Source organism: Oryctolagus cuniculus, chromosome 18 (assembly GCF_964237555.1).
Source record: "Oryctolagus cuniculus chromosome 18, mOryCun1.1, whole genome shotgun sequence".
NCBI classification, from domain to species: domain Eukaryota; kingdom Metazoa; phylum Chordata; class Mammalia; order Lagomorpha; family Leporidae; genus Oryctolagus; species Oryctolagus cuniculus.
Genome location: NC_091449.1, coordinates 23,529,324 through 23,635,164, shown reverse-complemented (window position 1 = coordinate 23,635,164; position 105,841 = coordinate 23,529,324). Strand labels below are relative to the sequence as shown.

Below are 105,841 nucleotides of genomic sequence, written 5' to 3'. Positions count from 1 at the left end.
GCAGGAGCACAGTGTGTTGGCTCCAAGGACTTGGGCCATCTTCTACTGCCTTCCCAGGCCATAGCAGAGAGCTGGATGGGAAGTGGAGCAGCCAGGACTCAAGCTGGCTCCCATATGGGATGCCAGCACTGCAGGAGGAGGCTTTAACTCACTACGCCAGAGCCACAGTACCGGCCCCAGCTTCCTGTGTTTAAAAAGGAATTATTGGGGCCGGCGAAGTGGCCCATGGTTAACGCCCTGGCCCGAGGCACCGGCGTCCCATATGGGCACCGGTTCTAGTCCCAGCTGCTCCTCTTATGATCTAGCTCTCTGCTATGGCCTGGGAAAGCAGTAGAAGATGGCCCAAGTCCTTGGGCCCCTGCACCCATGTGGAAGGCACAGAAGCTCCTGGTTCCTTGCTTCAGATCGGCTCAGCTCTGCCTGTTGCGGCCATCTGGGGAGTGAATCAGTGGATGGAAGTGATCTCTCTCTCTGTCTCTTTCTCTCTCTGCCTCTCTGTAACTACGCCTTTCAAATAAATAAATAAATATGTAAAAAGCAAAACAAAAAAAAAAAACAATAAGTGACAGTCGCAGAAAGAATTCTCTTGATCATGGGCTCTGAAGATTGTCCTGCTCAAAATACTATAGCCGAAATAAAAAACAAAAAAGAAATACTATAGACTTCTAAAAATTAATCAGAATCAAAAATTTTGAATCAGCCGTGCATGGTAGAAGTCCTCATGATAAATGTCAAAGTCAATTAATTATAGGAAGTAAGTCTGGATAATTACCCTATTTTTTTTTCTTTGACAGGCAGAGTGGACAGTGAGAGAGAGAGAGAGAGAGAGAGAGAGGTCTTCCTTTGCTGTTGGTTCACCACCCAATGGCTGCTGTGGCTGGCACACCGCACTGATCCGAAGGCAGGAGCCAGGTGCTTCTCCTGGTCTCCCATGGGGTGCAGGGCCCAAGCACTTAGGCCATCCTCCACTGCACTCCCGGGCCACAGCAGAGAGCTGGCCTGGAAGAGGGGCAACCGGGACAGAATCCAGCGCCCCGACCAGGACTAGAACCCGGTGTGCAGGCACCGCAGGCAGAGGATTAGCCTAGTGAGCCTTGGCGCTGGCCTGGATAATTACTCTAGATAAAGACACTGTAGGGGCTGGCACTGTGGCGTATTGAGTAAAGCCGCTGCCTGCAGTGCCGGCCTCCCATATGGGCACTGGTTCCAATCTAGCTCTCTCTCTTTTTTTTTTTTTAAAGATTTATTTCTTTATTTGAAAGAGTTACATAGAAAGATAAGGAGAGAGAGAGAGAAAGAGAGAGAGGTCTTCCATCTGTTGGTTTACTCCCCAACTGGCCGCAACAGATGGAGCTATTCCAATCCGAAGCCAGGAGATAGGAGCTTCCTCCGGGTTTCCCACATGGAAACATGCAGAGAGCTGGATTGGAAGTGGAGCAGCCGGGACTGGAACCAGCACCTCTGCTGTGGCCTGGGAAAGCAGAAGATGGCCCAAGCCCTTGGGCCCCTGCACCCGCATGGGAGACTGGTAAGAAGCTCTTGGCTCCTGGCTTCAGATCGGCACAGCTCTGGCTGTTACGGCCAACTGGGGAGTGAACCAGCGGATGGAAGACCTCTCTCTCCCTGCCTCTGCTTCTTCTCTGTGTAACTCCGACTTTCAAATAAGTAAATAAATCTTTTTTAAAAAAGACATTGCAAATGTTAAACATTAAAATTTAACCTGTTTTGTTAAAAACAACCTTTTAAAGATAAAAATAACGTGGTTGTAGTTCAATTATTCCAGACTATATTCTCACATATAGGGGTAGTGCTAGAAAGAATAGGAAAAAACATGAGAGGACAGAGTAAATACCTGAGATAATAGAGAAATATCTGTTCAAGTGCTTTTCAGTGCAAGAGTAGCTGGTAGAATTAAAGACAGCGTGTGATGTTTCAAATCAGTCAGAAACAAGAGTGTAACTCCTCATGCAAAAGGGAGAGCACTGAAAGTAGCCATGAAACGTAAGCCAAAACCTTAGAAGAGAGTGACTGAAATTAGAAGACACCAACCACAACCACAAAAAATGGGTTAAATTTATTATTATTATTATTATTATTATTATTATTTGACATGCAGAGTGGACAGTGAGAGAGAGAGACAGAGAAAAACGTCTTCCTTTGCTGTTGGTTCACACTCCAATGGCTGCCACGGCCGGTGCATCGCGCTGATCCCAAGGCAGGAGCCAGGTACTTATCCTGGTCTCCCATGGGGTGCAGGGCCCAAGCACCTGGGCCATCCTCCACTGCACTCCCTGGCCACAGCAGAGAGCTGGCCTGGAAGAGGAGCAACCGGGACAGAATCCCGTGCCCCGATCGGGACTAGAACCCGGTGTGCTGGCGCCGCAAGGTGGAGGATTAGCCTAGTGAGCCGCAGCACGAGCCAGAGTAAATGTTTTAAAAGCCAATTATAAATTGTTAAAAGCAGCTTTTTCAGGAAGGCTAAAATTAAAACAAATGAAACACAAAGGAAGTAAAAAGAGATTAGAGAGTATTGATCAAATGAAGAAGTCATTGTTTATACAAAAAAGCAATAAATGAGGCAAGCTTAATTTTAGTTCAATAGTGTACAGCTCAAAATGCAAATAGAATGTTTGTAGTAAATAGCGTTGCATAAAGAAACTGTTAGAAACATCAGGATGACAAGTGTATACTGGGGGGACCATGAGCAAGGCTCACTCTAACAGAGGGAGGCTCTTAAAGGCGACCGGAGTGTTGGAGGAAGGCCCTGGGCAGGCTCCAGGTGTCCACCTCTGGTTGGTTCCGTAGCTGCGATGTCCCATCCCTCTCAATGGGACAGATACATGAGGAAACTAGAGCAGTTCTGCTCTGCTTCCCATTTTGCTCCCTGCTGGGATGCCTGGACGAGCAGGAGAGGACGGCCCAATTTGAAGTCCTTAATACAGAGAACTGATATTTAAGAAGAGAGAAATATGAATTAGCCTGATCATTACCTGTATCAAATTATAATACTGTACCCCATAAATAAGTACACATATGTCAGTTAAAAATTTTAAAATGAGTATGAATAGGATTCAACTCAATAGATAATTTATCTTTGTAAATCTGAATATAGATATAGTCAGTGTTTATTATTAAGTTCTTATTTTTGAAAAAAGATTTTCTTTATGTATTTGAAAGGCAGAGTTACAGACAGAGAGGGAGGGAGAGATCTTGCATCTGCTCCTTCATTTCCTAAATGGCAGCAAGAGCCAGGGCTGGCCAAAGCCCGGAGCCTGGGCCTCCATCCAGCTTTCCCACATGGATGGCAGTGGCCCAGTCACTTGGATCATCTTCCTCTGCTTTCCCAGAGGCATCAGTAAGGGAGCTGGGGCAGAAGTAGAGCAGCCTGGACTCGAACCAGCGTTGCCCATAGTGGATGTTGGCGTCACAGGCAGTAGCTTTACCTGCAGCGCCATAATACTGGCCCAAAATATAAAGTTCTTTAAAGGAGAAGGTAAAACGTTTTCTTAGTAAACTTATATTGGAAAGTTGCATGGTCACATTATGCCAACATCACATTATAAGATAATTTGAGTGAATTTTTATTTTTTGACAGGCAGAGTTAGACAGTGAGTGAGAGAGAGAGACAGAGAGAAAGGTCTTCCTTTTTCTGTTGGTTCACCCTCCCAAGTGGCCGCTAAGGCCGGTGTGTTGCGGCCAGTGCGCTGCGCCAATCCGAAGCCAGGAGCCAGGTGCTTCCGCCTGGTCTCCCATGCGGGTACAGGGCCCAAGGACCTGCGCCATCCTCCACTGCCCTCCCGGGCCACAGCAGAGAGCTGGACTGGAAGAGGAGCAACCAGGACAGAATCCGGCGTCCCAACCAGGACTACAACCTGGTGTGCCAGTGCCACAGGCGGAGGATTAGCCTAGTGAGCTGCGGCGCTGGGCAATTTGAGTGAATTATTATGAACTCTTGTTTACAGAAGTCAATGGCAGTGTTTATAGAAACAGTCAAGTGTATGCTGAAGTTTACTAGGCAGTGCAGAGTTCCAGCTTCAACTGTAATCACTGCCGGTGTCAACCATCTCATTATCATGGGCTTTACTGAAGGAGTAACTCACTGGAGAGAACAGAACTCTTTCCACCCTGGCCCCCTGAAGATTCAAAAGACCATTCCCACCACAGCAGAGCCTTTCAGTTCCTATGAGCAGGGCCAGCATCGTGGCCTAACAGGTAAAGCCGCCTCCTGCAACGCTGGCATCTCTCCCATACGGCCCTGAGTCTCAGCTGCTCCACTTCCGAGCCAGATCCCTGCTAATGTGCCTGGGAAAGCAGTGGAAGATGGCCAAATGCTTGGGTCCCTGCACTCACGTGGGAGACCTGGAAGAAGTTCCTGGTTCCTGGCTTCTGCCTGGCCCAGACCAGACCATTTGGGGAGTGAACAAGCGAATAGAAGATCTCTCTCTCTCTTTCTCTCTCTGTTTCTCCTTCTGCCTTTCAAATCAATCAATCAATCTTTAAAAATTTTCCAATATCTTCTGTTCATCCCATGATCCCTGGAAGAGCCAGCATGTTCGTGGCAGCTCCAGTAACTTCTTTTGGTTGCTTGCAGAGCTGTTTAACTGGCAATATTTGTGATTGGGCACTATTAAACCTTCCTGCATTCCTGAGTAAGCCTTACTGCCTTATTGGCCATGGCTTAACTTTTTTTTTTTTTAATTTGTCTTGGGTTTTACTTGGCAGCATTTTATTTGGAATTTCACCACCTGCAATAATAAGGGAAATTACTCTGTGTTATCTTTGTCACATTTTAGTACCGAAATTTAACTATCTTACAAAAATGAATTGAGAAAAAATTTTAAAGCATTCATCTCATGAGTTTATTTACAAACATATCCAGTATGAGTTCAACATATCCTACATGAGTTCAAGAGTTTGATCCACAATCAATAGATTATACCTCTTGAAATGTTCTTCATTTCTAGTGAGTAGATGACCGAAAGCATCCTCAGTTTTTAAATTTTTATTAAATTTTTTTAAACATTTCATGTTTTATTTGAAAGGCAGAGAGACAGAGACAGACACATAGAGATCTTACATCTGCTTGTTGACTAAGTCTGCAATAGCTGGGGCTGGACCAGGAGCGGGGAGCTCAATTCAGGTTTCGCATGTAGCGGCCAGGGCCCAGCCACTCGAGCCATCATCTGCTGTCTCCTAGGTGGGCATCAGCAGGAAGCTGGGATTGGAGGAGGAGCTGGAACCTGGACTCAGGTATTCTAATATAGGACGTGGCTGCAGCGGCTTTACCACTGCACCAAGGGCCTGCCCCCAGTGTGTTTCTTAAGCTTTAGGTGTCTTCGCATCAGGAAAGCAGTGGCAAATCCAGACACAAAATGCAAAGTCATTGTAATCAGTCATTGCTTTCTTTTTCCACTTACCGTGGCCAACTCTTCCCTGGGCTCTTCTGGGGGTTCCTACAGACCACAGAGCCTGAACCCCAGCTACTCTGCTCCAAAGTGGCCCAGACACCTAATGGGGACGATATGGCAGCACCACACTACGTCTTCCTTTTTTTCACAACCTTGTTCTCTTTCTACCTGTTTATGTTGTAAAGTTTTAGAATTTTTCTTTACATTTATTTATTTGAAAGGCAGAGAGACAGAGATCTCCTGGCCACTGATCCATTCCCCAAATGTCTGCAACAGCCAGGGCTGGGCCAGGCTGAAGCCAGGAGCCCCAAACTCAATTTGGGTCTCCTGTGTGGGTGACAGGGATCCAAATATTTGGGCTGTCACTTACTTCCTCCCATGATGTAGGCGAGCAGGAAGCTGGAATTCAAAGTGGAGCCAGGCCTCAAATCCAGGCACTCTGATCTGGGCTACCAGCATACCAAGCTGTGTCTTAACTGCTGCACCAAATGTCCAAAACAATGGTGCAAGGTCTTTTAAAAAACAAACAAAAAATCTGCCCATTAGCATCAGAGTTGGGGGAGGGGGGAGCAGGTTACAGGTACAGATTCTGAAACTCTGCAGTCTTAAGAGACTGGGTGGCTGCAGCCTCATTTTGAGTATCCATCCCAGTGCAACAGGAGAGAAACAGGACTCATTTAGAAAAATATCAAGCTCCTCACAACTGGACACGTGTCCATTTCTAGCTCCAAACCAGTCAGGAACGAGGAGTGTCAGATCCTAACCGGCAGTGACCCCTGCTGCCCTGGTAGGGACTCCTGAACGTTCAAGCATGCCCAAAATGGCCTCATGTGAACTTTCCGGGGTGATGGTATTGAGCACCATTGCTGTGGTGTGTCGTGTGCAAAAAGAGTGAAAGCCAAATCAGCGGTGCCTGTGCAGATCACCTAGCTGGGTGCCAAATGCTGTCCTGTGCCCAGGGGTTTGAGCCAGATTGAAGTGCCGTGTGCACTGGGGGAACGGGCACGCCTTCCCACCCCCATGAAAGCACCTGTTCGGCTCCCATAGGACAGCAAGTTGATGGAAGCTCACCCTGCTGTGCTGTCCCTGTGTTGGAGCATGAGCGCCCCATAAACCCTGTCTGGGTTGCATATTGGCCCCTTGTCAATTTCTATCTGCAAGTGAGCCAAAGACCCTGGGCTTGGTAAGGCCACTGTGATGTACAAATAGTTCCACTTTCTGGAAGCAGGTTTGTGACAATGTTTCAGGATCACCTTTTGCAGCATGAGAGTTAGTCAAAGAAAAAAAGACAAAGGTTGTCCCTTGCATTCTTCATTAAAAAAATTTTATATATTTGAAATGCAAAATGAGAGAGAGAGAGAGAGCAGGAGGGAGGGAGGGAGGGAGGCAGGGAGAGAGAGAGAGAGATCTTTCATCCACTGGTTCATTCCCCAAGTGCCCACAGTAGCAGGGCCGAGTCGGGCTGAAAGCAGGAAATACAGCTGCATCTCCCACGTGGGTGGCAGGAACCCAGCACCTGGGCCTTCCCCTGCTGCTTCTCCTGCACATAGCAGGAAACTGAACGCAAATGCAGACGGACACCCCATGCAGGGGCTCCAGCCACTGCGCTGGCACATCGCCTGCCCGTGTTCTCCACCTCCTTTCAGGCCTGGGACCTTCCACGTCTCACCTGTCGACAGCCGTGTTGGCCTGCCAGGTATGTAGCCTGCTTCCTCGCCACCCCCGCCCCCCCAGCACCAGGTGAACACCATGCTCCCCATCAGCAGCTTCCTGCCTGACTCGCAGGCGCACACCTGTCCTTTCCCAAGGTCCTCCTGGGGGGACGTCAAGCACACACCTGTGGGGCCTTGTAGAATCAAGCTTTTTTTTTTTCCTTGCATTTTTATTTTTTTAAAGGTTTACTTGAAAGTCAGTTACCGAGAGAGTCGAGCTTATTTTTTAAAACTAGAGGCTTACCTGAACATCTTGCTCCCCCAAGCACAGAACCTAACAATTCCCATGCTCTCTCTAATCTGGTCTTCTACTATTTTGTTGGTTGCCCCAATCAATTAACACATTTCCACATAGAGCTTAAGAAACCTTGTGCCCACCCCCACCCCCCATTGAAATATTAAGGAATTCAGCTGTAAAAGCTTCCTGGCCCAGGATTTGGGGGGGGGGTGTCGAGGTTTCTTTCATTTTTTAAAAAAATATTATTTATTTATTTATTTGAGTGCTAGTTAGAGAGAGAGGGAAAGACAGAGAGAAAGGTCTTCCATCAGCTGGTTCACTCCCCAGATGGCCAGAGCTGGGCCAATCAGAAGCCAGGAGCTTCTTCTGGGTGCAGGGACAGAGCCTTCCAAGTGAGAACTCTGGTGGCTGCTTCAGTCACAGGAGCTGCAGACCCCGGCCCACTCAGAGGACGGGGTCGTGCACACTTCCGCTAAGACAAGCAAGCCCCGCACAGAGACCTGGGGAGCGCGGCCCGCTGGACGCTGGGGGTGGACAGCCCAGCAGGCCCCGCGCGCTCCCGGCGGGGAGGCCAGCCCAGGTCCCCAAGCCCCCGGGCGCCCCGCGGCCCAGGAAGCGAGCCGCGCGCCAGGACCGCGGGACCCCACGCCCCTCCCCGCCGCACGGCGGCGCTGCGCAAGGCCGGCCGTTGTCCGGGGCCGTTGGGCGCCCACGTGGCTTCTGGACGCCTGGAGGCCGGCGCGGGGGCGGGCGCCATTACGAGAGGCCGGGGGCGCGGGGTGGAGCCGACGAGGAGCCCAGAGCGCGCCCGCGGCGGCGGCGTCGGGTGGGAAGACGAGGCGCGGCACTGGGGGGCGTGGCGGCCGGCCTGCAGGCGGGGGCGCGTCCAGGGCAGGAAGCTGGAGTCCCCGTCGAGCTGGTGGGCGCGGCCCCCGCAGAGGCCTGAGGCGTCCGGCGCGACGGCAGGGGCCGCCCCCGGGGCGGCGGGAGGGGCCGCGCGGCTCGCCACGCCCGCCACGCCCGCCACGCCCGCCACGCCCGCCACGCCCGCCACGCCCGCCACGCCCGCCACGCCCGCCGCCCGGCGCGTCGTCCAGGGCGAGCGGGCCAGAGGCGCGGCGAAGATGCTCCAGGTCCTGGTGCTCCAGGTGAGCGAGCGGCCCGCGCACGGACGGTCGGGCCCGGGTCGGTGCAGGCGGGAGGCTGGAGTGCGGGTGGGGGTCGCTTCAGAAGGGGGCGCGTGCGCTGTTCCGGACGACCCCGGAGGGCGGTTGCTGCGAGCTGTCTCGCACTAGGTGTGCGTTCCTGACTCACTCGGGCAGGTTGGCAGGTGTGTTGGTGCCCCGCACACCCCAGCCCACGTCCGCCCTAGGTCAGGGCCCCTCGCGGGGAGCCGTGGACCTGGCTCCCGCCCTTCCCCCGCCGCCCTCGGGGCTCGGCTTCCGGGACCCCCCCCCCCCACACGCCCTCTCCTCACGCGGGTGTCCTGGTCCCCGGGGCGGGCATGGGCCGCCACCTTGGAGACTTCAGGTGCTGGGAGGGCTCCCGAGGAAGCCGGAGGGGAGGCGCTGGAGGAGGGAGTTTACAAACCGGAGCCAGGGTGTGGGATGGGGAGGGGCGCCGCGAAGGAGGGGGATGGGTGGTGTCTGTGTTCTGTGGATTCACCCGACCAGAGCGTCACACCCCCCCGAAGCCGCTGACTCCTTGCAAGGAGGCCTGGCTCTCAGACTTTTCAATCTGTTTTATTTATTTCACAGAGTTAGAGACAGTGAGAGAGACAGACAGACGGACAGAAAGGTCTTCCTTCCTTTTGTTCACCCCACAAATGGCCGCCACGGCCAGCGTGCTGCGCCGATCAGAAACCAGGAGCCAGGTGCTTCCTCCTGGTCTCCCATGCGGGTGCAGGGCCCAAGCACTTGGGCCATCCTCCACTGCCCTCCCGGGCCACAGCAGAGAGCTAGACTAGAAGAGGAGCAACTGGGACTAGAACCCGGCGCCCATATGGTTCGCTGGCGCCCCAGGCAGAGGATGAACCAAGTGAGCCATGGGGTCGGCCTCGGCTCTCAGACTTTGAAGGGATTTCAGGTCTCCCTGGGAGGCTCCTCTGCACTAGTCAATGTTCTCCATCAGTCCTAAATATGTTAGTCCCAGTTCCTTCCTGTGAAAGGGCTCTCACCCATCCTGCCACGTGCACGCCCGTGGGTGCAGGACTTGGGCAAGAAGTGCTGGGCTCGTGCCCTCCTGCTTGGGAACCCGTGTGTGTGTTGGGCCCTGGAACCTGCTTATGTCTGCCCTCAGCTCTGCCCGGCCTCCACTTATGACTCCGACCTGGCTCACCCTTGGAGCAAATCTTCTGTCCCTTATAGGAGTATGTGCCCCAGTGAGGTCCAGGTTCCGGCTGTCCTGATCCAGATTGATGTGGCATTTCCATGGATACGGTGCCCCCTCCCACCCTGTGCCCATCAACAGGTGATGGGGTACCCTCAGGGTGGTGTGCATGGAGGATGGGAAATTATTTAGCTTTCACATTAGTTAGTTTTGAGGTGTCCTCTTACACATGAGGATGTCATATGAAGTGAGGTGAGCCAAGCAGAAAGGCCCACGTGCTGTATGATTCTGTGGGCGAGATGAATGGCAGCTGCCAGAGGTTGGGTTTGTGCGTACAGGGCAGATTCAGTTTTGCAAGGTGAGGAATTCTGGAGATGGCTAGTGCTCATGGTTGCACAACAGTGCCAGTCTACGTAATGCTACTGAACTGTACACTTAAAATTGCCCAAAAGGATGAATTTTATCTGGAGTTTGCCACGACTTTTTAAAAAGATTTACTTATTTGAAGAACAGAATGACAGAGACCAACAGAGAGGGAGGTCTTCCATCCACTGGTTCATTCCTCAAATGGCCGCAACAGCCAGATCTGGCAGAGTCTGAAGCCAGGAACCAGGAGCTCCATCCGGGCCTATCATGTGGGTGGCAGGGGACCAAGCACTGGGACCCCGAGGCACATTCCCAGGGAGCTGGATCAGAAGTGGAACAGGCGGGACTCGAACTGGTTCTTGGTGGTCATGAGACAGGAACCCGGCAGAGAAGAGAAGCAGCGACCCAGAAGACAGCGGCCTCCCTGAGTGACGCAGACAGAGGCGAGAGCTGTACCTGGAGAGCCGCATCACCAGGAGCCCTGTAGCAGGGCAGCTGTGCTGTTCCTGAAGAGTCCGGCCTGCAGGAGACTCTGCCACATCTGGCGGGGCCGAGACCTCTCCTGGCTAAGGAGGGCAGAGAAGAGCTGTTGGCTGCCAGGAATGGGAGGAGGGCTCGCACGCCCCAGCTGGTTAGGTGCCGCGTGTGATGTCTGCATCGCACCTCAGGGTGCCTGTTCAGATCTGACCGCTCAGCTTCTGGTCCAGCTTCCCGTGTGCTCACATGGGAAGGCAGCGTATGATGGCCCAAGTACTTTGACCCCTGCCCCTGTGTAGGAGGTCAGAGTGGAGTTCCTTCCCTCCTCCCAGACTTGGCTGTTGTGGGCATTTGGGGAGTGAACCAGCAGATGGAAGAGCTCTCTCCCCATCCCCCACCTTGCTCTTGCTGTCCATCTCTCTCTGTCACTCTGCTTTTCAAATACATAAGTACACACAGCATATATGAGGAAAGCAGCCCGGGCCACACACTTCTGTGTTTGAAATCTGGGAGGCCGTAGCACCCTGATGGCTGGGCACGTGGCCTTGGAGCAGTGGCAGAAAGCAGTAGTCCTGGGCCTTCCCTGGGAAGCTCCTGGAGGAACTGGCAACTAGAACTGTGTATGTTGCTGTCTGGAAAAACTGGGCCTGGCTTGCATTTTACAGGCTTTAGAAGCAGATTTTTTTTTTTAAATGAAACATTCTAGCAGCCTCAACATTTAACATTAAAAAAATTATTTATGTATCTTCATTGGGAAAACAGGTCAGCAGAGTTCTTCCATCTGCTGGTTTACTCCAGAATGCCCACAGCAGCCAGGGCTGGGCCAGGCCAAAGCTGGGAGCCTAGAGCTCAGTCCTGGTCTCCCACATGGGTGACAGCGGCACAGTGCTCGAGCCATCATCTGCTGCCTGACCAGTAGGCACATTGGCAGGAAGCTGGATTGGTGGTTGTGTGGCCTTGATGTGAACCAGGTACTCTGAGTGTGCCAAGCCGTGACCTGACTGCTGCCCCAAACGCCCACCCCTAAGAATGCTTTGTAAATGTCTTTCCTAAATTACTCTTTGGAAAATTTCCAAACACAAAAACAGCATCATGAATGCCTGTGTGTACTACACCCACACTAACTGGTTGGTAACACGTTGCTGCGTTTGCACTTTAGAAATATGTGTATGTAAAAATTACTTTTTCTTTTTTGGTTGAGCCATTTGAGAATGAGTCTAGAACTCAAAGTACTTAAGTGATTTTTCTAGGAACAAAGACTTCCTCTTATAGAACTATAATGTAATCATCACACTTGAGAAATTTAATGTTGGTGCAACACTGTTACCTGATACACAGTCTGTACTCCCTTTGTCCTGATAAGGTCTACTGTAGCTTGTTTTTTCTGATAAAGAGCCCAGAACTACACACTGCATTTAATTGTCATGGCCTTGTAGAGTTCATTCAGGCAGTACATTGGTCTATCTTTGATGATACTGAAATTTCTGAAGAATAAGGGCAGTCACTTTGCAAAATATTCCTCAGTAATTATAATTATAACTATATTAATATATTTAGGTTAGACACTTTTAGTAAAAATGCTACATAAGTTATGCCACGTCAGAGGACAAGATGTTTTAAAGAAAAATGATGCTGGGGCCAGCATTGTGGTATAGCAAGGTAAGCTACCACCTGTGATGTCAGGACCCCATATGGGCACCTGTTCAAATCTCATCTGCTCCACTTAAGATCTAGCTCCCTGCTAATGTGCCTGGGAAAGCAACAGAAGATGACACAAGTGCTTGGGCCTCTGCCACCCATGTGGGAGACCTAGATGAAGCTCTTGGCTTCAGCCTAGTCCAGCCCTGGTCATTGCAACCATTTGGGGAGTGAATTGGTGGGTGGAAGATCTCTCTCTGTCTCCCTCCCTGCCTCCCTCCCTCTCTAACTCTGCCTTTCAAATAAATAAGTAAATCTTTTTTAAAAATTCAGAATAACTTAAAATTTTTAACTTTTTATTAGAAAATACATTGGAGATGCAGAATAGTGTGGAAAATAGTATCAATATTGGGACACCCACCAAACTCTTACTTATTTGAAAGGTAGAGACACAAGGAGAGATAGAGCTTTCCCATCCCTTTGTTCACACCCCAGATGCCCACAGTAGCCAAGGCAGGGCCAGGCCAATGCTTGGAGCTGGGAACTCAACCTGAGTCCCCCACACTGAGGACAGGGACCCAGTCACTCAAGCCATGGTCAAGAGGCCTCCTAGAGTGTGCACTGATTAGCAGCAAGCTGGAATCTGCATCAGAACGTGGACGGAAACCTAAGCACTCCCATGTGGAATGCAGACCCGGCCTGAGGATTCACTGCTATGACAAAAGCCCACCCCTATTTTTTAATTGATGTATAATTTATTTACAGAAAAATTCATTCCTTTTTGTGTAGACTTCTGTATTTTGAAAAATGCATAGCATTACTTTTCCCTCTGTCTCTCTCTCACTGTCCACTCTGCCTGTCAAAAAAAAAAAAAATGCATAGCATCGTGTAATCACCCCCACAGTCAAAATGCAGAAGCGTTTCCTCACTTCCCCATATTCCCATGATGAAGCTCCTTTGTAGCTGTATCTTTCTCTACCTGTAATGCTTTATAAAGAAAAGATTGTTTTCTGCTGCTATTAGTTTTTCCTTTTCTAGAATGTCACAGAAATGGGTGCATGCAGAATCCCAGAGCAGTAGTGGCCTTTCACTGTGGCTTCTTCAAAGACGACACATTGGATACTGCTTTGTGTTGCTGCATAGGGTCAGTGGCAGAGTAGTATTCCGTTGTGTGCACACACAGCAGTTTATACTCACAGGCCACTTGAGTTGTTTCAGTTTAGGGAGATGATGAACAACATATAATCTTTGCCTACAGGTAGTTGTATGGACTCGAGTTCATTTCATTTGGGAGAATAACAAGGATGGAATTACTTGTGTTTTAACTTTATGAGAAATTGATGGACTGTGTTCCAGCATAACTGCCTTTTTGCATTTCTGTCAAAAATGTCTGAGTTCCCTTTTTCTCTCTCTGTCTGACTTTGCCTGTCTAATAAAAAATGGGGGGGGGGCGCTGTGGCTCACTTGGTTAATCCTCCGCCTGCGGCGCCGGCATCCCATGTGGGCTCTGGGTTCTAGTCCCGGTTGCTCCTCTCGCAGTCCAGCTCTCTGCTGTGGCCCAGGAAGGCAGTGGAGGATGGCCCAAGTGCTTAGGCCCTGCACCAGCATGGTAGACCAGGAGGAAGCCCCTGGCTCCTGGCTTCGGATCGGCGCAGTGCGACGGCCGTAGCAGCCATTTGGGGGGTGAACCAACGGAAGGAAAATCTTTCTGTTTCTCACTGTCTAACTCTGTCTAATAAAAAAATAATCTCAGTTCTATTTGCTCTTCATCCGTATATACAGTTAGTATTGTCAGGTTTTTGTTTGTTTTTTAAAGATTGATGATTTTGACAGGCAGAGTTAGAGATCTTCCATCTGCTGGTTCACTCTTTTTTTTTTTTTTTTTGACAGGCAGAGTGGACAGTGAGAGAGACAAAGAGAAAGGTCTTCCTTTGCCGTTGGTTCACCCTCCAATGGCCACCACGGCTGGCACGCTGCGGACTGTGCACCCTGCTGATCTGATGGCAGGAGCCAAGTGTTTCTCCTGGTCTCCCATAGGGTGCAGGGCCCAAGCACTTGGGCCATCCTCTGCTGTACTCCCGGGCCACAGCAGAGAGCTGGCCTGGAAGAGGGGCAACCGGGACAGAATCCGGCGCCCGGACCAGGACTAGAACCCGGTGTGCTGGCGCCACAAGGTGGAGGATTAGCCTATTGAGCCGCGGCACCTGCCTTGGTTCACTCTTGAATTGGCCACAAATGTGGGAGCTGGGCCAGGCCGAAGCCAGGAGCCCCGACTCCATCTGGGTCTCCTTTGTGGGTGCAGGGGCTCAAGCGCTTGGGCCATCCTCCACTGCTGTCCCAGGCACGTTACATTACAGGGAACTGGACTGGAAGTAGAGCAGCTGTGACTGGAACCCACACCCTTATGGGATGCAGGGGTTGCAGCAGGTCTACCGGGTAGGCCTTAGCGCCAGTTTATAAATTGTAGCCATTCTAGTAGGTGGGTAATGGTATCTCATTGTGGTACTAATTTGCATTTCTTTGTCACCAGCTTGTTTGCCATCTTTGGTGAGGTATATGTTAAGATTTGTACATTCTTCTAATAATTATGAACTCCTTAAAGTTCTTTATATATTACAAAGTTCTTTGTTAGATGTATGATGTGTGAATACTTCCTCCCAGTTTCCTTTCTCTTATGTTTTTCAAGGAGCAGAAGATTTTAATTTGGATGGACTTTAATTTATCAGTCTTTGCTTCTATGAATTATACTTTTGATAATGTTATCTTTGTCTAATTTAGCCACAAAGATTGCCTCCTATTCTTTTAGGAGTTTTACATTTAGCTATGTGATCCATCTGACTTAATTTTTTTGTTTGGGGTCAGGAATGGATGGAGGTTTTGTTTTATTTGCATGTGGGTATCTAATTGCTGCAGGACCATTTGTTGAAAAGAGTATACTGTGTACATTGCATTCCTGTGTGCCTTTATCAAACAGGAGCTGACCATGTTCACGTGTGTCCCTTTGTGTGTGTGTGTCCTATGGAGCTCAGCACCTGTGCTTTGTCCAGTGCCACCCTCGCCTGATGGCTGTAGTCTCACAGCTGAGACTGGGACTTGAGGTCGGATAGTGAGTCCTCCAGTTGTGTTCTTCTTTCTCATGATTATTTAGGCTGTTCTAATTCCTTTGTCTTTTTTTTAATAAAAGATTTATTTTTATTTATTTGAAAGTGAGAGTTACAGAGAGAGGTAGAGCCAGAGAGAGAGGTCTTCCCTCTGCTGGTTCACTCCCCAAATGGCTGCAACACCTAGAGCTTATCTGATCTGAAGCCAGGAGCTTCTTCCAGGACTCCCTCGCAGGTGCAGGGCCCAAGGACTTGGATCATCATCTTCTGCTTTTCAGGCCATAGCAGAGAGCTGGATAAATAAAATAGCCGGGACTCCAACCGACACCTATGTGGTTTGCCAGCGCTGCAGGCTGTGGCTTTAACCCGCTGTGCCACAGCGCCAGCCCCTAATTCCTTTGTCTTTCCAAGGAGGATCTCATTATTAGCATGTTGATTTGTAACCACCCCTTCCCTGCAAAAATCCATCAGTAAACCTGCTGGAATTGTGTTGTATTTCTAGATCACTTCAGGGGAAAACAGGCGTTTCTTAATTACGGCCCCCACAGATGCTAGGGGGGTTCCCACCCCCAGCACTGCGCAGCATCGCATGAACGGCCTCCATTTCTGTCAGCCACCCCTCAAGGCGCATAGTCCATGGTGCTGAGGGTCCAGTCGGGCCCTCCGCTGAGGTGGATGGGCAACCCCTGCCTCAAGGGTGACCTTTTTCATTTGATCAGTAATTTTTTTATGATCTTGTCCTCATCACCTATTTGTATACAAAAGTTGCTTAAAATTTTAAAACCAATCTAAAGAGACAAAAACTAAAGGATCGCTGCATTTATTTTATTGGGCAGCTGTTCCCTCAAGCTTCGGCCCTGCGTAAGTCAGTCCACTTCCGGAGTTTCTCTGCAGCCACCGGCCCTGCTGGTCTCTTTAGGGCTGACCCTCCTGTGTCAGAGGCTCAGCTTGTACGGTATTGCTGGATTTGAGCTGCACTCCAGTTTCAGCCCACCTGCCTGTGTTGTGGTGGGTCCAGGGAGCTCTCTTGTGGACTTTGACTGTAGTACGGGTGGATGGAACAAGGGTCTGTTTATTTCTAAGGGTTTGTTTTATCTGGTTGAAGGCTTTTTTATTTGATTTAAAGATTTTATTTATTTGAGAGGTACAGTTAGGCAGTGAGAGGGAGAGACAGAGAGAAAGGTATTTCTTCTGTTGTTTCACTCCCCAATTTGCCACAATGGGCAGAGCTACGCCGATCTGAAGCCAGGAGCCAGGAGCTTCTTCCTGGTCTCCCATGCGGGTGCAGGGGCCCAAGGGCTTGGGCCATCTTCTATTGCTTTCCCAGGCCATAGCAGAGAGCTGGATCGGAAGTGGAGCAGCTGGGACTCGAACCAGCGCCCATCTGGGATGCCAGCACTTCAGGCCAGGGTGTTAACCCGCTGCACCATAGCGCCAGCCCCGAGAAGGCTTTTTTACAATAGAGGACTTTTCCCCACTTTGTGGCTTTCTAAGTCTGGAATTTGCAGGTCTAACAAGCAAATTAGATACAACAGGATCTAAAACAAAAAGATTGAATCATTATTAGAGTACCTAGGAGATGTGTTCTCTAAACCAGGAGCAGGTTTTCTCACAGAGAGAGGCATGTAGGCCTGGCCAGGTACGTATGAGGCCCGACCTCTCTCTGTCTTTACATGGGATAGTGGAAGAGACATCATAAGAAAGGTGTGAACCTCTTGAGGGAAGACGCCCTGTTGACTCCATTACCTAGGCGGCCTGGGAGAAGAGCTGGCTTGAACAGGAGGTTAGTACAGAAGAGGCGGCATTTCTGAAAGGAAGATTGCAGTCCTGCCTGTCCTGACCCGAGGCCTTGCCCTCAATGGCAGTAGTTATCTTGGAAGCCGGGCAGAGTAAAGGGCTCTTTGAGCTTGGAGCCAGTAGGATCTGTGGTTCTAACCTGGGATCCCTTCAGCCCCAAGGCAATTCCATTCACCCAGCTCTTGACAGAATTTGGTAGAGGCTGGCTTTTTTCAGGATGGCTGTTTGCCCCATCTCCTGGCTTTCCAAATTGAAGCCTGATGCCATTTGGGGTAGACTGGCCTCACTGGGTCTCGTTGATGGCAGAACACTGTGTAAAGTAGCTATTAGTTGGCTTGACAGCTATCTTTACATTCCTCCTGCTAAAGCAGACCACAGAGGCATCCTCTAAGATGTCAGTTAAGGGGTTGTTGAGTTCTGTCCTTAATCTTTGGTGGCTGAGCTAGAAGTCTGTAGTCACAGGCATGTTTTGACAATTTTTTTTTTTTTTTGAAACAATGCAGTGCCCATGAGGAGAGCTATGTTCTTTAAGTAAGATCAAAACATGAAGATCATTTACCTAATTTGTCTATAAATTTTGTTATCATTAATTTGCCAAAGAACAACTTTAAATTGGACCTTAGAGGGAGCAATGAGCACTGTATTATACCTCTAACTATATTGTTTTTAGATAAATAGTATACCGTTATGGTTGCAAATACCTAACACAAGTGCAACTTGTTTGACCAGCAGACCCAAATGCAAACGTGTTAATGACTTAAAAAAAATTTTTTTTTTAGTTTTTCTGTACCAACAAATTGAGAACAGCATACTTATCAGCTTTATTTAAGTCAGGTGCACCAGAAAGGTAATTTGTTAATTTAGCAGTCTTATATGAGTGTTTTTTATCCATAAGCAATCAAAACAGTTTTTAATAATTTTTATATAGACATACAATCTACACATAAGTACTTGGCTCCTGCCATCAGGTCAGTGTGGTGGGCCGGCCACAGCGGCCATTGGAGGTTGAACCAACGGCAAAAAGGAAGACCTTTCTCTCTGTCTCTCTCTCTCACTGTCCACTCTGCCTGTCGGAAGAAAAAAAAAAAGAAAAGAAAAGAAAAAAAAAACAATTAATGGGGCTAGCTTTGGTGCAACAGGTTAACGCCCTGGCCTGAAGCGCCGACATCTCACATGGGCGCCGGCTCCTGGCTTCAGATTGGCACAGCTCCGGCCATTGCGGCCAATTGGAGAGTGAACCAGCAGATGGAAGACCTCTCTCTCTAACTCTGACTTTCAAATAAAGAAATCTTAAGAGTGTTAATTTTTTTTAATCTATGACGTCAGTGACCACCGGAGGCTCTTGACATGAGCTGCCTAGACTAAGGAAGCCTTTGAGTCCACAACTCTCAGTATTTGGACAAGGCCAGAAGCAAAGTGGAAGTTCTCTCCTCCCTTTAGAGAAAAGTACATCCTCTTTTGATGGCTGCTGCTTTCCAGTGGGGCCTCACGGAGATCCTTCACGTAGAACATTTTTTGCCACAGTGTCTTGGCTTTCTATGCTTGACATGTAAAACAAGTCCATATTTAAACAGACTTTTAAAACTTTGAAACTTTTAGAACTCAGCTGTTTTTAAACAAGTAGAACTTAATGAGACAACGATTATCTCAGTAGGATACAAAAAGACTATTTTCCCAAATATCTATTAACACTTATGTATTTCATCAACCTCATTGCTTTTACAGAGGATCAGATTTTAACCTTACGTCAAAAAAAAAAAAATAACTTTTGTAGCTAACAAAAAATTTTATAACCATGTAAGACTTCCACACACCTTTTGCAGCTTACCTAAACCGTTTTATCTTTTCCATTCCAATCTTACAATCCATGTCCTTTCTTTATTATTTCACTAAGAAGCACAGTTTTGACTTGACAACCTTTTTTCCATCTGTTAATTTTCTTGATTTACATTGAAAATCACAATTTAAAAGCATATCCCAAATTTCAACCTTAGTTACTTCTGAGCAGTCTTGAATTATTTTTATTTATAGACAGCTTATGAAAACCTATTTGTCAACAAATCCAGAGTTTTTCATAGACTGTAAGGTGTTAAGAGTACCTAAGTTTACATGTAGACACATGTATCTCATTTACCTTTACCCAACTTACATTTAGCAACTACACAGATTGTTAGGGTTGGAGTAGCTGGGGGTCTGGCCTTTTGTACCCCCCCCCCCCCCGCCGCCACCACAGGATGAGAGAACTGACATCAACGGAGACAGGTCACTTCATTAAGGCAAAGAGGGAGAAGCATCCTGTTCTAGAAAAGTCTGGTCTGGAGTGCACTTGGGGCTGGGGTTTTACCTGGTTAAGGAGGGAGTTTGCCACTGTCGCTGTGGGGGAGGGAGAAGACTTTGCAGCTGGTGGAAAGTGGAACTAGGGGGCTCTGGGAAGCCTTGGGAACTTTCCTCTTAATCTAATTAGAAAGCTGCCCTGTGCAGCTCATCTATTTAATTAGTTGTTTTGCAAGGAGTCTGGGGGAGGTTGCACCTGGTTCCCCAACCAGAGGAGGTTGCACTGGTTGTCAGAAGGAAGGGAGGAAATGGGGAGGGGGTGGGCTGAGGGCAGAAGGAATGCGGAAGGGGCGATGAGCCCTTTACAGATGACTGAAGATACTGGCATTGTATCATACTTTGTCTGAATTAATGTCAGAACTACATTTATATGGAATTTTATTTTTTATAAAACTGGAAATCAGTTTTATCAACCTGAGATCTGTTAAATGGCCATTTTTCATTTAGTCACCTGCTGTCTGGCAAGGGTTAGCATCATTGCAGAACCTGTAATGGTTGCATAGAAGCCAATAGGGATTACAGTTGAAGCCTTCATAGGTAGCAGATGACAGCCACATTTCATTCCCAGGACAGATTTCTCTTTCTTCTTTGGACCTTGGGAAAGCCTCTAGCACAACTTCAATGGTGTCAGCTAGAAACAAGTTTAAGTAAAAGACAAAGGCCTCTGCCACACTTGGGGAGGCTCGGTTCCTGCACCCTGCTTGGCTGTTGCCGTGAGAGCACACGCTCTTGTTCTGCAGGGAGGGCTCTGCTCCGGCACTGAACCCTGAGCTGCTTCCCGCCCTCTGGTTGGCGGGCTCCACTCTTTCCTTGGGGTGAGTGTCCGAGCTTTGTTTTGAGGCCAGAGACTAGTTAAAGCAGTGAAAACAGATTTTATTCAGTACCTCCTGAAGAGAGCTGAGCTCCATTACCAGTGGTGCGGAGGTGCCTGGGTGTTTTAAAGGGAGGGCTGGGGTTGGCACAGCTCAAGGGAAGAGTGAGAAGAGGTCATTCAGGGTAAATGCGGTGATCCCAGCTGTGTGTGCTAGCTGGAAGTTATGGAAGTTAGCACGCTGTCATCTTGCAGAAACTGGCATGGAGGCCCTGGCCTCATAGGAGTGGCTACTGAGCAGGGACACACTTCCAGATTTGTAAGCTTTTTTGAGTGAAGTCTCTAAGAACGGAAGGTTGGGGCCTGCCTCAGATGATAGCCTGAACAGTCAGTTCTTCTGGCATTGTGGAGCTTATTCAGGCAGGCAGGCAGGCAGGCTTGCTTATTTATTTATCAATTTTATTTAAGAGTGACAGGGAGTGGGGGAGAGAAATAGCTCTTATCTACTGATATACTTATATACTGATATACATCAGGGCTCCCTCCATGGCTGTTTCAGAATTTCTCCCCCTAATCCTCACTGGCACCGACAGCTCTGATTCCCCGAGCCACAGTGTGACTTTGTGTTGCGTTGTTGCCACTCTGTACAACTGGGAGGTGTTCTGGGATAGTGCCCAGTGAAGTTCCTTCTTTCGAGGGTCAGCTCTCCAGTGTCTGTTGCTTTTGCTACCTCTTCATTTATTTTGTGTTTTTTCAGGGTTCATAATTGTGCTGTGTGTGTAACTTATACACTATTTTGCCCTTGCCAGAATGACTGCTGTTCATTTTCCAGTTATTTATTATGAGAATAGTCAAACATTCAGAAAAATAATACGATTACTAAGGTGAACTCTTCTATTCCTGCCACTGGTAACTTAGACGCCATATCTCTGGGTGTTTCTGCTTCCATACCTTTTCAGTAGACAGAGTTAGGAAAAACCTCTGAACAATCGTGAGTTCTGGCCGGCGCCGTGGTCCACTTAGCTAATCCTCCGCCTGTGGTGCCGGCACCCCAGGTTCTAGTCCCAGTTGGGGCGCTGGATTCTGTCCCAGTTGCTCCTCTTCCAGTCTAGCTCTCTGCTGTGGCCCGGGAGGGCAGTGGAGGATGGTTCATGTCCTTGGGCCCAAAACCTGCATGGGAGACCAGGAGGAAGCACCTGGCTCCTGGCTTCAGATCGGCGCAGCATGCTGGCTGTAGCGGCCATGTGGGTGGTGAGCCAACAGAAGGAAGACCTTTCTCTCTCTCTCTCTCACTGTCTAACTCTGCCTGTCCAAAAAAAAAAAAAAAAAAAAATCATGAGTTCTTTTTTAAAATTTAATTTTATTTATTTGAAAGTGTTACAGAGAGAGGTAAAGACAGAAAGAGAGGTCTTCCATCTGCTGGTTCATTCCCCAGATGGCTACAACGGCCGGAGCTGTGCCAATCCGAACCCAAAAGCTTCCTCCAGGTCTCCCACGTGGATGCAGGGGCCCAAGGACTTGGGCTATCTTCTACTGCTTTCCCAGGCCACAGCAGAGAGCTGGATCGGAAGTGGAGCAGCTGGGACTCGAACCGGCACCCATATGGAATGCTGGCGCTTCAGGCCAGGGCTTTAACCCACTGCACCACAGCGTCTGCCCCAAATCATGAGTTCTTAGTGATGTTGTCAATCAAACTTAATTTTGGGGGGCTGGTGCTGTGGAATAATAGGCTAAGCCTTTGCCTGTGGTGCCGGCATCCCTTATGGGCACCGGTTCATGTCTTAGCTACTCCTCTTCTATCCAGCTCTATTGTATGGCCTGGAAAAGCAGTAAAAGATGGTCCAAGTATTTGGGCCCCTGCACCTGCATGGGAGACCCAGAAGAAGCTCCTGGCTCCTGGTCTCGGATCTGCCCAGCTCTGGCCATTGTGGGCATTTGGGGAGTGAACTAGCGGATGAAAGACCTTTTTCTCTGTCTCTCCCTCTCTCTGCAACTCTACCTCTCAAATAAATAAAATCTTTTAAAAAATTTAATTTTCCATTTTATAATTCTTTTCCCTAACAATAAAAATCTTGGTTTCTAATAACAATAGTAGATAAGACCCATTTAGAGAAGTCAGTCTAAGTTTCATCCTTATTCTTTCTACTCCATTCTTTTCTCCTGTAGGAGGTAATCTGTATTTGTTTTGGCTCATCTGCTGTCATTTAAAAAATATGAGCAGGCTGTATATATATTCATACTTATTTTTCTTACACAAAAAGAATACTAAAAATGTTCTGAACCTTTTATATATATGGATGTTTTAATAGGTATTTTAATAAGAAGAATATGTTTAATATTTATATTTTTAAGCTACAGGAGACCAAATAGAACTGATTGCTTTTTGAGTTGTAATACATAATTGAGAATTACATATTATTGATTACATGTTTTAAATTTTATCTTTGGCTCTTTGGTATGACCATTTAAGATAAAGGTAGTTGTCAAAAATGATAGATCACTTAAATTAGAAAGTTACATGGTTCTGAGGTTTATTTGGTTTTAAAAGAAATCATGCATGATTTTATAATCTTCTAAAAATTTTGCAGGTTGAAGATCCAGATTGCTTCTGGGTTATTATAAAAGGATGTAGTCCCTTTTTGGATCATGAAGTCGACTATCAAAAACTAAATAGCGCCATGAATGGCTTCTATAACAGCATGTGTAATGATATAGAAATAAAACCATCAGTGTTGGAAGAAGGACAGGTATGTATCTGAATGCACATTATTTATTGTATCTTTATTATTTATTTATGTGCCATCAGTTACCCGTAAGCAGGTTTTGAAGGTCTGGGTTCTGCAGGAGGCAGCCTGTGAGTTGGTGCTGGTCAAACTGGCTGTGAGTAGTATTCTCAGGCACCCCCTCCCGGGCCTGAGCTCTGTGCCTTTTGACTTAAAAAAGCAACTTATAAAAAGTAGTAGCAGCCGGGACTTGAACTGACACACATATGTGATGCCAGCACTGCAGGCAGTGGCTTTACCTGCTGCACCACAGCACCGGCCCTGTTAATAGGCTTTTTAATTTCTGCTTGTTTGCTGGGTGAACATGATCTCTTGTTTTAACTTGCATTTTTTCACTTGCAAAGTTGGGTATCTCTTTAGTGTTTATTGTGTGTGTGTGGAGAGAGACTGATTTACCTGTTATTTTAGATTGATATTTCTCTTTAGTTATTTGACTTTATCTTATTAGAAATCTAATATTTGTTTAAAAAGAAAAGCTCATTAAGTATTTTTTATGTGAATAGTTTTAGAACTGCTATATTGTACTTTATCCTTGTAATTTTTTTATTCGAAGGTCAGAGTTAGAGAGAGAGAGAGAGAGAGAGAGAGAGAGAGAGAGAAATATCTTCTATCTACTGGCTTACTTCCCAGATGGCCACAATGGCTGGTTCTGGGCCCGGTGGAATCTGGGAGCTCCATCTGGGTCTCCCATGTTGGTAGCAGTGGCCCAAGCACTTGGGCTACATTCTGCTGCTTTTCCTAGGCCATCAACAGGGAGCTGGATTGGAAGTAGAGCAGCCTGGAAATGAACCGGTGCCCATAATGGGATGGTGGCTTCACAGATGGTGGCTCCACCTGGGACCCCGTAATACCTGCCCCCTGTAATTATCTAGATGTAGTGTAGATACTACCTTTCTTAGTAAAAATAAAAATAACTACTACTTTTGAACATTGATTATGTCTAGGCTGTGGGGTAAATGTTCTCTATATACTTCCTCATTTTTTTTTTTTTTTTTTGTAAGAGTTAGAAGTAGAGTCAGCGAGAGAGCGACTCCATTCCTTCCATTGGTTCACTCACCAAAAATCCACAGTGGCCAGAGCTGAGCTGATCCAAAGCCAGGAGCCAAGAGTTTCTTCCAGGTCTTCCACGCAGGTGCAGAGACCCAAGGACTTGGGCCATCCTCTACTGCTTTCCCAGGCCATAGCATAGAACTGGATCAGAAGAGGAGCAGCCAGGACACGAACCACTGCCCATATGGGATGCCAGCACTGCAGGCTGGGCTTTAACCCACTGCACAACAGCACGCCCCCCCCCCCCCATTTGATCTTTAAAACAACTCTTGGAAGGAATGGATCTTGTGATACAGCCGATTAAGCCACTGCTTGGGGCACCTTTGGTTCCATACTGGAGTACCTGATGTAAGTCCTGGCTGCCCACTTCCAGGACAGCTTCCTGCTAGTGCCCTAGGAGACAGCAAATGGTGGATCGAATCCTGAATACCTGCCACCTGTGAGGGAGACCTGAGTGGAGTTCCTGGCTCCTGGTTTCGGCATGGTCCAGGCCCAGTTGTTGGAGACATTTGGAGAGTGAACCAGTAGATAGAAGATTTCTCTCTCTCTCTTGCCCTCTCTGATGCTCTGCCTTTCAAATAAATAAAAATGAATAAACATTTAAAAAACTAAAATAACTCTTGAAGTATGGTGGTAGCATATGTGATAGATCCAAACAAGAGAAATGTAAAATATATTATTCTGATCTTGACTTTTTATTTTATTTTTATTCCTTCTAAATACTGGTTTCTCCTGATTTTCTACTGCCTATACCGTTTCCTATGATTTTCTTTCCAAAGCATAGGCGAGATGTAGAAAGGTTAAGTTGATAGAGATCAAATGGGAGGTGGCGAATGGGTGCTCTAGTGGGCAGAGTGAGGACCATAGCAGCCGCTTCCCCACAGCTGCCCCTACACTGTTGGCTTAGCCGACATGTACTGATCCCTCTCTGTGCCAGCCTGTGGAGACGCAGTTATCAGAATCGCTGCCCCAGGGAGCTTGTGTTTTGATTTGTCACAGGTAACTGATGTTGCAGCAGACAGGTGAGCACAGGTCACCTCACTGGGGCCCTGGGATGTGAGTTTGTGTTGGTGCAAGCAGCAGTGTGGAGAGGGGTGTGTCACAGGAAGCAGCTGGGGTCTTTATCCCCACCCGGAGCAGGGCCAGAGCTATGCTCTCTGTTGTGTGCATCTTGTGCTTGATTGGTCATGCAGAAAGAGCCCTGTGTGTGGTTTACAAAGCAAGATAGTGTACGAACTAAAGTGTCCTTGGCCCTCACCGGAGTGTTGCAGTGTTCCCACTGGTTTCCTTTTTCTGGTCCAGGGTGTGAGCCAGGCCTCCAGCTTGCCTCCAGTGTCCTGTCTGGTTAGTCTCCCAGAGTCTGGGACAGTTCTTCAGTCTTCCTTCATGGCCTGGACGCTTCTGAAGAGTCCTGGTCAGTTATGCTGCAGAGGAACGTTCAGTTTGACTTGACCTGATGTTCTCATGATCAGACTGAGGTTGTGCATGTTGGCAGAGAGAGAGAGAGGTCTCCCATCCACTGGTTCACTCCCCAACTGACTGTGACGGCTGGAGCTACGCCGATCCAAAGCCAGGAGCCAGGAGCTTCCTCTGGGTTTCACACACAGGTGCAGGAGCCCAGGGACTTGGGCCATTTTCTGCTTTCCCAGGCCATAGCAGAGAGCTGGATCGGAAGTGGGGCAGCTGGGACTAGAACTGGCACCCGTATGCCATGCCAGCACTGCAGACAGCAGCTTTACCTGCAACACCACAGTGCCAGGCCCTATCAGGCATTCTTAATTTGCTACGGTGAGGTTCACTTTTTCCATCATTCCTTCTACAGTTTTAAAACTTTAATTATCTTTTTTAAAAAGATTTATTTATCTATTTGAAAGTCAGAGAGAGAAGGAGAGACAGAGAGAGAGAGAGGTCTTTCATCTACTGGTTCCCTGCCCAACCAGCTGCAATGGCCAGAGCTGAGTTGACCTGAAGCCAGGAGCCAGGAACCTTCCCTGGGCCTCCCACATGGGCACAGGGGCCCAAGCACCCGGGCCATCCTCCGGTGCCTTCCCAGGTCATTGCATAAAGCTGGATTGGAAGTGGAGCAGCCAAGATCCGAACTAGCACCCACATGGGATGCGGGATGCTGGCACCACAGGCCTAGGCCCTAACACGTTGAACCACAGCACTGGTCCTTTATTTATCTTTTTTGAAAAAGATTTTCTTGGCCAGCCCCGTGGCTCACTAGGCTAATCCTCTGCCTGCAGCGGCGGCACCCCGGGTTCTAGTCCCAGTCAGGGCGCCGGATTCTGTCCCAGTTGCTCCTCTTCCAGGCCAGCTCTCTGCTGTGGCCTGGGAGTGCAGTGGAGGATGGCCTGAGTGCTTGGCCCCTGCACCTGCATGGGAGACCAGGAGGAGGCACCTGGCTCCTGGCTTCGGATTGGAACAGTGCGCCGGCTTCAACGCGCCGCCCGTGGCAGCCCCTTGGGGGGTGAACCAACGGAAAAAGGAAGACCTTTCTCTCTCTCTCTCTCTCTCACTCTCACTCTCACTGTCCTACTCTGCTTGTCAAAAAAAATAAATAAAATAAAAAATATTTTATTTTTTTTAACTTTTATTTAATGAATATAAATTTCCAAAGTACAGCTTATGGATTACGATGGCTTCCCCCCATAACGTCCCTCCCACCCAGAACCCTCCCCTTTCCCACTCCCTCTCCCCTTCCATTCACATCAAGATTCATTTTCGATTCTCTTTATGTACAGAAGATCAGTTTAGCATACATTAAGTAAAGATTTCAACAGTTTGCTCCCACACAGAAACATAAAGTGAAAAATAATAGATGATTTTTAAATGATGAAATCAGATCAGACCTATTGTCATGTTTCATCCCAGTGAGAGTCAAGTTGGGAATTGATAATTTCTCTTTTTTTTACAGAAGATCAGTTTAGTATACATTAAGTAAAGATTTCAACAGTTTGCACCCCCATAGAAACACAAAGTGAAATATACTGTGTGAGTACTCGTTATAACATTAAATCTCACTGTACAGCACATTAAGGACAGAGATCCTACATGAGGAGTAAGTGCACAGTGACTCCTGTTGTTGACTTTACCAATTGACACTCCTGTTTATGGCATCAGTAATCTCCCTATGCTCCAGTCATGAGTTTCCAAGGCTATGGAAGCCTTTTGAGTTCTCCAACTCCTATCTTGTTTAGACAAGGTCATAGTCAAAGTGGAGGTTCTCTCCTCCCTTCAGAGAAAAGTACCTCCTTCTTTGAAGACCTGTTCTTTCCACTGGGATCTCACTCACAGAGATCTTTCATTTAGTTTTTTTTTTTTTTTTTTTCTGCCAGAGTGTCTTGGCTTTCCATGCCTGAAATACTCTCGTGGGCTTTTCAGCCAGATCTGAATGCCTTTAGGGCTGATTCTGAGGCCAGAGTGCTGTTTAGGACATCTGCCATTCTATGAGTCTGCTGTGTATCTCACTTCCCATGTTGGATCACTCTCCCCTTTATTTATTCTACCGGTTAGTATTAGCAGGTACTAGACTTGTTTATGTGCTTCCTTTGACTCTTAGTCCTTTCATTATGATCAATTGTGAACTGAAATTGATCACTTGGACTGGTGAGATGGCATTGGTACATGCCACCTTGATGGGATTGAATTGGAGTCCCCTGGTATGTTTCTAACTCTACCATTTGGGGCAAGTCAGCTTGAGCATGTCCCAAATTGTACATCTCTTCCCTCTCTTATTCCCACTCTTATGTTTAACAGGGATCACATTTCAGTTAAATTTCAACACTTAAGAATAACTGTATTAATTACAGAATTAAACCAGTCATATTAAGTAGAACAGATTAAAAAAATACTAACGGGGATAATGTATTAAGTTGTTAACAGTTGGGGCTATGCTGATCAAGTCACCATTTCTCATAGTGTCCATTTCACTTCAACAGGTTTCCTTTTTGGTGTTCAGTCAGTTGTCACCGATCAGGGAGAACATATGATATTTGTCCCTTTGGGACTGGCTTATTTCACTCAGCATGATGTGTTCCAGATTCCTCCATTTTGTTGCAAATGACTGGATTTCATTGTTTCTTACTGCGGTATAGTATTCTAAAGAGTACATATCCCATAATTTCTTTATCCAGTCTACCGTTGATGGGCATTTAGGTTGGTTCCAGGTCTTGGCTATTGTGAATTGTGCTGCAATAAACATTAGAGTGCAGACCGCTTTTATGTTTGCCAATTTAAATTCCTCTGGGTAAATTCCAAGGAGTGGGATGGCTGGGTCGAATGGTAGGGTTATCTTCAGGATTCTGAGGAATCTCCAGACTGACTTCCATAGTGGCTTGACCAGTTTGCATTCCCACCAACAGTGGGTTAGTGTCCCTTTTTCCCCACATCCTCGCCAGCATCTGTTGTTGGTAGATTTCTGTATGTGGGCCATTCTAACCAGGGTGAGGTGAAACTTCATTGTGGTTTTGATTTGCATTTCCCTGAGTGCTAATGATCTTGAACATTTTTTCATGTGCCTGTTGGCCATTTGGATTTCCTCTTTTGAAAAATGTCTATTGAGGTCCTTGGCCCATCTCTTAAGTGGGTTGTTGGTTTTGTTGTTGTGGAGTTTCTTGATCTCTTTGTAGATTCTGGTTATTAACCCTTTATCTGTTGCATAGTTTGCAAATATTTTTTCCCATTCTGTCGGTTGTCTCTTCACTCTCCTGACTGTTTCTTTTGCAGTACAGAAACTTCTCAATTTGATGCAATCCCAATAGTTGATTTTGGCTTTGACTGCCTGTGCCTCCCGGGTCTTTTCCAGAAACTCTTTGCTTGTGCCAATATCTTGAAGGGTTTCTCCAATGTTCTCTAATAACTTGATGGTGTCAGGTCGTAGATTTAGGTCTTTAATCCATGTTGAGTGGATTTTTGTGTAAGGTGTAAGGTAGGGGTCTTGCTTCATGCTTCTGCACGTGGAAATCCAGTTTTCCCAGCACCATTTAGTGAATAGACTGTCCTTGCTCCAGGAATTGGTTTTAGATCCTTGATCAAATATAAGTTGGCTGTAGATGTTTGGGTTGATTTCTGGTGTTTCAATTCTGTTCCATTGATCTATCCATCTGTTTCTGTACCAGTACCATGCTGTTTTGATTACAACTGCCCTGTAGTATGTCCTGAAATCTGGTGTTGTGATGCCTCCAGCTTTGTTTTTGTTGTACAAGATTGCTTTAGCTATTCGAGGTGTCTTTTGCCTCCATATGAATTTCAGCATCATTTTTTCTAGATCTGAGAAGAATGTCTTTGGTATCCTGATTGGAATTGCATTGAATCTATAAATTGCTTTTGGGAGAATGGACATTTTGATGATGTTGATTCTTCCAATCCATGAGCATGGAAGATTTTTCCATTTTTTGGTATCCTCTTCTATTTCTTTCTTTAAGACTTTGTAATTCTCATCGTAGAGATCTTTAACGTCCTTGGTTAAGTTTATTCCAAGGTATTTGATTGTTTTTGTAGCTATTGTGAATGGGATTGATCTTAGCAGTTCTTTCTCAGCCATGGCATTGCTTGTGTATACAAAGACTGTTGATTTTTGTGCATTGATTTTATATCCTGCCACTTTGCCAAACTCCTCTATGAGTTCCAATAGTCTCTTAGTAGAGTTCTTTGGATCCCCTAAGTAAAGAATCATATTGTCTGCAAAGAGGGATAGTTTGACTTCTTCCTTCTCAATTTGTATTCCTTTAATTTCTTTTTCTTGTCTGATGGCTCTGGCTAAAACTTCCAGAACTATGTTAAATAGCAGTGGTGAGAGTGGTCATCCCTGCCTGGTGCCAGATCTCAGTGGAAATGCTTCCAACTTGTCCCCATTCAATAGGATGCTGGCCATGGGTTTTTCATGAATTGCTTTGATTATATTGAGGAATGTTCCTTCTGTACCCGATTTGCTTAGAGTTTTCATCATGAAAGGGTGTTGAATTTTATCGAATGCTTTCTCGGCATCAATTGAGATAATCATATGGTTTTTCTTTTGCAGTCTGTTAATGTGGTGAATCACATTGGTTGATTTGCGAATGTTGAACCATCCCTGCATACCAGGGATAAATCCCACTTGGTCTGGGTGGATGATTTTTCTGATGTGTTGTTGTATTCTATTGGCGCAAAATTTATTGAGGATTTTTGCGTCTATGTTCATCAGGGATATTGGTCTATAATTTTCTTTTAGTGCTGCATCTTTCTCTGGCTTAGGGATTAAGGTGATGCTGGCTTCATAGAAAGAATTTGGGAGGATTCCCTTTTTTTCAATTGTTCTGAATAGTTTGAGAAGAAATGGGATTAGTTCTTCTTTAAATGTCTGGTAGAATTCAGCAGTGAATCCATCTGGTCCTGGGCTTTTCTTTGTTGGGAGGGCCTTTATTACTGTTTCGATTTCTGTTTCAGTTATGGGTCTATTTAGGTTTTCTGTGTCTTCACGGTTCACTTTTGGTAGATTGCATGTGTCCAGGAATCTATCCATTTATGATAGATTTTCCTGTTTGCTGGCATACAAGTCCTTGTAGTAATTTCTGATGATTCTTTTTATTTCTGTGGTGTCTGTTGTTATGTTTCCTTTTTCATCTCTGATTTTATTGTTTTGGGTCTCTTCTTTTTTTAGTTAGTTGGGCCAATGGGGTGTCCATTTTGTTTATTTTTTCAAAAAACCAGCTTCTCGCTTGGCTGATTTTTGTAATTTTTTTTTTGGATTCAATCCTGTTAATTTCTTCTCTGCTTTTAATTATTTCTCTTCTCCTACTAGATTTGGGTTTGGTTTGGCTGCAGTTTTTCTAGGTCCTTGAGACACGCTGAAAGCTCATGTATTTGGTACCTTTCCAATTTCTTGATATAGGCACCTATTGCTATTAACTTGCCTCTCAATACTGCTTTTGCTGTATCCCATAAGTTTTGATATGTTGTGTTGTGAAAACTTCTAAATGTTCTTATCATAAATTTTTTGAAATCCATATCTTGCATTTCTTCTATCTCATCATCTTCATAATCTTGGCTTGGGGTGTTTTGTTTATTTGGAGGCATCATAGTGTCATCATTGATCTTGTTCCCTCGATTTCTGTGTTTGTTGCTTGGCATAGTTAATTCTTCTTTCGTCACTGTGCTTTTTTTTTTTTTTATACTATGTCTGTGTTAAGTGGACTGCCTGCTGTTGGAGGAGCCTTGGAGGCTTGAGATGGGTGTGGCCTGAGAGCTCTGCTTGGTTCTTCTGGGTTACGGGTGTGCAAAGGTGACACCCTCAGGTTATGCGTGGTAAATCTCTCCTTTTTATTTATTTATTTATTTAGGAGGTAAGTAATACCGCACCGCACTGCTGTGCAGAATTGATGGTATTTAGCTTCCGATCTCTGGCTTCTACCCAAAGAGTCTGTGCAGGCTCTGTTTCTCCTCTGGACTCCCACTGGGTTGCCTAGGCTACTGAATTGTAGTGACTCAGTTCCTTAGCTCTCCCTAGTTGTTATCTAAATCCAGAGTGAAGGCCTGCTCTTTGTCTCTTGCTTGCCTTTGCAAGGTTGGCAGAGAGAGAAACTCCTCTGTACCAGTACCCCCCCACCTTTTTTCCTTCTCTCCTGTAGTCAGTCTGGTGAACTTTCCCGCTCCCCTCTAGATTCTGACCGCTATTTCCCCGCCAATGTCTCAGGTTACTGAGCTCACCTCCCCTTCCAGCACCGATGTGTGGACTCAGAGCCCTGGGCGTCCCTGCTCTCCCTGCTGGTGTCTGTGTGACATCCACTCCCCTTCCTGCACTGGCGCGCAGACCATGCAGCTCCTGCAGCTCGGCTTCCGCGCGGTGGGCGACCTTGTTCTCCCAGTAGGTCCTCCGAGTCACAGCCACTCGATCCGGAAGAGTTTCCTCTGCAGTTTTTTCCTGATCCTTTTTCTGAGGCTACCATAACTCCACTTTTATTAAACTAAATTTTCCTGGACTATCGGTGCGTGCCCTCACTATTCCACCATCTTGGCTCCACCCCGTCCTTCAATAAAAATATTTTATTTATTTGAGAGGTAGAGTTATAGACAGAGAAAGACATAGAGAAAGGTCTTCATCTGCTGGTTCACTCCCCAAATGGCTGCAGTGGCAGGAGCTGAGCTGATCAGAAGTCAGAAGCCAGGAGCTTCTTCCAGCTCTCTCACAGGGGTGCAGGGGCCCAAGCACCTGGGCTATCTCCCACTGCTTCCCAAGGCCATAAGCAGAGAGCTGGCTTGGAAGAGGAGCAGCTGGGATGCAAACTGGCCCCATACAGGATGCCGGTGTGGCAGGTGGAGGCTTAGCCTACTGTACAGAGCACAGGCCCCTATTGATCTTGCTATTTCTTTGAAAGGCAGAGAGACAGAGATCCTCAATATCCTGGGTCACTGCTCCTGGAGTCTCCCCCTGTCCCCTGTAGTGACACTGCACACCCACCCCTGTGGGCCCTGCTGAGGCCCTGACGGCGGGTCCTCCAATGCCTCTGTCCCCAGGTGCCGTTCCCCCTGGCTCTGAGGATGCGGGACATCTACATCCTGGAGGGCGAGCACGTGCTCCCAGCCATGGCATACACGGCCCTCAAGATCCATCGCAGTGAGTCCTCAGGGCCCACAGAGGCCCGATTGCTGGGGACGGAGGAGCTGGGGGTCCCCCTGCCTGTCCCTCGTGAGCAGGACTTGAGGGAGGGATGAGGGGGTTTGGGAGGCCTGGGTTCCCTTCAGGAGGGCACTGAGAATCCCCCTGTTGCATCCCCAATCCCAGGCCCCCACAGACCACAAGGGGAAGTGGCTAGGGTCATCCCACTGTCAATTGGCCCCTGAGCAGTCCCTCCAGTGCTTGGCTTGATACCCAAGACATACTGGCCCAATGACCACAACTGTCTGCACACAGGACCCTCCTAGGACAGGTGGGTGGGTTCCCACCTGGATGTGGGCAGGGCTAGAGGGAGGTGGGGCTGTGGGAGACCCTGTGCAGTGAGGGGGAAACAGTCCGGCAGAGAATCCCCTTCAGCCATCTGAGAACTCCTGGAAGGCCCAGGTGCCCTGAGCCCAGTTGTGGGGGCCGAGTGCACTCCTGTGAGCAGGGGTGGGCACAGAGGCAGGCGCTGGGGGCCCCCGCGGCAGAACTCAAGGGCAACTGAGTGTGGGCTCTGCAGCTCTAGCCTCGGGCCAACAGAAGTCAGCGGGACCCGGAGCATCACTGGCCTCTGGGCTCTGGTGGGGAGGGGTCCCTGTGCTCCTCCCCTGCTGCTGCTGCCATCAAGGACCTGAGCGCCTGGGTCCCCATGCAGAGCAGAGATGGGCTTGTCCCAGCTCTAGAGGCTCTAAGTGGGGGTCCAGGTGCAGGCTGTCCAGGCACTGGGAAGACCCCACTGCGCCTCCAGATGCTGCCTCCTTGGGTGCTCATGGGACAGTAGCAGTGACAGCCCAGTCTCACCAGGAAAGAGACAGTGGTCCAGGGGCAGAGGACACAGGGCACCCCTGCCACCTCTTTAGAAACTGCATTCCCTGTTCCCAAGGGCCTAAACCGATCTCCATGTCTGCCCCACAACCCCAGCTCTCACCCCCATCATCTTAGGCTCAGTTCCTTTCCAGCCATGTAGGAGGGACTCAGATGTGGGTAACTCAGCGAATGCACTGTTAGGGCGCAGCAGGTCAGGTGGGGTAGGTGACGGAGTCCTGAGTTGGTGCCTCAGTCCCCAGAGATGAGAGTGAGGTGGGGAGTTCAGGGCCATCCACCCTGTGGGGCTGTGCAGGAGGAGCCGGTGGTGTCCCAGGGCTCCCCTGGCCCGGGCTGCACACACCCTCCCGTCTGGGGCCAGCAGCCTGGAAGAGTCCTCAGCATCACACGTGGTGATGGGGACCCCAGGGTTTTGTCGGGGCAAGCACCGAGCAGGCCAGACGGGGGCTGTGGTAAACAAGCCGTGTCTCTTCTTGCAGCCAAGGCTATAAAATGGTGCAGCAGGACCCTGGGGTAGGCACGCGTCTCCCAGATGCACGTTCCTGCCCCCACTGCTCCGAAGGCCAAAATCACCATTCAGGACACAGTGGCAGTGTGGGAGTAGACCAGGGGTCCCGCTACTCGTGCAGTGATGATCCGTCCTCCAGAAAGCTTTGGCCTCTGCATCGCCGAGAGGGAAGGCATGGAGGAGGAGGAGAGCTGGGAAGGCAGCCCAGAGCCCCTCGGCCTGGGCTCCCCTGTGGGGACCGCAGAGTCTCCAGCTGCGGCCAGCCCCACAGAGTCTCCAGAGTACTCGAGGAGGTGGGGAGGCCTGTGCCAGTGCGCCAGTCTCCCTAACCTCAGCAGGCCAGAGCACAGGGAGGACAACTCCTCCGACGCTGGCAGCCGGGAGGGCCTGTGGATGTGGGCTCCTCCACGGGCCTCGGAGCCCCCAGAACCAGGGCCCATGCAGGCTGTCCCCGCCTGGGGGCCACGGCTGAAGACTTCCCCCTACTGGCATGGCAGCCCCACGCACTCTGGGGACAGTCACGGGCTGGAGCCGGCCAGAGCCAGCCCTGGGCTGGGAGACCAGGCCCGCGTGCCCTCCCTGGCCAGAGGCCTCCTTACCTCTTATTCTGTGGGGCACCTGGATGATGGGTGCCTCCTAGAAGAGAGGCTGAGTCCAGCATCTGTCCTGCCCAGGCTGGGCAGCAGCCTTCCGTGTGTCTTCACGGCATCCTATGCACTTGGTTGAGCCCCCACCGCCCAGGCTCTTCCTGGGGCCAGGACACCCTGACACTGGAAGACAACAGCCATGCCAGGAGCCACTGTACTCTCCTCCCCGCCCCCCTCCCCCACCGCCACCCTCAGGTGGTGCTGAGCCTGTATTAAATTGTCCCATGGAAAGGAGTTTGCTCCAGTTTGTGACCCCGGTGCCCAGCGGCAGCAAGCTTCCCCGTGTTCCTGGGGAGATGGGTGGTTCCACAGCCCCCATCCTCAGGCAGAGACCCGCTCAGGACCCTGCAGGCACAGAAGAAACTCCTGGCTCCTGGCTTTGGATCGGCACAGCTCTGGTGGTTGTGGCCATCTGGGGAGTGAACGAGCAGATGGAAGACCTCTCTCTCTGTCTTTGCCTCTCCTCTCTCTGTGTAACTCTGACTTTCAAATAAATAAATAAATATTTTAAAAATGTATTATGTAAAAAATGAATTATGTATTCAAAATGTAGAGTGGCAGTGAAAGAGAGACAAATCCTTCATCTACTGGTTGATTCCCCAGAAGTCCTTGAGGTCCAGTTCTATGCCAAGCGAAGGTCAGGAACCAGAATTCCAACTGTGACTCCCATACGGGAGCAGCGGCCTACATATTGGGACCGTCTTCCACTGCTTTCCCAGGCCTGTTGGCAGAGAGCTGGAGCCGAAGCTGAGCAGCTGGGACTCGAACCAGCTCTCCACTATGGGATGCCATCATTGCAAGTTAGCACCACCCTGGCCCGTGCACTTTAAATGCTAATATCCATGAACTTACTGAAGTCCTCTCCTACCCATGTGAACGTGTCCTTGTTTAGAGACTTCGGAGAAGCAGGCCACGCCCTCAGCTCCTCTGACAGCCCTCATGTTCCTGGTGTGGAGGGAAACCATGGAGAACTGAAGACGGGAGGGCGAGCCCGAGCGCGCAGGGGTGAGTGTGCACTGGGGCTGAGCCTGGCTGTCACTCCTACTGGCCTCCCAGCTCCTGCTGGGCTGCACCCTGGGGAGCCCCAAGCACATCAGCGCTCCCCACCAGGCCCTCTTGCTGCTCCTGGCCACAGTGGACAGCAGAAGGCAAGCGTGTGCAGGTGGACGAGAGCAGAGCAAGCCAAGGAAGCGGAACTCGCCTTAGCACAAGCTTCCCTCTACCAGCCCAGTCCTGCCACAGCAAGAACTCACATGCGGGGCAGGTGCTGGGGCACAGCGGGTTCCACTGCTGCTTAGGATGTGGGCATCACAGGTCAGAACGCCTAGAGTCCTGTCCCACTGCTGCTTCCTGGCCAGCTTCCGGCCAGCCCCAGCTGTGCTCCCCTGTGTGGGGGAGGTGAACTTGCAGCTGCAAGACTTCCCTCACCATATGGGTGGTGGTTCCAGTCCCAGGCATTCCTCTTCTGATCTAGCTCTCTGCTATGGTCTGGGAGAGCAGTAGAAGATGGCCCAGGTCCTTGGGCCCCTGCACCCACATGCGAGACCCTGAAGAAGCTCCTGGCTTCGGATCGACGCAGCTCCGGCTGTTGTGGCCATCTGGGGAGTGAACCAGCGGGCGGAAGACCTCTTGTTCTCTGACTCTGTCAATGCTTCTCTGCAACTGTGGCTTTCAAATAAATTAAAAAAAAAAAAAAAATGGAAGGAGGCCATGGAGGGAGGGAGACTGGGCAGGAGGTGGCAGAGGCAGCAGGGTGGGAGAGGGTGTGTGCGGGGAAGCCAGGGACAGAAGGGAGCTGGGCTCCCCTGGGGCGTCTTTCGGGGAGCGCAGGTGCGGGAAGAGATGGAGAAGTCGTGCACGACCCCTGCCTTTTGACAAGGCTGCACTTCTCTGTGTGTCCTGGTTCTGTTCTCCCCACGGGAAGACAAGGACCTGGGCGTCTCTCCCAGCCCAGTCAGGGTCCTCGACCCCCAAAGAACAGAATGTGGTCAAATGCCAAGTAGGTGTTTAGAGACAACTGGTCTACCCCGTGTCCCCTAGCCTTCAGGGCCATGAGTGCAAGAGAGAAGCAGAGGAGCTGTACTCCGGCCTGCCCGCCACACTGGCACTGGGTGTCCTGCAGTTCCCATAGTCACAGCAGCCAGTCGTCAGGGTCCCAGCCAAGGTGCGAGAGGCTGAGCTGGCCCAGGGCTCCAGAGGCCCTGTGTGGTGCTTTCTCCCCTTGCCCAGGCAGGGTTTCCACTGGTTCTGCGCCTTCCCTGCACCCAGGCATGGGCCCATGGTCAGGTCCCTGGGAAGAGAGAGGGAGAAGGAGCTAAGCCCTGTGTTAATCCAGGGCTGGACTTGGCCACTATCAACACACACACACGTGCGCCCTCTGCAACTGCAGGTCATGCAAGCTGTGGCCTGGGTTGGGCGTGGAGCCCCCCATCCCCGGGAGGACAGGCCCCTCCTGTCCCACTGGGGACACAGAGCAGGTATAAAGGGCCCCGCGATGGCAGCGGCTGTCCCTGCACCATGAAGCCTGCTGCTTGCCTGGTGCTGCTCGGCGCTGCCTGGCTCCTGTTCTCTCTTGCCAGTGGGTGCCAGCCACGGACGCCTGGGCTGGGGGTGCTCTGGGGGCAGGGGCCAGCTTTCCAGGGCAGTGCTGGCTCCCAGGGCGGGTGAAGGGACGCACCTGCCATGACCCATGCCTTCCATTTCTCTTCAGATTGTGACATCTGCCGGCTGTGCAGACAGCTGTTTATGAATTTCTGTCAGGACCCTCCGATGAGTATATTTCCTATGTGCAAAATTACCAAAGTGACCCGCTAGTGCTGCAAAACGCCCTTGCGCTGAAGCAGTGGGAGATGGGAAACTGACAGCAGAGGAGAAGGGGCACGCGATCAGTGCTGTGGTGAGTCCAGCTGGGCCTGGCCCAACACCGGCTCCTTCCGGGGCCCTGGGGAGGGGCACTGCTCGTGCCCACCACAGCCCAGCCTGGGACTCTGTGGGAAGAACCTCCAGATGAGGATGCAGAGTTGGGGGCCGCCCCCCCCCACGGTGCGGGAAAGGACAGGGAGGGAGACTGTGTGGACCCGGAGCCCTGGGCTCCATGGCTGTTCAGCTCCCCCAGGCAGGCCCAAGACCCTCCAGGGCCGCTGTCCCCACGGCAGCCCTGCCTCTGTGTAAAATCTCAGCTCTGGCCTCCCTGGCCACAGCCTCTCCAGCGCCCGAGTCGAATCTTCTCCAAGCGGTGACCACTGGGTGCTGTCTGCCTTCAAATCTCACTAACTCACCCTGACCCCTCAGGTGCCCTCCTCCACCCCCAGACCTCATGTTTCCTTCTCCCTGGACCCCAAACGGCCATCTGGGGCTCCGGAGCCTGGAATTAGACCTCCAACAGCCCTTCCTGTCCTCCCGGGCCTGGCAACAGCTGGGGAAAAAGCAGACCAAACCCTGACTGCAGGTGGAGCACAGTTGGGGACGGGTACTGCTAGGCTGCAAGTGTGCCAGAGACAGAAGGGGCCAGCGGACTGGGGTCTGTGCATTCCTGGAGGCCCCCGGTGCCACTGCCACCTTGCCAGGCCTTCTGTGTAGCCCCTGCCTGTCCCAGCCTCGCCTGCACCCCCCACAGAGAACCTCCCCCTCATTCCTCATCAAGGGAGGGATTTTTAGGAGAGCTTCTCAGGCACCCAGGGTGTAGGAGAGGATCTGACTTCAGCTGCCCAGATCCAGTGCCAGGCTGCAGCTCCTCCCCAGGAAGTGCCCTGTGCCTGTGCCCTGCAGGTGTCTCTAGGCCCCGGCCTCACCAGGTGTCCCGACTTCTCTTTGCAGAGTAAAATCTTCTCAGATCCTCTTTGTTAAGGGAGCCCTCCTGGCCAGAAGACCCAGGGCCACCCTGGGCCTACATTCTCAGCAGGTGCAGCCCCGCGCACTGGTGGCCTCTCAAAGGAGGAGGCAACAATAAAAGCCCGCATTGCACAGAGTCTGCTCAGTGCTGGACCGGACACCGGGCGTGGGTGTGGGAGGCGGGCGGTGCAGCGGGGCCGGCTGCAGTGACTGCCAGTGGCGGCTGGATCCAGGGCTGTCCGTGTTGTTCCTGCAGGGGTGCAGTGTGGGGCGGGGTGTGGGGGGGTGTGGTCTCCGTCAGCATGGCCGAGATCCGCAGGACACACGCTTCACTGACCAGGCGTAGCCGGCTAGCCAGCTTCAGAGCGGCAGTGAGAGTCCCAGCGTCACCGTGAGCACACTGCGGCTCAGAGCCGGGGCGCGTGCCCAACTGCACAGCAGCTGCCACTCTGCTGTCCCGCCCTCTGCAGGGAGACCCGCTCGGCTGCTCATTTTGTGGCCGTGCACGGTGGCAGTGGTGCCCACCTATAGATGGATATGAGACCTCCCACCTCCAGGCCCAAGGGACATAAGGGGTGGGAAGGGGTCCCTGACCAGACAGAAGGACCTAAAGGTCAGGGGCATGAACGCCCCTGGCCATGATCCAGAAATCCTCTCTCGTGCCTCAGCTGGTCCCAGTGCCAACCCCCAACTGTGGACGCAGCTGTGACCCCGCAAACACACCCCGCGTGGGGTCTCCCGCACAGTGGGCCCAGGGTCTGGGTGTCTGCGGTGGCTCAGCCCTGTGGTCATGATGCTGCCGCCTGTCTCGGGCCCCCCGCATTCCTGTCTGTGCTCTCTGGGCCTGGATCTGCCACCTGCCCCCTGCTCTGTCACAACTCACTGAGGGCACTCGGCACAGGGCTGTCTCGGGAGGAACATCTGTGTCATCCTGGTGACCAAGGAGCTGCTGGGAGGCCCAGACAGTGGCCGCTCCTGTCACCGGTGGCTTGCTGGAGGGGGGCAGGGTGGGCTGATTCTTTTCCTGTTTCTCCCACACTTGTACCTGGGCTGGCTTCACAGAGAGAAGAGGTCGGGGTGGGCGCTCCAGGCAGCGGTGAAGTCCCGGATTGGGGTGCCCACATCCCCAGTCAGAGGGCCTGGTTCTACTCCCAGCTCCTTGGCTGCCATTCCAGCTCCCCGCTAATGCACACTCGGGGGTTCAGGTGGCACCTGCAGGTGGTGGTCCAAGCACTGGGGTTCCATCACCCACGAGGGAGGGAGACCCAGATGCATTTCCTGCCTTTGGCTGGCCCAGCCCTGATTCTGGGAGCCCAGCACTCATCCCTTCCCAGGGCCCCACCCCATCTCACCTAGCAACCTCCTACTCTGCCCACCTCTTAAAGGTCCCACACCCCTCTTGGTGCCACAAACTCTGTCTAAAGCACTTACCCCAGGGGAGACCTGCTCTTTGTGCTCACTGAGCTCTCTCCACAGAGGAGCAATGGGGGACCCCTGCCTCTGCAGGAGTGAAAGGGAGCCCAGGGGACGGGAGGGCTTGGGGAGCAGAGACCCCCTCATTACCCCACCTCTGGGACCCTGGGGCTGTGTCCCACCAGACTCCGTCCGACAGATGCAAATCTATGTGCAGTGAGGACACAGGCGACACCAGGTGTCTCGGTCAGCTCTCTGCTGCTGTGACAGAATCCCACAGACTGGGGCGATGTCCAAGCCACACGAGCTGATTGGCTCACGTCTCTGGAGGGCCTTCATGCTGCATCCAACATGGTGGCCAACATCCCATGGGGGTGCAGGGAGAGGCGGGTAGAGTCAAAGATGTAGAGAGAAAGAGGGAGAGAAGTAGAGGAACTTGCTTTTATTTTGAACTTTAATTTTTATTGTTTAAAGATTTATTTATTTTAAGGCCTCAGCCACTGGCCACTGCAGGCCCATGCTGAGGGGAACAGTGGATGGAAGCAACCACCCCCCAAGATCCATGAATTAAACATATGTAACAACACCTTGATGATAAGGAAACATTTGTAGCAACAACAATGGGAACTCACCCCTGTGCACCCTAAGCCACCCCAGGAGGCCAGCATCAGTCCATGCAGGAGCTGGGTTGGGGCCCATGCACCCATGCTCCCTGCACACGGACTCTGGGAAACAAACCTCCCCCCCAGTGAAGGAAAATGCAATGTGGAGAACACTAAGCCTAGGCATCTGGAGTTTGAACTCAGGCAGAGAAAGGAAAACGAATGGGCGTCTTCCACCCAATTAGGAACATCTGACTGCTGAAGCTGAGTGTCCCCATTCAGCACTCGCTGTGTTATTTTACAGCACTTTGTGAGTCTTCCAAAGAGTTTACAATGCAATTTAAAGCTGAGAAGCTGAGTTGGGGGGGGGGGGATAAAAGAATCAGTTAAAACCCAAGTGTTGCTGGACAGCATCTCTGGACACGACACAGCGGTGCACTCATTCACACTCCACAGAGGAGGCCAGCAGGTGTGTGGGTGACCAGGGCCCTGCACCCTCTGGTCTCCATGCCAGGGCAGGGGAAGTGGGCAGGGAGGCAGAGCAGTGGGCCCTTGAAGGGAAAAGAACCGACTGTGGCCCCCAGGTGGCAGCCTAGGGGCAGTGTGGGGCCCAGGACCAAGGAGGTGCTGGGGGAGGGCTGAGCCACTTTCCCAGGGGGAGCAACCTTGCGATCAGCACCCCGGGGAGCCGCGGGCTTGTGGCTACTCCTGCCTGCGGCCTGACGCGTGCTGTCCCTGTCCTTATGGTCAGCAGCAGCCCGGTGTTACCAGCATGCGGCTCAGGTGCTGGTGCCCAGGAGTTCTCAGTGCTCTGTGCCTGAAGCCCTGGCCCGTGTCCAGGACAGGGCCCTGGTTCCCGCTCTGGACAGGCTGGGCCATGCTGGCTTGAGGTGCTCAGCGGGAGGCTCCCCTGCCTCCATCCCAGAGGACCCCTGTGTCCACCTCCTACAACTCCAGGGGAGAAGGGCTGGAACAGAGCAGGAGGGGCAGCAGAGGGTGGCAGTGCTGGGGTGGGGCCTGTGGTAGGACAGGAGGCTGCTCCCCCGGGAGTCTCAGTTCAGGTCATGGCAGGGCAGCCCCGAGTGTGGGGACAGGTCTATGTGGGACTCCCTATGCGACCTTCTGTTCTAAGAAAGAGGCCTTCACAGTTGGGCTGTAATACAATTGCAGAGGCAGAAAGGAGGGGCGGGAGGTGCCGGTTGCCTGAGACTTGGGACCGTGACGGCAGGTGGCAGAGGGCCCTGGCACCCCTGGTTCCGGGGCAGTTCTGCCAGAGCCCTGCCCTCTTCACCTGGGCCCTGGGGAGAACACAGGCCCCACTTGTGGTGACCTTTAATGAAGCCAGGCCTGAGGACCCTGAGCCCTGCCACAGCAGAGCCACTAGGGATTGGCTGGCAGGCTTCTGTGATGTCACAGTCACTGAGATGCGCACTCTGGGCTGGGAGGCGACCAGAGGCCAGTAGTGCGTCTACTGCCCAACTGACCAGTTGGTAGTATAGGCAGCAGGCGCATTTCAGAGAATCACATGGATTCGCGATGGAGGTGAGTGGCACTTGCTCTAACGAGCTGTGGCGTGGGGAAGGTCCCGCCAGGGGGGCGGCCCTGGTCTCCCACACCGGATTCCATGGGCGATGTGGTGGAGCTCTGAGTGCTGCCCCTGTGTGCAGAGTGTGTACACAGTCGTCTCATTCCTCCCGCTCTGCTGGTCACCAGTGTTGAATGGGCCTGGGTGTGAGTCTGTGTCTGGACACGGGTTCAAGACTAGGTGTCGGGTCAGCTGGTATCAGGTGGGCAGGGAGGCCGGCTCTGAGAGCCCCAGAGATGCGGGAGCTGGGAGCAGGCCAGGGAGCCCCGTAGACTTGGGACTTGGGCCCCCTGGAGGACACGTGGCTGCCAGCCTGGGGGAGGAGCATCCTTTCCAAGGGCAGGGGAGGCAAGGTGGGGGCTGTCCTTCCCCAACCGTCCGTAGTCAATGAGCTCTGCACAAGTCATAATCCAAGGACCCGGCCACCAGGTGCCCGCCTGCCTGGCTGTGTGGCTGCCCCACCTCTGACCAGGGGGACAGCCCTCAAAGCAGCATTCCTGTGGGCTCCCCAGTGCTGGCTCCCATGTGCGTGTGTGTCTTACAGATTGGATATGAACGCCCTGAGGTCCCGGAGGGCCCAGGAGCGAGCAGAGCTCATCAATAAATATGAGCAGGTACTGGCCAGGGTGCTGGGGGAGGAGGTGGGGCCCTGCCTCAAGGACTGTGCCTGTGAGAGCCAGACCCCGCCTCCCTGGGGACACGGGGGAGGGGGCAGGTGGACAGCTCCCCCAGTGACTTCTCATCCGGGTCCCCTCTCGGCTGCAGGGACGCCGAGGAGCGGCACTGTTGGTGCCCGAAGAAGAGGACGATGAGGGCGGCTGCCTCGTCCCAGACAGGCTTGGGTTCCTGCAGTGAGTCCTCCACACCCCAGCTCACCCCAGGGCGGGACTGGGGTCAGAAACCCCAACATGAGGCGGCACACCTGTCCCCGGCCCCGACCTTGAGCCCAGCTGTGGTCACAGGCAGTCACTGGTCAGCATTTGGGGGCAGGAGTCGGACGTGGAGGCTGTTCCCACAGATGTCGGGGAGAGAGGCCCCGTTGCTGGAGGGTGGGCTCCGGTGACCTGGAGGGATGGAGCCATCTCGGGCCATCTCTGGCATGACTCAGCAGCCCACCTTAGCACGGGGATAAGGGCTTCTGCCTCCATGTTGTGCCAGAACCTGGAGAATAAGCAGGAGCAGAGTGGTGGAGAGATGGCCAGGGTCCGGGCTGACAGAGGAGGGGGTGAGGTGGGGCGCATGACCTCAGGAGGCCAGGGCACGGGGGGAGGGTGGGCAGTGGGGGACCCTGAGGGGTGTGGGGGTCCCAGGTACCTCGAGCCCCAGGTGCACACTCACAGCACTGAGCATCTCTCAGGCAGGCCACCCAGACTCGGTCAGTTCCAGGGTGACGTCCTGGGCAGAGCTGATGTGGGGATATAGCTGCCTCAGCCCTGGGCAGCCTGGCCCTGCTCAGGACAGCCAGCCCCCAACCGCTGTGGGGGGCTGCCACACACCCACGAAGGTGGACCTCTGACAGGCCTGGAGCCCCCCACTGGCAGCAAGGGCCCCTGCCTGGCCCTAGGCTCCCTGTGCTCATGGTCACCAGCCCCTCCCTCCCCATCTCAGTCCCCTGGGCTGAGAGGATGAAGCTGGTCCTTCCCTGGCCCACTAGGGAGGTCGCGGTGCCTGTTGTGGTCCTGTCCTCACCTCTCCGCCTCCCTTGCTTTCCAGTGAGCAGAAGCTGCCCCAAGACAGCACCCCGGGGGCAAAGGTAAGGACAAGTCCTTGGCCATGGGCCAGTCATCTGGAAGCAGAGCTGGGCAGAGGGGGCACGTGGGGCTCGGCAGTGGTGAGTGGGAGCGCCATAAGGTCCTGCGATGCGGTACTTATACGGCACCTGCTGACATCTTACCACACTCACCTGTCCCAGAAGTGAGCCGCAGCTCAGGGGTGTCTGCTGTCGGCCGCCCTGACTCATTGGCATGGTTGGGAGTGACCTGGCTGGAGCTCAGGGGCTCTCCTTGACGAAGGGGCAGCTCGGGTCAGAGGCCAGGCCACCGATGCTCCCCCAGACAGAAGATCTGGGGCTCACGGTCTGTGCCTTTTCTGGCTCCTTCCATTTGAGCGCCCACAGAGCTCCTGAGCTGCATCCGAGGGCCCCTCTCAGAGCCCCAAGCTGGGCTCACGCCATCCTGTCTCGTTTTCCAGCGTAAACAGGAGGTAAGAAGGATCCAGAAGTGGATAAAGATGATCAAGAACCATAGTAAATACCGCGGCAGTGACAAGGTACCGTGGCGATGAGGGCCCCTCGGGAACACTGAGAGCTGAATTGGGGTTTGAGCAGTGCCCATTCCTGTGCCAGGCACCGCCTGCCTCTCAGATGCCCAGGGGCAACTGTCCAGCCCCTACGGACACAGGTCATGGGCACACCTCCCCATACACACAGGACACTGTCCTGGTAGAAAATCTGAAGTCACTGCTGAAGACAATCCCGGATGCAGGGCAGGCGTGGTTCCAGGAGCCCTGTAGCGGCCACTCCGTACACGGCAGAGCCGGTGCCCCTGAGCCCTTGGCCCTCCAGTCACTGTGGGTCATAAGGCCCCCCTCTGGGCAGATACTCCCTCTGCCAATACACAGGGAGCCCCTGGCTTCTCCCTCTGCTGTCTCACCCTGCGCTGCCTCCACGAGTGGCCACGTTCAGCACTCACCAGAGCCTCCTCTCTCCTGTAGTTTCAGCGCAGAATCTACAAAGGCATCCCTGCCCAGGTGCGCGGGAAGGTGTGGGCCGTGATGCTGGAGGTGGACAAGAGGAAGGCCCAGAACGCGGGCAAATACGCGGTACGGCTCTGCACTCAGCCCAAGGGGGCCCGGCCTGCTCGGGCCTGCTCAGGAGCCTGAGTCTCCGTGGAGGACCGTCCCTCACTGAGCCCTCGGGAGCCTCCTCCCCATCCTGCCTTCCTCTCCCTAGATCCTAGTCAGTGCCTCCTCCACGTCTCCTCAGACCCAGCTGGGACTGGACAGGTGTGTTTTGTGCCAGAGGCTTTAACCTGCTCTCTGCTGAGCTCACCTGGGCAGCTTGGCATACGGCCAGAAGAGAGGACTTGCTGGTCCCTGATGGGCGGGGTCTCCCAGGATGAGATCACAATGGTGTGAGGTAGGGAGCCCCACAGGCTCTGTGCTAACATGGCCTGCCCGCAGCTGGCCGGCCCTCACCTAGGCCTGCCCACAGCTGGCCCTGCCTTCACATGGACTTGCAGCCCCTGGCATTGCCCTTGCCTGGAGAGGCCGCTCCAATGGTCACACAGCTCTCAATGCTTCTGGGAAAGGAGGGAGTGAGGACTGGTGTGGGCAGAGGGCTGTCAGCTGCAGCTGGCTCTCATGGCCCCTGGCTGCCATCAGGGAGCAGGGCCCAGCTGTGTGGCCCACCCTGCCTCCCCCAAGTCTGCAGTCTGGGGCTGGCCCTGGGAGCTGGGCCTGGAGACAGTCATTGCCCAGGCTCAGCTCCAAGCTAAGGGCGGCTTGCAATGTCGAGATGGAGATGGGCCCCTCCAGCAGGGGGCAGCATGGAGCAGTGGTCAGGCTGTGGCTGACTCCTGGAGGGCAGGGCCTGAGATGTCAGTGAGAAGGCTCAGAAGCCTGGCTGGGGGCAGACCACGTCGTGCTGAGAGCTGAGGCAGGCAGGGGGAGTGCACAGGGACCTTTCAGAGCCCCTGTCTGCTGCTGACCGTCAGGGTTACGTGGGCACTGAGGCAAGTTAGGGAGCCCATGACCCTCCCTCAAGGCGGGACCCAGAAAGGAATGAGCGCTTGCAGGGAACTCCCTGTCAGCCAGAAGAGCTGACGTGGACTTGAGGTCCTTGTGTGGCAATGGGGCTTGTGCAGTTCTTGAGGCTGCCCCTCCCCCTCGTCCCTGCCCTGCAGGAGATGAAAGAGCTGGCCAGGCTGGGCGCCACTCACTTCCATCACATCGACTCCGCCATCGCATGGACTTTCAGAAACCACCTCATGTTCCGGGAACGTTACGGAATGAAGTGAGGCCTCTGGGCTGGGGAGGACCCGCGGGTGGGAGGAGCAAGGGTCCTGGGGCACATGGGGTCCCTAGGGAAGATTGGGTGCAAGCCTAAAACAGTTCATTGAGCACAGAAAACAAACTTGCCTTTTCTATAGTACACAAACTTTCCCAAAGACACTGTGGAGAGAATGAAATGAAAAGAAACACCAGGGGAGACAATAGTAGCAATCTATCTAATAAAGGTGTTGTTTCCAGAATATTCAAGGAGCCCTTCAACTCAGTCACAAGGAAGCAGTGGGCAGCCCCCCAGTACCCCGGGAACACAGGCTCGGGGGGGACCCTTCATGAACGCACACACAATTCACCTCCTCAGCGCATGAACACACGCTTATTCCCTACACCACAAAGGGGCACCAGCGCACAGCTGTGGGAGGGGGGAACTAAAACCACTGAGGACGCCGGGTGCTGCTCCCTACAAGGCTGAACGTGCATGGGAGGCTGACTCTGCACAGCTTGGACCCACGGGACTGCACTCCCACAGTGGGACGCTCACCTGTGCCCTGAACACCCACCTGGGAAATGAAAGTGCACGTGACTGCGCCCTGGGAGGTGTGCGTGTCCCTGCAGGCGGCGCTCACCCACACGGTGGACAACACGCAGGTGCCCTGACGACGTCACTGCGCATGAGCAGAGTGTCACGGGCCCTGCGTGTGGCTGTCAGGCTCTGTTAGGCAGAGCTGCACTGAGAGCCTCGGCAGCACAAGACACACGGCCTCTGTCCTCTCTCTTCCAGCCAACAGGCCTTATTCCACATACTGATGGCCTATTCCGTCTACAATCCTGTGAGTATTCTGGGATCATAGCGCAGGTGCTATCCCGGCAGTCCCTGCAGGGCACCCCTGGTCACAAAGATCCCAGCCTGGGTTGAGGGGGCCTCGCTCATCCACAGCTCTGAGGAAGAGCGGTGGAGGCCAGGCTCTGAGCCTCTTGGACCCAACCTCAAGTTCTGGGAGGAGAAAGGCAGCCTTCTCCTGGGCTGGTCTCCAGACCCCAGGAGCTTGGCCGTGTTGGGATGCCCCTCCCAGGACTAGCATTCCACGCAGTGGGGCGGGGGGCGAAGGCAGGGCAGATCAGGTGTACGACTTTGCTCTGGGTCCCACTGATGCCATTACACCCACCAGCCCTGTGGTTGGACCCATGGGCCTGAATCCCACTCTGTACAGCGCCACTGCCACAACCACCCACTCAGACTTTCCCATGAGTGGAGCAGGCGCAGGGCTCCATGGGTGACCCAGCAAGGCCTGGACATCCCCACCCCCCTGACCTGCCACTGGCCAACCCTGCCTGGTGCCCTGGTTCCCAGGGGGGCCTGGCATTCAGGAAGCCCAGGCCTGCACCCATGCCAGAGGCACACCTCCTGTTCCGGTCCTGGTAGCACTTCCTGGCTTACTTCTTCCTCATGTGAGAAAGGGCCACCGGCTCACCTGCAGAGCTCAGGGGTCCAGAAGCTTCCATGGGCATGGATCTGGATTCCCACAGCAACCTGGCCCATGCTGACATCTTGGGGGTAACAGGTGTCCATACTTGAGCTCTCCCCCTGTGCTGCCTAAGCTCAGGCCCTGCAGGATTCCCTCCAGGAACTTGGAGAACTTCTCTGGGCTCCAATTCTTGGGCAGCTGACACCAAGTGGCAGGATTCAGGCACAGGGGCTCCCTGTGCCTAAATCTTCCTGGACCCTTCAGTGGGTGACCCTGATCTGCCTGAGAGGTGGGCCATCCTAGGATATCATTCTTGCCAGGGGAGGTCTCCTAAAGGTATTCTGGGATCTTGCAGGAGGTGGGCTACAGCCAGGGTCTGAGCCATGTGGTGGCGCTGTTGCTCATGTATATGCCCGAGGAGGACGCTTTCTGGGCCCTGGTGCAGCTCATGGAAAGCAGGAAGCACGCGATGCACGGTAGGTGGATGGCGTGTGGGGCCCAGTGCATGCAAGTCCGTGCACGGCCCTCACTGGCTCCTGAATGTGCAGGACAGTGTCACAGTGTGGGGGGGGGGGCTCCCAGGAAGCCAGGGCTGGCAGAGGCCTCCCAGACTGAGCCAGCCCCCTTCTTTTACCACCACCCAAAGGCCCTGCAGCTTGGCCATGGCCATCCTGGGTGTGAGAACCTTCAGAACAAGGGGTCCTGTCCTTGTCCAGTGACTCAGGTCGATTCTGACTCTTCTGCCTCACATGTCCGTACACAACTCTCAAGCACAGAGCCACACCCAGGGAACTTGTGGAAGGCAGCATCCCCTGTAGGGTCACCCCTCCTCGCTCCTGAGTCTTGGAATGGTCAGGAGGCACCCAGTCTGACTTGCACCCACCCCAGCGGGCTCCAGGGGGCAGCCAGGCCTGGGCTGCACACAGTCACCCACCTGCACCCACCTCCCAAGCAGATCCTCTGCCCTGGCCACGTTCATCCCCACCTGCCCCTGGTCCAGCCTCCCCTGACCCTCAATGCTCAGAAGCACCCCACCCAGGCCTGGGGCTCTCCAGCCTTCCTAGGAGGAGGCTCTCACGTGGGGGTGTGGCTGATTCTACTCAGGTTTCTACAAACCAAACACCCCCAAACTGGAGCGATTCCAGCAACACCTGGGGCTCATTGTGCATCGCGTGCTCCCCTCCCTGGAGAAACACCTGGTAAGTTAAGCATCTCCTTTCTCCTCTTGGGGGCTCTGGGCTCATGGGACTGCTTCCTGAGCCAGGGGAGGCCACATCCTCACCAAAACTTTCCTTGGTTACGGGGGTCCACGGCAGCTTGGGTGTTGGTTTGTTGTCCAGCACTTGGTCCCCCAGAGTTGGCGTAGATTGAAGGGAGACGCTGTCCCCAGAGCAGAGTGGAAGGAGGGACCTGTGTCCCTTCAGGAACCTGCATGGCTGGGAGGGGGGATGCCCCTGCTGCTGGGCTTCCTGCACCCAGGGGCTCTGCCCCAGGGCTCAGATTAGAGGGAGTCAGGCCTGGGCCCTGGGCCCTGGGCCCTGAGCCCCCTCTGCCTCTGCCTTTTCTTAGGAGAAGGAGGGTGTGTGCCTGGAGGATTCCACCACCCACTGGTACATCCAGTGCTTCCTGGATGGGGTAAGTGCCCCGGGGACCCCTTGCCCAGGGAAGCTCCTGCCCCAGTGCCTGGTTCTCTGGTGCTGGTGGCCTGTGACTCTGAGCTCCCCCAGCCCCAGCAGACACAGGAGGGAGCCTGCTGTGCAGACCAGGCAGGCCCTGTCCAGCCCTGCTAAGGGTGGTCCAAGCTGAGGCTGAGCCTCAGAGCCAGCAAGGAGGGGACAGGTCCCACCAGGACCTATCCTGAGAGCCTGGCAAAGGCCAGAGCCCTACAGTGAGAGGCAGGAGATCCATAGACCCCCCGAGGCAGAGGCTGGTGGCAGCACAGCCCAAGGGCTGACCCCTCCCCAGGTCCCTGGGGTGTCTGGCATCTCCAGTGTGGCTTCCAAAGTGTGCAGACCCCCCAGGGTCCAGGACAGGACATGGTCATCCTCTCTGGGTCTGGTTCGCTGAGTGGGCAGGGATGTGGCCATGAGGCATGGCCTCCCCTCCCCTCCCAGGAGGAACTTTGGCCTTCTTGTGTGATCAGCCTCCTGGAGTCTCCCTCTGTCCTAGGGGAGTGACACTGCACACCCACCCCTGTGGGCCCTGCTGAGGCCCTGATGGGCGGGTCCTCCAATGCCTCTGTCCCCAGGTGCCGTTCCCCCTGGCTCTGAGAATATGGGATATATACATCCTGGAGGGCGAGCACGTGCTCCCGGCCATGGCATACACGGCCCTCAAGATCCATAACAGTGAGTCCTCAGGGCCCACAGAGGCCCGGGTGCTGGGGACGGAGGAGCTGGGGGTCCCCTGCCTGTCCCTCGTGAGCAGGGCTTGAGGGAGGGATGAGGGGGTTTGGGAGGCCTGGGTTCCCTTCAGGAGGGCACTGAGAATCCCCCTGTTGCATCCCCAATCCCAGGCCCCCACAGACCACAAGGAGAAGTGGCCAGGGTCATCGCACTGGAAATTGGCCCCTGAGCAGTCCCTCTAGTGCTTGGCGTGACACCCAAGGGTGTCCAAGGGTGTCTGCAGCCCATGTCTGGTGCTGGGACAGGGCTTGGAGCAGCCATGGTGGCTGCGCCATCCCTAGGGCCCCTCCCAGCCTGACACCCACCCCCATGTCTAGAGCGCCTGCTGAAGATGCCCCGGGACCACCTCCGGGAGTTCCTGCAGGTGACCCTGAAGCAGGCCTGGTCTCTGAGCGAGGACGCGGTCATCAGGCAGCTGCGGGCCTCCATGCGTGAGCTGGGGAAGCTCCAGTGCCTCCTGCCTCCCGAAGGTGAGTCCAGCACACAGCCCCGTCCCATGCTCCCTTGGGGGAGTCAGTAGTGGGAGTGCCAGGCCCTGACATCCCCGCCCAGGGCCTCACCTCTTCCTGGTCCTCCTTGTCCTCCCCGGGCTCAGCAGTTCTGCTTTCTGAAGCTCTGTCAGCATGGCCTGGCAGGGCCTCGGGCAGCTTCCCAGAATCCTCCTGTGGGTGCCGGCTCTCCCCCCACGACTCTGGGGCCGGGCCGTGGAGCTGTCCTCAGGACATTTGTGGCTCTGGCTCCTCGGCTGACCCCCACTCTGGACTGGATTGGAGGCCCCGCCTTGAGCTACCCTGCCCAGGTCTGGAGCAGGTGCCCTGGCTCAGTGCCCCCAGGAGCCTGGAGCACAGCTGGACCCCCACTCCAGCAAGATGAGAAGTGGCCCTGCCTGCCCAGGGGGCCCCTCCCCAACTGACCCCACACAGCCTCCTGGCCCGATGACCACAGCTGTCTGCACACAGGACCCTCCTAGGACAGGGGTGGGCGGGGCTCCCACCTGCATGTGGGCAGGGCTAGAGGGAGGTGGGGCTGTGGGAGACCCTGTGCAGTGATGTAAAGCCTGCCGGCACTGGATCCCCTTCAGCCATCTGAGAACCCCTGGAAGGCCCAGGTGCCCTGAGCCCAGTTGTGGGGGCCGAGTGCACTCCTGCGAGCAGGGCTGGGCACAGAGGCAGGGCTGGGGGCCCCCGAGGCAGAACTCAAGAGTGTGGGCTCTGCAGCCCTAGCCTCGGGCCAACAGAAGGCAGCGGGACCCGGAGCATCGCTGGCTTCTGGGCTCTAGTGGGGAGGGGTCCCCGTGCTCATCCCCTGCTGCTGCTGCCATCATGGACCTGAGCGCCTGGGTCCCCATGCAGAGCAGAGATGGGCTTGTCCCAGCTCTAGAGGCTCTAAGTGGGGGCCCAGGTGCAGGCTGTCCAGGCACTGGGGAGGCCCCACTGTGCCTCCAGGTGCTGCCTCCTTGGGTGCTCCTGGGACAGTAGCGGTGACAGCCCAGTCTCACCAGGAAAGAGACAGTGGCCCAGGGGCAGAGGACACAGGGCACCCCTGCCACCTCTTTAGAAACTGCATTCCCTGTCCCCAAGGGCCTGAACCAGACTCCATGTCTGCCCCACAGCCCCAGCTCTCACCCCCATCATCTTAGGCTCAGTTCCTTTCCAGCCATGTAGGAGGGACTCAGATGCGGGAAATCAGCCAATGCACTGTTAGGGCGCAGCAGGTCAGGTGGGGTAGGTGATGGGGTCCTGAGTTGGTGCCTGGGTCCCCAGAGATGAGAGTGAGGCAAGGAGTTCAGGGCCATCCACCCTGTGGGGCTGTGCAGGAGGAGCCGGTGGTGTCCCAGGGCTCCCCTTGCCCGGGCTGCACACACCCTCCCCTCTGGGGCCAGCAGCCTGGAAGAGTCCTCAGCGTCACACGTGGTGATGGGGACCCCAGGATGAGGTCGGGGCAGGCACCCTGCAGGCCAGACGGGGGCTGTGGAGAAGCAAACCGCGTCTCTTCTCCTTCCAGCCAAGGCCATCGAACAGTGCAGCAGGCCCCTGGGGCAGGCACGCGTCCCCCAGATGCACCTTCCTGCCCCCACTGCTCCGAAGGCCAAAATCACCATTCAGGACACAGTGGCAGTGTGGGAGCAGACCAGGGGTCCCGCTACCCGTGCAGTGATGATCCGTCCTCCAGAAAGCTTTGGCCTCCGCATCACCAAGAGGGAAGGCATGGAGGAGGAGGAGAGCTGGGAAGGCAGCCCAGAGCCCCTCGGCCTGGGCTCCCCTGTGGGGACCGCAGAGTCTCCAGGTTCTGCCAGCCCCACGGAGTCTCCAAAGTGCTCGAGGTGGGGAGGCCTGTGCCAGTGCGCCAGTCTCCCTAACCTGAGCGGGCCAGAGCACAGGGAGGACGACTCCTCCGACGCTGGCAGCCGGGAGGGCCTGTGGATGTGGGCTCCTCCACAGGCCTCAGAGCCCCCAGAACCAGGGCCCATGCAGGCTGTCCCCGCCTGGGGGCCACAGCTGAAGACTCCCCCCTACTGGCATGGCAGCCCCATGCACTCTGGGGACAGTCACGGGCTGGAGCCGGCCAGAGCCAGCCCTGGGATGGGAGACCAGGCCCACATGCCCTCCCTGGCCAGAGGCCTCCTTACCTCTTATTCAACGGGGCACCTGGATGATGGGTGCCTCCTAGAAGAGAGGCCGAGTCCAGCATCTGTCCTGCCCAGGCTGGGCAGCAGCCTTCCGTGTGTCTTCACGGCATCCTATGCACTTGGTTGAGCCCCCACCGCCCAGGCTCTTCCTGGGGCCAGGACACCCTGACACTGGAAGACAACAGCCATGCCAGGAGCCACTGTACTCTCCTCCCCGCCCCCTCCCCCACCGCCACCCTCAGGTGGTGCTGAGTCTGTATTAAATTGTTCCATGGAAACGAGTTTGCTCCAGTTTGTGACCCCGGCGCCCAGCGGCAGCAAGCTTCCCCATGTTCCTGGGGAGATGGGTGGTTCCACAGCCCCCAGCCCCAGGCAGAGACCCGCTCAGGACCCTGCAGGCAATGCCTGAGATTCAGCTGTGCCCTGTGGGAACTGGGTCAGGGTGGGAGAGCAGCAGCTGTGAGTGCCCGTGACCTCTGGGACAGATCAGCACAATAGGAACAGCCGTGGTTGGAGGGCCTGTGTCACCTCTGTGCTCTCCCCTAGACCTGGGCGGCCGTGGCTGCAGCATCCCTGGCTTGACCCCACATGTCTCTCACAGGTATGGGATACCTGTGTCACACTGTATGTTCCAGGACCTCAGGAAGGAATTAAATTCCTGTGGTGTATACGCTGGCCCGTTATCAGTCTTTATTTTCCAGGGGACACCGAGGACCAGCAGGGCTGACTTAACCGCCTTTATCACATTTCTAGCCTTTTCTCCGGATTGGGCTGCTGCAAATACAGCCTTTGAATAAGTATCTCCCACCACTTGGACAAACTTAAGTTGACCCAAGGAGTTCATGTGGGTGAAGTCCACTTGCCAGAGCTTCTTAGGAGCAAGTCCTCGCGGGTTCACTCCTGCTTGTAGCAGTGGGGCTGACGGGGCGAGGGGGCACAATTCTTGCAAGAGTGCACTAGGTGTTTGCATTGGCTCATTGTTAGCTCCGGGAAAAGTGATTTTGTGTTGCTTTCTGCCATATGAAGTTTTTGGTGTAGAATAGGGGCTTGTTCTAGGTGTCTGATGGCAGCCAAGTTGCAGGAGATAAGATGATCGACCTTTTCATTGCCTTGGGAAACTCACATAACAAGCAGCAAGTATGACCTGCAAACCAGCGTAAGCACAGCAATGGAGTTTTTTTTCTGAACTTGAGCCTTGAACCCCCTGGGCGGTTTAAAGGGCCCTGTGCCTCCATCAGCACCAGCAGGTGGTATCGGGAGAGAGGCATCTCCCCAGACTGAGTTGTCCCGAGCCCTTCCAGCCCCTGAGGCTGCAGCCCTACAGGCCCACACGCCGGGTCACCAAGGGGCGGTGCTGCTCTGCCTAGACCCTCCAGAGAGCTCCCCCAGCCTCCGATGCAGGAGCACAGTGTGTTGGCTCCAACAAGACGAGGGTGTCCATGGAAACGCTAGCAGAAGCGAGCCCGAGACAGCTGCTTGTGCTCTTATCTGGAACCTGGTGAGCAGCAAGACGAGTAACTTAATATCAGGTTATAACCATGAATAAAACCCCACATGTGAGTGCATCCTGATACAAACAGATAACTGCATAAGCAGACGGATGGAGAAGAGACAAATACTCCTGAGAGAGACCCTAAGTAGTCAATGGCTGACTCCGCTCCAGCAGGGGGAGCTACTGCCCCTCCCTGACAGATGTGGACAGTCCTCTGGTGATAACCCGTGGTCAGCCACAGCTGTCATGCACCTGGATGCCAGGTGACAAGAAGGGACCTGATTTCTTTGGTTTTCTTTCCAAACTCCCCAACCCTAGTCCAAACTCCAAAGAGAGCACAGTGTAGGGGACATTGGGTCATCCCTGGCCAGGCCTCCCCTAGAGTGGCAAGGTCAGAAAACCCAGGACAGGCTGAGAAAGCTCCCAGCCCCGAGGACAGGTGGACAACGGGCAGCTGGCACTCAGCTCTGGGTGCTTCTTTGCCTAAAGCAGTTGCCGGATGTGAATCCTGTTTGGCACAGGGTTCTCCCTGGGCTCGAAATAATTGTGTGTCTTTTCTGCTCTGATGCCCAGCAAACCGTATTCTGTCATTGTTGGTGATAGAGTGCCTCCAGCCAAAACAAAACAAAAGTGCTTAATCTTGAATTCACTTGGAAGGCAGAGTCACAGAGAGGCAGAGAGAGAGAGAGCGAGCGAGAGAGAGAGAGAGCAAGAATTTCAGTCCGTTGGTTCACTCCCCAAATGGCTGCAATGGCAGCTGGGCCTCCTCTGGGTCTCCCATTTGGGTGCAGGGGCCCAAGCACTTGGGTCATCTTCCACTGCTTTCCCAGGCCATTAGCAGAGAGCTGGATGGGAAGTGGAGCAGCCGGGACTGGAACTGGAGCCCACATGGGATACCGGCACAGCAGGCAGCAGCTTTACCCATTAAGCCACAACATGGACCCTAATTTTGACATATTGTGACATGTAAAACCTGCACTTTTAAAAATGTGAGGGGCTGGCTTGTGGCTCAGTGGGTTTAAAGCCCAGGCCTGTGGTGTTGGCATCCCATATGGATGCTGGCCAAGTCTGGCTGTTCTGCTTCCAATCCAGCTCCCTGCCATGGCCTGGGAAAGCAGTAGAAGATGGCCCAAGTCCTTGGGCCTCTGCACCTGCGTGGGGGACCCAGAAGAAGCTCTTGGCTTCTGGCTTCTAATCAGCACAGCTCCGGCCATTTTGGTCATTTGGGGAGTGAATCAGCAGATGGAAGACATTTCTCTCTCTCTCTTTCTCTATCTCTCTAACTCTGTCTTTCAAATAAATAAAATAAGTCTTTTTTTTTAAAAAATTAATGTGAGGCAATATCTACACATTCACAAAAGACCTTCAAAAACGTAGTGGAAGCTGCATTTTATGAAAAAGTCATGTGACTTTCGAAATTTTTGCACTGAAATAAGCTTACTGTTTTTTTTTTTTTTAAGATTCGTTTATTTATTTGAAAGTCAGAATTACACACAGAGAGGAGAGGCAGAGAGAGAAAGAGAGACAGAGGTCTTCGATCTGCTGGTTCACTCCTCAACTGGCCCCCATAGCCACAGGTGTGCCGATCCGAAGCCAGGAGCCAGAGCTTCTTCCTGGTCTCCCACGCAGGTGCAGAGGCCCAAGGACTTGGGCTATCTTCTACTGCCTTCCCAGGCCATAGCAGAGAGCTGGATGGGAAGTGGAGCAGCTGGGACTCAAGCTGGCTCCCATATGGGATGCCAGCACTGCAGGAGGAGGCTTTAACTCACTACGCCAGAGCCACAGCACCAGCCCCAGCTTACTGTGTTTAAAAAGGAATTATTGGGGCCAGCGCAGTGGCCCAGTGGGTTAACGCCCTGGCCTTAGGGACCGGTGTCCCATATGGGCACCGGTTCTAGTCCCAGCTGCTCCTCTTATGATCTAGCTCTCTGCTATGGCCTGGGAAAGCAGTAGAAGATGGCCCAAGTCCTTGGGCCCCTGCACCCGTGTGGAAGGCACAGAAGAAGCTCCTGGTTCCTTGCTTCAGATCGGCTCAGCTCTGCCTGTTGCGGCCATCTGGGGAGTGAATCAGTGGATGGAAGACCTCTCTCTCTCTCTCTCTCACTGTCCACTCTGCCTGTCAAAGAAAAAAAAATAGAGTAATTATCCAGACTTACTTCCTATAATTAATTGACTTTGACACTTATTATCAGGACTTCTACCATGCACTGCTCATTCAAAATATTTGATTCTGATTAATTTTTAGAAGCCTATAGTATTTCTTTTTTGTTTGTTTTTTCATCTATAGTATTTTGAGCAGGAGAATCTTCAGAGCCCATGATCCAGAGAATTCTTTCTGTGACTATCACATATTGGTTTTTTTGTTTTCCTTTTTAAATATTTATTTATTTATTTATTTATTTGAAAGGCGTAGTTACAGAGAGGCAGAGATAGAAAGAGAAAGAGAGAGAAAGAGAGAGTCTGCAAAATTACTCTTTTTTTTTTCTTTGACAGGCAGAGTGGACAGTGAGAGTGAGAGAGAAAGAGAGAGAGAGAGATAAAGGTCTTCCTTTGCCGTTGGTTCACTCTCCAATGGCCACTGCGGCTGGCGCACCACGCTGATCCGATGGCAGGAGCCAGGTGCTTCTCCTGGTCTCCCGTGGGGTGCAGGGCCCAAGCACTTGGGCCATCCTCCACTGCACTCCCGGGCCACAGCAGAGAGCTGGCCTGGAAGAGGGGCAACTGGGACAGAATCCTGTGCCCCGACCGGGACTAGAACCCGGTGTGCCGGCACCGCTAGGTGGAGGATTAGCCTGGTGAGCCGCGGTGCCAGCCTGGATAATTGCTCTAGATAAAGACACTGTAGGGGCTGGCACTGTGGCGTATTGAGTAAACCCGCTGCCTGCAGTGCCGGCCTCCCATACGGGCACTGGTTCCAATCCAGCTCCTCTCTTTTTTTTTTTTTTAAAGATTTATTTATTTATTTGAAAGAGTTATATAGAAAGATAAGGAGAGAGAGAGAGAGAAAGAGAGAGAGGTCTTCCATCTGCTGGTTTACTCCCCAACTGGCCGCAACAGAGTGAGCTATTCCAATCCGAAGCTAGGAGATAGGAGCTTCCTCTGGGTTTCCCACATGGAAACATGCAGAGAGCTGGATTGGCAGTGGAGCAGCCGGGACTGGAACCAGCACCTCTGCTGTGGCCTGGGAAAGCAGAAGATGGCCCAAGCCCTTGAGAAACTGCACCGCATGGGAGACTGTGGGGAGCAACTCGGACTAGACTGTTACTGGAATTAAGACTTATTCTATGCATCTGCTCTCCCACAATATGGCGCTGAGAAGGGAGAAACAGCTTCTAAGCAGCTGCCTCCAGTTCAACCAATAAACTGTAGGACCTGCTCCTGATTGGAGGAGAGCAGCGTACTCGGCGTGTGGGTAGCAGAGTTGGGATTGGCGGAAAAGGACTATGAAGGAGGAGAGAGACAACATGCACCAGGAACATCTATCTGAAGGAACACCTGTGCAGCCCCCGAGAGAGCCGGCCAGCGGTGTGCCGCTCCCCCGCGGAAGTGGGGAAGGTGGCAGGGGGAACTGCCCTTCCACAGAGGTGGAAGGGATGGTAGCCAACCTGGGAAGAACCAGCAGCAAACCCGGGGAGGGCCGAGCAGACAAAAGAACAGCGCAGGGTCCTGTGTCGTTCCTCCACAAAGAGGGGCAGCGACAGGAGACTGGTAAGAAGCTCTTGGCTCCTGGCTTCAGATTGGCACAGCTCTGGCTGTTGCGGCCAACTGGGGAGCGAACCAGCAGATGGAAGACCTCTCTCTCCCTGCCTCTGCTTCTTCTCTGTGTAACTCCGACTCTCAAATAAATAAATAAATCTTTTTTAAACAAGACATTGCAAATGTTAAAAATTAAAATTTAACCTGTTTTGTTAAAAACAACCTTTTAAAGATAAAAATAACGTGGTTTTTGTTCAATTATTCCAGACTATATTATCACATATAGGGGTAGTGCTAGAAAGAATAGGAAAAAACATGAGAGGACAGAGTAAATACCTGAGATAATAGAGAAATATCTGTTCAAGTGCTTTTCAGTGCAAGAGTAGCTGGTAGAATTAAAGACAGCGTGTGATGTTACAAATCAGTCAGAAACAAGAGTGTAACTCCTCATGCAAAAGGGAGAGCACTGAAAGTAGCCATGAAACGTAAGCCAAAACCTTAGAAGAGAGTGACTGAAATTAGAACACACCAACCACAACCACAAAAAATGGGTTAAATTTATTATAAGAATCTCAGAGTAAAATTTTTTTTTTTGACAGGCAGAGTGGAGAGAGAGAGAGAGAGAGAGAGAGAGAGAGAGAGAGAGAGATCTTCCTTTGCCGTTGGTTCACCCTCCAGTGACTGCTGCGGCTGGCGTACCACGCTGATCAGATGGCAGGAGCCAGGTAATTGTCCTGGTCTCCCATGGGGTGCAGGGCCCAAGCACCTGGGCCATCCTCCACTGCACTCCCTGGCCACAGCAGAGAGCTGGCCTGGCAGAGGGGCAACCGGGACAGAATCCGGTGCCCCGACAGGGACTAGAACCCAGTGTGCCGGCACCGCAAGGCGGAGGAATAGCCTAGTGAGCCAGGATGCCGGCCTGAACTCAGGTATTCTTATATAGGACCTGGCTGCAGCGGCTTTACCACTGCACCAAGGGCCTGCCCCCAATGTTTTTCTTAAGCTTTAGGTGTCTTCGCATCAGGAAAGGAGTGGCAAATCCAGACCCAAAATGCAAAGTCATTGTAATCAGTCATTGCTTTCTTTTTCCACTTAACGTGGCCAACTCTTCCCTGGGCTCTTCTGGGGGTTCCTACAGACCACAGAGCCTGAACCCCAGCTGCTCTGCTCCAAAGTGGCCCAGACACCCAATGGGGACGATATGGCAGCACCATACTACGTCTTCCTTTTTTCCACAACCTTGTTCTCTTTCTACCTGTTTATGTTGTAAAGTTTTAGAATTTTTATTTACATTTGTTTATTTGAAAGGCAGAGAGACAGAGATCTCCTGGCCACTGATCCATTCCCCAAATGTCTGCAACAGCCAGGGCTGGGCCAGGCTGAAGCCAGGAGCCCCAAACTCAATTTGGGTCTCGTGTGTGGGTGACAGGGATCCAAATATTTGGGCTGTCACTTACTCCCTCCCAGGGTCTAGGCGAGCAGGAAGCTGGAATTCAAAGTGGAGCCAGGCCTCAAATCCAGGCACTCTGATAGGGGCTACCAGCATACCAAGCTGTGTCTTCACTGCTGCACCAAATGTCCAAAACAATGGTGCAAGGTCTTTTAAAAAACAAACAAAAAATCTTCCCATTAGCATCAGAGTTGGGGGAGGGGGGAGCAGGTTACAGGTACAGATTCTGAAACTCTGCAGTCTTAAGAGACTGGGTGGCTGCAGCCTCATTTTGAGTATCCATCCCAGTGCAACAGGAGAGAAACAGGACTCATTTAGAAAAATATCAAGCTCCTCACAACTGGACACGTGTCCATTTCTAGCTCCAAACCAATCAGGAGCGAGGAGTGTCAGATCCTCACCGGCAGTGACCCCTGCTGCCCTGGTAGGGACTCCTGAACGTTCAAGCATGCCCAAAATGGCCTCATGTGAACTTTCCGGGGTGATGGTATCAAGCACCATTGCTGTGGTGTGTCGTGTGCAAAAAGAGTGAAAGCCAAATCAGCGGTGCCTGTGCAGATCACCTAGCTGGGTGCCAAATGCTGTCTTGTGCCCGGGGGTTTGAGCCAGATTGAAGTGCCGTGTGTACTGGGGGAACGGGCATGCCTTCCCACCCCCATGAAAGCACCTGTTCGGCTCCCATAGGACAGCAAGTTGATGGAAGCTCACCCTGCTGTGCTGTCCCTGTGTTGGAGCATGAGCGCCCCATAAACCCTTCTGGGTTGCATATTGGCCCCTTGTCAATTTCTATCTGCAAGTGAGCCAAAGACCCTGGGCTTGGTAAGGCCACTGTGATGTACAAATAGTTCTACTTTCTGGAAGCAGGTTTGTGACAATGTTTCAGGATCACCTTTTGCAGCATGAGTTAATCAAAGAAAAAAAGACAAAGGTTGTCCCTTGCAATCTTCATTAAAAAATTTTTATATATTTGAAATGCAAAATGAGAGAGAGAGAGAGAACAGGAAGGAGGAAGGGTGGGAGGCAGGGAGGGAGAGAGAGAGATCTTTCATCCACTGGTTCATTCCCCAAGTGCCCACAGTAGCAGGGCCGAGTCGGGCTGAAAGCAGGAAATACAGCTGCATCTCCCACGTGGGTGGCAGGAACCCAGCACCTGGGCCTTCCCCTGCTGCTTCTCATGCACATCGCAGGAAACTGAACCCAAGTGCAGACGGACACCCCACGCAGGGGCTCCAGCCACCGCGCTGGCACATCGCCTGCCCGTGTTCTCCACCTCCTTTCAGGCTCGGGACCTTCCACGTCTCACCTGTCGACAGGTGTGCTGGCCTGCCAGGTATGTAGCCTGCTTCCTCGCCACCCCCCCCAGCACCAGGTGAACACCATGCTCCCCATCAGCAGCTTCCTGCCTGACTCGCAGGCACACACCTGTCCTTTCCCAAGGTCCTCCTGGGGGACGTCAAGCACACACCTGTGGGGCCTGTAGAATCAAGCTTTTTTTTTTCCCTTGAATTTTTATTTTTTTTAAAGGTTTACTTGAAAGTCAGTTACCGAGAGAGTCGAGCTTATTTTTTAAAACTAGAGGCTTACCTGAACATCTTGCTCCCCCAAGCACAGAACCTAACAATTCCCATGCTCTCTCTAATCTGGTCTTCTACTATTTTGTTGGTTGCCCCAATCAATTAACACATTTCCACATAGAGCTTAAGAAACCTTGTGCCCACCCCCACCCCCCATTGAAATATTAAGGAATTCAGCTGTAAAAGCTTCCTGGCCCAGCATTTGGGGGGGGGTGTCGAGGTTTCTTTCATTTTTTAAAAAAATATTATTTATTTATTTGAGTGCTAGTTAGAGAGAGAGGGAAAGACAGAGAGAAAGGTCTTCCATCAGCTGGTTCACTCCCCAGATGGCCAGAGCTGGGCCAATCAGAAGCCAGGAGCTTCTTCTGGGTGCGGGGACAGAGCCTTCCAAGTGAGAACTCTGGTGGCTGCTTCAGTCACAGGAGCTGCAGACCCCGGCCCACTCAGAGGACGGGGTCGTGCACACTTCCGCTAAGACAAGCAAGCCCCGCACAGAGACCTGGGGAGCGCGGCCCGCTGGACGCTGGGGGTGGACAGCCCAGCAGGCCCCGCGCGCTCCCGGCGGGGAGGCCAGCCCAGGTCCCCAAGCCCCCGGGCGCCCGCGGCCCAGGAAGCGAGCCGCGCGCCAGGACCGCGGGACCCCACGCCCCTCCCCGCCGCACGGCGGCGCTGCGCAAGGCCGGCCGTTGTCCGGGGCCGTTGGGCGCCCACGTGGCTTCTGGACGCCTGGAGGCCGGCGCGGGGGCGGGCGCCATTACGAGAGGCCGGGGGCGCGGGGTGGAGCCGACGAGGAGCCCAGAGCGCGCCCGCGGCGGCGGCGTCGGGTGGGAAGACGAGGCGCGGCACTGGGGGGCGTGGCGGCCGGCCTGCAGGCGGGGGCGCGTCCAGGGCAGGAAGCTGGAGTCCCCGTCGAGCTGGTGGGCGCGGCCCCCGCAGAGGCCTGAGGCGTCAGGCGCGATGGCAGGGGCCGCCCCCGGGGCGGCGGCAGGGGCCGCGCGGCTCGCCACGCCCGCCACGCCCGCCACGCCCGCCGCCGGGCGCGTCGTCCAGGGCGAGCGGGCCAGAGGCGCGGCGAAGATGCTCCAGGTCCTGGTGCTGCAGGTGAGCGAGCGGCCCGCGCACGGACGGTCGGGCCCGGGTCGGTGCAGGCGGGAGGCTGGAGTGCGGGTGGGGGTCGCTTCAGAAGGGGGCGCGTGCGCTGTTCCGGACGACCCCGGAGGGCGGTTGCTGCGAGCTGTCTCGCACTAGGTGTGCGTGCCTGACTCGGGCAGGTTGGCAGGTGTGTCGGTGCCCCGCACACCCCAGCCCACGTCCGCCCTAGGTTAGGGCCCTCGCGGGGAACCGTGGACCTGGCTCCCGCCCTTCCCCCGCCGCCCGCCGCCCTCGGGGCTCGGCTTCTGGGACCCCCCCCCCCACGCCGCCCTCTCCTCACGCGGGTGTCCTGGTCCCCGGGGCGGGCATGGGCCGCCACCTGGGAGACTTGAGGTGCAGGGAGGGCTCCCGAGGAAGACTGAGGGGAGGCGCTGGAGGAGGGAGTTTACAAACCGGAGCCAGGGTGTGGGATGGGGAGGGGCGCCGCGAAGGAGGGGGATGGGTGGTGTTTGTGTTCTGTGGATTCACCCGACCAGAGCGTCACACACCCCCGAAGCCGCTGACTCCTTGCAAGGAGGCCTGGCTCTCAGACTTTTCAATTTGTTTTATTTACTTGACAGAGTTAGAGACAGTGAGAGACACAGACAGAGGGACAGAAAGGTCTTCCTTCCTTGGTTCACCCCACAAATGGCCGCCACGGCCGGGGCACCGCGCTGATCCGATGGCAGGAGCCAGGAGCCAGGTGCTTTTCCTGGTCTCCCATGGGGTGCAGGGCCCAAGCACCTGGGCCATCCTCCACTGCACTCCCTGGCCACAGCAGAGAGCTGGCCTGGCAGAGGGGCAACCGGGACAGAATCCGGCGCCCCGGAACCCGGTGTGCCGGCGCCGCTAGGCGGAGGATTAGCCTAGTGAGCCGCGGCGCCGGCTATATTGTTTTTAGATAAATAGTACACCTTTATGGTTGCAAATACCTAACACAAGTGCAACTTGTTTGACCAGCAGACCCAAATGCAAACATGTCAATAACTTAAAAAAATTTTTTTTTAGTTTTTCTGTACCAACAAATTGAGAACAGCCTATTTATCATATTTATTTAAGTCAGGTGCACCAGAAAGGTAATTTGTGTTAATTTAGCAGTTTTTAATAATTTTTATATAGACACACAATCTGCACATAAGTATCTGGCTCCTGCCATCGGATCAGCCCGGTGCGCCGGCTGCAGCGGCCATTGGAGGGTGAACCAACGGCAAAAAGGAACACCTTTCTCTCTGTCTCTCTCTCACTGTCCACTCTGCCTGTTGGAAGAAAAAAGAAAAGAAAAGAAAAGACAAAAAAAAAAAAAATTAATGGGGCTGGCTCTGGTGCAACAGGTTAACGCCCTGGCCTGAAGCGCCGACATCTCACGTGGGCACCGGCTCCTGGCTTCAGATTGGCACAGCTCCGGCCATTGCGGCCAATTGGAGAGTGAACCAGCAGATGGAAGACCTCTCTCTCTAACTCTGACTTTCAAATAAAGAAATCTTAAGAGTGTTAATTTTTTTTATCTATGACGTCAGTAACCACCCGAGGCTCTTGACATGAGCTGCATAGGTTAAGGAAGCCTTTTGAGTCCACAGTATTTGGACAAGGCCAGAAGCAAAGTGGAAGTTCTCTCCTCCCTTTAGAGAAAAGTACATCCTCTTGATGGCTGCTGCTTTCCACTGGGGCCTCACGGAGATCCTTCACGTAGAACATTTTTTGCCACAGTGTCTTAGCTTTCTATGCTTGACATGTAAAACAAGTCCATATTTAAACAGACTTTTAAAACTTTGAAACTTAGCCGGCTCCGTGGCTCAATAGGCTAATCCTCCACCTTGCGGCGCCGGCACACCGGGTTCTAGTCCCGGTTGGGGCGCCGGATTCTGTCCCGGTTGCCCTCTTCCAGGCCAGCTCTCTGCTATGGCCAGGGAGTGCAGTGGAGGATGGCCCAGGTGCTTGGGCCCTGCACCCCATGGGAGACCAGGAAAAGCACCTGGCTCCTGGCTCCTGCCATCGGATCAGCGCGGTGCGCCGGCTGCAGCGGCGGCCATTGGAGGGTGAACCAACGGCAAAGGAAGACCTTTCTCTCTCTGTCTCTCTCTCTCACTGTCCACTCTGCCTGTCAAAAATAAAAAAAAATTAAAAATAAAAAAAAAACTTTGAAACTTTTAGAACTCAGCTGTTTTTAAAACAAGTAGAACTTAATGAGACAAAGATTATCTCAGTAGGATACAAAAAGACTATTTTCCCAAATATCTATTAACACTTATGTGTTTCATCAACCTCATTGCTTTTACAGAGGATCAGATTTTAACCTTACGTCAAAAAAAAAAAAAACAAAACAGATTGATAACTTTTGAAGCTAAAAAAAAAATTTTATAACCATGTAAGACTTCCACATACCTTTTGCAGCTTACCTAAACCGTTTTATCTTTTCCATTCCAATTTACAATCTATGTCCTTTCTTTATTTCACTAAGAAGCACAGTTTTGACTTGGCAACCTTTTTTCCATCTGTTGATTTTCTTGATTTACATTGAAAATAGCAATTTAAAAGCATATCCCGAATTTCAACCTTAGTTACTTCTGAGCAGTCTTGAATTATGTTTACTTATAGACAGCTTATGAAAACCTATTTGTCAACAAATCCAGAGTTTTTCATAGACTGTAAGGTGTTAAGAGTACCTAAGTTTACATGTAGACACATGTATCTCATTTACCTTTACCCAACTTACATTTAGCAACTACACAGATTGTTAGGGTTGGAGTAGCTGGGGTTCTGGCCTTTTGTACCCCACCCCCCCCTGCCGCCCCGGGATGAGAGAACTGACATCAACGGAGACAGGCCACTTCATTAAGGCAAAGAGGGAAAAGCATCCTGTTCTAGAAAAGTCTGGTCTGGAGTGCACTTGGGGCTGGGGTTTTATCTGGTTAAGGAGGGAGTTTGCCACTGTCGCTGTGGGGGAGGGAGAAGACTTTGCAGCTGGTGGAAAGTGGAACTAGGGGGCTCTGGGAAGCCTTGGGAACTTTCCTCAAATCTAATTAGAAAGCTGCCCTGTGCAGCTCATCTATTTAATTAGTTGTTTTGCAAGGAGTCTGGGGGAGGTTGCACCTGGTTCCCCAACCAGAGGAGGTTGCACTGGTTGTCAGAAGGAAGGGAGGAAATGGGGAGGGGGTGGGCTGAGGACAGAAGGAATGGGGAAGGGGCCATGAGCCCTTTACAGATGACTGAAGATACTGGCATTGTATCATACTTTGTCTGAATTAATGTCAGAATTACATTTATATGGAATTTTATTTTTTATAAAACTGGAAATCAGTTTTATCAACCTGAGATCTGTTAAATGGCCATTTTTCATTTAGTCACCTGCTGTCTGGCAAGGGTTAGCATCATTGCAGAACCTGTAATGGTTGCATAGAAGCCAATAGGGATTACAGTTGAAGCCTTCATAGGTAAGCCGATGACAGCCACATTTCATTCCCAGGACAGATTTCTCTTTCTTCTTTGGACCTTGGGAAAGCCTCTAGCACAACCTCTGTGGTGTCAGCTAGAAACAAGTTTAAGTAAAAGACAAAGGCCTCTGCCACACTTGGGGAGGCTCGGTTCCTGCACCCTGCTTGGCTGCTGCCGTGAGAGCACACGCTCTTGTTCTGCAGGGAGGGCTCTGCTCCGGCACTGAACCCTGAGCTGCTTCCCGCCCTCTGCTTGGCGGGCTCCACTCTTTCCTTGGGGTGAGTGTCCAGGCTTTTTTGTTTGTTTGTTTGTTTGTTTGTTTTTTGTTTGGAGGCCAGAGACTAGTTAAAGCAGTGAAAACAGATTTTATTCAGTACCTCCTGAGGAGAGCTGAGCTCCATTACCAGTGGTGCAGAGGTGCCTGGGTGTTTTAAAGGGAGGGCTGGGGTTGGCACAGCTCAAGGGAAGAGTGAGAAGAGGTCATTCAGGGTAAATGCGGTGATCCCAGCTGTGTGTGCTAGCTGGAAGTTATGGAAGTTAGCACGCTGTCTTCTTGCAGAAACTGGCATGGTGGCCCTGGCCTCATAGGAGTGGCTACTGAGCAGGGACACACTTCCAGATTTGTAAGCTTTTTTGAGTGAAGCCTCTAAGAACGGAAGGTTGGGGCCTGCCTCAGATGATAGCCTGAACAGTCAGTTCTTCTGGCATTGTGGAGCTTATTCAGGCAGGCAGGCAGGCAGGCTTGCTTATTTATCAATTTTATTTAAGAGTGACAGGGGTCGGGGGAGAGAAATAGCTCTTATCTACTGATACACTTCCCAAACGCCTACCATGGCCAGGACTGGACTGAAGCCAAAGCTGGCAGTAGGGAACCCATTCCAGGTCTCCTGCATGGGTAGCAGGAACCCAGGTGGGCCATCACTGCTGCCTCCCAGGCTCTGCATTAGCAGGAAGCTGGAGTCAGGAGCTGGAACTGAATATTGAATCTTTAGCACTCTGGCGGGGGGATTCAGTGAGTGTCATGACTGTTAGGCCACATGCTCACCACTCAAGTGAGCACTTTAATGAATAATTGCAGTCATCCCAGGGTTGTGGCCTTGTGCTGCTGGAAGCCGGAATCTGGTTGTCTCTGAGTGCGAAGGACTGAATGGAGCCACATGCCCGGAGTGCTGTTTCTAGGGGCAGCAGCTGTAACTGCGTGCTCCTCTGAGCCCTGCACTGCTCACTTACTCAGTACTCCTTGCTGTCTCGCCCATTGCCGTTCAGGACTTGGCAAGGATGGGGGGGGGGTGTTGATGTGCAGACATCAGGGCTCCCTCTATGGCTCTATTTCAGAATTTCTCCCCCTAATCCTCACTGGCACCGACAGCTCTGATTCCCCGAGCCACAGTGTGACTTTGTGTTGCGTTGTTGCCACTCTGTACAACTGGGAGGTGTTCTGGGATAGTGCCCAGTGAAGTTCCTTCTTTCGAGGGTCAGCTCTCCAGTGTCTGTTGCTTTTGCTAGCTCTTCATTTATTTTGTGTTTTTTCAGGGTTCATAATTGTGATGTGTGTGTAACTTATACACTATTTTGTCCTTGCCAGAATGACTGCTGTTCATTTTCCAGTTATTTATTATGAGAATAGTCAAACATTCAGAAAAATAATACGATTACTAAGATGAACTCTTCTATTCCTGCCACTGGTAACTTAGACGCCATATCTCTGGGTGTTTCTGCTTCCATACCTTTTCAGTAGACAGAGTTAGGGAAAACCTCTGAAAAATCGTGCGTTCTGGCCGGCTCTGTGGTTCACTTAACTAATCCTCCGCCTGTGGCACTGGCACCCCAGGTTCTAGTCCCAGTTGGGGCGCTGGATTCTGTCCCGGTTGCTCCTCTTCCAGTCTAGCTCTCTGCTGTGGCCCGGGAAGGCAGTGGAGGATGGCCCATGTCCTTGGGCCCTGCACCCCATGGGAGACCAGGAGGAAGCACCTGGCTCCTGGCTTCAGATCAGTGCAGCACGCTGGCTGTAGCGGCCATGTGGGGGGTGAGCCAACAGAAGGAAGACCTTTCTCTCTCTATCACTAACTCTGCCTGTCAAAAGAAAAAAATCATGAGTTCTTTTTTAAAATTTAATTTTATTGGCCAGTGCCGCGGCTCACTAGGGTAATCCTCCGCCTTGCGGTGCCGGCACACCAGGTTCTAGTCCCGGTCGCGGCGCCGGATTCTGTCCCGGTTGCCCCTCTTCCAGGCCAGCTCCCTGCTGTGGCCAGGGAGTGCAGTGGAGGATGGCCCAAGTGCTTGGGCCCTGCACCCCATGGGAGACCAGGAGGAAGCATCTGGCTCCTGGCTTCGGATCAGCGCAGCATGCTGGCTGTAGCGGCCATTTGGGGGGTGAGCCAGCAGAAGGAAGACCTTTCTCTCTCTCTCTCTCTCTCACTGTTTAACTCTCCCTGTCAAAAAACAAATCGTGAGTTCTTTTTTAAAATTTAATTTTATTTATTTGAAAGAGTTACACAGAGAGGTAGAGACAGAAAGAGAGGTCTTCCATCTGCTGGTTCACTCCCCAGATGGCTGCAACAGCTGGAGCTGTGCCAGTCGGAAGCCAGGAGCTTCCTCCAGGTCTCCCATATGGGTGCAGGGACCCAAGTTCTTGGGCCATCTTCTGCTGCTTTCCCAGGCCACAGCAGAGAGCTGGATTGGAAGTGGAGCAGCCGGGACCCGAACCGGCACCCCTATGGAATGCTGGCGCTTCAGGCCAGGGCTTTAACCCTCTGCACCACAGCGTCTGCCCCAAATCATGAGTTTTTAGTGATGTTGTCAATCAAACTTAATTTGGGGGTGACTGGTGCTGTGGCATAATAGGCTAAGCCTTTGCCTGTGGTGCCTGCATCCCTTATGGGCACCAGTTCATGTCTTAGCTACTCCTCTTCTATCCAGCTCTATTGTATGGGCTGGAAAAGTAGTAAAAGATGGTCCAAGTATTTGGGCCCCTGCACCTGCATGGGAGACCCAGAAGAAGCTCCTGGCTCCTGGTCTCGGATCTGCCCAGCTCTGGCCGTTGTGGGCATTTGGGGATTGAACTAGCGGATGAAAGACCTTTTTCTCTATCTCTCCCTCTCTCTCTAACTCTACCTCTCAAATAAATAAAATCTTTTAAAAAATTTAATTTTCCATTTTATAATTCTTTCCCCTAACAATAAAAATAACAATAGTAGATAACAATAGTAGGTAATAATAACAATAGTAGATAAGACCCATCAGAGAAGTCAGTCTAAGTTTCATCCTTATTCTTTCCACTCCATTCTTTTCTCCTGTAGGAGGTAATCTGTATTTGTTTTGGTTCATCTGCTGTCATTTAAAAAAATATGAGCAGGCTGTATATATATTCATACTTATTTTTCTTACACAAAAAGAATACTAAAAATGTTCTGAACCTTTTATATATATGGATGTTTTAATAGGTATTTTAATAATAAGAATATTTTTAATATTTATATTTTTAAGCTACAGGAGACCAAATAGAACTGATTGCTTTTTGAGTTGTACTACATAATTGAGAATTGCATATTATTGATCACATGTTTTAAATTTTATCTTTGGCTCTTTCGTATGACCATTTAAGAGAAAGGTAGTTGTCAAAAATGATAGATCACTTAAATTAGAAAGTTACATGGTTCTAAGGTTTATTTGGTTTTAAAAGAAATCATGCATGATTTTATAATCTTTTAAAAATTCTGCAGGTTGAAGATCCAGATTGCTTCTGGGTTATTATAAAAGGATGTAGTCCCTTTTTGGATCATGAAGTCGACTATCAAAAACTAAATAGCGCCATGAATGACTTCTATAACAGCATGTGTAAAGATATAGAAATAAAACCATTAATGTTGGAAGAAGGACAGGTATGTATCTGAATGCACTTTATTTATTGTATCTTTATTATTATTTAAAGATTTATTTAGTTGAAAGGCAAAGTTAGAGGGACAGATAGATCTTCCATCCTCTAGTTCAATCCCCAAATGGCCTTAATGACCAGGACTGGGCCAGGCCGAAGCCAGGAGTCAGGAGTTCCATCAGGATCTCCCACGTGGGTGCAGGGACCCAAGGACTCAGACCATCTTCCTTTGCTTTCGCAGGCTCATTAGCAGGGAACCAGACTGGAAGTGGAGCAGCCAGAAATGGAACCAGCACCAGCCTTTAATTATCCTATCTTGAAACACTAATCAGGATGTAGGGGTGGGTGTTTGGCCAGGTAGTTGAAACACCACCATGTTAGAGTGTTTACATTTGGTTCCTGATTCTAGCTTCCTGCTAATACACAGACCCTGGGAAGCACCAGATGATAGCTCAAGTAATTAGATCCCTGTTACCCACCTGAGAGACCTGGATTGAGTTCCTAGCTCATAGCCTTCACCCTCTCCCCCCCGGCTGTTGTGGGCCTTGGGGAGTGAATCATTGGGTGGGAGTGCTCTGTCTACCAGATAATTGTTAAAAATATTTCAGGAGCTTAGAATGATGAATGTGATTAGAGTATTTTAACGTTCATGGTTGTTGCCTTGTGTTAGGTTTTTGGGTTGCATGAGACTCAGGCTGATGGTGGCAGGGGGTGGTGCTTGTGTAGGTCCAAGTGGGGCCTTGGGATAGATGCCATCCAGATCCAGGTGTTAGGGCCGTCTTCCTGGCGGTGGGAGCCAGGGCAGGTATACGGACCTTGGCAAAGAGGACCTGGGGTTTTCAGTTCTGGGCCGTGCCTCCCTCTTTGGTTGCTCATGGCTTTGACCGACTTGGGATTGCTTCTGCTCTGTGCTCCACATCAGGGCTTCTTTGCTTTCGTGCAGCCTCAGCCACCATTGCTGTGGTCTGATTTCTCTTGGGTCAGCCACGTTCCAAGTGTGAACTTCGGTAATAGCATGGAGGGGAAGGACATGAACACTCTTTAGGAGGGAGACAAGACCTCATCTGAATTCCTTCCCTCGTGCCCACAAATGTCCTTAGTGACCAATTTGTTATTTTTCCATACCAGTGACTTACTGGAGGGATGGAACGGGGTCAGTGGTCCTTTAAGTGTAGTCTTGTTTGGGAAAGCATGATGGCCTCCTCACAGTGAGCATTTACCCAGGAGGTTAGTGCTTTCTCCCTGTCCTTTTGTGGAGAGGTGGTTAAACAGGACACTGTGAATAGATTCAGGGTCACTTGTTTTGAAGAACAGGCGTGCTGTTACCTTCACGTGGGTTTAACATGGGAGAGAGCGCCACTTGCAAGCCATGCTAGGGTAACCCCTCCTTCGTGGCACTGCTGTGAGTGTTTCACTTCATGCTCTCTCCATTCAGTGGCTGTCACTGCCCGAATCCACTTTCATTTGTTTTCTTTTTTTTTAAAGAGTGATTTATTTATTTGAAAGTCAGAGTTACGCAGAGAGGAGAGGCAGAGAGAGAGAGGAGATCTTCTACTCCCTGGTACACTGCCCAGTTGGCCGCGACAACCAGAGCTGTGCCGATCCAATGCCAGGGACCAGGAGGAAGCTCCTGGTGCAGGGGTCCAGGGACGTGGCCGATCTTCTACTGCTTTCCCATCCATAGCAGAGAGCTGGATTGGAAGTGGAGCAGCCGGGGCTCGAACCAGCGCCAATATAGGATGCCAGCACTGCAGGTAGTGGCTTTACAGGATATGCCACAGCACGGGCCCCTCATTTGTTTCAATATGGTGATTTCTCCCACTCCTTCTGTATTGGTGAGCTGGAATTCTTCCTGTTTAGCACTTTCCTTTCAGCTGATCCCTGTTTCCTGGGGGGCCTTTTCCTGGGAGACAGTGCTCAGTTTGGGCAGCCTCCTACACCTGTGTCATCTCCTGTAAGTGGGGTACAGGCTGAGACGATGTGGAGAGGAGCCTTTAGGGCTGTCATCACGTGACTAGAGGTTTGACTGCTGAACGTAATAAAGCCTGCCTTCTGTTTTGCAGGTCTGCGTGGTGTATTGTCTGGAGCTACGGTGCTGGTGCAGGGCTGTCATTAAGTCAATCATGTCTTCAGCAGACCATTACCTGGCAGAGTGTTTCCTTGTAGACTTCGCCAGGTACATCCAGTAAAATCTAAAAAGTACGTATGTGTGTTTTTTTTTTTTATTTAATGAACATAAATTTCCAAAGTATAGCTTATGGATTACAAGAGCTTCTCCCCCCCGTAACTTCCCTCCCACCCACAACGCTCCCCTCTCCCACTCCCTCTCCCCTTCCTCTTCACATCACGATTAATTTTCAATTATCTTTATATATAGAAGATCAATTTAGCATATGTTAAGATTTCCACATTTTGCTCCCACACAGAAACACAAAGTGTAAAATACTATTTGAGTACTACTTACAGCATTAATTAAACACCTAAGAGTAATTGTGTATTAATTACAGAGTTCAACCAATAGTTTTAAGTAGAATATAAAATGCATCTTTTGTATTGTTGTGGCTTCCCCTCAACCCTGACCTCCCTCCCTCCCGTGGCCCTCCCCTCCCCCACTCCCTCTCCCATCCCGCCCTTCATCACGTTTCATTTTCAATTACCTTCATATACTGAAGATCAACTTAGTATATACTAAGCAGGGATTTCCACAGGCTGCACTCACACAACCGAACCAGGTATAGGGTATTGTTCGACTAGTAGTGTTGTTTTTAAGTTTCATAGTAAAACACATTAAGGACAGAGATCCTACATGGGGAGCATGAACCCAGTGACTCCCGTTGTTGATTTAACAATTGGCACACTTATTTATGCTGTCAGCAATCACCCGAGCCTCTTGCTATGAGCTGTCTAGGCTATGGAAGCCCCTTGAGTTCACCAACTCTGAATTTGTTTAGACGAATGTGTGGTTTTATGTCTGTTTGCCTTACTCTCTTTAAGGAGATAATGATGAATTTTAAAGGAGAATGTCAGTTTTTAAAGTAAGGGGATTACCTTTTGCAAAAAGAAGACATTGAGAGTTTTTGTGCCTTAAGAAATGAAAACTTGGGCCAGGCATTTGGTGCGGTGATGAAGTCACGACTTGGATGCCTGTGCGTCACATCAGAGTGCCTGCACTTGAATCTCAGCTCCACTCTCCACTCTGGTTTTCTGCCAGTGCACCCCCGGGAGGCAGCAGATGAGGGCTCAAGTTGACCCCTGCCACCCACACGGGAGACTGAGTTCTGGACTCCTGGTGTCAGCCTGGCTGTTGCCGCATTTGAGAAATGAATCAACCAGTGGACAGGCATCTGTGTTTGTCTCTCTGTCTGTGACTTTCAGATAAATAATGAAGGAAGACTGCAGGTTTCCATTCTGCGTGCATGACTAGAGGAGCAAATGGTCCTAATGAGGACAGAGAGAGTGACTGTGGCCTTTCTCCACTTGCCTGCCTAGGGTGGGGCAGGGCAGGTTCAGGCTGTTCCCTTCTCGTCTCCTGGGTGCCCTGTGCCAGCTGCTCTCTGGCCTGTCCTCTTAGTTTGCACGTGGGATGGGGTGGGTCCTTCAGTGCGGTTTGCCTCACCACCAGGAGGTAGAGAGAAACTCTCCGTGTCTCCACAGAGGAGGAAATTGATGGCCACCCTCAGGTTGCAGAGAGCAGATTATATACTCAAGTGTGTATTCCTGGTTGTTCTGCGTCACAGAGTAAAGGTGTGGCTATCACGTAGGGTGTGGAGACGGTTCAGGCTCGTCCTGACTGTAACCTTCATTGACTGTGGGACTGCATGTCACAGCTCACTAGAAAACATTAGCACATCACTGTGTTCCTAAAGTTGTATTGATAAAATGCATGAAGTTTTAATAAATGGTTTCTGGGGGTGGGGGGAACATGCCAGCACACGAGGCTGGTGCTGCGGTATAGTAGGTTAAGTCGCTGCCTGCAGTGCCAGCATCCTTTATGGGCACCCGTTCACTTTGAATCCAGCTCCCTACTCATGGCCTTGGAGAACAGCAGAAGATGACCCAAGTGCTTGGGCCCTTGCACCCATGTGGGAGACCCAAAGTAGCTCCTGGCTTTGGATTGGCCCAGCTCTGGCCATTGTAGCTATTTGGGGAGTGAGCCAGAGAATGGAAGACCAAGCTCTCTGTCTTTCCCTCTCTCTGTCTATAGCTTTACCTCTCAAATAAATAAATGTTAAGGAAAAGCTAGCACAAGTCACTGTTGGTGTTTAGTGATAATTGTCCCATGGTTTGTCCCAGAGTCAGAGGATGTCCATTTAATAGGCAAACACAAGGGCTCTTATTCCAGTGCAAAAAGAGCAGAGCCAGCTAGCCTTCGGTGCAGTAAGAGGTGTCTCTCACGTAGAGGAGTTTCGTGGTAGAAGGGCTCACCAGACATGGAGGATTTGCAGATACTTAAGGGAAAAGTAGGTGCCTCCCCAGCTTGGGATTCTGCACCTCTGTGACCATAATTGTTATAAAAGTACTTGGGGTCAGCGCTGTGGCATAGCAGTACAGTCACCAACTGCAGTGCCGGCATCCCATATAGGTGCCGGTTAAAAAGCCCAGGCTGCTTCACTTCTGACCCAGCTCTCTGCTATGGCCTGGGAAAGCCGAGTCCTTGGGCCCTGCACCCGTGTGCAGGAGGACCTGGAAGAAGTTCCTGGCTCCTGGCTGTAGATCCGCACAGCTCCAGCCAGTGTGACCAATTGGAGAGTGAACCTGTGGATGGAAGACCCCTCCCTCCCTCCCTCTCTCTCTCTCTCTCTCCCCCTCTCCCCCTCCCCCTCCCCCTCTCCATCCCCCTCTCCCTCTGTGTAACTCTTTCAAATAAATAAATATTTTGTTTTTAAGTACTTACTGTGTTTAGCCATCATGGGAGCTTTTCCTTTTGTGTTTGGTGTTTTGAGTTTATTTTTGGCAAGAAAATCAAATGATTAAGTAGAGCTCTAACCTATCTAAGACAAAGGGTAGGGCTTCAGGGAAGAGAGCTGCTTGATGGTGAGGAAATATGTTGGCATGTCTGTTGCTTGCCTTGTCACCTCGCCGTCCATCAGCTGTTTTGTGCAAAGTTGGCAAATACTAATTTTTAAAACATCTGTTCATAGACAGCAATGTTGGGGTACTTCTGGTCACATAGTAAATGGAATTTATTTCACAGGCTTATTCATTGTTATTCAGTGTTTCCTTTTATTTTTCACTTTTTATGTATTTGAAAGGCAGAGAGACAGAGAGAGAGACAGAGACAGAGACGAGAGCGGGAGAGAGAGCGCGTGCCTTCTTGTTTCACTTCTAAAATACCTACAACAGCCCTGGGTAGGCCATGCTGGAGCCAGGAACTGGAAACTCAATGTGGTCTCTCCTGTGGGTGGCAGAGACCCAGCCACCTGCTGCCTCCCAGGGCCTGCACCAGCAGGAGGCTGATTGGGTGTGGAACAAGAACTGGATCCCGGGTGTTCTGACACGAGGTCAGGGCATCCCAAGCAGCATCCCAGCAGGTAGGCCGCATGCCTGCCCCTGTGCAGTATTTCTGTTCCTTCTTTCCCTCCCTTCCTCTCTTCCTCCCTCCTTCCCTCCTTCCTTCTGATTTGTGGTATGAAAGGCAGAGTGACAGAAAAGGAGAGAAAGAAAGAGAAGTGTATCTTTCATCCTTTGGTTTACTGCTGCAAATTCCCACAACAGCCAAGCTGAAACCAGGAACCCAGAACTCCACCTGAGTTTCCCATGTGGGCACAGGGACCCAAGTACTTGAATTGTCTTCACTGATGTCCCAGGCGCATTAGCAAGGAGCTGGATCGGCAGTGGATCTGGGCCCAAGCTGGCACTCGCAAGGACACTGGCGCCGTGGGTGGCGCCTTCACCTGCACCACAGTGCCAGCTGCACAGTGTGTCTTAACCTGAAGAGCCTCACCAGATACACTCTCCCTGAATTCCTGCCCCTGTGCCATGAAATTTTGATGCCACAGATACACTGAATCACTATGTAGGATCTCTCTGCTTTTACAGAAAGATTTTTTTCCACCCTCCAAGAAGCAGTTTTGTCCCCTTGGCCAGATGTCTCCAAGCATCTGTTGGAGGCTGTGTTAGAATCAGAAAGGGATGTCCTTTACTTTGTTTTACGGCAAGCATGTTACTGACCTAGGTGAACTATAAAGGAGTCTGTTCTGTGTTGTGTGTTTTATAATGGAACTCTCTCTGCTTCATTTGTCAGCATCCGAGTTGCAGTGGAATCATTTATGCAGCTTCCCTACAGAGCAAAAAAGTTCCGGTTGTACTGCATGAAGCCTGTTACATTGCACATTGACTTCTGTGAAGACAGCGCCGAGATTGTGTAAGTACAGGTTCTGAAGTCACAGGAATCATGAGTAAACGCCTTCAGTTCATGTCTGCATTTATGTGCCATCAGTTACCCGCGAACAGGTTTTGAAGGTCTGAGTTCTGCAGGAGGCAGCCTCTGAGTTGGTGCTGGTCAAACTGGCTGTGAGTAGAATTCTCAAGCACCCACTCCAGGGCCTGAGCTCTGTGTCTTTTGACTTAAAAAAACAACTTATAAAAAGTAGTAGAGGCCGGCGCCGTGGCTCAATAGGCTAATCATCCGCCTTGTGTCGCTGGGACACCGGGTTCTAGTCCCGGTTTGTGCCCTGGATTCTGTCCCGGTTGCCCCTCTTCCAGGCCAGCTCTCTGCTGTGGCCAGGGAGTGCAGTGGAGGATGGCCCAAGTGCTTGGGCCCTGCACCCCATGGGAGACCAGGAAAAGCACCTGGCTCCTGCCTTCGAATCAGCGCAGTGCGCCGGCCGCAGTGGCCATTGGAGGGTGAACCAATGGCAAAGGAAGACCTTTCTCTCTCTCTCTCTCTCTCACTGTCCACTCTGCCTGTCAAAAAAAAAAAAAAAGTAGTAGAGTAATTCTAAAGAAAAGCTTTCATGAAATAAAACTGCTGGAGCATTAAAAAAAAGTTGACCACATGCCTGCCTCTGTCCTACGTCTTTCCTCCTGGAGGCCTCTGTGGGCTGTGCAGGCTGTGACCTTCCCACCCTCCGTTGGTGCACTTACATACCCATGTGATCGTGGATCCTGCCCTCTGTTAGTGCACTTACACACCCCTGTGAGCCTGGCACCTACCCTCTGTCCGTGAGGTTAGACACCTCTCTGGGCGTGGACTTTCTTAGGAAGAGAACAGGCTCTCTTGTTTGCAGAATTAACTTAGGAGTAGCTGTGGAGGTTCCTTGCCAATCCATATCCCTCTCCTAACCACTTTGAGTCTTTTTCATGGGTGACTGTGACCGATATGGTTATTGGATTTTACCAGTTTCTTCTTGACAGCCAGCTAGATTTTCAAGCCATTTTGTGCTGTGTGTTCCCATAAGAATGTGGGTATATCCACGTAACTTACATCCCTGTCACGGCTCCTTCTTCCTGGTGTGTGGTTACTGTGTGATGGTTCCCTAGAGTGGGCCCCTGCACCAGGCTGTATTCTGCACGGTGTGCCTGTGATCTCTGCTCTTTAAGGAGCACTACTGAGGGCTGGATTTCTGTTTCTGTAGTCTGTGGGGCAGCCACTCTCACCTGGAGCTCCTCTGTCTCTCACTTCCCAGACTGTGGTGTTAACAGAAGAAAGGCTATATAGGCAGCAGCCCAGTCCTGTCTCTATTTGCATAAGCTGGTACTGGTGCACTGTGCGCCCTGAACTCGGTAGTTACCTCTGCTCTGTGGCCCCTTTGGAGACTTCGTGCTCCACGCCCCACCATGCCCATCACCACAGTTCCCTTGGGAGGTGAGTGCATCACTCTTGGGACCAGCCTCAGAGTAGTATGCTCCAGTAAGCCAGCTTGTCTCTGCTTGGGTCCGTGTGTCCTGCTCGGCTGCTCTCTGGCATCCTGCTCCGTGCTTGTGCACTTCTGCTCTGCAGTGAGGAGACCCGCTGAGCAGCCCCTGTGCTGGTCCTCTCGCAGAGCAGCCAGCTGCAGGCCATCCAGGTGTGGTTTGGGCAGCAGCTTGTGCTACCCAGCTACCCCTTGGGCAACCCGTTTCCTGTCCTTCTCACCCCCTTCCTACTGACCCCCTTTCCAGGACTACTGGGGTCTTTTCCACCCTCAGGATTCCCCTGGGGTAGGTGGAGGACTTAAGAGTAAGGTTTTTTTTTTTTTTAATTTGCAAGAATTTTTTTTGAAGAGTTGAAAAGAAAGGGGGAGAGATCTTCCATTTGCTGGTTTCCTCCTTAGATGGCTGTGATGGTTGAGACTGAGCCAGGCTGAAGCCCGGAGCCTGGACCTCCATCTAGTTTCCCAAACGGGTGGCAGGGCCCAAGGATTTGGTCCATCTTCCACTGCTTTCCCAGGAGCATTAACTGGATTGGAAGTGGAGCAGCCAGGACTTAAACGGGCACCCATATGGGATGCTGGCGTTGCAGGCAGCAGCTTAACCAGCCGTGCCATGGTGCCGGCCCCAAGAGTAACTTTTCTTACTGGGTTTTCATCATCATCTTTGGCAGGTGATGCCTTTGCACTCACATGTTATTAAGAATAGTTTTCTTAATGTGTATTACAGTTTTTGACAGATTTGTCAGATTTCCCTCCAGAAAGATTATAGCAATTTATACTATCATTATTGGGGTTTGTTTTCCTATACAACCTCATTAATAGGCTTTTTTTTAAAAAAAGATTTTATTTATCTACTTGAAGGAGTTACACAGAGGAGAGGCAGAGAGAAAGAGGTCTTCCATCCGCTGGTTCACTCCCCAGTTGGCTGCAATGGCCAGAGCTGTGCCGATCCGAAGCCAGGAGCCAGGAACTTCCCCCAGGTCTTCCCACATGGGTGCAGGGGCCCAAGGACTTGGGCCATCTTCTACTGCTTTCCCAGACCATAGCAGAGAGCTGGATCAGAAGAGGAGCAGCCGGGACTTGAACTGACACACATATGTGATGCCAGCACTGCAGGCAGTGGCTTTACCTGCTGCACCACAGCACCGGCCCTGTTAATAGGCTTTTTAATTTCTGCTTGTTTGCTGGGTGAACATGATCTCTTGTTTTAACTTGCATTTTTTCACTTGCAAAGTTGGGTATCTCTTTAGTGTTTATTGTGTGTGTGTGGAGAGAGACTGATTTACCTGTTATTTTAGATTGATATTTCTCTTTAGTTATTTGACTTTATCTTATTAGAAATCTAATATTTGTTAAAAAAGAAAAGCTCATTAAGTATTTTTTATGTGAATAGTTTTAGAACTGCTATATTGTACTTTATCCTTGTAATTTTTTTATTTGAAAGTCAGAGTTAGAGAGAGAGAAATATCTTCTATCTACTGGCTTACTCCCCAGATGGCCACAATGGCTGGTTCTGGGCCCGGTGGAATCTGGGAGCTCCATCTGGGTCTCCCATGTTGGTAGCAGTGGCCCAAGCACTTGGGCTACATTCTGCTGCTTTTCCTAGGCCATCAGCAGGGAGCTGGATTGGAAGTAGAGCAGCCTGGAAATGAACCGGTGCCCATAATGGGATGGTGGCTTCACAGACAGACGGTGGCTCCACCTGGTACCCCGTAACACCTGCCCCCTGTAATTATCTAGATGTAGTGTAGATACTACCTTTCTTAGTAAAAATAAAAATAACTACTACTTTTGAACATTGATTATGTCTAGGCTGTGGGGTAAATGTTCTCTATATACTTCCTCATTTGATTTTTTTTTTTTTTTTTTTTTTTTTTTTTTTTTTTTTGGTAAGAGTTAGAAGTAGATAGTCAGCGAGAGAGCAACTCCATTCCTTCCATTAGTTCACTCGCCAAAAATCCACAGTGGCCAGAGCTGAGCTGATCCAAAGCCAGGAGCCAAGAGTTTCTTCCAGGTCTTCCACGCAGGTGCAGAGACCCAAGGACTTGGGCCATCCTCTACTGCTTTCCCAGGCCATAGCATAGAACTGGATCAGAAGAGGAGCTGCCAGGACACGAACCAGTGCCCATATGGGATGCCAGCACTGCAGGCTGGGGCTTTAACCCACTGCACAACAGCACGCCCCCCCCCCATTTGATCTTTAAAACAACTCTTGGAAGGAATGGATCTTGTGATACAGCCGATTAAGCCACTGCTTGGGGCACCTTTGGTTCCATACTAGAGCACCTGATGTAAGTCCTGGCTGCCCACTTCCAGGACAGCTTCCTGCTAGTGCCCTAGGAGACAGCAAATGGTGGATCGAATCCTGAATACCTGCCACCTGTGAGGGAGACCTGAGTGGAGTTCCGGGCTCCTGGTTTCGGCATGGTCCAGGCCCAGTTGTTGGAGACATTTGGAGAGTGAACCAGTAGATAGAAGATTTCTCTCTCTCTCTTGCCCTCTCTGATGCTCTGCCTTTCAAATAAATAAAAATGAATAAACATTTAAAAAACTAAAATAACTCTTGAAGTATGGTGGTAGCATATGTGATAGATCCAAACAAGAGAAATGTAAAATATATTATTCTGATCTTGACTTTTTATTTTATTTTTATTCCTTCTAAATACTGGTTTCTCCTGATTTTCTACTGCCTATACCTTGTCCTATGATTTTCTTTCCAAAGCATAGGCGAGATGTAGAAAGGTTAAGTTGATAGAGATCAAATGGGAGGTGGCGAATGGGTGCTCTAGTGGGCAGAGTGAGGACCATAGCAGCCGCTTCCCCACAGCTGCCCCTACACTGTTGGCTTAGCCGACATGTACTGATCCTTCTCTGTGCCAGCCTGTGGAGACGCAGTGATCTCAGAATCGCTGCCCCAGGGAGCTTGTGTTTTGATTTGTCACAGGTAACTGATGTTGCAGCAGACAGTGCCAGGTGGTGAGCACAGGTCACCTCACTGGGGCCCTGGGATGTGAGTTTGTGTTGGTGCAAGCAGCAGTGTGGAGAGAGGTGTGTCACAGGAAGTAGCTGGGGTCTTTATCCACCCGGAGCAGGGCCAGAGCTATGCTCTCTGCTGTGTGCATCGTGTGCTTGATTGGTCATGCAGAAAGAGCCCTGTGTGTGGTTTACAGAGCAAGATAGTGTACTAACTAAAGTGTCCTTGGCCCTCACCGGAGTGTTGCAGTGTTCCCACTGGTTTCCTTTTTCTGGTCCAGGGTGTGAGCCAGGCCTCCAGCTTGCCTCCAGTGTCCTGTCTGGTTAGTCTCCCAGAGTCTGGGACAGTTCTTCAGTCTTCCTTCATGGCCTGGATGCTTCTGAAGAGTCCTGGTCAGTTATGCTGCAGAGGAACGTTCAGTTTGACTTGGCCTGATGTTCTCATGATCAGACTGAGGTTGTGCATGTTGGCAGAGAGAGAGAGGTCTTCCATCCACTGGCTCACCCCCCAGCTGGCTGCGACGGCTGGAGCTACGCCGATCCAAAGCCAGGAGCTTCCTCTGGGTTTCACACACAGGTGCAGGAGCCCAGGGACTTGGGCCATTTTCTGCTTTCCCAGGCCATAGCAGAGAGCTGGATCAGAAGTGGGGCAGCTGGGACTAGAACTGGCACCCGTATGCCATGCCAGCACTGCAGGCAGCAGCTTTACTTGCAACACCACAGCGCCAGGCCCTATCAGGCATTCTGAATTTGCTACAGTGAGGTTCACTTTTTCCATCATTCCTTCTACAGTTTTAAAACTTTAATTATCTTTTTTTAAAAAGATTTATTTATCTATTTGAAAGTCAGAGAGAGAAGGAGAGACAGAGAGAGAGAGAGGTCTTTCATCTACTGGTCCACTGCCCAACCAGCTGCAATGGCCAGAGCTGAGTTGACCTGAAGCCAGGAGCCAGGAACCTTCCCTGGGCCTCCCACATGGGCACAGGGGCCCAAGGACCCGGGCCATCCTCCAGTGCCTTCCCAGGTCATAGCATAGAGCTGGATTGGAAGTGGAGCAGCCAAGATCTGAACTAGCACCCACATGGGATGCGGGATGCTGGCACCACAGGCCTAGGCCCTAATCCGTTGAACCACAGTACTAGTCCTTTATTTATCTTTTTTTAAAAAGATTTTATTGGCCAGCCCTGTGGCTCACTAGGCTAATCCTCTGCCTGCAGCGCCGGCACCCTGGTTTCTAGTCCCAGTCAGGGCGCAGGATTCTGTCCCAGTTGCTCCTCTTCCAGACCAGCTCTCTGCTGTGGCCTGGGAGTGCAGTGGAGGATGGCCTGAGTGCTTGGCCCCTGCACCTGCATGGCAGGAGGAGGCACCGGCTCCTGGCTTCAGATTGGAACAGTGCGCCGGCTGCAACATGCTGGCCGTGGCAGCCCCTTGGGGGGTGAACCAACGGAAAAAGGAAGACCTGTCTCTCTCTCTCTCCCTCTCTCTCTCTCTGTCCTACTCTGCTTGTCAAAAAAATAAAAATAAAAATAAAAATACTTTATTTTTTTTTAACTTTTATTTAATGAATATAAATTTCCAAAGTACAGCTTATGGATTACAATGGCTTCACCCCATAATGTCCCTCCCACCCGCAGCCCTCCCCTTTCCCACTCCCTCTCCCCTTCCATTCACATCAAGATTCATTTTCGATCCTCTTTATATACAGAAGATCAGTTTAGCATACATTAAGTAAAGATTTCAACAGTTTGCTCCCACACAGAAACATACAGTAAAAAAATAATGATTTTTTAAATGATGATGAAATCAGATCAGACCTATTGTCATGTTTCATCCCAGTGAGAGTCAAGTTGGGAATTGATAATTTCTTTTTTTTTTTTTTTACAGAAGATCAGTTTAGTATACATTAAGTAAAGATTTCAACAGTTTGCACCCCCATAGAAACACAAAGTGAAATATACTGTGTGAGTACTCGTTATAGCATTAAATCTCACTGTACAGCACATTAAGGACAGAGATCCTACATGAGGAGTAAGTGCACAGTGACTCCTGTTGTTGACTTTACAAATTGACACTCCTGTTTATGGCATCATAATCTCCCTATGCTCCAGTCATGAGTTTCCAAGGCTATGGAAGCCTTTTGAGTTCTCCGACTCCTATCTTGTTTAGACAAGGTCATAGTCAAAGTGGAGGTTCTCTCCTCCCTTCAGAGAAAGGTACCTCCTTCTTTGAAGACCTGTTCTTTCCACTGGGATCTCACTCACAGAGATCTTTCATTTAGGGTTTTTTGTTTTTGTTTTTTTTTGCCAGAGTGTCTTGGCTTTCCATGCCTGAAATACTCTCGTGGGCTTTTCAGCCAGATCCGAATGCCTTTAGGGCTGATTCTGAGGCCAGAGTGCTGTTTAGGACATCTGCCATTCTATGAGTCTGCTGAGTATCTCGCTTCCCATGTTGGATCACTCTCCCCTTTATTCTATCGGTTAGTATTAGCAGGTACTAGACTTGTTTATGTGATCCCTTTGACTCTTAGACCTTTCATTATGATCAATTGTGAACTGAAATTGATCACTTGGACTAGTGAGATGGCATTGGTACATGCCACCTTGATGGGATTGAATTGGAGTCCCCTGGTATGTTTCTAACTCTACCATTTGGGGCAAGTCAGCTTGAGCATGTCCCAAATTGTACATCTCTTCCCTCTCTTATTCCCACTCTTATGTTTAACAGGGATCACATTTCAGTTAAATTTCAACACTTAAGAATAACTGTGTATTAATTACAGAATTAAACCAGTCATATTAAGTAGAACAGACAAAAAAAATACTAAGAGGGATAATGTATTAAGTTGTTCATTAACAATCGGGGCTATGCTGTTCAAGTCACCGTTTCTCATAGTGTTCATTTCACTTCAACAGGTTTCCTTTTTGGTGTTCAGTCAGTTGTCACCGATCAGGGAGAACATATGATATTTGTCCCTTTGGGACTGGCTTATTTCACTCAGCATGATGTGTTCCAGATGCCTCCATTTTGTTGCAAATGACTGGATTTCATTGTTTCTTACTGCGGTATAGTATTCTAAAGAGTACATATCCCATAATTTCTTTATCCAGTCTACCGTTGATGGGCATTTAGGTTGGTTCCAGGTCTTGGCTATTGTGAATTGTGCTGCAATAAACATTAGGGTGCAGACTGCTTTTGTGTTTGCCAATTTAAATTCCTCTGGGTAAATTCCAAGGAGTGGGATGGCTGGGTCGAACAGTAGGGTTATCTTCAGGTTTCTGAGGAATCTCCAGACTGACTTCCATAGTGGCTTGACCAGTTTGCATTCCCACCAACAGTGGGTTAGTGTCCCTTTTTCCCCACATCCTCACCAGCATCTGTTGTTGGTAGATTTCTGTATGTGGGCCATTCTAACCAGGGTGAGGTGAAACCTCATTGTGGTTTTGATTTGCATTTCCCTGAGTGCTAATGATCTTGAACATTTTTTCATGTGCCTGTTGGCCATTTGGATTTCCTCTTTTGAAAAATGTCTATTGAGGTCCTTGGCCCATCTCTTAAGTGGGTTGTTGGTTTCGTTGTTGTGGAGTTTCTTGATCTCTTTGTAGATTCTGGTTATTAACCCTTTATCTGTTGCATAGTTTGCAAATACTTTTTCCCATTCTGTCGGTTGTCTCTTCACTCTCCTGACTGTTTCTTTTGCAGTACAGAAACTTCTCAATTTGATGCAATCCCAGTAGTTGATTTTGGCTTTGACTGCCTGTGCCTCCCGGGTCTTTTCCAGAAACTCTTTGCTTGTGCCAATATCTTGAAGGGTTTCTCCAATGTTCTCTAATAACTTGATGGTGTCAGGTCGTAGATTTAGGTCTTTAATCCATGTTGAGTGGATTTTTGTGTAAGGTGTAAGGTAGGGGTCTTGCTTCATGCTTCTGCACGTGGAAATCCAGTTTTCCCAGCACCATTTAGTGAATAGACTGTCCTTGCTCCAGGAATTGGTTTTAGATCCTTGATCAAATATAAGTTGGCTGTAGATGTTTGGGTTGATTTCTGGTGTTTCTATTCTGTTCCACTGGTCTATCCATCTATTTCTGTACCAGTACCATGCTGTTTTGATTACAACTGCCCTGTAGTGTGTCCTGAAATCTGGTGTTGTGATGCCTCCAGCTTTGTTTTTGTTGTACAAGATTGCTTTAGCTATTCGAGGTCTCTTTTGCCTCCATATGAATTTCAACATCATTTTTTCTAGATCTGAGAAGAATGTCTTTGGTATCCTGATTGGAATTACATTGAATCTATAAATTGCTTTTGGAAGTATGGACATTTTGATGATGTTGATTCTTGCAATCCATGAGCATGGAAGATTTTTCCATTTTTTGGTATCCTCTTCTATTTCTTTCTTTAAGACTTTGTAATTCTCATTGTAGAGATCTTTAACGTCCTTGGTTAAGTTTATTCCAAGGTATTTGATTGTTTTTGTAGCTATTGTGAATGGGATTGATCTTAGCAGTTCTTTCTCAGCCATGGCATTGCTTGTGTATACAAAGGCTGTTGATTTTTGTGCATTGATTTTATATCCTGCCACTTTGCCAAACTCCTCTATGAGTTCCAATAGTCTCTTAGTAGAGTTCTTTGGATCCCCTAAGTAAAGAATCATATTGTCTGCAAAGAGGGATAGTTTGACTTCTTCCTTCTCAATTTGTATTCCTTTAATTTCTTTTTCTTGTCTGATGGCTCTGGCTAAAACTTCCAGAACTATGTTAAATAGCAGTGGTGAGAGTGGTCATCCCTGCCTGGTGCCAGATCTCAGTGGAAATGCTTCCAACTTGTCCCCATTCAATAGGATGCTGGCCATGGGTTTTTCATGAATTGCTTTGATTATATTGAGGAATGTTCCTTCTATACCCAATTTGCTTAGAGTTTTCATCATGAAAGGGTGTTGAATTTTATCGAATGCTTTCTCTGCATCAATTGAGATAATCATATGGTTTTTCTTTTGCAGTCTGTTAATGTGGTGAATCACATTGGTTGATTTGCGAATGTTGAACCATCCCTGCATACCAGGGATAAATCCCACTTGGTCTGGGTGGATGATTTTTCTGATGTGTTGTTGTATTCTATTGGTGCGAAATTTATTGAGGATTTTTGCGTCTATGTTCATCAGGGATATTGGTCTATAATTTTCTTTTAGTGCTGCATCTTTCTCTGGCTTAGGGATTAAGGTGATGCTGGCTTCATAGAAAGAATTTGGGAGGATTCCATCTTTTTCAATTGTTTGAATAGTTTGAGAAGAAATGGGATTAGTTCTTCTTTAAATGTCTGGTAGAATTCAGCAGTGAATCCATCTGGTCCTGGGCTTTTCTTTGTTGGGAGGGCCTTTATTACTGTTTCGATTTCTGTTTCAGTTATGGGTCTATTTAGGTTTTCTATGTCTTCATGGTTCACTTTTGGTAGATTGAATGTGTCCAGGAATCTATCCATTTCTGATAGATTTTCCTGTTTGCTGGCATACAAGTCCTTGTAGTAATTTCTGATGATTCTTTTTATTTCTTTTTTATGGTGTCTGTTGTTACATTTCCTTTTTCATCTCTGATTTTATTGATTTGGGTCTTTTCTTTTTTTAGTTAGTTGGGCCAATGGGGTGTCCATTTTGTTTATTTTTTCAAAAAACCACCTTCTCACTTGGCTGATTTTTTGTAATTTTTTTTTGAATTCAATCCTGTTAATTTCTTCTCTGCTTTTAATTATTTCTCTTCTCCTACTAGATTTGGGTGTGGTTTGGCTGCAGTTTTTCTAGGTCCTTGAGATGTGCTGAAAGCTCATTTATTTGGTACCTTTCCAATTTCTTGATATAGGCACCTATTGCTATTAACTTGCCTCTCAATACTGCTTTTGCTGTATCCCATAAGTTTTGATATGTTGTGTTGTGAAAACTTCTAAATGTTCTTATCATAAATTTTTTGAAATCCATATCTTGCATTTCTTCTATCTCATCATCTTCATAATCTTGGCTTGGGGTGTTTTGTTTATTTGGAGGCATCATAGTGTCATCGTTGATCTTGTTCCCTCGATTTCTGTGTTTGTTGCTTGGCATAGTTAATTCTTCTTTCGTCACTGTGTGTGTGTGTGTGTTTTTTTTAATACTATGTCTGTGTTAAGTGGACTGCCTGCTGTTGGAGAAGCCTTGGAGGCTTGAGATGGGTGTGGCCTGAGAGCTCTGCTTGGTTCTTCTGGGTTACGGGTGTGCAAAGGTGACACCCTCAGGTTATGCGTGGTAAATCTCTCCTTTTTATTTATTTATTTATTTAGGAGGTAAGTAATACCGCACCGCACTGCTGTGCAGAATTGATGGTATTTAGCTTCCGATCTCTGGCTTCTACCCAAAGAGTCTGTGCAGGCTCTGTTTCTCCTCTGGACTCCCACTGGGTTGCCTAGGCTACTGAATTGTAGTGACTCAGTTCCTTAGCTCTCCCTAGTTGTTATCTAAATCCAGAGTGAAGGCCTGCTCTTTGTCTCTTGCTTGCCTTTGCAAGGTTGGCAGAGAGAGAAACTCCTCTGTACCAGTACCCCCCCACCTTTTTTCCTTCTCTCCTGTAGTCAGTCTGGTGAACTTTCCCGCTCCCCTCTAGATTCTGACCGCTATTTCCCCGCCAATGTCTCAGGTTACTGAGCTCACCTCCCCTTCCAGCACCGATGTGTGGACTCAGAGCCCTGGGCGTCCCTGCTCTCCCTGCTGGTGTCTGTGTGACATCCACTCCCCTTCCTGCACTGGCGCGCAGACCATGCAGCTCCTGCAGCTCGGCTTCCGCGCGGTGGGCGACCTTGTTCTCCCAGTAGGTCCTCCGAGTCACAGCCACTCGATCCGGAAGAGTTTCCTCTGCAGTTTTTTCCTGATCCTTTTTCTGAGGCTACCATAACTCCACTTTTATTAAACTAAATTTTCCTGGACTATCGGTGCGTGCCCTCACTATTCCACCATCTTGGCTCCACCCCGTCCTTCAATAAAAATATTTTATTTATTTGAGAGGTAGAGTTATAGACAGAGAAAGACATAGAGAAAGGTCTTCATCTGCTGGTTCACTCCCCAAATGGCTGCAGTGGCAGGAGCTGAGCTGATCAGAAGTCAGAAGCCAGGAGCTTCTTCCAGCTCTCTCACAGGGGTGCAGGGGCCCAAGCACCTGGGCTATCTCCCACTGCTTCCCAAGGCCATAAGCAGAGAGCTGGCTTGGAAGAGGAGCAGCTGGGATGCAAACTGGCCCCATACAGGATGCCGGTGTGGCAGGTGGAGGCTTAGCCTACTGTACAGAGCACAGGCCCCTATTGATCTTGCTATTTCTTTGAAAGGCAGAGAGACAGAGATCCTCAATATCCTGGGTCACTGCTCCTGGAGTCTCCCCCTGTCCCCTGTAGTGACACTGCACACCCACCCCTGTGGGCCCTGCTGAGGCCCTGACGGCGGGTCCTCCAATGCCTCTGTCCCCAGGTGCCGTTCCCCCTGGCTCTGAGGATGCGGGACATCTACATCCTGGAGGGCGAGCACGTGCTCCCAGCCATGGCATACACGGCCCTCAAGATCCATCGCAGTGAGTCCTCAGGGCCCACAGAGGCCCGATTGCTGGGGACGGAGGAGCTGGGGGTCCCCCTGCCTGTCCCTCGTGAGCAGGACTTGAGGGAGGGATGAGGGGGTTTGGGAGGCCTGGGTTCCCTTCAGGAGGGCACTGAGAATCCCCCTGTTGCATCCCCAATCCCAGGCCCCCACAGACCACAAGGGGAAGTGGCTAGGGTCATCCCACTGTCAATTGGCCCCTGAGCAGTCCCTCCAGTGCTTGGCTTGATACCCAAGACATACTGGCCCAATGACCACAACTGTCTGCACACAGGACCCTCCTAGGACAGGTGGGTGGGTTCCCACCTGGATGTGGGCAGGGCTAGAGGGAGGTGGGGCTGTGGGAGACCCTGTGCAGTGAGGGGGAAACAGTCCGGCAGAGAATCCCCTTCAGCCATCTGAGAACTCCTGGAAGGCCCAGGTGCCCTGAGCCCAGTTGTGGGGGCCGAGTGCACTCCTGTGAGCAGGGGTGGGCACAGAGGCAGGCGCTGGGGGCCCCCGCGGCAGAACTCAAGGGCAACTGAGTGTGGGCTCTGCAGCTCTAGCCTCGGGCCAACAGAAGTCAGCGGGACCCGGAGCATCACTGGCCTCTGGGCTCTGGTGGGGAGGGGTCCCTGTGCTCCTCCCCTGCTGCTGCTGCCATCAAGGACCTGAGCGCCTGGGTCCCCATGCAGAGCAGAGATGGGCTTGTCCCAGCTCTAGAGGCTCTAAGTGGGGGTCCAGGTGCAGGCTGTCCAGGCACTGGGAAGACCCCACTGCGCCTCCAGATGCTGCCTCCTTGGGTGCTCATGGGACAGTAGCAGTGACAGCCCAGTCTCACCAGGAAAGAGACAGTGGTCCAGGGGCAGAGGACACAGGGCACCCCTGCCACCTCTTTAGAAACTGCATTCCCTGTTCCCAAGGGCCTAAACCGATCTCCATGTCTGCCCCACAACCCCAGCTCTCACCCCCATCATCTTAGGCTCAGTTCCTTTCCAGCCATGTAGGAGGGACTCAGATGTGGGTAACTCAGCGAATGCACTGTTAGGGCGCAGCAGGTCAGGTGGGGTAGGTGACGGAGTCCTGAGTTGGTGCCTCAGTCCCCAGAGATGAGAGTGAGGTGGGGAGTTCAGGGCCATCCACCCTGTGGGGCTGTGCAGGAGGAGCCGGTGGTGTCCCAGGGCTCCCCTGGCCCGGGCTGCACACACCCTCCCGTCTGGGGCCAGCAGCCTGGAAGAGTCCTCAGCATCACACGTGGTGATGGGGACCCCAGGGTTTTGTCGGGGCAAGCACCGAGCAGGCCAGACGGGGGCTGTGGTAAACAAGCCGTGTCTCTTCTTGCAGCCAAGGCTATAAAATGGTGCAGCAGGACCCTGGGGTAGGCACGCGTCTCCCAGATGCACGTTCCTGCCCCCACTGCTCCGAAGGCCAAAATCACCATTCAGGACACAGTGGCAGTGTGGGAGTAGACCAGGGGTCCCGCTACTCGTGCAGTGATGATCCGTCCTCCAGAAAGCTTTGGCCTCTGCATCGCCGAGAGGGAAGGCATGGAGGAGGAGGAGAGCTGGGAAGGCAGCCCAGAGCCCCTCGGCCTGGGCTCCCCTGTGGGGACCGCAGAGTCTCCAGCTGCGGCCAGCCCCACAGAGTCTCCAGAGTACTCGAGGAGGTGGGGAGGCCTGTGCCAGTGCGCCAGTCTCCCTAACCTCAGCAGGCCAGAGCACAGGGAGGACAACTCCTCCGACGCTGGCAGCCGGGAGGGCCTGTGGATGTGGGCTCCTCCACGGGCCTCGGAGCCCCCGGAACCAGGGCCCATGCAGGCTGTCCCCGCCTGGGGGCCACGGCTGAAGACTTCCCCCTACTGGCATGGCAGCCCCACGCACTCTGGGGACAGTCACGGGCTGGAGCCGGCCAGAGCCAGCCCTGGGCTGGGAGACCAGGCCCGCGTGCCCTCCCTGGCCAGAGGCCTCCTTACCTCCTATTCCACAGGGCACCTGGATGATGGGTGCCTCCTAGAAGAGAGGCCGAGTCCAGCATCTGTCCTGCCCAGGCTGGGCAGCAGCCTTCCGTGTGTCTTCATGGCATCCTATGCACTTGGTTGAGCCCCCACCGCCCAGGCTCTTCCTGGGGCCAGGACACCCTGACACTGGAAGACAACAGCCATGCCAGGAGCCACTGTACTCTCCTCCCCGCCCCCCTCCCCCACCGCCACCCTCAGGTGGTGCTGAGCCTGTATTAAATTGTCCCATGGAAAGGAGTTTGCTCCAGTTTGTGACCCCGGTGCCCAGCGGCAGCAAGCTTCCCCGTGTTCCTGGGGAGATGGGTGGTTCCACAGCCCCCATCCTCAGGCAGAGACCCGCTCAGGACCCTGCAGGCACAGAAGAAACTCCTGGCTCCTGGCTTTGGATCGGCACAGCTCTGGTGGTTGTGGCCATCTGGGGAGTGAACGAGCAGATGGAAGACCTCTCTCTCTGTCTTTGCCTCTCCTCTCTCTGTGTAACTCTGACTTTCAAATAAATAAATAAATATTTTAAAAATGTATTATGTAAAAAATGAATTATGTATTCAAAATGTAGAGTGGCAGTGAAAGAGAGACAAATCCTTCATCTACTGGTTGATTCCCCAGAAGTCCTTGAGGTCCAGTTCTATGCCAAGCCCAGGTCAGGAACCAGAATTCCAACTGTGACTCCCATACGGGAGCAGCGGCCTACATATTGGGACCGTCTTCCACTGCTTTCCCAGGCCTGTTGGCAGAGAGCTGGAGCCGAAGCTGAGCAGCTGGGACTCGAACCAGCTCTCCACTATGGGATGCCATCATTGCAAGTTAGCACCACCCTGGCCCGTGCACTTTAAATGCTAATATCCATGAACTTATTGAAGTCCTCTCCTACCCATGTGAACGTGTCCTTGTTTAGAGACTTCGGAGAAGCAGGCCACGCCCTCAGCTCCTCTGACAGCCCTCATGTTCCTGGTGTGGAGGGAAACCATGGAGAACTGAAGACGGGAGGGCGAGCCCGAGCGCGCAGGGGTGAGTGTGCACTGGGGCTGAGCCTGGCTGTCACTCCTACTGGCCTCCCAGCTCCTGCTGGGCTGCACCCTGGGGAGCCCCAAGCACATCAGCGCTCCCCACCAGGCCCTCTTGCTGCTCCTGGCCACAGTGGACAGCAGAAGGCAAGCGTGTGCAGGTGGACGAGAGCAGAGCAAGCCAAGGAAGCGGAACTCGCCTTAGCACAAGCTTCCCTCTACCAGCCCAGTCCTGCCACAGCAAGAACTCACATGCGGGGCAGGTGCTGGGGCACAGCGGGTTCCACTGCTGCTTAGGATGTGGGCATCACAGGTCAGAACGCCTAGAGTCCTGTCCCACTGCTGCTTCCTGGCCAGCTTCCGGCCAGCCCCAGCTGTGCTCCCCTGTGTGGGGGAGGTGAACTTGCAGCTGCAAGACTTCCCTCACCATATGGGTGGTGGTTCCAGTCCCAGGCATTCCTCTTCTGATCTAGCTCTCTGCTATGGTCTGGGAGAGCAGTAGAAGATGGCCCAGGTCCTTGGGCCCCTGCACCCACATGCGAGACCCTGAAGAAGCTCCTGGCTTCGGATCGACGCAGCTCCGGCTGTTGTGGCCATCTGGGGAGTGAACCAGCGGGCGGAAGACCTCTTGTTCTCTGACTCTGTCAATGCTTCTCTGCAACTGTGGCTTTCAAATAAATTAAAAAAAAAAAAAAATGGAAGGAGGCCATGGAGGGAGGGAGACTGGGCAGGAGGTGGCAGAGGCAGCAGGGTGGGAGAGGGTGTGTGCGGGGAAGCCAGGGACAGAAGGGAGCTGGGCTCCCCTGGGGCGTCTTTCGGGGAGCGCAGGTGCGGGAAGAGATGGAGAAGTCGTGCACGACCCCTGCCTTTTGACAAGGCTGCACTTCTCTGTGTGTCCTGGTTCTGTTCTCCCCACGGGAAGACAAGGACCTGGGCGTCTCTCCCAGCCCAGTCAGGGTCCTCGACCCCCAAAGAACAGAATGTGGTCAAATGCCAAGTAGGTGTTTAGAGACAACTGGTCTACCCCGTGTCCCCTAGCCTTCAGGGCCATGAGTGCAAGAGAGAAGCAGAGGAGCTGTACTCCGGCCTGCCCGCCACACTGGCACTGGGTGTCCTGCAGTTCCCATAGTCACAGCAGCCAGTCGTCAGGGTCCCAGCCAAGGTGCGAGAGGCTGAGCTGGCCCAGGGCTCCAGAGGCCCTGTGTGGTGCTTTCTCCCCTTGCCCAGGCAGGGTTTCCACTGGTTCTGCGCCTTCCCTGCACCCAGGCATGGGCCCATGGTCAGGTCCCTGGGAAGAGAGAGGGAGAAGGAGCTAAGCCCTGTGTTAATCCAGGGCTGGACTTGGCCACTATCAACACACACACACGTGCGCCCTCTGCAACTGCAGGTCATGCAAGCTGTGGCCTGGGTTGGGCGTGGAGCCCCCCATCCCCGGGAGGACAGGCCCCTCCTGTCCCACTGGGGACACAGAGCAGGTATAAAGGGCCCCGCGATGGCAGCGGCTGTCCCTGCACCATGAAGCCTGCTGCTTGCCTGGTGCTGCTCGGCGCTGCCTGGCTCCTGTTCTCTCTTGCCAGTGGGTGCCAGCCACGGACGCCTGGGCTGGGGGTGCTCTGGGGGCAGGGGCCAGCTTTCCAGGGCAGTGCTGGCTCCCAGGGCGGGTGAAGGGACGCACCTGCCATGACCCATGCCTTCCATTTCTCTTCAGATTGTGACATCTGCCGGCTGTGCAGACAGCTGTTTATGAATTTCTGTCAGGACCCTCCGATGAGTATATTTCCTATGTGCAAAATTACCAAAGTGACCCGCTAGTGCTGCAAAACGCCCTTGCGCTGAAGCAGTGGGAGATGGGAAACTGACAGCAGAGGAGAAGGGGCACGCGATCAGTGCTGTGGTGAGTCCAGCTGGGCCTGGCCCAACACCGGCTCCTTCCGGGGCCCTGGGGAGGGGCACTGCTCGTGCCCACCACAGCCCAGCCTGGGACTCTGTGGGAAGAACCTCCAGATGAGGATGCAGAGTTGGGGGCCGCCCCCCCCCACGGTGCGGGAAAGGACAGGGAGGGAGACTGTGTGGACCCGGAGCCCTGGGCTCCATGGCTGTTCAGCTCCCCCAGGCAGGCCCAAGACCCTCCAGGGCCGCTGTCCCCACGGCAGCCCTGCCTCTGTGTAAAATCTCAGCTCTGGCCTCCCTGGCCACAGCCTCTCCAGCGCCCGAGTCGAATCTTCTCCAAGCGGTGACCACTGGGTGCTGTCTGCCTTCAAATCTCACTAACTCACCCTGACCCCTCAGGTGCCCTCCTCCACCCCCAGACCTCATGTTTCCTTCTCCCTGGACCCCAAACGGCCATCTGGGGCTCCGGAGCCTGGAATTAGACCTCCAACAGCCCTTCCTGTCCTCCCGGGCCTGGCAACAGCTGGGGAAAAAGCAGACCAAACCCTGACTGCAGGTGGAGCACAGTTGGGGACGGGTACTGCTAGGCTGCAAGTGTGCCAGAGACAGAAGGGGCCAGCGGACTGGGGTCTGTGCATTCCTGGAGGCCCCCGGTGCCACTGCCACCTTGCCAGGCCTTCTGTGTAGCCCCTGCCTGTCCCAGCCTCGCCTGCACCCCCCACAGAGAACCTCCCCCCTCATTCCTCATCAAGGGAGGGATTTTTAGGAGAGCTTCTCAGGCACCCAGGGTGTAGGAGAGGATCTGACTTCAGCTGCCCAGATCCAGTGCCAGGCTGCAGCTCCTCCCCAGGAAGTGCCCTGTGCCTGTGCCCTGCAGGTGTCTCTAGGCCCCGGCCTCACCAGGTGTCCCGACTTCTCTTTGCAGAGTAAAATCTTCTCAGATCCTCTTTGTTAAGGGAGCCCTCCTGGCCAGAAGACCCAGGGCCACCCTGGGCCTACATTCTCAGCAGGTGCAGCCCCGCGCACTGGTGGCCTCTCAAAGGAGGAGGCAACAATAAAAGCCCGCATTGCACAGAGTCTGCTCAGTGCTGGACCGGACACCGGGCGTGGGTGTGGGAGGCGGGCGGTGCAGCGGGGCCGGCTGCAGTGACTGCCAGTGGCGGCTGGATCCAGGGCTGTCCGTGTTGTTCCTGCAGGGGTGCAGTGTGGGGCGGGGTGTGGGGGGGTGTGGTCTCCGTCAGCATGGCCGAGATCCGCAGGACACACGCTTCACTGACCAGGCGTAGCCGGCTAGCCAGCTTCAGAGCGGCAGTGAGAGTCCCAGCGTCACCGTGAGCACACTGCGGCTCAGAGCCGGGGCGCGTGCCCAACTGCACAGCAGCTGCCACTCTGCTGTCCCGCCCTCTGCAGGGAGACCCGCTCGGCTGCTCATTTTGTGGCCGTGCACGGTGGCAGTGGTGCCCACCTATAGATGGATATGAGACCTCCCACCTCCAGGCCCAAGGGACATAAGGGGTGGGAAGGGGTCCCTGACCAGACAGAAGGACCTAAAGGTCAGGGGCATGAACGCCCCTGGCCATGATCCAGAAATCCTCTCTCGTGCCTCAGCTGGTCCCAGTGCCAACCCCCAACTGTGGACGCAGCTGTGACCCCGCAAACACACCCCGCGTGGGGTCTCCCGCACAGTGGGCCCAGGGTCTGGGTGTCTGCGGTGGCTCAGCCCTGTGGTCATGATGCTGCCGCCTGTCTCGGGCCCCCCGCATTCCTGTCTGTGCTCTCTGGGCCTGGATCTGCCACCTGCCCCCTGCTCTGTCACAACTCACTGAGGGCACTCGGCACAGGGCTGTCTCGGGAGGAACATCTGTGTCATCCTGGTGACCAAGGAGCTGCTGGGAGGCCCAGACAGTGGCCGCTCCTGTCACCGGTGGCTTGCTGGAGGGGGGCAGGGTGGGCTGATTCTTTTCCTGTTTCTCCCACACTTGTACCTGGGCTGGCTTCACAGAGAGAAGAGGTCGGGGTGGGCGCTCCAGGCAGCGGTGAAGTCCCGGATTGGGGTGCCCACATCCCCAGTCAGAGGGCCTGGTTCTACTCCCAGCTCCTTGGCTGCCATTCCAGCTCCCCGCTAATGCACACTCGGGGGTTCAGGTGGCACCTGCAGGTGGTGGTCCAAGCACTGGGGTTCCATCACCCACGAGGGAGGGAGACCCAGATGCATTTCCTGCCTTTGGCTGGCCCAGCCCTGATTCTGGGAGCCCAGCACTCATCCCTTCCCAGGGCCCCACCCCATCTCACCTAGCAACCTCCTACTCTGCCCACCTCTTAAAGGTCCCACACCCCTCTTGGTGCCACAAACTCTGTCTAAAGCACTTACCCCAGGGGAGACCTGCTCTTTGTGCTCACTGAGCTCTCTCCACAGAGGAGCAATGGGGGACCCCTGCCTCTGCAGGAGTGAAAGGGAGCCCAGGGGACGGGAGGGCTTGGGGAGCAGAGACCCCCTCATTACCCCACCTCTGGGACCCTGGGGCTGTGTCCCACCAGACTCCGTCCGACAGATGCAAATCTATGTGCAGTGAGGACACAGGCGACACCAGGTGTCTCGGTCAGCTCTCTGCTGCTGTGACAGAATCCCACAGACTGGGGCGATGTCCAAGCCACACGAGCTGATTGGCTCACGTCTCTGGAGGGCCTTCATGCTGCATCCAACATGGTGGCCAACATCCCATGGGGGTGCAGGGAGAGGCGGGTAGAGTCAAAGATGTAGAGAGAAAGAGGGAGAGAAGTAGAGGAACTTGCTTTTATTTTGAACTTTAATTTTTATTGTTTAAAGATTTATTTATTTTAAGGCCTCAGCCACTGGCCACTGCAGGCCCATGCTGAGGGGAACAGTGGATGGAAGCAACCACCCCCCAAGATCCATGAATTAAACATATGTAACAACACCTTGATGATAAGGAAACATTTGTAGCAACAACAATGGGAACTCACCCCTGTGCACCCTAAGCCACCCCAGGAGGCCAGCATCAGTCCATGCAGGAGCTGGGTTGGGGCCCATGCACCCATGCTCCCTGCACACGGACTCTGGGAAACAAACCTCCCCCCCAGTGAAGGAAAATGCAATGTGGAGAACACTAAGCCTAGGCATCTGGAGTTTGAACTCAGGCAGAGAAAGGAAAACGAATGGGCGTCTTCCACCCAATTAGGAACATTACACTGCTGAAGCTGAGTGGTCCCCATTCAGCACTCGCTGTGTTATTTTACAGCACTTTGTGAGTCTTCCAAAGAGTTTACAATGCAATTTAAAGCAGAGACGCTGAGTGGGGAGGGGGAATAAAAGAATCAGTTAAAACCCAAGTGTTGCTGGACAGCATCTCTGGACACGACACAGCGGTGCACTCATTCACACTCCGCAGAGGAGGCCAGCAGGTGTGTGGGTGACCAGGGCCCTGCACCCTGTGGTCTCCATGCCAGGGCAGGGGAAGTGGGCAGGGAGGCAGAGCAGTGGGCCCTTGAAGGGAAAAGAACCGACTGTGGCCATAAGGTGGCAGCCTAGGGGCAGTGTGGGGCCCAGGACCAAGGAGGTGCTGGGGGAGGGCTGAGCCACTTTCCCAGGGGGAGCAACCTTGCGATCAGCACCCCGGGGAGCCGCGGGCTTGTGGCTACTCCTGCCTGCGGCCTGACGCGTGCTGTCCCTGTTTTGATGGTCAGCAGCAGCCCGGTGTTACCAGCATGCGGCTCAGGTGCTGGTGCCCAGGAGTTCTCAGTGCTCTGTGCCTGAAGCCCTGGCCCGTGTCCAGGACACGGCCCTGGTTCCCGCTCTGGACAGGCTGGGCCACACTGGCTTGAGGTGCTCAGCGGGACGCTCCCCTGCCTCCATCCCAGAGGACCCCTGTGTCCACCTCCTACAACTCCAGGGGAGAAGGGCTGGAACAGAGCAGGAGGGGCAGCAGAGGGTGGCAGTGCTGGGGTGGGGCCTGTGGTAGGACAGGAGGCTGCTCCCCCGGGAGTCTCAGTTCAGGTCATGGCAGGGCAGCCCCGAGTGTGGGGACAGGTCTATGTGGGACTCCCTATGCGACCTTGTGTTCAAAGAAAGAGGCCTTCACAGTTGGGCTGTAATACAATTGCAGAGGCAGAAAGGAGGGGCGGGAGGTGCCGGTTGCCTGAGACTTGGGACCGTGACGGCAGGTGGCAGAGGGCCCTGGCACCCCTGGTTCCGGGGCAGTTCTGCCAGAGCCCTGCCCTCTTCACCTGGGCCCTGGGGAGAACACAGGCCCCACTTGTGGTGACCTTTAATGAAGCCAGGCCTGAGGACCCTGAGCCCTGCCACAGCAGAGCCACTAGGGATTGGCTGGCAGGCTTCTGTGATGTCACAGTCACTGAGATGCGCACTCTGGGCTGGGAGGCGACCAGAGGCCAGTAGTGCGTCTACTGCCCAACTGACCAGTTGGTAGTGTAGGCAGCAGGCGCATTTCAGAGAATCACATGGATTCGCGATGGAAGTGAGTGGCACTTGCTCTAACGAGCTGTGGCGTGGGGAAGGTCCCGCCAGGGGGGCGGCCCTGGTCTCCCACACCGGATTCCATGGGCGATGTGGTGGAGCTCTGAGTGCTGCCCCTGTGTGCAGAGTGTGTACACAGTCGTCTCATTCCTCCCGCTCTGCTGGTCACCAGTGTTGAATGGGCCTGGGTGTGAGTCTGTGTCTGGACACGGGTTCAAGACTAGGTGTCGGGTCAGCTGGTATCAGGTGGGCAGGGAGGCCGGCTCTGAGAGCCCCAGAGATGCGGGAGCTGGGAGCAGGCCAGGGAGCCCCGTAGACTTGGGACTTGGGCCCCCTGGAGGACACGTGGCTGCCAGCCTGGGGGAGGAGCATCCTTTCCAAGGGCAGGGGAGGCAAGGTGGGGGCTGTCCTTCCCCAACCGTCCGTAGTCAATGAGCTCTGCACAAGTCATAATCCAAGGACCCGGCCACCAGGTGCCCGCCTGCCTGGCTGTGTGGCTGCCCCACCTCTGACCAGGGGGACAGCCCTCAAAGCAGCATTCCTGTGGGCTCCCCAGTGCTGGCTCCCATGTGCGTGTGTGTCTTACAGATTGGATATGAACGCCCTGAGGTCCCGGAGGGCCCAGGAGCGAGCAGAGCTCATCAATAAATATGAGCAGGTACTGGCCAGGGTGCTGGGGGAGGAGGTGGGGCCCTGCCTCAAGGACTGTGCCTGTGAGAGCCAGACCCCGCCTCCCTGGGGACACGGGGGAGGGGGCAGGTGGACAGCTCCCCCAGTGACTTCTCATCCGGGTCCCCTCTCGGCTGCAGGGACGCCGAGGAGCGGCACTGTTGGTGCCCGAAGAAGAGGACGATGAGGGCGGCTGCCTCGTCCCAGACAGGCTTGGGTTCCTGCAGTGAGTCCTCCACACCCCAGCTCACCCCAGGGCGGGACTGGGGTCAGAAACCCCAACATGAGGTGGCACACCTGTCCCCGGCCCCGACCTTGAGCCCAGCTGTGGTCACAGGCAGTCACTGGTCAGCATTTGGGGGCAGGAGTCGGACGTGGAGGCTGTTCCCACAGATGTCGGGGAGAGAGGCCCCGTTGCTGGAGGGTGGGCTCCGGTGACCTGGAGGGATGGAGCCATCTCGGGCCATCTCTGGCATGACTCAGCAGCCCACCTGAGCACGGGGATAAGGGCTTCTGCCTCCATGTTGTGCCAGAACCTGGAGAATAAGCAGGAGCAGAGTGGTGGAGAGATGGCCAGGGTCCGGGCTGACAGAGGAGGGGGTGAGGTGGGGCGCATGACCTCAGGAGGCCAGGGCATGGGGGGAGGGTGGAGAGTGGGGGACCCTGAGGGGTGTGGGGGTCCCAGGTACCTCGAGCCCCAGGTGCACACTCACAGCACTGAGCATCTCTCAGGCAGGCCACCCAGACTCGGTCAGTTCCAGGGTGATGTCCTGGGCAGAGCTGATGTGGGGATATAGCTGCCTCAGCCCTGGGCAGCCTGGCCCTGCTCAGGACAGCCAGCCCCCAACCGCTGTGGGGGGCTGCCACACACCCACGAAGGTGGACCTCTGACAGGCCTGGAGCCCCCCACTGGCAGCAAGGGCCCCTGCCTGGCCCTAGGCTCCCTGTGCTCATGGTCACCAGCCCCTCCCTCCCCATCTCAGTCCCCTGGGCTGAGAGGATGAAGCTGGTCCTTCCCTGCCCCACTAGGGAGGTCGCGGTGCCTGTTGTGGTCCTGTCCTCACCTCTCCGCCTCCCTTGCTTTCCAGTGAGCAGAAGCTGCCCCAAGACAGCACCCCGGGGGCAAAGGTAAGGACAAGTCCTTGGCCATGGGCCAGTCATCTGGAAGCAGAGCTGGGCAGAGGGGGCACGTGGGGCTCGGCAGTGGTGAGTGGGAGCGCCATAAGGTCCTGCGATGCGGTACTTATACGGCACCTGCTGACATCTTACCACACTCACCTGTCCCAGAAGTGAGCCGCAGCTCAGGGGTGTCTGCTGTCGGCCGCCCTGACTCATTGGCATGGTTGGGAGTGACCTGGCTGGAGCTCAGGGGCTCTCCTTGACGAAGGGGCAGCTCGGGTCAGAGGCCAGGCCACCGATGCTCCCCCAGACAGAAGATCTGGGGCTCACGGTCTGTGCCTTTTCTGGCTCCTTCCATTTGAGCGCCCACAGAGCTCCTGAGCTGCATCCGAGGGCCCCTCTCAGAGCCCCAAGCTGGGCTCACGCCATCCTGTCTCGTTTTCCAGCGTAAACAGGAGGTAAGAAGGATCCAGAAGTGGATAAAGATGATCAAGAACCATAGTAAATACCGCGGCAGTGACAAGGTACCGTGGCGATGAGGGCCCCTCGGGAACACTGAGAGCTGAATTGGGGTTTGAGCAGTGCCCATTCCTGTGCCAGGCACCGCCTGCCTCTCAGATGCCCAGGGGCAACTGTCCAGCCCCTACGGACACAGGTCATGGGCACACCTCCCCATACACACAGGACACTGTCCTGGTAGAAAATCTGAAGTCACTGCTGAAGACAATCCCGGATGCAGGGCAGGCGTGGTTCCAGGAGCCCTGTAGCGGCCACTCCGTACACGGCAGAGCCGGTGCCCCTGAGCCCTTGGCCCTCCAGTCACTGTGGGTCATAAGGCCCCCCTCTGGGCAGATACTCCCTCTGCCAATACACAGGGAGCCCCTGGCTTCTCCCTCTGCTGTCTCACCCTGCGCTGCCTCCACGAGTGGCCACGTTCAGCACTCACCAGAGCCTCCTCTCTCCTGTAGTTTCAGCGCAGAATCTACAAAGGCATCCCTGCCCAGGTGCGCGGGAAGGTGTGGGCCGTGATGCTGGAGGTGGACAAGAGGAAGGCCCAGAACGCGGGCAAATACGCGGTACGGCTCTGCACTCAGCCCAAGGGGGCCCGGCCTGCTCGGGCCTGCTCAGGAGCCTGAGTCTCCGTGGAGGACCGTCCCTCACTGAGCCCTCGGGAGCCTCCTCCCCATCCTGCCTTCCTCTCCCTAGATCCTAGTCAGTGCCTCCTCCACGTCTCCTCAGACCCAGCTGGGACTGGACAGGTGTGTTTTGTGCCAGAGGCTTTAACCTGCTCTCTGCTGAGCTCACCTGGGCAGCTTGGCATACGGCCAGAAGAGAGGACTTGCTGGTCCCTGATGGGCGGGGTCTCCCAGGATGAGATCACAATGGTGTGAGGTAGGGAGCCCCACAGGCTCTGTGCTAACATGGCCTGCCCGCAGCTGGCCGGCCCTCACCTAGGCCTGCCCACAGCTGGCCCTGCCTTCACATGGACTTGCAGCCCCTGGCATTGCCCTTGCCTGGAGAGGCCGCTCCAATGGTCACACAGCTCTCAATGCTTCTGGGAAAGGAGGGAGTGAGGACTGGTGTGGGCAGAGGGCTGTCAGCTGCAGCTGGCTCTCATGGCCCCTGGCTGCCATCAGGGAGCAGGGCCCAGCTGTGTGGCCCACCCTGCCTCCCCCAAGTCTGCAGTCTGGGGCTGGCCCTGGGAGCTGGGCCTGGAGACAGTCATTGCCCAGGCTCAGCTCCAAGCTAAGGGCGGCTTGCAATGTCGAGATGGAGATGGGCCCCTCCAGCAGGGGGCAGCATGGAGCAGTGGTCAGGCTGTGGCTGACTCCTGGAGGGCAGGGCCTGAGATGTCAGTGAGAAGGCTCAGAAGCCTGGCTGGGGGCAGACCACGTCGTGCTGAGAGCTGAGGCAGGCAGGGGGAGTGCACAGGGACCTTTCAGAGCCCCTGTCTGCTGCTGACCGTCAGGGTTACGTGGGCACTGAGGCAAGTTAGGGAGCCCATGACCCTCCCTCAAGGCGGGACCCAGAAAGGAATGAGCGCTTGCAGGGAACTCCCTGTCAGCCAGAAGAGCTGACGTGGACTTGAGGTCCTTGTGTGGCAATGGGGCTTGTGCAGTTCTTGAGGCTGCCCCTCCCCCTCGTCCCTGCCCTGCAGGAGATGAAAGAGCTGGCCAGGCTGGGCGCCACTCACTTCCATCACATCGACTCCGCCATCGCATGGACTTTCAGAAACCACCTCATGTTCCGGGAACGTTACGGAATGAAGTGAGGCCTCTGGGCTGGGGAGGACCCGCGGGTGGGAGGAGCAAGGGTCCTGGGGCACATGGGGTCCCTAGGGAAGATTGGGTGCAAGCCTAAAACAGTTCATTGAGCACAGAAAACAAACTTGCCTTTTCTATAGTACACAAACTTTCCCAAAGACACTGTGGAGAGAATGAAATGAAAAGAAACACCAGGGGAGACAATAGTAGCAATCTATCTAATAAAGGTGTTGTTTCCAGAATATTCAAGGAGCCCTTCAACTCAGTCACAAGGAAGCAGTGGGCAGCCCCCCAGTACCCCGGGAACACAGGCTCGGGGGGGACCCTTCATGAACGCACACACAATTCACCTCCTCAGCGCATGAACACACGCTTATTCCCTACACCACAAAGGGGCACCAGCGCACAGCTGTGGGAGGGGGGAACTAAAACCACTGAGGACGCCGGGTGCTGCTCCCTACAAGGCTGAACGTGCATGGGAGGCTGACTCTGCACAGCTTGGACCCACGGGACTGCACTCCCACAGTGGGACGCTCACCTGTGCCCTGAACACCCACCTGGGAAATGAAAGTGCACGTGACTGCGCCCTGGGAGGTGTGCGTGTCCCTGCAGGCGGCGCTCACCCACACGGTGGACAACACGCAGGTGCCCTGACGACGTCACTGCGCATGAGCAGAGTGTCACGGGCCCTGCGTGTGGCTGTCAGGCTCTGTTAGGCAGAGCTGCACTGAGAGCCTCGGCAGCACAAGACACACGGCCTCTGTCCTCTCTCTTCCAGCCAACAGGCCTTATTCCACATACTGATGGCCTATTCCGTCTACAATCCTGTGAGTATTCTGGGATCATAGCGCAGGTGCTATCCCGGCAGTCCCTGCAGGGCACCCCTGGTCACAAAGATCCCAGCCTGGGTTGAGGGGGCCTCGCTCATCCACAGCTCTGAGGAAGAGCGGTGGAGGCCAGGCTCTGAGCCTCTTGGACCCAACCTCAAGTTCTGGGAGGAGAAAGGCAGCCTTCTCCTGGGCTGGTCTCCAGACCCCAGGAGCTTGGCCGTGTTGGGATGCCCCTCCCAGGACTAGCATTCCACGCAGTGGGGCGGGGGGCGAAGGCAGGGCAGATCAGGTGTACGACTTTGCTCTGGGTCCCACTGATGCCATTACACCCACCAGCCCTGTGGTTGGACCCATGGGCCTGAATCCCACTCTGTACAGCGCCACTGCCACAACCACCCACTCAGACTTTCCCATGAGTGGAGCAGGCGCAGGGCTCCATGGGTGACCCAGCAAGGCCTGGACATCCCCACCCCCCTGACCTGCCACTGGCCAACCCTGCCTGGTGCCCTGGTTCCCAGGGGGGCCTGGCATTCAGGAAGCCCAGGCCTGCACCCATGCCAGAGGCACACCTCCTGTTCCGGTCCTGGTAGCACTTCCTGGCTTACTTCTTCCTCATGTGAGAAAGGGCCACCGGCTCACCTGCAGAGCTCAGGGGTCCAGAAGCTTCCATGGGCATGGATCTGGATTCCCACAGCAACCTGGCCCATGCTGACATCTTGGGGGTAACAGGTGTCCATACTTGAGCTCTCCCCCTGTGCTGCCTAAGCTCAGGCCCTGCAGGATTCCCTCCAGGAACTTGGAGAACTTCTCTGGGCTCCAATTCTTGGGCAGCTGACACCAAGTGGCAGGATTCAGGCACAGGGGCTCCCTGTGCCTAAATCTTCCTGGACCCTTCAGTGGGTGACCCTGATCTGCCTGAGAGGTGGGCCATCCTAGGATATCATTCTTGCCAGGGGAGGTCTCCTAAAGGTATTCTGGGATCTTGCAGGAGGTGGGCTACAGCCAGGGTCTGAGCCATGTGGTGGCGCTGTTGCTCATGTATATGCCCGAGGAGGACGCTTTCTGGGCCCTGGTGCAGCTCATGGAAAGCAGGAAGCACGCGATGCACGGTAGGTGGATGGCGTGTGGGGCCCAGTGCATGCAAGTCCGTGCACGGCCCTCACTGGCTCCTGAATGTGCAGGACAGTGTCACAGTGTGGGGGGGGGGGGCTCCCAGGAAGCCAGGGCTGGCAGAGGCCTCCCAGACTGAGCCAGCCCCCTTCTTTTACCACCACCCAAAGGCCCTGCAGCTTGGCCATGGCCATCCTGGGTGTGAGAACCTTCAGAACAAGGGGTCCTGTCCTTGTCCAGTGACTCAGGTCGATTCTGACTCTTCTGCCTCACATGTCCGTACACAACTCTCAAGCACAGAGCCACACCCAGGGAACTTGTGGAAGGCAGCATCCCCTGTAGGGTCACCCCTCCTCGCTCCTGAGTCTTGGAATGGTCAGGAGGCACCCAGTCTGACTTGCACCCACCCCAGTGGGCTCCAGGGGGCAGCCAGGCCTGGGCTGCACACAGTCACCCACCTGCACCCACCTCCCAAGCAGATCCTCTGCCCTGGCCACGTTCATCCCCACCTGCCCCTGGTCCAGCCTCCCCTGACCCTCAATGCTCAGAAGCACCCCACCCAGGCCTGGGGCTCTCCAGCCTTCCTAGGAGGAGGCTCTCACGTGGGGGTGTGGCTGATTCTACTCAGGTTTCTACAAACCAAACACCCCCAAACTGGAGCGATTCCAGCAACACCTGGGGCTCATTGTGCATCGCGTGCTCCCCTCCCTGGAGAAACACCTGGTAAGTTAAGCATCTCCTTTCTCCTCTTGGGGGCTCTGGGCTCATGGGACTGCTTCCTGAGCCAGGGGAGGCCACATCCTCACCAAAACTTTCCTTGGTTACGGGGGTCCACGGCAGCTTGGGTGTTGGTTTGTTGTCCAGCACTTGGTCCCCCAGAGTTGGCGTAGATTGAAGGGAGACGCTGTCCCCAGAGCAGAGTGGAAGGAGGGACCTGTGTCCCTTCAGGAACCTGCATGGCTGGGAGGGGGGATGCCCCTGCTGCTGGGCTTCCTGCACCCAGGGGCTCTGCCCCAGGGCTCAGATTAGAGGGAGTCAGGCCTGGGCCCTGGGCCCTGGGCCCTGAGCCCCCTCTGCCTCTGCCTTTTCTTAGGAGAAGGAGGGTGTGTGCCTGGAGGATTCCACCACCCACTGGTACATCCAGTGCTTCCTGGATGGGGTAAGTGCCCCGGGGACCCCTTGCCCAGGGAAGCTCCTGCCCCAGTGCCTGGTTCTCTGGTGCTGGTGGCCTGTGACTCTGAGCTCCCCCAGCCCCAGCAGACACAGGAGGGAGCCTGCTGTGCAGACCAGGCAGGCCCTGTCCAGCCCTGCTAAGGGTGGTCCAAGCTGAGGCTGAGCCTCAGAGCCAGCAAGGAGGGGACAGGTCCCACCAGGACCTATCCAGAGAGCCTGGCAAAGGCCAGAGCCCTACAGTGAGAGGCAGGAGATCCATAGACCCCCCGAGGCAGAGGCTGGTGGCAGCACAGCCCAAGGGCTGACCCCTCCCCAGGTCCCTGGGGTGTCTGGCATCTCCAGTGTGGCTTCCAAAGTGTGCAGACCCCCAGGGTCCAGGACAGGACATGGTCATCCTCTGTGGGTCTGGTTCGCTGAGTGGGCAGGGATGTGGCCATGAGGCATGGCCTCCCCTCCCCTCCCAGGAGGAGCTCTGGCCTTCTTGTGTGATCAGCCTCCTGGAGTCTCCCTCTGTCCTAGGGGAGTGACACTGCACACCCACCCCTGTGGGCCCTGCTGAGGCCCTGATGGGCGGGTCCTCCAATGCCTCTGTCCCCAGGTGCCGTTCCCCCTGGCTCTGAGAATATGGGATATATACATCCTGGAGGGCGAGCACGTGCTCCCGGCCATGGCATACACGGCCCTCAAGATCCATAACAGTGAGTCCTCAGGGCCCACAGAGGCCCGGGTGCTGGGGACGGAGGAGCTGGGGGTCCCCTGCCTGTCCCTCGTGAGCAGGGCTTGAGGGAGGGATGAGGGGGTTGGGGAGGCCTGGGTTCCCTTCAGGAGGGCACTGAGAATCCCCCTGTTGCATCCCCAATCCCAGGCCCCCACAGACCACAAGGAGAAGTGGCCAGGGTCATCGCACTGGAAATTGGCCCCTGAGCAGTCCCTCTAGTGCTTGGTGTGACACCCAAGGGTGTCCAAGGGTGTCTGCAGCCCATGTCTGGTGCTGGGACAGGGCTTGGAGCAGCCATGGTGGCTGCGCCATCCCTAGGGCCCCTCCCAGCCTGACACCCACCCCCATGTCTAGAGCGCCTGCTGAAGATGCCCCGGGACCACCTCCGGGAGTTCCTGCAGGTGACCCTGAAGCAGGCCTGGTCTCTGAGCGAGGACGCGGTCATCAGGCAGCTGCGGGCCTCCATGCGTGAGCTGGGGAAGCTCCAGTGCCTCCTGCCTCCCAAAGGTGAGTCCAGCACACGGCCCCGTCCCATGCTCCCTTGGGGGAGTCAGTAGTGGGAGTGCCAGGCCCTGACATCCCCGCCCAGGGCCTCACCTCTTCCTGGTCCTCCTTGTCCTCCGCGGGCTCAGCAGTTCTGCTTTCTGAAGCTCTGTCAGCATGGCCTGGCAGGGCCTCGGGCAGCTTCCCAGAATCCTCCTGTGGGTGCCGGCTCTCCCCCCACCACTCTGGGGCCGGGCCGTGGAGCTGTCCTCAGGACATTTGTGGCTCTGGCTCCTCGGCTGACCCCCACTCTGGAGTGGATTGGAGGCCCCGCCTTGAGCTACCCTGCCCAGGTCTGGAGCAGGTGCCCTGGCTCAGTGCCCCCAGGAGCCTGGAGCACAGCTGGACCCCCACTCCAGCAAGA

At 53.0% G+C, this 105,841-nt stretch overlaps 3 protein-coding genes across 8 annotated transcripts; all 3 read left to right on the top strand.

Moving 5' to 3' along the window:
- Positions 1-44,195: 44,195 nt before the first annotated feature.
- Positions 44,196-49,602, top strand: LOC138846719 (USP6 N-terminal-like protein). The gene is made up of 6 exons (XM_070063276.1): positions 44,196-44,357; positions 44,802-44,909; positions 45,992-46,101; positions 46,876-46,924; positions 47,916-48,036; positions 48,665-49,602. The coding sequence occupies exons 1-6, from the start codon at positions 44,319-44,321 to the stop codon at positions 48,766-48,768; spliced, it is 531 nt and encodes a 176-aa protein (XP_069919377.1). The 5' UTR covers positions 44,196-44,318; the 3' UTR covers positions 48,769-49,602.
- Positions 49,603-61,410: 11,808 nt separating this feature from the next.
- Positions 61,411-88,979, top strand: LOC138846718 (putative ATP-dependent RNA helicase TDRD12). The gene is made up of 5 exons (XM_070063272.1): positions 61,411-61,907; positions 69,092-69,250; positions 71,307-71,419; positions 75,488-75,607; positions 87,544-88,979. Exons 1-5 carry the CDS (start codon positions 61,764-61,766, stop codon positions 87,563-87,565), a joined length of 558 nt encoding a protein of 185 aa, XP_069919373.1. The 5' UTR covers positions 61,411-61,763; the 3' UTR covers positions 87,566-88,979.
- Positions 88,980-88,992: 13 nt separating this feature from the next.
- LOC138846715 (USP6 N-terminal-like protein) lies at positions 88,993-105,435 on the top strand. 6 transcript variants are annotated; one of them, XM_070063268.1, is made up of 7 exons: positions 96,395-97,946; positions 98,809-99,363; positions 99,808-99,915; positions 100,998-101,107; positions 101,882-101,930; positions 102,922-103,042; positions 103,672-105,435. In XM_070063268.1, exons 2-7 carry the CDS (start codon positions 99,325-99,327, stop codon positions 103,773-103,775), a joined length of 531 nt encoding a protein of 176 aa, XP_069919369.1. In that variant the 5' UTR covers positions 96,395-97,946; positions 98,809-99,324; the 3' UTR covers positions 103,776-105,435. The 6 variants fall into 6 exon arrangements, 4 of the variants coding, with proteins under 4 accessions (XP_069919368.1, XP_069919369.1, XP_069919367.1 ...); XM_070063267.1 differs by adding an exon at positions 88,993-92,560 and having other exon boundaries at positions 97,640-97,709; positions 97,861-97,946; positions 98,809-99,915; positions 100,998-105,435; XR_011384262.1 differs by having other exon boundaries at positions 96,396-97,946; positions 98,809-99,915; positions 100,998-104,202; positions 104,815-105,435.
- Positions 105,436-105,841: the final 406 nt, after the last annotated feature.

Excerpts from the sequence above, each read along its gene's own strand:
- LOC138846715 (XM_070063267.1), top strand. The coding sequence starts at position 102,950 with ATGTGGTGGCGCTGTTGCTCATGTATATGCCCGAGGAGGACGCTTTCT.
- LOC138846719 (XM_070063276.1), top strand. The coding sequence starts at position 44,319 with ATGATCAAGAACCATAGTAAATACCGCGGCAGTGACAAG. Across the intron at positions 46,102-46,875 it reads CGGGAACGTTACGGAATGAA|CCAACAGGCCTTATTCCACA; the intron begins GTGAGGCCTCTG and ends TCTCTCTTCCAG. Across the intron at positions 48,037-48,664 it reads CAGGAAGCACGCGATGCACG|GTTTCTACAAACCAAACACC; the intron begins GTAGGTGGATGG and ends GATTCTACTCAG.
- LOC138846718 (XM_070063272.1), top strand. The coding sequence starts at position 61,764 with ATGGCAGGGGCCGCCCCCGGGGCGGCGGCAGGGGCCGCGCGGCTCGCC. Across the intron at positions 69,251-71,306 it reads TAATGTTGGAAGAAGGACAG|GTCTGCGTGGTGTATTGTCT; the intron begins GTATGTATCTGA and ends TCTGTTTTGCAG. Across the intron at positions 71,420-75,487 it reads TTCCTTGTAGACTTCGCCAG|CATCCGAGTTGCAGTGGAAT; the intron begins GTACATCCAGTA and ends TTCATTTGTCAG.